The 144,179-nt window shown below is 41.9% G+C and overlaps 1 protein-coding gene and 2 long non-coding RNA genes across 4 annotated transcripts; all 3 read left to right on the top strand.

Annotated features, from left to right (window-relative positions):
- Positions 1-19,676: 19,676 nt before the first annotated feature.
- Positions 19,677-32,960, top strand: PFDN4 (prefoldin subunit 4). 2 transcript variants are annotated; one of them, XM_026503766.4, is made up of 4 exons: positions 19,677-19,899; positions 25,636-25,743; positions 26,733-26,873; positions 32,560-32,960. In XM_026503766.4, exons 1-4 carry the CDS (start codon positions 19,876-19,878, stop codon positions 32,689-32,691), a joined length of 405 nt encoding a protein of 134 aa, XP_026359551.1. In that variant the 5' UTR covers positions 19,677-19,875; the 3' UTR covers positions 32,692-32,960. The 2 variants fall into 2 exon arrangements, with proteins under 2 accessions (XP_026359551.1, XP_026359550.1); XM_026503765.4 differs by lacking the exon at positions 19,677-19,899 and adding an exon at positions 24,197-24,288.
- Positions 32,961-36,108: 3,148 nt separating this feature from the next.
- Positions 36,109-40,534, top strand: LOC123001263 (uncharacterized). The gene is made up of 3 exons (XR_006409948.3): positions 36,109-36,211; positions 36,713-36,762; positions 38,950-40,534. It is a non-coding gene; the product is annotated as an uncharacterized LOC123001263 (long non-coding RNA).
- A 42,428-nt stretch (positions 40,535-82,962) lies between these two features.
- On the top strand, positions 82,963-140,851 carry LOC123001264 (uncharacterized). Its single transcript, XR_006409949.3, has 4 exons — positions 82,963-83,167; positions 137,691-137,933; positions 140,290-140,369; positions 140,789-140,851. It is a non-coding gene; the product is annotated as an uncharacterized LOC123001264 (long non-coding RNA).
- Positions 140,852-144,179: the final 3,328 nt, after the last annotated feature.

The raw sequence follows: 144,179 nt of genomic DNA, 5'->3' as shown, positions 1-144,179 counted from the left end.
AGACAGCCAGGGAGAGAGGGAACACAGCAGGAGAGTGAGAGAGGAAGAAGCAGGCTCCCAGCGGAGGAGCCCGATGTGGGACTCGATCCCCGAACGCCGGGATCACGCCCTGAGCCGAAGGCAGACGCTTTAACGACTGCGCTACCGAGGCGCCCCATACAGCTGTAGTTTTTGACTTGATTGATGCCGTGGTTTTAGTGAAACACAGTTCCTGGTAAATAATGGGTTTAATGACAAATCTTATATCTAGAGGAACATTTTATTTCATTTTTTCTTTTTTTGAAATGTCTGAGAAAATAGAAATCTGTACAAAGAAGATGTGCACTCTTTAATAACACCTCCACACGAAAATGGAAATAATTGGTTAAACGAGTTGATGTTATAAACAGTATTTGTTACCTGGCAAACACTATTAGCTATTATTATCGATCATAGTTTGGGAAGATATAGATGTAACTATTGGATCTAGAGTCAGGTTAAGCCCCTAATGAAACAATCCATCGATTTTGAAAAATTCCATTGGTACTATGTATGTTTCACAATGGACTTTTAAAATGATGTCATCATTACATCATCACATACATCCCTACTCTACACTTTCTCGCTTGATAACCCTTGGCTAATTCCCCCAGGGTGAAAATCCAAGAACTTCCATGATAGAATTATTACGGCTCATTATTTTGGATGCAAAATACATTTCGCTTCCCTCCTGTGTGTCAAGAGCCTGTCTTGACATATCTTCTCATGGCTGTTGATTTGCATGAGGCTTGTGGAGCTCTGATTGTATTTTCCCAGAGCTTTAATATGAACCACCAGTGCATACTTCCATAGTGGATAAGCGCCGACAGGGAACTGGTGGAAAGTACCTGGAGAGTCCTGGAGAGTCAACTCCAGGATGAATGGGACTGGATATCTGATTATGTATTAGTAGTCATGAAGTGGGCCAAGGGAACTGTTCTGAAACAAGAAAACACTAGAAGACTTCTTTTGTCCTTAGGAAAAACAAAGTTTAGTAGCAAATGTCAAATAGGCCTCACAGTCTAGATCCTGTGACCTGATCTTCCACCGCCAGAGAACAGCCATGCAAACCTCCCATGGTCTGCCTCTTGCACAACATCAAATGCTGATGTTTACAGCAACGAGGAGGGAGTCGATCAGAGTCTGATCCTGTTGCAACTTGGAGAAAATAATTTGGGGATCTCGTGTGTTTACATGAATACTCACAGATTCCCCCAGAATCTCTATTTTACCAACACCTCCAGGGGATTTGTATGCGCATTCAAGTTTGAGAAGCGTGCATATTATTATCCTATTTTACAGGAAAAACAAGTGAAACTCAAGGTAAGTGTTTTTTCCAACTTAGAATGTGGTCGATTCAAACCCATGTCTGTCTTACTCCAAAGTGTCTCTGCTCTATTAACCAAAAAGAAGTTTATTGTCCCTAAAATATAAGTGTTTCCCCATGGATGCAAATGCTTCCGTGCTGGCACTTTTTCTTTTCTTTCTCTTTTCTCCTTTTCCTTTCTTTCTATTCTTCTGTTATTGTTGGTTTTTCTTTTTTTTAAGATTTTATTTATTTATTTGAGAGAGAGAGAGCATGAGCAGGGAGAGGGGCAGAGGGAGAAGCAGGCTTCCCACTGATCAGGGAGCCCGACGAGGGGCTCGATTCCAGGACCCTGGGATCATGACTTGAGCTGAAAGCAGATGCTTAACTGACTGAGCCACCCAGGTGCCCCATTCTTCTATTATTGTTAATGAATGAGTCCTTATGTTGTCTTAAAAGTCAGTGGTAGATATGTCACAATTTCTTACCTTAAGGTATTAAGAGAAATGGCAAAAAGCCCACACTTCTTATTCCAGAAATTATGATTCTGCCCAGCCAGCAGGAAAGCTGGATGGGTGCATCGACACTGAGGAGCTCGAGTCAGGCGCTCTGTCAGAAGTGGAGTCCAAAGTGAAAAATGTCTGACTACCATCCTTCATTTAAGGTCACTGAGGTGGCTACTCCAGGAAACCTCCTGAGTTCTCTGGGACTCTGATTTTTGTAACCTAGTAGAAAAGAAGTTATCATCAGAAAAGCTCTTCCCTACTAGCTAGAGACATAAGATGAAGTGGATATTTCAACAGAGAGCATCTCACAATGATTGGGTGAAAGGACATACAGTGGCCTTCCATAAAGTGGATGAGTAAAATGATGAGGGCCTCCAAAAGTCTCCTATGGCAAGTTTAAATTCCAAATTGCACCTCCAAGCTCAGAATCTCAGAGCTCTACCCTGATGTGAGGAACCGTGTGTGTTCTCCTTAGGGAGGAAATCTGGCTCTACCGCGGGGTATGTCCACCCCCTGCCACACACATACACCTGCCTATACACTTGTAGCTGGGTGGCCATTCACGGCCCTTCAGTCACACCCTCCCATACACACACGCCCCCCAACACATGAACATGCACCCACAACACACTCTCCATATGCACCCCAGCTGCTCCAAATGCATTATCCCTAAGGTAGCGGTTAAAGGTTAGAGTAAGAGAGACCTGGGTTTAAAGCATGACCTTGAACCAGTGACATCCTCTCACTAAGACTCAATTTCTGCTTCTGTAAATGGTGGTACTTGCTTCATAGAATTGGTTCAAGGACTAAATAAGACAATGCATATGAAGCATGTAACAAGTAGTCAATAAATGTTGGCAAGTAAATACTAGCTAAATTATTAACCGAAGGCAAAGACAGCGGAATGTCTTAATTCCATAAGGAGTGCTTTTGATGCTTTGGGTGGGTTTATCTGTGGTGGAATTTTCGGAGCCAGTTGGCATTTTTTATATGTATAATCCTATCCAGAAACCTCTATCATGTGAGAACAAAGAGAAGGTTCCTAAAGGGAAACTTTTGCAAGATATCTTGAAAAGTAACACACAGGAGGAACATCCAGTAGTCATGGCCATCCAGTTAATTGTAGGGGAAGAAGTTCCTAAGGGGTTACATTCTCAAGGATGTTGGAAGAAGGTGTGAATGGACTTTTCTCTAAGCGTTAATAGGGTAGGTAATTTTGGGGATTTCCACCATCATTCAGCCCTACATCTCTCACGGTTCACCCCAACTTAAGGCCCCCCTTTCCTACTATAGGACTCTCTTCCTACTAATTCTGCCTCTGGTGGAAGTGGAGAATGACTATACACTAGTATGAGAGAAGTTCAGGTGTTAGCTTGTAAATGTTGTGAATTTCCCTGCTCTCACCATTTCTGGGAATCACCACAAATCCAGAAGGTAAATACCATGTTGACTATCACTTTACAAACAAGGAAATTTAGGCTCAGAGATTGTGAAAGACCTTCCCATGGTCACACGGTAAGTTTGTGGGAGAGCGGAGAATCAAAGCATGTCTTCATCCAGCTTCATTCATACTCTCCCATGTTCCATCTTGAGTATAATATCCTTCCATACTTTTGATGATTATTGTATTTTCCTTAAATCTAGATGGCAAATACACCATTCTGCCCAGCATTTGAACCCAGAATATTTTAAGGAACCGTAAAATAGGTTCAAAAAAGTTCCCCTTCAATGCAAACTGGTGTAGCCACTGTGAAAAACGATATGGAGATTCCTCAAAAAATAAAAAATAGAAATACCATATGATCCAGTAATTGCACTCCTGAGTATTTACCCAAAGAAAGTGAAAACACTAATTTGAGAAGATACATGCACCCCTATGTTTATTGCAGCATTATTTACAACAGTCAAGATAGGGAAACAATCCAAGTGTCCCCTGTAGATGAAGGTATAAAGAAGAGCTGGTGTATATATTCAATGGAATATGATTCAGCCATAAAAAGGAATGAAATCTTGCCATTTGCAGGGCTGGAACTAGAGGGTATTAGGCTAAACGAAGTAAGTCAGTCAGAGAAAGACAAACGCTGTATGATTTCACTCATGTGGAATTTAAGAAACAAAACAAAGGAACAAAGGGGAAAAAGAGAGACAAACAACAACAACAACAACAAAACCAGACTCTTAACTATAGAGAAGAAACAGATGGTTGCCAGAGGGGAGGTGGGTGAGGGGAATGCGGAAACAGATGAAGGGGATTAAGAGCACACTTATCATGATGGGCACTGAGTAATGTATAGAATTATCAAATCGCTATATTGTACGCCTGAAACTAACATAACACTATACATTAATTATACTGGAATTGAAAAAAAAAAATCCCCTCTCCCAGCTGACCCGCCCCTAGAGAGCATGTGACTAACCTGAACCAATCAGATGCTCCGGCTGGAGGTTTCCATGACGAGCCTGCACACTTGGGATTTGCTTGGGTGGTGGCGGCGAGGGAGTGTCACGGGCTCTGCCCGCCATGCTTGTGGCCCCATCAGTGACTATGAATCTAACCAGACTTTCCTTTTGGTATAATTCTGGACACAGTTTGGCTGCTTCATCCCCCTTGAGGCCTGCTTACCTTTTTAGGTCTGGTTGTCTAGCTTTGTTATCAATTCCGTGGACTCTACCATATCTGTCAACAAAATCCTTTTCTGCTTAAGTTAACCACGACGGGCATCTGTGATTCTAAAACAAGAAATCTGACCAACTATGACCAGGCGAGAGAGAAAAGAGGCTGTATTCTCTTCAAAGGTTTCAGGGTGTCCTCTTCAACCTTGCAAGGACCCCGAGCTGCGGCCCATTTCTGCGACTTGCCAAGCCAGGGCGGTAAACAGACTTTTCATGAAGACTCTTTGAATGTTTACATTTTTCTTTTTGAATCAATAAGAGAATTGTCCATTTTCTTTTCACATCTTAATAAATGTGAATAGGGCTAGCAGAATGGCCTCAGGAAGGCTGGAAGTCTAGAGTCCTTTCTGGGATCCAGTACTCTCTCTGCAGTGTCTAGTGGCCACCCAGCCCCTCCCCACCCCATCTCAATGGCCTAGTTAGTGCAGTGGTTAAAAGGGACTAATTTAAGTCAGACCAACGGAGTTTAAATCCAGCTGTCTTACTTCCTGGCTATGCAACCTTGGGGAAACCACTCAGCAGCTCCGTGTCTCAGTTTCTTAATCTATAAAGTATGGATTATGATACTACCTATCTCCTAACACTATTAACATGATCCAATGAGTTAATTCAGGTCAAGCACTTAGAATAATGTCTGACGTGTGGTAAATGCCAGGTTAGCTCTTTATGTGTTTCATCACTTCTAATGCACACTTGCTCTTGTACCCCCCCCCTTTTTTTAAATCACAACCAGCTTTCAGAAAAGAATCTGATATTGTATAAAGATCTCTGTCTGAATTTGTTTCTCTCACTGGATATCCTCCAATGAATCCCTTTCTCTAACTGTGAAAATCCTGGTCAAGGAATTGGAGACATTTGTAGAAGTTCACGGCATATTTTCAGGGACAGAAGAGTCCATACTCACAGGACTCAATGACAATTCCACCTTCACAAGGTCAAGGCTGCAAATGAATGTACGGGAATTAAATCCAGATGTTGAAATGTATCCAAAGACAGAGGGATGGAGGGAAATTATTTTTTATCCTTGAGATAAAAAAACCATTTGATAGAATGTAACAAAAAGGCTCCCTTGCCCTGTTCTGAAGACACGTGATCAAGGAGTCCAGAGGGTTTCACCATTAACAACGTCCCGGTGGGGTGTCGGCCTATTCACTTTCACTTACGTAACACTTACAATCAGTTCATCTCACCAACGTAAATAAGTATGTGATCCTCATGCCTGAGCTTGTGACTTGATTTCAATTCAATCACAAATAAAGCTCCTCGTGCGTTTTCTTTTCTAAAGTCTAAGTGACTCAGATATTTTGTTGTTCAACGAGATGGCCACCATGACTCAGGCAACAGAGCTATTAACATTTTCTGCACTCTCAAGTCTGAAGTCCTGAATAAAACGAGCTATTTCATAAACACCTTTTCTCTAACATGAAAATGTGTGTGTTTCTTGGCCGTCAAAATCCTTGTTTGAATCTTCAAGGAGAAAAGTCATGGTTTGGAAAGTGGCCTTGGGCAGCAAATGCAGCGGGATTCAAATCCCAGCTCCAGAACCGATCAGCCTATGTGACTATGGGCAAGCGATATCATCTCTCCCAGTCTTGGCTTCTTCATCAGTGAAAGGGGAATATTAGCAACAGCATGCATGGTTGTATGGATACCACTTAGCAGAGCGCCTGGCGCATGGCCAGCAGGTAGCATAAGGCTCTGTTTTGCTTCCAGCTAGCACTTGATGTCACAGAAGGACACCACACTCAGACGGGGGACCATGCCCTCACTTCTGCTGAAAACCTTGGTTGTAGGAGGAAGAATTCTAATGGAAGTGGTATTGCCTTTGGCCCCATTTTAAACTTCACTCTTTGGTAAGGTAGATTGTGTCATGGAGTGGATTCCCAATTCAGGTTCACTGGAAAAGGTAGCTGGGTGGTCGACCACGCCAGTGGCCAGGGATTTTATAAGGTCGGAACAAGTTTTGAAGAGCAGCTTTATATGGGGAAAGGTTGTTTTTTATTCTCTTCCAGCCTTTTTTTTTTTTAATGGTAAAGTCTTTTTTTTCATGTTGTGTGTTTAGATTTAAGCTTCCTTGGTTTAATGTCCTTCCTTAGCAAAATAAAAAGTCGGCACCTCTCTGATGATACTGCTGCCCAGTCCGTATTTTTTAAAAAATGTATTGGGTTGTGAAATTCAAACAATTGGGAGCTACTCATATCACAATCAAGCAATTCTCCCCGTTAGCCCCAAGTATAGTGTTGTTCTATGTCCCTCCGCTACCTTAATGCCTATAGCCCAGGAGATAGAAATAGACCAATTCTTTTTTATTGTTAGGTAAAATCAACCAGGATATTTTAATTAGGAGAATGAATGAAGGCGCAAAAGACCAAGCTCGGTTTCTAAAGTGACTATCCTCTGCTATTTTATTACTAATGAACTTTCAAGGAACTATCTTTCACAGCACTTATAAAAGCACGGTCTCTGCTGGTGAATAGCCACATGAAACACACAGAGAGGTTCGTGCTAGGTACCAGGAGGTGATCACAGGTCCCAGTGCAGAGCTTCCCAGAGTCACAACTCGAGGAAGCCCACGTGAAAGACAAAAAAAAGTTAGTGAGAAATGGCTTCTCTCCCTACTCCACGGGCCTGGGCCCCGGGCAGCCATGATGGCACATGACAATGGATTCTGGCCCTACATTAACCAAGATGGGTAGACGATCAATTCCAATGGGCCACTTGGATCTTACTCTGAAGCACTGATTTGGGATTTGGGAAATAGCCCACTCATTAGCATGAACTGGTCTCTTGATCAGGAGTTATGGGGAGACCATCTTTTACTCCCCACACCCCTATAACCGCCAGTATGGGAAGAAAGTTCTCAGCGATAAAGAAAGTTGGAGCAGCTGAGCCTAGAGAAGTAGAGTGAGGGTCCTGATGGTTTAACAGCTCCCATTTGCAGGCCTTTCTGGAGGCCTGATGGAGATCGAACTTTTGGATTTGGTAAGACTTAGATTCTTTTGAATCGAAGCAACAGAAACAGGTGTTGGCTATCCTAATCAATAAGGGAATTTATCTGGCGTAGTACAGAGGCTTGCAACAGTGTGGCTGGATGACCAAGATTAGGATGCGGAATTCCAAAATAGAATTATCCAAAATAGAAATCCACCACTGAAGAATTATCAGCACCAGGCCCACGGGACACTGAGACCCACAGGGACATGCAGCAGGTGGCATTTGAATACCAGCAGAATATCTGATTAGCATTCTTGCTTTCAAAAATTTTTTAATAAGATTTATTTACTTATCTTTGAGGGGAGAGGGGCACAGGCAGAGGAAGAGAGAGAGTCTTAAGCAGAATCCCCGCTGAGATGGGAGCCTGATCTCACGACCTGAGCCAAAACCAAGAGTCGGACGCTTAACCGACTAAGCCACCCAGGCGCCCCTGCTTTCAAATTCTGAAGACTCAAAGTGCTTAGACATTTTTATTTCTCAAATGGCTGGGTGAATCACACATTTTGGTGTCCTTCTCAGGCATCTGAATTTGAGATCCAAGATTGTTGACAAAAGTCCCCCTGGTTCTCATTCAGAATAACGCATTCTGCCGATGGGTCCTCATGGTGCCACAGATCTCACCCCTCTGAATATACTCCAAACTTCGCAGGGAGCCAAGACAGAGGAAATAATTAAGTGCAGGTGGGTTTATAATGAGTAAGCGTTTTTCTTTAAAATGATCTCAGCTAAACTTCCTTGTTTCGTTCTAGGTAACTTGGAAACTTTTGAAACTGATTTGTTTTGCTCCAGAGAACGATGTTATCTCAGTGTGTGCGGCCAGGTATGTTATCTCCTTTCTGGTCTGAAGAGCAGTTGGCCTAGTGCACCAGGTGGATGACACTTTTATTATCAAATGCTCATTAGGTGATCCATTTTGGACAAAGGAGGGATTTAGAGAAAGAATGAAGGCTTTAGCAGCTCATCCCTGGCACTTAGGAAGTGCAACAAAATTTAAAATAAGCCTGCAATCATACAGCACAGGAAAAAGACCAATAAAATTGTTTTAAAAAGAAAACTTTTATTGAAGTTTAATAACACATACAAAAAAGGGATCATTTTTGAAATTAAAAAAAATCTATTGCTTAATCAAGGACTATCTTCACTATGGTAAACTCAAACATAAAGCATCATACTTTCGAGTGTGAGTTAGAGATTTTTAAAATGAAATGTACCTGAGGATTCAATTTTTTTCTGTTCTTGTATTTGAAATAAAACCACCCCGTAGTGTTTTCAGCAGATGGGGATGCCTCCTTTAGAATTAAGATTTCATGGGATTCCCACCACTTTAGTCATTAATTTACTGAACCCATCTCAGCATAAGCTAAAGTGAAAGCACCTACAGGTAAGAATATGATAAGAGTAATTCATATAACCCAGTGATAAGAAATACACATTCCTGTAAGGTAAACAGCGTTATTCCACGGCCAGGTAAGTACAGGAAGTCCCCTACTAAGAACACCTGAGTCATGAACACCTGAGTGTGTCCTGATTGCACCTGAGCCCTGTTCACACCTCTCCTCATGGCACCTGCTCTCATTCCCCAACTTAGCAGAACTAGTGGGGGTTGGTGCTGGCTCCGGCTGCTTTCTTCCCCTGTGCAGATGTTGGTGTTCGGGAAGCTTTGGAGGCTGCGGGGATGTTCTCTGAAAATATATGTGAGGAATACCATAAATATTCGAGAGTGAGTACCATGGATTTCAGCAGTCCTGGACTCGAGAATCTTCAGAGGTTGTGCAGACAGAGAAGCTATGTTAAGCAGTCAGATATAAGAGGATACGGAGTGTGGGAACTTTCTGTGTGGTAAAGTGGGATTATTTAGCAGTTAGGGTCTAAATCAGATTATAAACCAACTGTGGCTAATCGTCCAAATTATACTTGGCAATCCCTTAGGAAGCTGCCCGTTGGGACAAATGTGCTTCCTGGAGACACACCTGATGTCCCTCAACATAGCCAGACCTCCCTGCTCTGCACTGGAAAATATTACAGATTCTTTGCTTAAGTTCCTGAGGCGTAGGGAGGAGGTGGCATGTAAAATTATTTAATACAGAATCGAACTCACTCCAGCAAGTGCTTCTGCTGTGGAAGATACCTGGGAAGGGAGACCGAGAAAGGGGAAGAGCATGAATCCCGGCCTAGACTCTTCATGAGGACGGATGCTGGATGTGTCTTGCTGGCTGACCTATGCTTGAAATTTAGTGCCATGACTGACATGCAGATGACATTTAGGGCCCTTTGCTCTGAAGATCCACACTTGGTTTAATGCTTGGCTGTTGTCACACTGACATTGTTAATGATGTTTGAGCAATGCCCCCCCCCCTTTTCATTTTGCACTAGGCCCTGAAAATTATGTGGCTGGTCTGGTAACGTTCAATACATAATGGGTGGCATGAATTCGTGAGCGAACGAGGCAGGTCCCTCTCCCCTTACTTCTTAAATTCTTTATAGCTTGCATCAGGTTTCATTATATCTTGCATTATTACATATCAATTACCTTGATATTAATTTCTTCCTGAATACAAATTCATCCATATTCACTTAAAAATTTTTTAAAAACACAGAAAATTGTAAAGATGGAAGTAAAAAGTTACATTCAATTCTTGACATCTACAAAATCACCATATTATATATTGACATTTTTATGTATTTCATTCCGATACATTTCTAAGTGTATCTATCTCTATCTATATACATATGATTTTTAGAAACAAAACTGGAATTGCAATTTTGCATCTGCTCTGTTTTTCCACATTTCCCTCCACTGCTACTTTTCAGAATGGGCATTGAGACAAGTGTTTACGAAAGGGAGTACTGCATGGACCACTGAAACTGGTCTCTTTTGCCAAACTGTTAAGAGGAGTTGAGATGCTTCATGTTTATAAACACCGCTTTCCTGAGCACTCTTGTATAAATAGTCTGTTTATGGTTTTCATACCTATTTTCTCAGAATAGGTGGCCAGAAGTAGAATCATTCTTAAACAATAAAAATGTGTGTTCATTTTATTTAACTGCTTTCTACACATTTCTTAGCATTCATTTCTCCTCCGGTGGCAGTGAATGGGCATGGGCAGGGACTGCTGCTTCTTCCCCTCTTCGGCCTCAGCACCTGCCAAGGATTTTACCTGGAGACCACGGAAGCATTATTGATTGACAACATTGAGTCCCACGATGTCTTCAATTTCGTCCTTTGTTCATCGTCAAAAAACAAGCCAGGTTTCCCGGCTTAGACTCGTCCCGACGCCGCCTTTGAGGCCTTCCAAGCACATCAGTCAGGGGCCCCTTCTGTCTCCCTCCATCCGTTTCCCATTTGCATGTGGGGGCCCTCCCAGCTCCCGAGAATACTGTGGCCTGTGGCTGTGGGCTGTGCTGGTTCGGGAGGTGTTGGCTTCAGCGGACATCTCTTCATGAAGGCCTGTGTCAATCTGACACAAATGCAACCTATGGGTTACTTGAGTATGGGATTTATAAAATGAAAAGCATTGAGAATCAGCTCGGCATCCATAGCTGGCACTGGCGTGTGCGGTGACAACATAGCAAAGGGGATTTTCGCGCTCACAGCGGCCTAAGGGATTCTGCACCATTTTGCCTTTCCTTTTTTTTTTTTTTTTTTTTTTTTTTTTTTTTTTTTTAAAAACTGTGTATGGGTGGTTTATTTTTTTTTTTTTATTTTTTTTTTTTATTAATAATGATTTTTTATTATATTATGTTAGTCACCATACAGTACATCCCCGGTTTTCGATGTAAGGCTCGATGATTCATTAGTTGTGTATAACACCCAGTGCACCATGCAATATGTGCCCTCCTTACTACCCATCACCGGTCTATCCCATTCCCCCACCCCCCTCCCCTCTGTAGCCCTCAGTTTGTTTCTCATAGTCCATAGTCTCTCATGTTTCATTCCCCCTTCTGATTACCCCCCCTTTCTTTATCCCTTTCTTCCCCTACTGATCATTCTAGTTCTTATGTTCCATAGATGAGAGAAATCATATGATAGTTGTCTTTCTCTGCTTGACTTATTTCACTAAGCATTATCTCCTCCAGTGCCGTCCATGTTGTAGCAAATGTTGAGAACTCATTCTTTCTGATTGCTGAGTAATATTCCATTGTATATATGGACCACAACTTCTTAATCCAGTCATCTATTGCAGGGCATCTCGGCTCCTTCCACGATTTAGCTATTGTGGACATTGCTGCTATGAACATTGGGGTGCATATGGCTCTTCTCTTCACTACGTCTGTATCTTTGGGGTAAACACCCAGTAGTGCAATGGCTGGATCATAGGGTAGCTCAATTTTTAACTTTTTAAGGGACCTCCACACTGTTTTCCAGAGTGGCTGTACCAACTTGCATTCCCACCAACAATGTAGGAGGGATCCCCTTTCTCCACATCCTCTCCAACAATTGTTGTTTCTTGCCTTGTCTATTTTTGCCATTCTAACTGGCGTAAGGTGGTATCTCAGTGTGGTTTTGATTTGAATTTCCTTGATGGCTAATGATTTTGAACATTTTTTCATGTGTCTGTTAGCCATTTGTATGTCTTCATTGGAAAAGTGTCTGTTCATATCTTCTGCCCATTTTTTGATTTGTTTATTTGTTTCTCGTGTATTGAGTTTGAGAAGTTCTTTGTAGATCTTGGATACCAGTCCTTTATCTGTAGTGTCGGGATACAAAATCAATGCTCAGAAATCAGTTGCATTTCTGTACACGAATAACGAGAACGAAGAAAGAGAAATCAGGGAATCCATCCCATTTACAATAGCACCAAAAACCATACGTTACCTTGGAATTAACTTAACCAGAGACGTAAAGGACCTTTATTCTAGAAACTATAAATCACTCTTAAAAGACATTGAGGAAGACATAAAAAGATGGAAAGATATTCCATGCTCATGGATCGGAAGAATTAACATAGTTAAAATGTCCATGCTACCCAGAGCAATCTACACTTTCAATGCTATCCCGATCAAAATACCGAGAACGTTTTTCAAAGAACTGGAACAAATAGTCCTTAAATTTGTATGGAACCAGAAAAGACCCCGAATCTCCAAGGAACTGTTGAAAAGGAAAAACAAAGCTGGGGGCATCACAATGCCGGATTTCGAGCTGTACTACAAAGCTGTGATCACCAAGACAGCATGGTACTGGCACAAAAACAGACACATAGACCAATGGAACAGAATAGAGAGCCCAGAAATGGACCCTCAGCTCTTTGGGCAACTAATATTTGATAAAGCAGGAAAAAACACCCGGTGGGAAAAAGACAGTCTCTTCAATAAATGGTGCTGGGAAAATTGGACAGCTACATGCAAAAGAATGAAACTTGACCACTATCTCACACCATACACAAAAATAAACTCCAAATGGATGAAAGACCTCGATGTGAGACAGGAATCCATCAAAATTCTAGAGGAGAACATAGGCAGCAACCTCTACGACATCAGCCAAAGCAACCTTTTTCATGACACATCCCCAAAGGCAAGAGAAACAAAAGATAAAATGAATTTATGGGACTTCATCAAGATTAAAAGTTTCTGCACATCCAAGGAAACAGTCAGAAAAACTAAGAGGCAGCCCACGGATTGGGAGAATATATTTGCAAATGACCATTTTGCCTTTCCATGTCCTGATCATCTCGGCTGAATTTCCAATGACAAAGGAATCGCTTTCCTTTAGAAGAAACAACTCTTTGGGGTGCTTTGGGTCGGAGAGCAGGACTCTAGCTAGATACAGCAGAATTTGAAAAAGGAAGTCGAAATATGCACGGACCCTTTGTGAGGTGCCCAGAGACCCACGGTGGAGGCAAACAGCTAGGGATGACATTGAGATGACCTTGTAGGACTGCTCACTGCTACAATCTCAGCACCTCTGGGTCTGAGTCACTCAGGCCAAGGGCTCTCTTCCTGCTGCTTCAGGACTCCAGAGCCTCCTCGGCCAGGCTGCTCTCACCATCAGGAGTGGATTCTCCCGGGCTCCCGGCACCTGCCTCCACTGTTCCCTCCTCACTGGTCACCAGTCCTCTACTGGGGAATCTGCTTGGCCAGACCCAGATCCACAGGTCTGCATCAGAGCTTCAAGGATGCTAGGAAATGAATCTGACTTCCAGGATGGAGGGCTGACACTCATGACCTGGAAATGCCCCTAAATACAGAAAAAAGTATTCAAAAGATAGTAGACACCCATTCCACCACAAAACAGATCCTGTTAAGAGCAGCATCTAAGTGACAAGGCTGCCTGTCTCAACGCTAGGTGTAAATGAGGTTCTTGTTCAACGAATCACACCAGGGAATTTATATTTTAATTTGAAGATATGGTGTGACTGTTACTTCTAACAAGTTCTGACTCGTTTCTCAATATCAAAATTGCTATAAGCATGTACCCTTGAAATAAACAGGCTAGTTAATGTCTGCTTCGTAAAGGCCTAAACCCAATGCCTACATCTGAGGGCTCTGGAAAATGTGTTGCTTTTTGCCAGGTAAAAATTAAGGTAAGAATTCATACTAGTGAGAGATGATTGTATTTTGTCCCAAAGAGAGATTTCCATGATTTTGTATAATCTTTCTTTGCAGAGTGTAGACAAGAGTGTGGACAGTTCCTGAGGGGTTGCAAAGAGAAAAATAAAATGTCGGCTCCTGGAGTCACAGCGCCACCTGGTGAAGAAAGGAAGGCTTGTGCAGGCCACGAGTTCACATGGTCGCTGAGTGAGCCCCTAAAGCTAGATCTAGCACACACACACACAAAGTGAATGGAAATACATTCTAGACTCTCGTACGGTGTTGCTGAGTGAATTTATCAACAGCCAAACTGTTTTGCATAATACCGTATTAATCTCTAATTACACACTCATTCATTCACACATTTATTTATTCATTAGTATCTGTCAATCCCCTACTTCCCCTGTTGGCTCTGTGATTACAGAGATGAAAAAACAGGCATGGTCAGCTCCCCTTGGTGCTCCCAGTATAACAGGAGAGACATATTTCAAAAGAAAGTGTGCTAGAGAGGCTTATAACGGGGGGGAGGGAGAGTACGGCTTTTTCTGGATGGTGGATGTGTTTAAGAAAGATTTCTTGATGGAGAGACACAGAGGCTGAGTGTTGAGGATGGACAGAATTTAGCCAGGTGAAAAATGAACAACGGCCACTTGAATTGCAAGATAAGCAGGTGCAAAGGCCCTGAGGCAGAAGGGAGAATGGTATCATTCACAAATGGAGACCCAAGAAGATGGAGCATATTGAGGGGAAAGATGGTATGAAATAATGTCAGAGATAGAAGCTAGGAATTGGTAAGAAATCTAAATTATACCCTAAGCGCAAATGGGAAGACAGAGAAGAATTTCAAAGAGGGTCATGACAAAACCATTTACAAAATCGTTGAGCGATATATAAACTCATACTACACTACATCCCCCATCTCAGTAAGAATACTCAGAAGAAGTACAAGAGCGAGAAGGTAAGGCATATACAGTGGTAGCTTAGAAAAGTACCAAATTGTGCAGCAAGTGCAGAATTTAAAGATGGAATAGGTTAATGAGAACCAAGGAAGTCTCTAGAGGAGAGATTAAATCTTGAGTTAGATTTAAAGGCACCACTGGAGGTCAAGAGTCATGAAGGGACATAGAGGAAATTCTGCTGTTCGTGGCACAAGTGTGGGAAGGGAGTGACAAGGGGAGAAAGTAATCAGACAGCTTGGGGATTAAATTTTTCAGTAAGAGATAGAGTTCCTAATTTGTATCAGCTTTTGACTTTAGTAAACCTAGGGAATTTTTTTCTGATTTCATTAAGGAGAAAAATTTGGTGGTAAGAACATTCCATAATATGTACATATGGGGAGGTTTACTGGAGGTCACAAATGAGTGGGTGGCCTGTGCTTTCCATCTGTCTGGCATATGTGATGTTTTGACGGAAGGTTTCAACAACAAGAGACTTCACATTTGTAAAAAATCCAGATTTCAGGCTTTTTGTGAAAGGGGAACTGGGCACTGGGTTCCTCTTCCCTCCTGGACACACTTGCTTGGAGGTGAGGAGCTGTGTAAGATGGTCAGTTGGATGGCCAGGTTTATCTCTTGCCCTTCTCCTCTTTCCTACCCAAACCTTTCTTCTGTTTCTTTGAATGTACCATGATGGAAGACCTTAATTCGATATTGAAGGTTCTCTTCACTCCCCACACCCACCGCGCTGGGACGAGGGTCAAGCAGATGAGGTGCCCAGAGGTGGATATGTAAGGAAAGCACTCAGGTGCAGTACCTGGTCCTGTTCCCTTTTTGCCTGTTACCTTATTTTGCCAAAATATTAGCCACGTTGGCGTGAATGGCTGAGCTTACACGACCCTTGGGCGCCCCCTGCAGGCCCGGAATAAATTACCACGTGATAATAGGGTTGGCTCCTTGCTGCCCCTTACTCCTCCTGGCCAACGTGAAAGGTTAATCCCATCAAGGTTTCCTGTTCAAGTCTCAGAACCAGGAGCCTGGCGCAGAGGATGCGGATTTTGGAGGGCACTCAGGCACTTACTGCTATGAAATGAGCCCATCATTGCTTTGTGACAGAATCTTTTTTTTTCTTTCCCTTTTGATTTGTGACAGAACTTAAACCGGTACATGTCTGGAAAATTTCGTAGCTTACACGTCAATCCAAATAGTTGGGTGACAGGGGTTTTTCCCTTCAATTTTCCAGTCAACATACTTACCATTTCTTTCCTTGTATCTTTCTCATGAAGTTTTCATACTGGTAGTTACACAGTCTTTTATTATTATTATCTTAAGTGTTCTTTCTTATAGCTATTAATAACACATAGTAATAACACTCACTTTCTGACATACTATATAAATCATTTGTATATTTTGAATATGGTCTGTCTCCCATCACTAGAATGCAAACTGCATGAGGATAAGGACTTTTGTCTATTTTTCCAGCACCTGCCCCCCCCTTTAAAGATGTGTTTACTTATTTTAGAGAGAGAGATCAGAGGGGCAGGGGCAGGGGCAGAGGGAGAGGGAGAGAGAATCCAAGCAGACTCCATGCTGAGCACAGAGCCCAATGTGGGGCTCGATCTCACATCCTTGAGATCAGGACCTGAGCCAAAACCAAGAGTCGGACGCTTAAACAACTGTGCCACCCAGGCGCCCGAGCACCTGCCCTTCCTGATCCATTCAACATGCCACCAATGCCAGAGTCTTCATTGGCTACTCCAGCCAGACCCGAGCTCTTGCTCCCTAGTGCCCTTCACCATTGGTCCCAGGGCTGCAGCTCCAGGTGCTATAATTCTTGCTGATACCTGTGTGCCAACTGTAAGCTTCTTGATGTGAAGCACCTTGTCTGATTCAGCTTTCTTTTTGCAATGGCATCCAGCATGGTACAGATTTCTAACAAGCAAATGCACACACAGACCTCATTTAGATTGGCTAGAACAGAAGCCTGGCTGGTGACAAGTGCATATACCTGGAGGGCCTGACAGGTAAGCACAAGGAAGAGGCAGGTGGAGGTCTACAGGGGCCCTGGAGAGGACTTGTGAGCTCAACAGGCCTTACCTAATCATCGCCAGCAACAGCTGCCATGCAGAAAAGTACAGTCAAGGCCACCAGGACTTTGGTTTTACAAGCTTAAGCAGAAGGAAAAATCTGATTTTGAATGCAATCTCTCCTGATTTTCTTAAGTTGGTTCAATTAAAGAAAAATATTGTGTGGGTCAAAAAACTCACAAACAGGTCTTGTAGACAGGTCTGACATAATTCTGATACCTTTGCCTTGGTATGTGAGAAATTTCTTTGCCCCGGCCGCTTTCAATACTGTATCCTTGGATCTAATATTTGCGAATTGCACTATGACGTGACGTGGCGTAGGTTTGTCGTGGTTGAGCTTGGGAGGGGTCCTCTCTGCCTCTTGGACACGAATGTTTGAAGAGGCAGCCCACAGAATGGGAGAATATATTTGCAAATGACACTACAGATAAAAGACTGGTATCCAAGATCTACAAAGAACTTCTCAAACTCAATACACAAGAAACAAATAAACAAATTAAAAAATGGGCAGAAGATATGAACAGACACTTTTCCAATGAAGACATACAAATGGCTAACAGACACATGAAAAAATGTTCAAAATCATTAGCCATCAGGGAAATTCAAATCAAAACCACACTGAGATACCACCTCACGCCAGTTAGAATGGCAAAAATTGACAAGGCAAGAAACACCCATTGTTGGAGAGGATGGGGAGAAAGGGGATCCCTCCTACATTGTTGGTGGGAATGCAAGTTGGTACAGCCACTCTGGAAAACAGTGTGGAGGTCCCTTAAAAAGTTAAAAATTGAGCTACCCTATGACCCAGCCATTGTACTACTGGGTGTTTACCCCAAAGATACAGACGTAGTGAAGAGAAGAGCCATATGCACCCCAATGTTCATAGCAGCATTGTCCACAATAGCTAAATCGTGGAAGGAGCCGAGATGCCCTTCAACAGATGACTGGATTAGGAAGATGTGGTCCACATATACAATGGAATATTACTCAGCTATCAAAAAGAACGATTTCTCAACATTTGCTGCAACATGGACAGCACTGGAGGAGATAATGCTAAGTGAAATAAGTCAAGCAGAGAAAGACAATTATCATATGGTTTCTCTCATCTATGGAACATAAGAACTAGGAAGATAGGTAGGGGAAGAAAGGGATAAAGAAAGGGGGGGTAATCAGAAGGGGGAATGAAACATGAGAGACTCTGGACTCTGAGAAACAAACTGAGGGCCTCAGAGGGGAGGGGGGTGGGGGAATGGGATAGACCGGTGATGGGTAGTAAGGAGGGCACGTATTGCATGGTGCCCTGGGTGTTATACGCAACTAATGAATCATCGAACTTTACATCGGAAACCAGGGATGTACTATATGGTGAGTAACATAATATAATAAAAAAAACATTAAAAAAAATCTCTTTGCTTGCCAAAAAACCCACAAAAAACAAAAAACTCACAAACAAAAAATCAAAACACCATATCCTGGATCCAGTCAATGGATGGCCAGTGTTCAACTTGGTGTAAGGGAATGTGTTCAGTCACCCTTAGTGGCGATAGTATTCTTAAGGGATGACTGGCGATTTTCCTTCCTGACCCGCAGTCTCCAACTGGAGACCATTTGCACCATTGGCACCACAAGCTTCTTTCTTTTATTGGTCCAGACAGGTAAGGAAAGAACCAGAAGTGACATTAGAAGTGCTCAAATTTAAGGAAAGGAGAGAATGCTTAATGGAAGACGCGAAAGGCCCCGTTTGTACTTATAGAACTGGTTCTCCAGCTGGGAAAGAGATCAGCTCAAAGGATGCCAGGGCTGGGGAGAGGGAAGGAACAGAGAGGGTGACATACAGAGTCAGGAGAAGAGCCAGTACCCTGGTGGCCAGGAGTCAGGTCGCTGTCCATCTGTCTGTCCAGATCAATTGACATTCTCCCAGGCCATGACACTCTTGTCTTGGTGAACAGTCCCACCACCCAGAGCCCCTTGTACAAAACACTGCTGGCCCAACAGCGCTTACATTGTTCTTCCTTTTCCTTGTTTTCAGAAGCCCATGCCAGTTTCCAATGATTTCGTATAATTTAAAATGTTACTTGTATTAAATGTGGAATGGGTTTATTTATTAAATGAATTAATGTTTTTTTAAAATTCTCAGTTTTAATTTCTAAAATGGTAAATATCGATGAATATAACCTATGTAAACAGAAGATCTTTGGGGTCTTCAATAAGTGTTAAGAGTGTAAAGGACCCACCCCACCCCACCCCACCCCCCCACACACAGGAAAAGAAAAAAAATTGGGAGGCCCCTGTGTCAGGGTGTACGGTAATTGCTCAGTTAACATTGTTGATTAAATAAATAGGAGTACTTCCTCCTTTATACCGTGCGAATTATCAGGGCACATACATCTCACATCCCAGAGCCAAGGTCATTTGTTTTTATCTCTCTTTAACAAGGTATACCGATTTCTTACAAAGTCTGTGGCGTAGATGGAAGAGAACTTCCCTTCCGTCCCCTCGTGGCCCCGCCCCCAACACCGCCCCGCTGCGCGGGGCGCCCCCTGCTGCCCGCCGTGGGACCCTGGGGCCGTTCGCCACACCCCCCACTTTCTGTCGGCCCACAGGGCGTTGCCTGTGCCTTTAATTGGCATGTACCAAGTCCTTCCAGGATCTGTTTCCTCCCTGATTCCCGGACGTTAAGAATCACGGGTCGAAGATGCAGTAGGAAGGAATATGGGGACAGTGTTGTATTTGGGGGGAGGTCTGGGCCCACAGGGAGCGAGAGGCGGCCCGGGGCTGGAGCGCGCCCTTGCGGCCCTCCCCGCCGCGCGCCGTAGTTCAGTCCCAAGATGGCGGCCACCATGAAGAAGGCGGTGAGTGGGGCGCTCCGGGTGCGGGATGCTTGGGCAGCGGGCGGGGGTTGGCCGCCGGGGGCCAGGCGCGGGCTGCCTGGGGTGTGCGGCTCTGAAGCCCGGCGTGGGGCCCGGGGCCGAGGCTCCGGCCCTGAGGGCCGCGGCGAGGCCTCCCCGCGCCAGGCTCCCTGGATGTCTTCTCAGGCTCCCGGCCCGCCGAGGCGGGGCAGCCGGGCCGGGACCCTCGGGGGCCTCTGGGTCGCTTCTCGCCGTGCTGAGGACGGCCGTGGAGAGCCTGAGGACCCCGCGGCCCAGGCCTTGTCGTTGCGGTGGGAGAAGCCGAAGGTCCCATGGACTGCGGTTGGCCATCACGCTGGGCATATTACCTGGGTTGTCACATTGAACCCTCCCAAGTCCACAAGCATGGGTGCTACGGGCACCGTCCTTTGCAAGTAAGGAAGCAGAGGCCCAGAGTGGTGGAGTCACCTGCCCAAGGTCACACAGCTGTAAGGAGCAGAGCAGGACCCTGCATCCCCAGGTTATTTGGCCCCAGAGCGCTTGTGTGTAGCCCTGAGCCACCCACATCCATACTCGATGTTCCTGTGTCTCCAAGATTAAAACTCTGTATTTTGAGGATAGACGGCGGACCAGGGGCAAGAAGCCGTCTGTTTATTATCTCTGAGCCTCCCGGCAACTTAGCAAAGACACGGTTTCCTCCCACTTTACAGATGGAGAAACTTAACAGAGCGGTTGGTGGCCTCAAAGTGACTCAGCTAATAAGCAGAGCTGGAGTTCGAACTCAGGTTTTATTTTGTTTTTTCCCAAAGCCCACCTTTTATCCTACTAAGCAAGCTGAACTCCTATTTACAGCTTATGATTCACTGCGTCTACACAGGTGCTTAAAAATATCTAGAGAGAAGAAAAATAAAATGGGAAGGGGGCAAGGAAAGAATAACATCTGATAGTTATCGAGGCTTTCCTTTTTATTGTGCGCTAGGGAAGCACAGGTCTAAGCGAGTTGTATGCATTATTTTAATCCACAGTCCTTTTAGAGAGATTCTGCTTATCCTTATTTTACAGAGGAGGCAGCTAAAGTACCCAGCAAAGTTAGGATTCAAGTGAGCACAACCATTCTGACTCTAGAGCCCGTGTTTTTAACTTCCATGGTGTCTGATGAGAGTCCCCTGGCTAAAGGGATTTGCTTGCATTCAACTTCAAATTCCTCGGCTCTCCTACTCAGCAATATGCATAATCTGAGCCACCTGCTTCTGTTGTAGGGTGCAGAAAACCAGGACTGCCCCAGGCAAACCAGGGTGATTTGCTCACTCTGTTGGTCTGTCATCCACAAATTCTTATTGAGTGCCAGGGTAGGGGTCAGGGTTAGGGTGATTCAGATGAGTATGAAACTGTGAGATGCACGCTGCCTCTATCTTGTATTTTAATGGTGTTTGTTAGGTATGGTGTTTAATTCCGTAGATGATACTAGTTGTATCCACTCCCCCCCCCCCCCCCGTTTGACAGGTGTGCAAACCAAAGTGCAGAGAGATGAAGTAAAGGTTGAGGGAATGGTAGAAAAATGATTTGAACCTTGGACTTGGCAAAACTTTTGATTACCAACATATTTTCATTCATTCAGCAAACTTTTTGAGCATGTGATATGGCACAATTTCAGATTTAGGGGATAAGCAGCAATGAGCAATACTAATGCTTCTATCCCCTTATCCTCATGGCATTGTAGAACTTACGTTCTGGGGGAGAGCAGTCATTACTCAATAGTCACACACAAGACTAGAACTTACAGCTCTGCTAAGGACTATGACAGAAAGGACTTGTGACATGAGGGCTGGAGTAAGGTCTGTTTTGTGACCAAAGAAGGCCTTCGTGAGAAGGTGTGATCTATACGATGACATAAGGAGGGGAAGAGAATGTTGGAAAGGGATGAGGCATTCTAGAGGGGGAGTATCACCTGCAGAGACCCAGGGTGCGTTTTAAGAAAGGGTGGCCAGAATGGCAGAGAATCGGGGGAGGTTGAGCCAAGAGAGTAAATGAACATACTGAGGGGTGGGTGGCGGCCAGAGCATGAAGGATTTTCTTCTTTCTCTTAGTAAGACTGACATGACAAATGCCCTAGCCTCCTGCAGGTGTCTTGCAGTGCTGTGAACAATTTCTGATAGGTTAACTGCACATACACTCTGGCTCTGTGCCCGCCCTGGGAGCATACAGGCACGTCAGTGAGTGAGCTTGAAATATCATAGGGATAGCCCTTTGAGTTTAATAAAAACTGTTTGAATTCGGAGTACTTCACATTTGTAACACGTTTACATCCCAACGGGTCATGGCTTTTCTGGTGAGTGCTTAGGTGTAGTGGTTCCGTCCTCTCCTCTCCAACGATCTGCTTTCCAAGATTTGGTTCTTGGCCATCAGAGGACTGTGTTTGATTTCTGTCCCTGATCCTGAGTACAAACGTCCCCTCCCCAGAGGGGCCATCTTCGACTTCCCTATCTAAGGAAGCCCCCTTCACTCCTTAGCCCCCAGCACTTGCAACCGACCCCTGCAGCATTTTGCTTTCCCCATCACGTGTATCATCATCGTCTAGCATCATCTCGTTCACCTTGTCTTTTGCCCACTTCCTTCGCTAGAATGTGAGCTTACAGCTGTTCACGAGGGTCGGACTACGGCAGCTCTCTGGCGTGCGGGAGACATTTACCAAGTAGTTGTTAAATGAATGACTGTGCTGTAGGCGTGAAAAGTGAATAAAAATACAAAGCAACAATTTTATATCATGGAGACTTGGCGGACACCTTTGAAAAACAAAAATAAAGGCAGACTGAAATGGGCCAGAATTTCCTTCTCCTGGGCTTTTAGAACACTGATGGACTCAGCTGTCACCTTCTGCTGGTAATAGCCAGTGCTCAGCGGGGCAAGACCGACTGCTTCCCTTTCCTCTCATAATCCTGTAAGATGCTGAGTCTGAGGGAAAGGGTACAGCCAGGGTCCAGGGAATTTTAATTTCCACTTTGAATCTTGAGCTGTCATATTTCTCCCTGGCCTAGCAGAATTTTCTTCTAGATCTTTGTCTGTTCTTCCTCTCTAATGATTTTTTGGTAAACATTGTTCAGGAAGTAAAGCACTCAGCTGTCATTTATTGAGAGGGGACTCCGTCCGCAGGTCCTCCTTTTATCACCCATGCAAGGTAGGAACTACCATTTTACAGGTAACAGACCTGAGGCAGCTACAAAAAATTGAATCATTTGTCCAGGTTCCTGCCTGCTTGGATTTGAATCCATTTACTAGTTCGACCACTCTGTGCTGCCTCAAATAAAAAAATACCTCCTTCCTCTTTGAGTTCTCGTGACTTTGTGAGCGGCAGTGAGTGAGTACAACTGGCTGGCTTCTCTTAAGGCAGGAGTCCCTAACCTTTGGGGGTGTGGATCCCTTTGAGAATCTGAGGAAAACTGTGAAGACCCTTCCAGAAGAATGCACACACAGGATCTGCCATGCTGCACACAGTTTTAGGGGCTAAATGGACTTCTTAGTGTCTGTGGATCCGCAGTTAAGAATTAGCCCCTCCCCGCCAAAATGAAGCTTCACGCAATGTAGGAGTGTTCCAGAACAGTGAGATGAAAACAGAAGCCACTGGCATTAGTCACGGAAGGTGCTGACTTCTCACTTTTTGCTGTAAACAGAACTCCCCTGGGTGGCGTGCAGTTTAACCACGGACTTCACACACTGCCTCACACGCCGACTGTAGCCCTTAACCCCAGTGAGAAAACCACCGTTAAGGAAACAGACTCCAGATCCCACGTACACGCTGGGGGCTGCTGTGCGGTGAGGCTAGGACAGGAAACGCCTGCTTTGGAAGGATAGAAACAGGTGGCCAAAGTCCTTCACAACTTTTCAGAAACTGTGTGTATGTGAGTCTGATCAAGCAGGATTTAGATTCAAATTCAGAAACAATGTATTAGCCTCAGTTGTGTGTCAGGCCAGCCCCGTGGTAGTTGCTTTCATGGGAATTACCCTGTTCAAGCCTCAGGATGACAAGTGCATCTATAAATACATATTCAAGTTTTCAGGCCCTCAGTATTTAAACTCTGCAGGCAAGCAGGAACTCTCTAGAATTCTCCATTCCCGTTTGCTTCAGGAATTGCTTACTTCTTATGTAGGCAGAATCACTCGAATGCCAAGATATCTGAATGTGGACTTCCCTTTGGTTTCTATAGTGCAGCTCAGTGTTTCCCAACCTCCAGATTCTTAACAATCGTGCACAAGGTTGAACATTCACAGCTGTATGTATCGTGATATAAAGGATATTTTTCAGGATCTCCTCTGGGTCTCTGATGCTGAGCCTGATGGATGTCGAAGTGTTTGCTGTGTGATGAGAGTCCAGGACGGAGGAGGGCTGAGTTCCAGGTGTCTGCCTTGGTGTTCTGTCCACTGAGCTCCGATCTTGCTTGACCCAACAGGTTGTCTTTCAACCTCTGGAGAAATAAAAGTGTACATCTCTTATGTGACCAGTCACGAGAGACCAGGCGAACGGATGAGCCGTGGTAGCTGTGAATCATTACAGAAGAGCAAAAATAGTCTTTGTTGATGCTCTCTCTCTTTCCTCCTTGACAGTATAATCAAGTACTCTTGTTCTTCCTTTATAAATAAGGGGAAACTCTAAGGAGAATCCGGTATTCATTTTATTATTATTTGTTTAATATATGGTCCCCCTTTGAGAATCAGATGAAAGCAAAGGACTTCCCGTTGACTCTTACAAATGTGCGTGATTGCATGCGTGTGCACACACGCATTTTCACCTTCAATTTCTAAGACCTAGTGGACCTGTCTGGTCCCGTGAGTCAGCTTTCCTGGGTTGAAGTCGACTTCCACCACTTAGTGGCTGTGTGACTTTAGGGAAATTACTTACCCTCTCTGGGCCACACATTCTCCCTCTGTAAAATGGTGCTACTTCCGAATGATCCTACTTACTAAGATTTATTGGAGGATTAGCAGTGATGACAAAGCACTGAGAAAGTTCCTGATACATAGTAAGAGCTCAATAAATGTTAGTTATTTTATGACTTTATAGATACTGTATGTCATCTAAGTACTCTAATTTTATTTACAAATTTAATCACACTAAATATTTTTAAATATTCGATTTTAATCATTTTATAGTATATTATACCTTATTCTTAATTAAGACATGTAAACATGTTCTGTGTTAGAAGAAACATGATTTTTACCGTGTGTGGTATATAGCCTCTGAAATGCGTAGTAACCTTCGGGCCAGTGAATCATTTGCATTAAACATTAAAAACTGTCAGATTTCTGACAACTGCTCTAAACTTATGCAGGTTTTAACTCTGAAAGCAGAAACTGGTATGAAGCATTTACCAGAACTCACTACCACATCATTTTTGCTCCCCGGGTTATTTGGATGAAAAAATGTTCTAACTCAAGAAATTCTGCTCGGGGCCAAAGTTGGCTGACTTGATTCAGGACTTATTTTTAATTGTTTATATTTGAAATGTTTCTGTAGCTTAGGCATTGTTCCGTAGAATATCACAAGAGATGACGGATGTATGAACAAACCCTGAGCTGCTGGAGCAAAAACTTACAAGGCCTGTGTTTGTGATTCTCTGTACCTTCTGTGATTCTTGACTGTATGAGGGCAAATCGTTTATTGAATTATTTCAGAGTTATGTAAAAAGCTAACGTGTAACTTCGCCAGTAAAATTAATTCTACAAAAAATCAAAATGTTTTCTCAGGCTGCAGAAGATGTCAACGTTACTTTTGAAGATCAACAAAAGATAAACAAATTTGCACGGAATACAAGTAGAATCACAGAGCTGAAGGAGGAAATAGAAGTAAAAAAGGTATTAAAGAAATTATCTTATTTAAGAAAAATGAAAGGTCTTTATACTATGGCTTTTTTTTTTTTTTTTTTTTTGAGAGAGAGAGGGAGAGCGGGTGCGAAAGCAGGGTGTTAGGGGGCAGAGGGAGAGGGAGAGAGTATCCTAAGCAGCCTCCACGCCCAGCATGGAGCCCGATGTGGGTTTTGATCCCACAAACCTGAGATCATGACCTGAGTTGAAATCAAGAGTCAGACCCTTAACCGACTGAGCCTCCCAGGCACCCCTATTCTACAGCTTTTCAAAACTGAATTCAGTAATATGTGATTCTATTTCTCTGGGCTCTTTATTACAGATGATATAATCCACTGTAGTCAGTTAAGAAAAAAGACCTTGTTGAAGGGCTGTGTGACAATTTCAGCTTGTTGAGGGGTGAGCCTGGGCTGGCCTCTCAGAGAACATGGCTGGCCATGGAACTGCTGCCATTTCCAGGGACCCCAGAACCCGCCGCCGCCTCCAGCAGGGGCCACCCCGGGCCCTGCCTGCCCCGCACGTCAGGCCTGTGCCCAGGCTCTCCGTGGGTGACCGTCTGAGCTGAGGTGCAGTTCAAGGGCAGCTGACTGGTGGAATTTAAGTTCATAGCTGCTTTCATCCTCTCATCAGGCGAGGCTGAGAAATGGCGGTTTGTTCTGTTTCCGTTCTGCCGCAGGAAGGCAGAATTCACCCGGTGGGAACTGCTAGGGTAGGAGGACATTTTGAGCGGCCGCAGATGCCCACTGTCCCCCACCGGTGCTCGTAGCAATGTGGAAGGAGCTAGAGGACAATGAGTTAGTTCTTGAGCGCTTCCTTAGGAAATGCCATCGAGAAATGTAAGAAAGTCTTATGTTAGTGCGATGATACCTTTGCGAAAGGGTCTTTCACAGAGTTGATGTCCCCAAATTAAAATTGGCTACTCACCTCTATAAGGGAACTTTGAGTGTGCTTTTCATTGCTGTTTGCTTTTGTGTTTCTAGAAACAACTCCAGAATTTAGAAGATGCTTGTGAGGATATCATGCTTGCAGATGATGATTGCTTAATGATACCTTATCAAATTGGTGATGTTTTCATTAGCCATTCTCAAGAAGAAACACAGGAAATGTTAGAAGAAGCAAAGGTATGGTGGAGTCTTTCCCTGGGTGAGGGAGGCTAACGCTCCTGTGAGGGTGTGTGTTATAAAGAACACGCAGTTCTAGGTGTAGGGAAATAACGGGTGCTAGGTAACAGTACTCCACGGGTTTTTACAACGTCCCAGGCATGCCGTGAGAGCCTTGCAGGCATGATCTTATTCAGTCCTGACAAGGGCTCTGAGATTGGGACGGTTCATCCCAATTTAGAATTGAAGGGTAGAGGCTAGGAAAGGTCAGGGGACTTACTCAAGGTGACACAGAGGGAGTGGCCTTTCGACTGCAGAACCCATGCTCTAAACTAACTGTGGGGAAACTGTAGAATATTATAAGGTAGAAAAGGAAAATGGCCTGTGATCCTATTACCCAGAAGTAATCATCCATAATGAACATTCTCATTGGTTCTTTTATGTTTTCACCTTCTCTTTTCTCTGTGTAGGTTTGCTTCCCATTTTGGTCAGTCAGCCTCCCACCAGAAGTATTTTCTTGTTCTATTTAATGTTCATTTGCCCAACAAATCTTCATCGGGGGCCTGCTCTGGGGCAAGCACACATGCTTTAAAACCATCATTTTTGACAACTGTTGGAGGTGATGCTGGTGGACACCAATTCTGTTCACTGCCCTCCTGTTGTTAGCATGCATTTGTTTCCAGTATTTTCCTGCAGTAATGCTGCAGTGAGCATTCTTACACCTGAGTCTTTTTCACATTTAGGAAATTCTTTTAAGGAAATAACCAGACAGGTGGCCTTCCTGGGTCAGAGTATGGATTTATTGACAACATTTGAGGCATCTGAGACATGATATGAAATTAGTTTCCGACTCATACGCCGTCCAACTCTCTGAAAGGAGCAGTCACATTGTGCATGAGAAGCTGATGGCAATCAAACATTTTCTAATTCTTTTGCAGTTTGCTTAATTAATCTGGATATTACTTAAAATGTTAGTCTTCCTTCTTCAAATGTCATAGAAAGCAATAATTCCTCCGAATTAAACCCATATTTAATAAACCATGGGAAGAATTAACATTTTTACTCCTGAGTCTTCCTATGCAGAAACATTGGTGTTTCCCCTTGTGTTTAAATCTTTTCTTTCACAGTAAAATTTTATAATTTTATTCTTTTTTACCCATCCTAACCATCTTGTGGGAAGTATTTCAAGATAGTTCATGGTTTTTGTCACTGCTGTGAACATGCCACCCTCCCCCCCCCCCCAGCTAGTGAACCTTTATTCTGTTATTCATTCATTCATTCATTCATTCATTCATTCATTCCAGAAGTATTTGTTGAGTGCTTACTCTGTATCAGGGTATGCCATGAACTGGGGCACGGCGGGGGGGCGGGCTGCGGGGGGGGGGGGGCTGGTTCCTGCCTGCAGGGAGTAGATAGTGTAAATGGAAGGAGAGAGTTCAGCAAGCATAACCAGTAATGAGTGGAAGGTGGTGTGGGCCTAGAGGTGCGTAAGAACATAGAGCAAAGGAGTGCACGTGGTCAGGAGGGGCTCTCTGGGAAGGAAGCGACTCAGCAGTAAGTGGGTACTCGCCAGAATGGGGGACAGGGTGTTCCAGACTGATGTACGATGGTCGTGTGTAAATGGTCATAGAAAGATCATGGCACAAAACACAACTGAGAGAAGTTCTAATTTGCTGGAGATTCGGGAGCATCTGAAATTGTGGCCACATCTTGAAGAACTCTGTCCATCGAGTTGATAAGTTGACTTGACTTTCGCAGGGGTCAGCAAACATTCTGTGCCGGGCCAGACGGCAGATATCGCAGGCTTTGTGGGCCACCCGGGCTCTGTCACAACTGCTGTGAAAGCAGGATGTGTAAATGCGTGCCTATGGCCGCGTTCCAGGAAAACTGCATGAACAAGCATCAGGCTAGGTCTGGCCTGTGGGCTGCAGTTTTTGCTCACCTGGCCCTAAGGCGAAGAGGAGCCTTTCAGGGGCTTTTAAGAAACGAGTGATGCATGATAGGACTTGTGCTTTTATTTTATTTATTTATTTATTTATTTATTTATTTATTTATTTATTTAAAAGATTTTATTTATTTATTTGACAGAGACAACCAGCGAGAGAGGGAACACAAACAGGGGGAGTGGGAGAGGAAGAAGCAGGCTCCTAGCGGAGGAGCCTGATGTGGGGCTCGATCCCAGAGCACCGGGATCACGCCCTGAGCAGAAGGCAGACACTTAATGACTGTGCCACCCAGGCGCCCCAGGACTTGTGCTTTTAAAATAATTTTCCTGCATGTTATAATCTCACTCATGAACTGAGTTTTCTGGATAGAGAAGTTTTATCTCCTTTCTAATAGCTGTACAACTTTCTTTTTTTTTTTTTAAGATTTTTTTGATTTATTTGACAGAGAGAGAGACAGCCAGCGAGAGAGGGAACACAAGCAGGGGGAGTGGGAGAGGAAGAAGCAGGCTCCCAGAGGAGCAGGGAGCCTGATGCGGGGCTCGATCCCAGAACCCTGGGATCACGCCCTGAGCTGAAGGCAGATGCTTAACGACTGAGCCACTCAGGCGCCCCTGTACATCTTATTTCTGTTTCTTGCAATGTGGTTCTCAAACTTTTAGCATGTGTCAGAGTCCCCCAGAGGCCTTGTTGAAAATTCCAATCACTGACATCCCAAGAATTTCCAAATCAGGAGGCCTGGAGTGCAGCCCCAGAATTTGGGTTTCTAACAAGTTTCCAAGTGATCTGGGGGCTGTACTTTGAGATTCATCCGCCAGATTTCTAAAAGAATAACATTGTCAATACTAGGCATTCTTCCCTTCTTCCTGATGTTAATGTCATGTGTGTGACTTAGTATTTTTTTGGTCATGTTTAGGAAAAATCCTTTTTTTTTTTTTAAGATTTTATTTATTAGTGAGAGAGAAAGAGCGAGCATGAGCAGGGGGCAGAGGGAGAAGCTGGCTCCCCACTAAGCAAGGAGCCCTATGTGGAACTCAATCCCAGGACCCTGGGATCATGACTGGAGCCGAAGGCAGACACTTAACCCACTGAGCCGGCTGGAGAAATCCTTTTTTTGATCCTGGCCAGGAAGCAACTTCTGCGTTCCCTGCATTTCATGTGGGCAGCGCTGCTCTGTGGCCCTTGTTAGCACTCCCTCTCAAAGTGGCTCCAGGGACCACGCAGTTGGTGAAAATTTCTCCCAGATTCTGACTCTAAGTTGTTATTCTTTTTTTAAAATAAATTTTTATTATGATATGTTAGTCACCATACAGTACATCACTAGTTTTTGATGTAGTGTTCCATGATTCATTGTTGGCGTATAACACCCGTGCTCCATGCAATACGTGCCCTCCTTAATACTCATCACCAGCCTAGCCGCATCCCCCATGCCCCTCCCCTCTGAAACCCTGTTTGTTTCCCAGAGTCCTTAGTCTCTCGTGGTTCATTCCCCCTTCTGATTACCCCCCTTCATTCTTCCCTTCCTTCTCCTGCCAATCTCCCTGCTATTCCTTATGTTCCATAAATGAGTGAAACCATATGATAATTGTCTTTCTCTGCTTGACTTATTTCACTTAGCATAATCTCCTCCAGTCCCATCCATGTTGCTGCAAATGTTGGGTGATCGTTCTTTCTGATGGCTGAGTAATATTGCATTGTATATATGGACCACATCTTCTTTATCCATTCGTCTGTCGAAGGGCATCTAGGCTCCTTCCACAATTTAGCTATTGTGGACAATGCTGCTATGAACATTGGGGTGCATATCACCCTTCGCTTCACTATGTCTGTGTCTTTGGGGTAAATACCCAGTAGAGCAATTGCTGGGTCATAGGGTAGCTCAATTTTTAACTTTTTAAGGGACCTCCACACTGTTTTCCAAAGTGGCTGTACCAACTTGCATTCCTACCAACAGTGTAAGAGGGCTCCCCTTTCTCCACATCCTCTCCAACATTTGTTGTTTCTTGCCTTGTCAATTTTTGCCTTTCTAACTGGCGTAAGGTGGTATCTCAATGTGGTTTTGATTTGAATTTCCCTGATGGCTAATGATTTTGAACATTTTTTCATGTGTCTGTTAGCCATTTGTATGTTTTCATTGGAAAAGTGTCTGTTCATATCTTCTGCCCATTTTTTTGATTTGATTATTTGTTTCTCGTGTATTGAGTTTGAGAAGTTCTTTGTAGATCTTGGATACCAGCCTTTTATCTGTAGTTTCATTGGCAAATATATTCTCCCATTCTGTGGGTTGCCTCTTTGTTTTGATGACTGTTTCCTTTGCTGCGCAGAAACTTTTTATCTTGATGAAATCCCGAAAGTTCATTTTTTCTTTTGTTTCTCTTGCCTTTGGAGATGTGTCATGAAAGAAGTTGCTGTGGCCAGTGTCAAATAGGTTACAGTCTATGTTCTCCTCTATGTTTTTGATGGATTCCTGTCTCACTTCGAGGTCTTTCATCCATTTGGAGTTTATCTTTGTGTACGGTGTGAGAGAGTGGTCCAGTTTCATTCTTTTGTATATAGCTGTCCAATTTTCGCAGCACCATTTATTGAAGAGACTGTCTTTTTTCCACTGGATGTTTTTTCCTGCTTTGTCAAAAATTAGTTGACCATAGAGCTGAGGGTCCATTTCTGGAGTCTCTGTTCTGTTCCACTGGTCTATGTGTCTGTTTTTGTGCCAGTACCATGCTGTCTTTGTGATCACAGCTTTGTAGTATAGCTTGAAATCAGGCAACGTGATGCCCCCAGCTTTGTTTTTCTTTTTCAACATTTCCTTGGCAGTTTGGGGTCTTTTCTGGTTCCACACAAATTTTAGGATTGTTTGTTCCAGCTCTTTGAAAAATGTCATTGGTATTTTGATAGGGATGGCGTTGAAAGTGTATATTGCTCTGGGTAGCATAGACATTTTAACTATGTTTATTCTTCCGATCTATGCGCATGGAATGTTTTCCCATCTTTTTGTGTCTTCTTCAGTGACTTTCATCAGTGTTCTGTAGTTTCTAGAGTATAGATCCTTTACCTCTCTGGTTAAGTTTATTCCGAGATATCTTAAGGTTTTTGGTGCTATTGTGAATGGAATGGATTCCCTAATTTCTCTTTCTTCAGTCTCATTGTTCATGTATAGAAATGCAACTGATTTCTGAGCATTGATTTTGTATCCCGCCACATTACTGAATTGTTCTATGAGTTCTAGTAATTTGTGGGTGGAGTCTTCTGGGTTTTCCATATAAAGTATCATGTCATCTGCGAAGAGAGAGTTTGACTTCTTCTTTGCCAATTTGAATACCTATAAGTTGTTATTTTTAATTAGCGGTGGTCGTGTGAATTTTTATCCTTTCTTCTAGTTTCGTAGTTATTTTTGTGGGAAGTTGGAAGAGGCTGTATTAGAAGCCAGGCCTTTGATAAACTGTTTACCAGAAGTGTTTGTATAGAGGTTCTCTATTAGGGTGTGATAATTTAGGAATTAATTTTCTTTTATCCATTTTGTTTTTTAAATCAGCAAAAACTGGGAAGACAGGCTTGATTTGTTCTATAATAAGCAGATATCAATCATGAATTAAAAATGGCCACATTCAGACTTTTGGTTTAGATTTAATTAATCAGTGTTCTCTAGCTGCCTGTCCCAAGTTTAGAAAGTTTGACCTAAAATTCTTCCCAAATATTATTTCATGCACAGATGCTCAGAAACCATCCATTGAACAGGATTAATTTAAACAATTTTTTTCCCCCAGAAAAATCTGCAAGAAGAAATCGATGCCTTAGAAGCCAGAGTGGAGTCAATTCAGCGAGTGTTAGCGGATCTGAAAGTTCAGTTATATGCAAAATTCGGAAGCAACATAAACCTCGAAGCTGATGACAGTTAAACATTTTATAATACTTTTTTTTTAATTTGTTTAATAAACTTGAATATTGTTTAAAATGATAATTTCCCTTCTTCAAATGATATGGAAAGCAAAACTTTCTTTTTTTAAAATTTTCATTTATTTAATGGAAACTTGCCTATTTTCACATGTCTTGCTTATTTATTTTATATTTTTAAAAGAAGACAGTATTCATCTATGTATTTTGCATAACAATTCTATCAAGTGTAGGGGCTTTATGTCATGTTATTAAAATCGGTTGAGCAACCTTTTATGTTTCTATATTATCATTTAGAATATGTGTTGCAGTTCTTATTTCTAAGAAAAGTGAACGGTTGGGTCGTGTTTATATATGTCTCTTCCAGCTGCTATTTAGAGGTGGTGAAAGCACTTTAGAAACCACTGTATCTGTCTACCACCAAAACTTTGTCAGACACTAAAAACAAGTACATATTGCATTTAAATTTATGTACTAAATGTTCTATCTAGATGCATTTCACGTGTCTCTTACATAGATATCAGTGTCCTAGATCTTGGTTAAAAGAACCAGATGGTGCTGAGACATGTTGGGGCATGTTGCGTTTCATACATAAAGCAGAATGCAAAGGACTATTTTAGAAACCCAAGAAATGTATCAAGAGGAAGAAATTTTTAGGGTTTTCTTTATTATAAATTTTTTTTAAAGATTTTTTATTTATTTATTTGACAGAGATAGAGACAGCCAGCAAGAGAGGGAACACAAGCAAGGGGAGTGGGAGAGGAAGAAGCGGGTTCCCAGCGGAGGAGCCTGATGTGGGTCTCGATCCCACAACGCCGGGATCACTCCCTGAGCCGAAGGCAGACGCTTAACGACTGAGCCACCCAGGCGCCCCTCTTTATTACAAATTTTAAACTTTATTGTAGAGCTTTGTAATTAATTGGGATTTATACTGATAATGATGTGGAAGCTAAGCAGCTATGTATTTAAAGATAAGGGTTTTTTCTTAAAAAGTACATTTACCCCCCCCTACTATTCTCCCCTCTCTGCCTCCCCCCCCCCCCCAGGATACACATCTTGGGATTTGGAAAGACCTAAGTTTCTTAACTTTCCAGCAGATGGCACTAATACACCAAAATACCAATGGAAGGCTCATAACACAAAAATGGGGCTATTTCTAGGACCAGGTATACATAATATTAGAGGCAGTCACCTTTTAACCTTAAAGGCTAAACATTGCATATGTCATGTTTTGGTTAAATATTGAGAAGCGATTGTGGCTTAAAGATAAAATATGTAACTAATAAGATTTGTCTAGACATAAAAGCAAACTTTTAAATTGCTGCGAAACGTTCCCAAATACTGATACTCAGATTCTAGAAAATGATTCTTACAAGGATGTTTTTTCTTGCATGCATTTGGTTAGTGCTCAGTTAGAGGGGTGAGATTAGAGGGCTATATCATCAGGCTGTAGCAGGAGATAGGTAGCACCCTCAAATTAGGGGAGTTTGAGAAAACTTTCCCCAAGATTGCAAAGGTGCGGGTAACCATTAGGAGGCCAGAGAAGGGAACAGCCACGCCCTTCACTCTGGAACCCAGGGAAGGGCTGCCTTCATTGGAAGTGGGACAGATATCCTGCAACATCCCTGCAGTGCCAGAGCCGGTAGACTAGACAGCCAGCCTCATTCTCCCTCCAAAACCCAGCTGGTGCCCACCATTGGCCAAACCCAACTGGAATCCAGAGGGAGTTTGTTGGAGTCGGTCTATCTAAGAGCTGGAGAGGGGTGGTAAATGGATGCATCTGGAAGGCCAATGGAAGATCTAGCACAGGAGGATGGCTATAGCTGAGTCATTTAGAGATTTTAACAATGAAGACTTGTCTCACTTATGTGCCAGAAACTGAATTACGTAACTGACCGGGACTTAACATTTTGTGAGCACATGAGCAAGTAAGCGGAACACGAGAAAACATCCCAACAGTGTGGGTGAGGGGCGGGGGAGATCATTATGTATTGTTGCTAACTTTATACCTCGTTTTCTTTATTTACCTGTGAAGTTCTAGGACAATAGGAATATTTGATTCCCATTTTAAATTCATGTCTAAAGTGTCCATAAGCCTTATTTTTGTTAGTAGGGCTAGACGAAGATGTAAACAGCAGGCCCTGCGTCCGAAGAGGCCGCTAACACTCAACTCTAGCCAGTAGTTGTCACATAGAAGTTTGGTCTGGATTTGTCACCACTAACTTTTTGACAGGAATCCTGATTTAAAAAAATATATATATTTATTTAGAGTGAGAGATAGCAAGTGCATGAGCGGGGAGTGGGGGGCCGAGGGAGAGGGAGAGAGGGATCTCTAGCAGTCTCTGTGCTGGGCATGGAGCTGGATATGGGACTCGATCTCACGACCCTGAGATCATGACCTGAGCCAAAACCGAGAGTCAGATGCCTAAGTGACTGGGCCGTCCAGGTGCCCCATGAATCCTGATTTGTATATACAATCACGCAATTGCTAACTTTAGACTGCAATTTTTTTTTTTATTTTAAAGAATGCAGGTTAAACAGAAGACACTTGTAGAACAAATGTGACCATCAGGCAGCCAGTTTGCAAACTCACAGGCCCCATATGCTCCATCTTAGCTAGGCTTTAGTAGGAAGGAGGGAGGAGAATATTTGCACGGAGGGTCATGAGAACTGGTGCTACTGACTTTAACTTTTAAATACCTCTCAAGCCTGCCCCTTTCTTCCCATCTCCCAACCACCACCAGGCTTGTCCAAATCTTAAGAGTCTAGTCAAGAGCAGGCTAACTGAGGCGGGGAGGGGAAGGAATGCCATTGGAGGTAATTCGACAGCTGGTGGCCAGGGGGAATCCCTAAAGGGCTTTGAATAGACAGGTGAGCCACAGGACTAGCGCAGTAATTTAGAATAACCTGGCAGCGGTTATCAGGTGGGTTTCATCACGAAGAGAAGGAGGTAGGAATTCCAGATACTACTGCACTTCCCCTGGGGCGCAGACTCGGTGGAGGAATAGAAGGAAGCTGGAGCTGGAGAGCAGGCGGGGTGATGGGGAGAGACCCGGGGAACGGGAGGAGGGCAAAGTCAAGGAATATAATTCCGAGCACAGGCCAAATACAGCTGATGACAGGTTTTCATTGGCTCTCTTAATTTGAAAAAGCTGTTAAAAATGTCTTGCCACAATAAAAGGAGATCTCACATAAAAAATCGGTTTGGCAACATCATGAGTGCGTTTCCAAAGGGCAGTCTTCAGCTGCTCCCCCAGTGGACGAAGCAGGCTGTCTCTGCTTCCCCTGAGCTCGCTCCCGCTCCCCGCATTTACACTGCCGGCACAGCACCTGTCCCTTTGGCCTCCTGAGCCCTGGCAGCGTGCCGGCGTGATTGCGCACGTAGGCCGCCGGAAGCGTCCGGTTGGCTAGGCGGAAGGACAGGGAGGCACCGGGAGGATGTAAGAGGAGCAGGAGTCTGGCTTTGGATGTTGGCAGTTGCCAGGATGGCATCCACGTGGAGATGGGCATCCGGCTATGGGAAAGGTGGGTAGATACTTTCCTCGATTTTGGGGACAAGAGGGGCGGGAAACTGGTGAGCGGTTGCCCCCAGGAGAGCTGCCCCTATTTGGTGGCAAAACGTCAAGGCTGAGAAGACAGATCAGCCGAGGTCCAGGCCTAGGGAGCCAGTGTGGGCTCTGGAATCTCCAGGCAGTGAGACCCGCCCTGGGTCCCTGAAAGGATGCTTGCAGCCAGGCCCCCTGGAGCCCTGCGCCCACCTGCCCCCTGGGGGCTCAGGAGGGAACAGCCGCTATGGGGCAGGAAGCTGCATTGGTGTCCCCACTTCTCAGCTCCCTTGTGAGCCTGGGACGGTCTCGACTCCAAGCAGAACTGGGGAGGAATGTTTTAGGATCATTTGCATCCTAGGGAGAAGTGCTTCTTAACATTTAAGGCACATACACATCGCTGGGGGTTTTGTTAAGATACGGGTTTTGGTCCAGTGGGTTGGGGTTGGGTTTGGGGCCTGAGAGTCTGCATTTTCCACAGGCTTCCAGACGATGCTGATCTTGCTGCTACATGGGCTGTGCGTCGGACGGGTAAGGTAGCCCTGTCATGGCAGGGGACTTAGGAAAGAACGCAGGTGGGAGGAAAAGGACTGGCCAAGGGGACAGAGGCTGCAATTGTGATGAGAGACCCTGGGGGAGGGCAGGATCCTGGAAATGTTAAGATACAACATTTTTCAGGACTCCACAGGACTCAACCCTGAAAAAAAGATTTTCCCAATCAGGCATGATGCTGTGGGATAAAATCGATGTTGCCTTCAACAACTATTTCATAGAAACTGGGGGTGAAGCCCAGTGTTTTAACAAGCCCTCCAGGTGATTCCGACTCAGCTAAAGACCTAGCCTGGCTCAAATAATTCAGTCTGTCTGGGGGTTGGGGAAGGAGACTGAGCATCCCCCGAGAACGCTTGGATGCACAATCCTAATGATGAGAAGAGTAACAAGATATGGAAGCATCCAGGGAGACTGACCCATCCAGCTTAGGGGTGGAGGGTAGCTACGGGGGTCGTGTTGTGGCAGTGAACAGATTATAAAAGATTATGCAGTGGGTCATGTGAAATTCGGAGGCAGAAGTGAAAAGTATTTTTACAAGAAAGTTAACGGTGGAGGGAAGGAGACAGACTACCATTAATGCCATCGCAGTGTAGATGGAAGGGGCTTTTTGGGGTCTGTGTTTGTTTTTGAGATCAGGGAATGTATGGGTGCGTGGAGGAGTGGATGGAGAGGAACCTGGGGGAGAAGGTGATGAGAAAAAGGCAGGAGACGAGACGATGGAGCACAGCACGGGAAGGGTCAGTGTGAAGGGAGATGCCACCGTGCTCTGACAAGCAGCACACCGCAAAGACTCAACATCAGATGCACCGTTTGTAACCCTCTCCCGAAGAAATGATAGAAAACATGCAGATTCGGAACAGTGACTGACTGTGGAGGGGAAGAAGATGGGAGTGGGGAGGCAGAGGCAGGGGGCTGGTCTGGGGGCACACAGTGTCACAATCAGTGTGGATCCTTGTCCGTGCGTGAGCCCCATCAACGACAGCACGCGTCTCTGAAGTCCTGTTAGCTACGGCCCAGATCTAAGCTGGAGACGCGTGCCTGTTGTGAGGTTGTTGCTAGTATTTAACAGCGCCAATTTCAACATTGTTTTGTGTCATTTGACATAACGTGGAGCATTGTGACTCCCCATATTTGAAGGGAGAAAACAGCAACAATCCAAAACATGAGTCTTTATTAAAGATTACACACACACACACACACACACACTGGACAAAATTTAGAAGCTGGCTGGAAGATTTGGTATAAAAAATCTGGAGAACGGCCTAGGGCTCGTTTGTGTCAGGTGCTTTCCAGGAACTCATTGTCTGGGAGAAGCCTCCATCGTGATGTCTAAGGATCATTCCAGTGACTGTGACACCACCGACCAGCACGGAGAGCTTGCGATATGCTGCCAGTGTTCTGAATGCTTTCTATGGATTAATCCTTTCCTGTCCCATAATAACCCCCTGAAGTAGGTTTTCTCATCACCCCTCCTTGTACAGATGTGGAGATTAAACTCACTCCCACCTGACAGCTTCCTTTGCAAACAGGCCGTTAATGGATGCACGTGCTGTACTTCTGAAATGTATTTTGTTTCGTGATTTCATTTGTGTCTTTTTAATTACCGAATAGAATTTCAGAAAGCTTCTCAAATATGCCTACAAATGTATAGTGTATATGGATGAAATAGAAATATGATGCTAACAGAATAGGAAAAGACAAAGAATGGAAAGGAGTTGATTGAAAAAGGGGAAAGGAAATAAACTGGCCACACGTGACGTTAGTGTGCTCTGAGCTTCTGGGTAGTGAAGGCAAAGACAGAAGAAATGAGTGTTACCACATTACAACGAGTGGTATATGCCAGTTTCTCAGGAGGAAAACAATGTTTTCAGAGGATTAACCTGAAAAACACCCCCCAGGGGGCACTAGCTCTGAGCAATGTAGTAGATATTAACTTCAGTACCTGCTTCAGAGCACGTGCGAGAGCAGAATTCACATGGCCCATTCCTGTAGCAACTCAACAGTTAACTAACTCCATCCAGTAGATGTGAATCCGAGAGGCTGGTAGTAGCCAGCCAGCATCCCTACAGCCTGGCACGGCCTGAGCACTGTATCTACATGTATTAATCTAGTCTTTATAACCCTGGAAGGAACAATGCTATCATTATCACCATCTCTATTTTACAGATGAGGAAATGGGGTCCAGAGAAATTAAGGGCCCTGCTCAAGTTTCCACAGTGCTTACGGAGAGGAGCCAAGGCTCAAACCTGAGGAGCGGGGCTTTGCATCTGTGCACCCAACCACCCCACTGCAATACTAATGTGTAAGTGTGGAATCTTCTAGCAATTCCCCTTGATCTAAGGAGAGCCCATCGTAACTTCAAATCCCTTAGAAACCAGTGGGAATTAGAGAGCAGAGCAGTGATGGCCTTGGTCTAGGAGCCACCTTAAAAGACCTCTCTTACTGGGAACACATCTCAATTTGATCCTGTGAGGTGAGGGGAAGCCTCTGGTTATGCCCATGGAACATCTGGAATCCTGAATCTGGCTTTCTATACTGTTGTGCACAATAATAGTGGGGACATGGGAAGGGTCATTTCTGTTGGAAAGGGACAGTGAGTACTAGTCATAGCCTCTGATTTGTTTTGTAATAATATCTCTGACATTCATAATCATACTGCAATCGGAAATAACAGTGGAATCATTGCTAGAGTTTGTCTGATAGATGTCAATAAAACCCAGGATAACACGGAAGCGGATGAGCAAATGTGCTGAGAAACTGAATGGAATCCTCCTCAGGATGGGGTTACAATGGAAAATAACCGGCTGAAGAGGGCTTGGATTTAATTAATAATCTGCTAATTATTGTTTTAAGTCATCTAGCTCAGACTTATGAAGTCTGACTACAAGAGCTGGCCAGGGCAAAAGGACTGAAATTAAATTAAACCAGCACAAAAAATGGTGACGTTTGTATGGAAGCGTCTTGACATGGTCCACATCTCTCCAGCTCCAGCTTTCCCAGCCTTGGCTGACATGATTACTCATTAGGACTAGGGCTCCTATCTCTTAATGAGTCCCCCTGCCTCCTCTCTTGCTTACACACACTTCCTGTAATGCAGGCAAATGTTTTCAGGCTACAGATATGATTAGATCACTCTCTCCCCAGCACTCTTTCTCCCCTTCAAAAAATTCATGTCCCTTCCTCGGTGAGATTAGTGGAAAACACATCACATCGCCTGTTTGGTTTGAACCCTGCCAACCTCTCCATTTCCCCTTCCTGTCTGCACTAACCAGACTGCCTTTGTTCCCCAAGTTCATCATGCTCCCTTTGGTCATAGGACCTGTGCCCTTCCTAGATCGGCTCCCTCCCCCCTCCCCCACGCTCTCACAGCTGGTCCTTTGTGGCATGTGCAGCTATCCCATTTATAGATTTTGCCGTATCTTCCTTATTAGGCTGAAGTCAGGGGCCCTACGGATGTATTGCTCTCTCTTATACTCCCAGCCCCGGCCTTACCATGACGTCCAGCACCCCACCGTATTCCGATGGTGGAATCCGATCCGGCAGCGCCGCTCCTGGGGCGGTATCCACCAGACATGAAGTTCGTGTCTATCAAAAGCCCTATTCATGAATACTCACAGTAACTTCATTCTTAATAGCCCAAACCTGAAAACAACCTGATTTCTATCAACAAGAGAACGGATACAGTGGAATAGTGTACAGCAATAGAAAAGAACAAATTACTTTGACATCCAAAAAAAAAAAAAAAAAAAAAGATGAATCTCAGAAACGTAATGTTAAGTGAAAGAGGCCAGACCCCAAAGAGGATATTCTGTATGATTCCACATATAAGAAGTTCAGAAATAGTAGAGCCTAAGAGAAGGTCACCTTCTAAGGAAAGATGGTAATAACCATCACATACGGAGCACGTACTCAAACACAGACACTCCGGAAAGTGCTTGACATGCCCTAACTAACACACCCTCCTCACACCCGATGCCTGATTCTGTCGTGATCCCCAATTGTCAGATGAGGAAAGTCAGTCTCTGGGAGGGGACGTTCCTTTCCAAGGCCACACTGCTGCTAAGATCAGGGCTGGGTCCCTTCCTGCTCCTCATGACCTCACTGTGTCCGGACGGGTAGACCACACTGCCCAGATCACAAGGACCACTGCCCGGGGCTGCCGTGCCGAGAGACCGCAGGAGGTAAGCCACGCAAAGCATTCCGCACCAGGCCTGGGACGTGGTAAGATCTCGATAACTATTGTCTATGAAGATTAGTCCTATGAGCAAGTGGAGGCTCAAAGACGTTGCTCAAGGCCCTATAACTAAGTAGCATTGCATTTGTGCAGTTTGACCGTGAATTCTATTGTGCGGATTGATTCTAAGTGACTTATTGTTAGCCTGCACGCAGCACTGTGTTATGGTTTTCTGGGCACTGAGCACTTTTGCCTTCCAGAGCTTCTTCCTCCATAGGGCAAATATTACAGAGTTTATTTTATGACTCCGTTGTTATAAAAACAAGTGTAACCTAAGCTGGATTACAGTCTTTATTTTTTCTAATTTTAAAAGAAATGAAAACCCTCTTATGAGCTCCTAAGGTACCATGGGCTGTAGGCGCTATGCCCACTGGGCCTAATGGACAAGTAGGCTCTGCTGAATGCGGGTGGGATTGTCGGGAGCCAGCAATGAAGAGAGTGGATTTCTTTGAGGGAGTCTGGGGAGAACCTGTGATTGAAAACGCAACGAAAGACGGAATTCTTCTCTGATGAATTTTCAAGACAAAATTCTCTTTTGATGGGAAGAGATTCTACTCCTCATATCCTTTTTAAAATTGCCATAGTTACGATAAAAGATTCAGCCACCAGCATGAAATGACATTTGAGTTCAAACGATAGTGAAGACTTTTTGATTTAATGAAAAAGCAGAAAACAATCCAGAAAAAGAGACTGCAATTCACGGAAATGGTGTTTTGTGTTATTTTACCTGATTTGGAACAGGGTGGGAAGAAGGAATTGATGAAATTCTAGGATTTAAATAGGTCTTGATGTAAATAATGAATCAAGCTTTGGGGCTTTCAAAATACACAATTTTTGTCTCAAGTTAAATAGTAGTCTGCTGGAGCCAATCTAAATATGTAGAGACTGATAGCATCAAGCATCACATAGCATACCTGTTTCCCTGAAAGTTTTAAATTACCTATTTGCCGTGAGTCTGAACCATTCTCGAAGGCCTTTGACAAAGCACTGAAAGAAAAAAAGATCCCTCAAGCAACTTAGATGGTGTTTGTTCACGGATTTGAATAGCTTTTAGCTAGTAACTGGTGTTTGTCACCTTTTACGGAGGTCTTTCAAAGCAAACAAACACACAGGAACGGGGGAGCAGAAATAATGCACTGAGCAAGTTCTAAATTTTGCATAGGACAGAACAGGATGCTTACACATCTTCATTCTGCGCGCTTAACGACAGCTGTGTGCCAGGCAGGACAATGGGTAAGTGTGAAGTATGGGTTAATTTCAGCATTATAGCTGCTATTAACACAAAACCCAGACAGCACAAAGACAACAATGTACCTTCCCATTCTATCAAGAGTGGCGGATGTAATTGCTCCAAGGACCAAGTAATGTGAGAACAGATGAATGTGGAAACCACAGGAAAAGCCATTGTCAATGCAAAGAAAATGGGTTAAGGCACAAAACAGTTTTCTGATGCCTTTGGCCTTCATCATGATGAATGAGATAATCTTACCCCGAACTAAGGTACGTTCAGTCCAGAAATGCTCTGCCTGGACCTAACCCAGATGTCCCCCTCCCATGACCGTGGAGCTCACATCAGTGAACGAGGCAGGTCCCCCTCCCATGACCGTGGAGCTCACATCAGTGAACGAGGCAGGTCCCCCTCCCATGACCGTGGAGCTCACATCAGTGAACGAGGCAGGTCCCCCTCCCATGACCGTGGAGCTCACATCAGTGAACGAGGCAGGTCCCCCTCCCATGACCGTGGAGCTCACATCAGTGAACGAGGCAGGTCCCCGTCCCATGACCGTGGAGCTCACATCAGTGAACGAGGCAGGTCCCCCTCCCATGACCGTGGAGCTCACATCAGTGAACGAGGCAGGTCCCCCTCCCATGACCGTGGAGCTCACATCAGTGAACGAGGCAGGTCCCCCTCCCAAGACCGTGGAGCTCACATCAGTGAACGAGGCAGGTCCCCCTCCCATGACCGTGGAGCTCACATCAGTGAACGAGGCAGGCTGGGTGAGTAGCAGCTGCCTTGTTTGGAGGTGGCAGAATGCTCTCGTTCGCCACAGTTTACACCTGCCCTCACTGTCTCTTCAATGATGAAGCCACTTTTATGGAAGAGGGATTTCTAGTTGTCTCTCATTTTAAGCTAGTATTTTTGTTTTTTAGAACACTTGGGAGTGGGGAGATGGCAAAGATAGGCGAGGGCGTGCCCCATCCAAAGGAAGAAACAACCCTTTGGCTTTGCCCAGCTGTTGCTGTGTTGGAATGTGGGCAAGACTTGTGGAATCTGCTGGATGTTCAAAGAAAGCCAGAAATCTGAATTTCTTTCAGGGTGAACTCTCCCAATTTTTCAATATTGTCAAATCATTCAAAGATTTAAAAGACACTGAGAAGAATAGAACAATAAAGGACAAACAACAAATGCCTGCACAACCCAGTTCACAGGCCAGCAACTCACAGGCAGTTCATGTAGGACTGTGAACGTTACAGATACCTATAAAGGCTGAAAAACACCTTTTAATTAATAGTAAAAAAAAAAAAAAAGGAAATCTCGTCTTTCCTTTGGAGTTTTAACCAAAGGACACTATTCACTAATGTGTTCCCTCTCTTCAACCCAAGGGAAAAGTTAATAAATATACAGCAGGGATATTTTTTACATCAATAAATGGCTTAAATGTGGTTTTAGTTTATGTCTTAGTTGCTACGATGGGTTAAAAGAGATTTCAATACACCACTCAAAAGGAAAGCAGTATGACCTTTCTTCTGTAGATGAGAAAACAGTAGTGGGAAGAGTTTTTTTTTTTTTTTTTAATAACAGTCAAGAAAACATCTAAACAAACTTAAATACCACCAGAGAGAGTTTGCCAATAAGTCAATAAAGCAAAGGGTTATTAACCTCAAGATGGACTTGCTGTTGGGATCACAAGAAAACCATCTGCCATGCACCATTTTTTATTGACACTTCAGGGTAAACTAATAAAACTCTCCATTTCAATTAAATTTTGGAAACTCATGTTCCCTCTTTCTTAAATGCTGCAAACAGGCATAGAACTGCAACAGCCCCTTTTTTCTCAGGTCTCCTCTTGGCGTGGGAGGCCAAGCCAATGGCACATTCTAGTGTTTTCCTCACCACAGTGTTTGACACAGAAGTTTACAAAGTGTGGTGTTAACAAAAGGGGGAAAGTTAATGCCCTTTTGATTTTTGCTGGTGAGCTTCTGAAGCCATTTTGAAATCAAATGTGGCTTTTTTGTTGTTTTGTTTTTTTAATAGGCCCTATGGCCAGCATGGAGCCCAACATGGGGCTTGAACTCATGACCCTGAAATCAAGACCTGAGCTGAGATCATGAGTCAGATGCTTAACCGACTGAGCCACCCAGGTACCCCTCCAATGTGACTTTAAAGTGCACTTTTGATCCTTTTCAGGACCTTTTAGAATCATAGTTTGGAGTTGAAAGGGATCTTAGGGAATTATAACACAAGTTCTATGGGTAAAAGAATTGAGGAACAGAATGTCCGACTTGGTCAGCGTCAAGGAGCAAAATCAACTTCAGTTCCGTGTCTGTGGTAGGCAGCCTTCTAAATTGACTCCCAACGACCTCTACCTTCTGGTATTCGTTGCCTTGTGTAATCTGCTTCATTGGAACGTGGGCTGGATCCAGTGACATGCTTCCAATGAATAGAATATGACAGAAGGGATGGGATGTTGCTTCTGTGTAGGTTACAAAAGACCGTGGCTGCCATCTTGCTTGCTCTCTTTCTCACTCGTCCCTTCTCCCTCTGTCTCTTTCTTTTCCTTTCTGGCTCTTCGTACATGCTTGCTCTGATAAAGCCACCAGAGAGGCTCTTGTGACAAAGAACCAAGGGGAACACCTGCCAACGACCTGGAACTGAGTCTGAAACTGAAGCCCTCAGTCCATGGCCCTGGAGGGACTGACTCCAGCTAACCTGAGGGGGCCTAGAACTGGGTCCTTCAGATTAAGTTGCATCACCAGCCAACACCTTGGTTGCAGCCTCATGAGAGATCCTGAGCCAGAGATGCCCAGCTAAGTGATGAATGCCTAACCTACAGAAACTGGAGGTGATCTCTGCATGCTATTTTCAGCTGCTAAGTTTTTGGGGAAATTTGTTACACAGCAATAGATAACTAATACAATGTCCCAGGACTGTTGACTCTTAGGCCACTGTTCTTTGTCCAGTTGTCTGCCTTTATATTCTCGGTATATATTTTTTTCAATTACTTTGTCCACCTCCTTTAAAAAAAAAAAGATTTATTTGTTTATTTTTAGAGAGAGAGGGGATAGCAAGGAGGGGGAGAGGGAGAGAGAATCTCAAGCAGACTCCCCGCTGAGTGTGGAGCCTGAGGCAGGACTCAATCGCATGACCCTGAGATCATAACTTGAGCCAAAATCTAGAGTTGGACACTTCACCAACTGAGCCGCCCAGGCGCCCCTGTGCACATCCTATTACTCATCACTAGCAGGACACTGTCCTAGGTAATGTCCAGGAGACAAAGATGAGAGTGGCAGAATCCTTATTCTCACAGGATTTTGCTTCAGTAAAGGAATTGAATTTTTAAGTGGCCATCTTGGGTAGAATACAAAAAGACTTCTGTAAAGACCAATAAAGACCAAATTCTTCGCTGGGAAAAAGAACATAAAAATGCTTCCATTATTGGGCTAGTGTAAGAGACAAGAAAAGTTAACAGAAGCAGTGCTTTGTGCGTGCCAAGCACTATGCTAAGCATTTTGTAGATACTTTTTTTTTTAAAGATTTTATTTTATTTATGTGACAGAGAGACAGCCAGCGAGAGAGGGAACACAAGCAGGGGGAGTGGGAGAGGAAGAAGCAGGCTCCTAGCGGAGGAGCCTGATGTGGGGCTCGATCCCAGAGCACCGGGATCACGCCCTGAGCAGAAGGCAGACACTTAATGACTGTGCCACCCAGGCGCCCCAGGACTTGTGCTTTTAAAATAATTTTCCTGCATGTTATAATCTCACTCATGAACTGAGTTTTCTGGATAGAGAAGTTTTATCTCCTTTCTAATAGCTGTACAACTTTCTTTTTTTTTTTTTAAGATTTTTTTGATTTATTTGACAGAGAGAGAGACAGCCAGCGAGAGAGGGAACACAAGCAGGGGGAGTGGGAGAGGAAGAAGCAGGCTCCCAGCCGAGGAGCCCAATGTGGGACTCGATCCCGGAACGCTGGGATCACGCCCTGAGCCGAAGGCAGACGCTTAACGACTGCGCTACCCAGGCGCCCCAGCATTTTGTAGATATTAATTCCTTTAATCCTCGCAACTTTTTTTTTTTTTTAAAGATTTTATTTATTTATTTAACAGAGATAGAGACAGCCAGCGAGAGAGGGAACACAAGCAGGGGGAGCGGGAGAGGAAGAAGCAGGCTCATAGCGGAGGAGCCTGATGTGGGGCTCGATCCCATAACGCTGGGATCACGCCCTGAGCCAAAGGCAGCCGCTCAACCGCTGTGCCACCCAGGCGCCTCAATCCTCGCAACTTTTGATGAAAACAGTAGCATCCATTTTACAGACAAGGCATCTGAGGCAGAGATTTGAAGCAAGGTCACACTAGTAGAAAATGGCAGGAAAAAAGATTGAAATCTGGGGTGTTTGGATTCTAGAGTCTGTATTTTAACTAGTCTCCTGTTTCTAGAAAAATGAATAATGAGATAATATATGTAAAGAGCTTCGCATAGAACCTGACGCATATTAAGTGCTCAGTACTTTGTTCATATGACGATGATGGTGGTGGTGGTGGTGGTGGTAATGATTATTACAAAAGGTAATGATTATTGTAAAAATGATTATTGTACAATTTATTACAATGATTATTATACTTCCATTGTTGCGTTGGCTGGTAGCAGCAGACTCTTTATATAACAAGGATTCTGTGATGTTTTGATGAAGGCTGACCCAAAGCACTCAAACCCTTGAGGATATCCTTCAAGTGTGAAAAAGGCTAATATTTTTAAAATGCCTGAGCCTGGAGGTATTAAGAAACTTTCTATCACCAGTGATCTAAAACAAACAAACAAAAACAAAAAAACCCCCAAACAACTAACCAGCCAAAAATTTTGCCTCTAACTGATTTAAGCTAAAAAGAGATTTATTGGTGCATTAATAACTGAACATTCAGAGGCAGGATTGGCTTCAGGCAGAGTCAGGGCTCACACAGTGTCATTTGGATTTATTCCTGATGCCGTCTTCCGTGCTGGCTTTATTCTGAGAATACAGGCAATAGTACCCCCGCTCTTCTGTCACCCCAGATAGACGGCTTTGGTGGCTCTACCTTCCTCTATGTCTAGGTTCAAGCCACCTGTGACAATGAAAGCCTCGTTGGTAGCGCTCAAAGGAAACAGAGATGCCTTTTGATTGGACTGGCTTACGTCACATGCTCATCACTGTCCAATAGGAGGGCTCTACGGTGGTTTGATTCATTGGCCTGTGTCCTATGCTCTATTCTCAAGTGCAGGTGGAGACACACCCAGAGGCGTGAACTGAGAGCAAGGAGGGGGCTACAGGGAAGTGAGAGCTGGGGTCAAGGAGGCAAATGGCGAATGCTCACTGGGAAGTGAGAAAGCCTCGAACTATCTACATATTTGACAGCCAATGCATTTTAGATAGAGAGTGAATGTACGAGTCTTGCATCAGTTTGACCCTTGCTTTTGCTCTGTGTATTCTCTTTTGATCATTACTCCTAGCAGCCAGCTTTCTTATATGACTCTTCATTTACAATAAGTTATTTTATGTATGTATGTATGTATGTATGTATTTTTACAATAAGTTATTTTAGCAAGCCCTTTTTTGTATATGTGCAAGGTAAGATTGACTACTTTTTCTGGGAATGTGCCTACTGCAGACACATAGACTTTATAATTATCCCTTAGTTTTGTTGTTTAACCTTTTAGGTGTCTTACAGCTGTCTCTCCTGTATTTATATATCATTTGAAACAAAGAGAAAAGTGAGATGAATTCTTGGCATAAGAAGAAAGAGAGTACCTAACGAAATTACATCAGCTTGGAAACCAATTCAGTGAATAACCTCACTGCAGCTTTCCACAACACAATTCATAGTTGAATCCTTTATAAGGTTGACGTATTTTGGACATCGTATAAGGGATTCAGTTATATCTTGTACTAGTTATCTACGGCTGTGTAACAAATCACCCCCAAAGTTAGCCACTGGAAGCTACAAACATTAATTATCTCACAGTTTCTGTAAGTTAGGAATCTGGGTTGGGCTGCCTCTGGATCAGGGTCCCCCAAGACTATCACCAAGTCATCAGCCAGGGGTATCGTCATCACAGGGCTCAGCTGGAGGAAGGCCTGCTTCTGTGCTCACGTAGGTGGCCATTGTCAGACCTCAGAAGATAAACACCCATGCTTACTCACATGGACCCCTCTAAAGTCTGCCTCACAGCATGGCACCTGGCTTCCCTCGGAGCAAGCAATGCAAGAAAGAGGGAGAGAGAACCTCCAATATAGAAGCCATAGGCATTTTATAATCTTGTCTCAGAAATAACATCCCATCACTTCTGTCATATTCTTTTCATTAGAAGCAGGTCAGTAAGTCCAGTTCATACTCAAGGAGAAGGGCTTACCCATGGGAAGAAATATTGGAAAACTGGGAGATGGGCTCATTGGGGGTCCCTTTGAGAATGCTTCCCATTCACCTCTCTAAGATGGTTGTGTTATAGGACAACTTAAGACACTAGCCGGTTAGGTAAGTGTTTCTATGAAACTCCTGTGTTGACTGTATGAGCCTTTATTTTTCAAAATCGGATTGACATTTTTTTTTCTGTCTAGCCAACAAGATTGACCCAATTTGAGTTAAAAAAAAATACTAGCTTAATTATTGATTTCATTTGAAAAGACTTTAATATTTGGTGACTTCTGGTTATACTTTGGGAATAGAAAAATAGAAAAAAAAAAGCCCCACAGAACTATGGATTCACCTACTGAAGAAATGACTTTCAATTTCACAGGATCCACTTTATGGCTTTGTGCAAATAAATCATCTTGAAGAAAAATTGAAAGGAAGCAAGTTGGCAATGTCTGAATGAATTAACAAAGGCTATACAACATAAGAAAACACTGTTGTGTTAAGTTTTATAGAAAGTGGGGTTATAGAGACGAAAAATGCCATATAAATGGGTAGGCACATGGCAACTCTACCATTTTTCACTTTGGCATGTTAATGTGGTTTTGATTCTATTCGAAGTTTGCCTTTTCTAGGAAAGGAAGGAGTAACAGCAGCTAGAAAGTTATTCATTCTTCTTTATGCTTAGGAGTAAAAGGAAATGTGTTCTTTTTAAAGATGTGTTTGCGTGTGTGTGTGTGTGTGTGTGTGCTCGCACACGCACGTGTGGGAGCTTTCCTTTTGACTGGGGTTACTTATAAGGCACATGGAAATAATGGAATTAAATTTCTTCCTTTTCTTATGCTATAAACCTTTATAAAGGTTGCTATAAATGTCATAGCTACTTTGTTTCCTGAAAAGTAATTTTCCTGTCAGTCTGATCTGTTCCTTTGAGATACCATATTATTAGTCTATGATGATTTCTTTAAAGTGCATCAAAGTATATGCTTCAGTGTATTTTTATCATTTCACTACCTTACAGTGAAATGTTCTCTGGCTTTGAGGCTTGTTTCTAAGTCACTAATTATTCATAAAGGATGGTAAGATTGCTTTATTTTATCCTTCTAATGAAATGCATTGAAGTTTAAGGAAAACCCTTAGCAGAGCTTAAAATGCCAAAAAGGGCTTAGGAAATGAAAAGTCATTTCCAGTTAAAATGTGAATTAAAAACAAAAAGATAGGCTGAGGCGTGTAGGGAAGCAGAGAGGGGAAGGGGATGGGAAGCCTTCACTGAGTGTTTATGGTTTCCATGTGATCAATGTTCACGAAGTACATTCAAAAACAATCCCAGAAACGGACAGAAAGACCAGGAAGGTGACAATGATCACGATGATTCTACAAAGCATTTAAACCTCGACCTTCTTTAGAATGTCTCTGACGTTAGGAAGAATGTTCCCTAAGAAGGAGAGAAGATCATGAGGCAGAACGAATCTGATGTTTTTGTTGTTCATCAAGAAATCATTGGCTCAAACTCACAAAATGCAGTTGTATTTTGTTATATTTTCTAGGTATTCGAGGTTTAGCTATAACAGAATCTTTTAAACAACACGCTTGAGCAGTGTGAACACCTTGTATTACATAGCATATTGTGATTGATTTACAGTCCATAAGAAAAACCAATTTTCCTTTTTTGTGAGACATATTGATTTAAGACAAAAAGCAGTAATTGATCGCATCTTTGGAGGGCAAAGGTGAGCTGATGAGAGAGGAAAAAATATCTGAAAAATGATGTACACATAAACATCTATTTCTGATATTTAATTTATTATTTCCAAGTTTTATTTTCCCCAAATGGTTTTCTTCAAGGAACAGAATTCATTAACATTCAGACACACACACACACACACACACACACACACACACACACAGAATCTATATGTGTGCTGTTTGGCTGAGCCCAACTGCAAAACAAACAAGAAACAGAGTTACTGATAGCTAAGATGAGCCAGGAATTACGGGCACACGGTACCATCCTCTTTCCGGATGTTTACGTGGAGTTTTCTTTAGCTCTCAGAACCTTGAAAGCGTTTTAAGATGCTTCAAAAAGTATTACTTGTCTAATCGGATATTTAGGAATGCAACGACTTCTTGCAGAATACCTTAATTCAGAGAAAACTGTTATTTGTAATTATAATGACTATGTTTCTCTGTCTCTTTTTGGAATTGATAATGAGCTTGTGGGCTTCTTTCCGCATTGTCTTCATCTTTATCTCCCTTTTAAATCTCCTTCATTAGCTGCTATTTATTTTACTAAAGGCGATCACTGCTTTATTAATCACTGCTTGATTAACCATAGCGGGATTCGAAATGAGCGCATATGGACTGTGAAAACAAATGCAGGTAGTGACCCAACTTGGACCTTTTGAGTTTTTCCTTTTCCCCTTGACTTCCTCAAGAACTTCCATGTGCTCTTGACACGTTCCATGTGCCCTTGAAAACGATGTGTGTTCTGGTCTTGGGTGGAGTGTCAATAATGTCAATGAGGGCAAGTTGGTTGATGATTAACTCAAGTCATGTATATCCATATTGATCTTCCGTCTACTTATTCTATCAATGTTTGGGAGAGGGGATATTGAAATCTCTGCCTGCAATTACGGGTTTGTCTATTTCTCCCGTCAGCTGTATCAGTTTGGCTGCCATGTACTTGGAAGCTCTGTTGCTAGACGCATAGACATGTAGAATGCTTGAATTGAAGGACAGCTCCCCCTACAGAGCCAAATTCCAAGTAGAGATCAGGAAGACAATCACATGAATCAGATATTAAAGAGTGATAGGAGGAAAGAAATGAGGGTTAGAATTCTCATGTCATTGGTGACATGGAAAGTGCAAAGCAGTGTGACAAGAGAGGTAGAAGAGTAGGGACTGCAAATAGAACCCAGAAAGCAATGTTTAATGTGGAAATAGCATCTGATTCAGCAGTTGAAAGAGAGTAAGCAAGGCTGGATGTTTTTGTGGGGCAATACGTCTTAGTCTCTTGCACCTCCGAGTTCCCGAAGCAAATACATATTAATCTGGTATGCTGATGTGAGGTATAGAGGGTTGATCCCAAGCACATGCGGTCCTGCCCTCAGGGAGATTCCAGGTCAGTAGAGGTGGGGGTGGGGAATAGATGTCCATAGAACATTCCCGCATATCCTATAGAACTACTTTGGAAGAAGCCACAGTTCAACAGGAACATACAGCTGAAGGCCCTTCTCTCACCTGTTGGATTAAAAAAGAATCCTTGAGAATGAGCTCTGTGAGCTGAGATCTAGAGAAGGAGCTTTCTCCAACAACTCAGGTTACCTTAACAAAATACTCCAGCCTGGGTGGTTTAAGAACAGAAATCTATTTTCTCACAATTCTGGAGGCTGGCAGTCTAAGGTCAGGGTCCCAGGGTGGTTGGTTTCGAATGAGAGCTCTCTTCCTGGCTTGCAGATGGCCCCTTCTTGGTGTGTCTTCACATGGTAGGGAGAAAAAGAGCAAGCCCTCTGGTGTCTCTTCTGATAAGACCTTAATCTTATCAAGAATGCCCCATCCTTGTGACGTCACCTAACCCCAGACGCCTCCCAAAATTCCCACCTCCTAATACCATCTCCCTGGAGGTCAAGGGCTTCCACACACGACACAGACATCCAGTCCACGGTGGAAAGTGTTAATGAAAATGAAGTGGAGGATGGAAGGGGCAGTTTTCCAGGAAGGAACTCTGTGCTTCTCTTTCTCCCTCTCATCCGTCTTCTCTGACTGTTCCTGAGACCAGCCCCTTTCACGTCCGCAGCTCACACCCAGCTAACACAACACGCAAAGATGGCAGCCTCCCTCGCTGTTCCACCTTCTCCTTCCACCTGTGCTCCTGCCTCCATCCCCGACGTCAGCCGAGGACACGCGGAGAGTATGCTTGGGTTGAGTGACAGCCCTCCACATCGTCAGAAGTTCCGCATGTGTTTTTATTTCTCTTCATCTTCCTGGCTCTTCATCTCCATAATGTTCAGTGAAAGCAGAACATAAGCAGACAGATGGTCTGAGTGGGCGAGTGTTTTAGCTTCATGCCAAAACCCTTACTATCGGCCCCAACTCTTTCTGCTCCCTCTCAGCTTCAATTAGTGACGTCACAGCGCCCTTGTTCCCTGGCCGGTAAGTACAAGGGAATCTTTCTGGTACATTTTTGAAAGATTAAGGTCTATGAAGAGAAGTACAGAATCAAACAATCTTTTCCAGAAGAACATCACCCAGTTAAGATCTCTTGATGACCGACTGTAAACTAACACCACTACAACTACTAATGACCACAGCTGAAAAATTCATTGTACACTTATTAGCATCAGCCACTGTGCTAAGTATTTTCCAAAGATTTCGTTCTCACTGCCAGTCTGTTAGGTAGATACTCCTAGGCTTGTTTCAGAGATGAGAGTAACTTAGAACCAGCTAATATTTTTATTTATGTATTCTCTCCCCCTTCCCTCAAGTATTTGTGAAGTATCATCTATCCTTAAGGCATATCATGCACAACTTGTTACCACCTTTCAAGACTCTTTGAGCCTGAAATGGGAGAAATTAACAACAACGAACATTTATCGAGTTCATTTATTGAGTCCTTACCATGTCTCAGAAGCTGTATTTTCAATCTGTAGTTATTTTATTTTATTATTTTTTTATAATGATTTTTTATTATATTATGTTAGTCACCATACAGTACATCCCCGGTTTTCGATGTAAGGCTCGATGATTCATTAGTTGCGTACAACACCCAGTGCACCATGCAATACGTGCCCTCCTTACTACCCATCACCGGCCTATCCCATCCCCCACCCCCTCCCCTCTGAGGCCTCAGTTTGTTTCTCGTAGTCAATCTGTAGTTATGTAATGCTTTTGCCTATCCTTTGATGTACGTTCTGTTTCTGCGCCACATTCTACACACAGGGAAGCTGGAGCATACATAGCTTAAGTGAAATGTCCCCCAGATCATGTATTTTCTAAGTGGTAGAGCTCACACTTAGGCCTTGGGGGCCTGTCTTCAGTTGTCTAGATCCTGCATATCTAACCATCATCTCATGCAGACCTATCTTATTTACAATGCACGTGCGCGCGCGCACACACGCACACACACACACACACACACACACACACACACACAGTCTGTAACATGGGCCAGCTCAGAATAAGTCCTATTTACTTTTTCTCCCTGTGATGAGAGGGTCAACTTCTTTAGGAAGGAAGCCTCACTCATCATTTTGTCCCCAGGACCCTGGAGCAGTGATTCAGGGCGTGGTGGTGTTGATTTTGTTCCCCCAGAAACATTTGCAATGTCTGGAGACATTTTTGGTTGACGCAGCTGGTTGGGCCGTGGGAGCTACTGGAATTTAGTGGGGGAGAGGTCAGGCATGCTGCTAAGGCACCAGACGGCCCCTCACAACAGAGTTACACACCCCCAATGTCAGGAGCCCGGAGGCTGAGGAACCCCGCCCTCCTAGAATGGTTAACACAGAGACAGTGCTCAGTATATTTCGTGGAATGAATTTCAAATCATATACCAAGAACTTCCACCAAATAGCAATTCCCCAAAGATGATTTTCCACTTACTGTTCAAAACCCAGTTCAAGCACCATCTCTTCCTGGAAGGCCCTCTGACAATTCTCAGGCAGCTTTGTTTTGTTTGGTTTTAGTTTTTTATCCTAGTCAAATATTGGCTTCTTTTAGTAACTTTTTCTTTCACCACTTGGGTCTTCAGCTCCGTTCAGGGAATGCTGACGGTAACTTAAGGATGACACAATTAGGCCAAAATATGTTTCTTAAAAAGCTCTAGGATATATTTCAAAGTTAAAAAAAAAAAGCGTATGGATTTCCCGTGGCTTCGTAGGTAGCACGATAGGATTTAAATGGTAAAATTCCAACCATAAAGAGTTATCTGTCTTTTAATAAAATGCAAACCATCTGTCCAGTCTTTGAATCTTTCGGGGGGGGGGGGTGTCTCTGTTTTCTTTACTTCTCAGTATGGCATTACAATTTTTTAAAGTCCGGTTTGCTTCCATACTACAAAATTCACCCTTTCAAAGGCCACGGTTCTAATTATTTCTGCGAATGCATACAGTGGTGTAACCAGAGCAAAGCTGTACACACCATCTCTTACCAGGGAACCTTTTACTTTTTACTCTGTATTTTATTTCTTACAAGAAGCACACATTCCTCTTACCAGCATTTTCTGTCTGATCCGTTGAGGTATCACTTAGGGACAGGCAAATGTACCCTTTGCAGCTCTCAGAGTTTCTACAAATGTATACAGTCATGTAATCACCACTGCAATCGTGATGGAGAACATTCTATCATCTCCTACAATGCAGTGAAGCCCGTTTGCAATCACGCAACCCTCCGTCCTGCCCACGCCACCAGCATCAGCACCTCCTGATGTGATTTCTGTCCCTGTACTTTTGCTGTTTACAGAATATCAGATAAACGGAATCCTACAGTAGTGTGTGATATCTTGTATCTGGCTTCTCTCATTTAACATAATGCTTTTGAAACGCATCCATCATCCAGGTATACCAGTAGTGTGTTAATTTTATTGCTTTCCATTCCATGGTAGGGCGGGCCCATAGTTTCTTTATCCATTTCCCACTTGATGGATATTTGCATGGATGGATAAGTTTTTGGAAATTATGAGGAAAGCTGCTATAAACATTTGCATATGGGGTTTCCTGTGGACCTAGACTTTCATTTTTCCTGAGTAAATACTAGAAGCGGGATCGCTGGGTCCTATGGTAAGTGCGTGTTTATAAAATACTTCCAAACTATTCTCCAAAGTGCTCCTGCTGTTTTGCCTGCCCACTAGCCACGCACAACACTTGCACCTGCTTGGCCTCCTTGACCGTAACTGTCAGCGCTTGTTTTTTTCAAGTCACTTTCATAGGTGTGTGGTGGTAAGGCAACATTGTTTTAATTTGCGTTTCCCTGACGACTAATGACGTTGAGCCTTTTCGTTGTGCTCATTTGCAACCCATAACTCTTCCCGTTCGGGGAGGTCACGGAGGGGCCGTGTCCGCCGTGGACCCACCCACAGGCTGCGTGGGCATTGGAGGCTCCTGGCCCCGCCCCTGTCCATGGACCCTGCGCCCCTCCCAGTTCCCACCTCCGGAGCCATTTCCAAGGTCAGGACCCTGAGAGAGCAAGGTGCTGTGGGGCCCCTCTGCACGGTGGACGTGACTGGGCTCTACGAGGCCTCGTTGTAAACTTCGAGATTGTGCAGGCGGTGCGGAGACCTCCTCGCTCGTGGCCAGAGACCTCCGCGTCTGTAAGTTCCCTTGCTGGTCTGAGCTGCCGCCTGCCCTTTGGGGGTGGCCTGCCTCTGCCTTCCCTCCCTCCTCGGCCTCCGTGTGTCCTGTACTTTCTCCTAGCTGTGGCCAGTGTGCATCATTCTCTTAATAGTCTTTCCAGTGCACACGTTTTAACTTTTAATGAAGCCCAGATTTTCAGTGCGTTAGGATTTTTATTTTTTTGTGTCTTGTGTAGGAAATTTTTGCATCCGACAGGGTCACAAAGATTTTTCTCCTGAGTTCTCCTCTGGAAGTTTTAGAATTTGAGATTTTACATGTAGACCTGCAGTGCGCTTTGAGTTTCGTCTTTAGAGGGAAGTGTAAGCCAAGGTCCCCCGTTTATTGAAAAGACAATTTTTCCTTCATTGAATTACCTTTTGCAGCACTGTCGAAAATTAACTGGCCAATATGTATGTGGATTTATTTTGGTCTTCTCTATTCTGGTAGTGGCAGATTTTTTTTTTAATTGTTTTCTTGAGCAAACAGTATATACCAAACACGATTTAAAACACTTTACAAATAATAACTCTTTCAGTACACATTACAACCCTAATGGCAGGTGCTTTTATGAATTTTATTTTGTTGACAAGGGAACTGAGGCACAGCGAGGTTAAGTAGATATCCCAGGGTCACACAGCCAATAATTGATGGAGCTTAGCTTGTCTTTTCTTCTCTCATGGTGAATCACCTTTCAGGATAATTGTTGGTTTGGTTGTCTGAATTCCTTACGAGGTGGTAAACCCTTTGAGGGTACAAAATGTGTCTCCTAACTTTGTAGCCTGAGCCCTTAGCAGATGCCAGCTCTGGAAAACATGTTCCATGAAGGCGTATGATGAATGAATGAGTGAGCAAATGTGTAACGTGTGCACCAAATAGGTGCTTTATGAAGATTATGCTCTTTGGAACCACCACCATGGGCATCAAACCCCAAGTAAAAGACTGCCAATGACCGAGTCAGCAAGCTAGGTCACACTGAGTGCATAGGCTCTTTCCACTAAAAACAGAGAAAACATGGTGCTTACAAATATTCCTTGTTGTCCCACAGTGGTCCAGATTTCAACAGATCAACTCTTACAGGCTGCCATGACCCTGTTTATAGAATGTCCCAACCTCAGAGGCCACACTGGAGGTCTCAACCAGCCAGGTGACAATTCTCAATAACTTGAGTGGGAATTAAGGGACAGAGGCATGAAGTTCGATCCGAAAGGTCAGAAATGTCAAGGCAGGTGTTGGAGGAGGGGGCAAAATTGTTGGATCATGTTGATTTTCTTTTGGGGAAGAACCAAGGCTCAGGAGCTGGTAAGGAAGATTAGGGTAGGTGACAAGGATGTGTGGAAGGAAACCCAGAAAAGCCGATTGGCCCAAGGTGACCTTTCTCTTTTCTTTTCCTTTCCCTCCCCTCCCCACCTCCTCCCCTCCCCTCCCCTCCCTTCTCATCCTCTCCCCTCCCCTCTACTTCCCTTCCCTATTAAAGCCTAAGAGTACATGCTTGTGGTTAAAACTGTCAACAGAAAAGGAGGGTAGAAATTAAAAAGTTAAAGTCATCCAAACTTCCCTGATGTCCTAAAGAGACTTGGTAAGATTTTTGTTGTTGTTGTTTAATTCTAGAGATTTTTCTGGGCCCATACAGCCCTATATCATTTAGGTCCAAAGATCAGACAATGTTTATGGTGGTTCCCCTCACCTGAAGGAGTCAGAGGAGTCAGGCCTCTCAAAGTGTCTCATATTCCAGAGAGCTCATTCCCCTATTTAATTTTGAAAAACAAATAGCTCTTTGTTCATCTCAGCTACAAGGTTAGAATCCTCTGGGGAGTTTTGTTCTGTATGTAAATGATGGCTGCTCGGCCCCGCCCCCAGAGAATCTGGTGAATTCAGCCTGAGGCGTGGCCTGGACATCGGAGTGTCTTGTGTGCAGCCAAAGTGAAGTACGACTGGCTTGAGTCGCTTCCTTTCCTTCATCCATGGCTGTCCGAGCCCCATTGTTGGAGAGCCCCCTTGATCCTTTTGGGATGGGATCTGGGAGGTGGCAGTTTCTTCAGTGTTCCCACGTGCAGCCAGGGGTGAGAGTCACTGCTGTCTGAAACTTTTGCAGTCATGCTAGTGGGCCATGCATCTATCGGGCACTTGGCATAATCACCACAAAAGGAGACGTTGCACCATGTTTCGTTACAATTCTTGGTATGAGCTCTCCATTGTAATTAGGGGATGCTGTACACGAGCCATTCGAAGTTCACTTTAAAAGGTGGAGCAGTGACTCTGGGGTGGTCGTGGATCTTTACCTGCAGGAGAAAGGAAAAAAGTAATTTCACTAATGTTATGTGATTGGTTATTGCAACTCCAGATCCCACCTTGAGGGAGAGCATTACTCACTTAGATAAAAGTAAAGATCATCTGCTCTGGGTCACCATGGGGTCAGGGCTTCTCGAACTTGAATGTGCGCAGAAACATCTGGGGATTTTTTTTTAACGATTTTATTTATTTATTTGAGAGGGCGTGAGAGAGAGAGCGAGCACACAAGCAGGGGGGAGGAGTAGAGGGAGAAGCAGATTCCGTGCTGAGCGGGGAGCCCGATGTGGGACTCCATCCCAGGACCCTGGGATCATGACTTGAGTTGAAGGCAGATGCTTAACCGACTGACCCACCCAGGTGCCCTCATCTGGAGATTTTATAAAAATGAAATTTCTGATCCAGTAGGTCTGGGGTGGGGCCTGAGAATCTGCATTTCTAACAAGCTTCCAGGGGATTCCAGAATTGGTCCTGGGATGATGCTTTTTGTAGTGAGGTGTCAGCTCACTCAAAATGTGGCTCTGATATGAGAAGTGTTTGAGGATAGTTATTTTATGCAACAATAGCGTGGAAATATTTCAAATAGACGTCAATATTTTACAGCTGTGATTTAAAATGTTTATGTAGCTAACGTAATAAATGGGTAGACATTGGACCATTGACTATACACTTAAGTTGACATATTCCAATTACAGTGCCTTTTTATTTATTTACTTTTCTTTTCTTTTTTTTTTTTTTTAGATTTTATGTGTTTATTTGAGAGAGAGAGAGCACAAGTGAGGGAAGTTTTAGAGGGAAAGGGAGAAGCAGACTCCCTGCTGAGCATGGAGCCCAACGCAGGACTAGATCCCGGGACCCCGATATCATGACCTGAGCGGAAGTCAGATGCTTAACTGACCGAGCCACCCAGGTGCTGCTATTTATTTGCTTTTAACTCTTTAGCTCTTTTCACTAGGAATGGAGTTTTGCTTTAGTGAAGGGGTCCTGTTGTATTCTGGCATGTAGTATATCTCCTTTGGGACTGGTGTCTGTGAACATAGATGATTCTCTGTAAGCAACGAATAGACAGCAGAATGAAGTAGAAAGTCAGTGGTTGAGAAAAGCCTTGGCTTCTTTTAGCAGCTGCCCTCATCTGAAGAATGGGGATAATAATACCTGTCTCATAAGATTGTTAGGAAGGTAAAATGTGGAAGTGTGTGTGCCCAGCAAATAGCACAGTACCTCCTTCGTAAAAGGCGCCGGAGTTTTGCTATTTTCATTATTATATTGTCAATCATCTAGGAGGGGATGGGATTTGGAAGCACAGTTGGACACTCTTAGAACAAAATGGATTAAAAATGTTTTTCTTCATTGACAGATATTCAATTATAATTATACATAAATTCATACACGTGAACATTTCATACGTACGTTTTTGTTCAGTCTTTTTCTTTCTCTTTGTTGCTCGAGTCCTCCAGCCTTACATATCAGCACTACCCTACTCCTAGTTCACACAGGTTAAGAATCAAATTTGTACGGATTTTTCAAAAGCAGTTTATTGACGTATAATTCACATACAATAAACTTGCACACGCATGAAGTATAAAGTTGTATAATTTTGGCTTATATACACCCGTGAATCCATCACTACAATTAAGATAACGAACTTAACCATCACTCCTCAAAATTTCCTCATGCTCCTTTGTGACCAATCCTTACTGACCCTCCCACACCCCTGGCTGGCCCCCAGCCACCCCTGATCTATTTTCCGTCACTATGGAGTAGTTTGTAATCTGAGGAATTTTACACAAGTCAACTCACAGAGTATATAACCTGTTTTGGTCTGTCTGCTCTCACTTAGCATAATTATTTTGAGATACATCCATGTTATTTGAGACTTTGTCTTTTCAAATATAGGCATTTGGTGCTATACAGTTCCTCTAGCAACAATGCACAAATATTTTTTCGTTGTGTTATTTTTTTATTTCCATTTAGTTCAAAACTAAATCCTTTTGATTTTTTTTTCTATTTTTTCTTTTCTAATTTTCCTTTTGGTTTTTTTTTTTTTTTTTTTTTTGGCCCTTGGGTTGTATTGGGGGTGTATTTCAAGGTATCGAATTTCAAAATATTTGTGGATTTTCCAGAAATCTTTCTGTTTTTTGATTTCTAATTTAATTCCATTATGGCCCAAAAATATTTTATATGAATGAAATCTTTCAAATTTGTGGGTACTTATTTTGTGGCTGGGAATACAGTTGGTCTTAGTAAATGTTCAATGTGTACTCTGTTTTGGACCAGCATCAGCTAGGTCAAGTTGGTTGATGGTGTTCAGATCTTTTACATCCTTCCTGGTTTACTATCTATTTGTTCTATCAATTATTAAGAGAGGAATATTGGTGTCTTTGAATAGAATTCTGGATTTTTATTTCTTCTTGGATTCTATCAATCTTTGCTTCAGGTATTTAGAAGCTCTATTATGAGGGGCATACCTATTTTGGATTGTTATGTCCTATTGATGGATGACCCCTTTCTCAATTTGAGATGGCCTTCTTCATACCTGGAAATATTCTTTACTATGAAATCCCCTTTTTCTTATAATAACTGAATCATTTAAGTTTTCTTTTGGCTAATGTTAGCATAGTACATTTTTCCCCACTCTTTCATATTTCACCAGTGTGCATCATTATATTTGGAGCTCATTCCCTGGGTAACACTTTTAATTTAAATCTGTCATCTTGAGATTTGTTTTCTGTTCCTTTCATCTTTTTTTTTGTTCTTTTTTTCTCTCATTATCCACCTTCTTTTGGGTGAACTGAATATTCATATAACGTTTACCTTTATCACAGCTTGCTTTCAAGTAGTGTAAGACCTTTCCACACATAGGATGAGAACCTCCAGCCATCTACTTCCATCTCCCCTCTTGCCAACAGTATGGTGTTGTCATATATTTAAGTTACATATATGTTGTAAGCCCTGTATATACTATAAATATTATATTGTTTTCATTTTTGCTTAAACAATTATCTTTTAAAGATATTTAAGTAATAAGACAAAAAAATCTCAGATGTTTACCCATGTAGTTACCATTGCCAGTGATTTTACTTCCTTTGTGCAGATTGAAATTTCCACTCGGCATCATTTTCCTTCTGCCTGAAAGGATGTCCTTTAACTTGCCTTGTAGTGTGGCTATGCTGGTGATGAATTCTTTCTGCTATTGTATGTCTCAAAATGTCTTTATTTCATCTTCGTTTTTGAAAGATACCTTCAATGTGTTGAGCATTTATTGAACCCATGTTCAAGTGCTTTACATACATACATTAATCCATTTAATTCCAACCAATACTTTTTTTTTTTTTAAAGTAGGTTCCACACCCAATGCAGGGCTTGAACTTACAACCCTGAGATCAAGACCTGAGCTGGGATCGAGTCGGGTGCTTAACTGACTGAGCCACCCAGGCGCCCCCCAACCAGTACTTTTTGAGGGAAATAATATGATCCCTATTTTACAGAACGGAAACTAAGTCAGAAGGCAATGAAAGTAGTTGTCCAAAGTCACACAGCCAGTAAATGGGAGAGCTGGATTTTGAAGCCAGTCTAGCTGCAGACCTTGAAGCTGGTAGCACTTAACCCTTTGCAGCATGAACTGCAACTTGCTGGATTTTGCTTGATAATGTATCTTTGATCTATTTTCACATTAGCACTTGGAGATGATCTCATTCTATATTTCAGCTATATTGTTTGATGTACCAGGATTTAGTTCTCTAGTCTTCTACTGACAGACACTTGGGTTTTCTACAGTGGCCTGCTATTACAAACAGTTTTGCAGTGTACATCTTTGAATATATGCACATGAGGTTATCTTTGGGAACTTGCGTAAGTGTACCCGAAGGATAAATACTTCGTGGTAGAATTTATTCATTTAAGAATGTGTGCCTGTACATTTTTGACAGAGGTCCACTTCCACCCTTACCTATAAAAAATGAGATTAATAAATGTAAGCTTTTACTAGCAATGTGATAGTGGGGTATGATTTCTAAAGGATGTGTTAAAAGGTGCTCTGGACATGATTGGCAAGTGATTTCCAAATGACAGATCATTGCTTTTCTTCTCCCCACCTTCTTCTCTTTCATATTTCAGTATGAAATTAAAAAAAAATTCTAACAATTCTACTGCAGTTGAAAAATGCCAAGTAAATTACTAGATTTTTCTTTTTAGAGACATTGCCTTAATTATCTGGATGTAGTAATTATATCAACTGGGAACCTAATTTAGGCTGTTAGCTTCTCCAGAAATGTTCAGTTACAATGGGAAAGTAAGAACATTTCCAGTTTCTTTCTAGAGTACAGAGGTATTAAGAGTCCCAGAAAAGTGACAACTTTCCATTTCTATAGCATCTGAAATACACCCCAAAGAAACTGAGCTCAGAGCTCAGGCCTCAAGGTTGGATGTTCGGAATGGCAATGCAGAAGTCTTGGCTCAAAGCCCTGAGTCCCAGCTTTGTTCTCTTCCCCCGACCTTTTCCTCTGGACATCTTCTGTGCTTAGTAGATGAGGAATAGACAGCATGTCTCTCTCCCACTCTCACTTAGTGGATAGAAGTATTTCTCTCCATTTTTCTTCTTTCTAAGGCATCATTAGTCATATTGTTTAAATTTTATTGCAAAAACTCATTTTCCCCTCCTTAAAAGAGTTGAGCATTGGGCCGTTCATGTAAATCATATAGCTACCTAACTTTAGAAATTCCTGAATAGAAATAATAACCTTGGCCAATAATAATAACAACTGTGGAATTGAACACATTGGCTCAGAGGGGCACTCGGCAGGGAAATCTGGTAATTATAGTAAACAGCCCTTTGCCAACAGAATATCTTTCTTAAAAGCCCAACAGAAATAATTCTGGGGAAAATACAAAGGCATGATCTGTGAAATGCTGAATGCAAACTATACCACATGACCTAATTAAGCGGACGGCTATGAAGGCTATTTCCAAAATATTCAATAAAGTGAACCTCATTATTATGGCAGTTTGGGGAAAGGGAGCCTGTTTGTTTTGGAGGTGCAAATTCCAGATAGTACAGTGTTGAAAGAAGATAGATTTAAAAGCAAAAGAGGTTACCAGGAAAGGCAGATAAATGAAGTGGAAGCATATTTAGTGTTAAAGATCATTTTTTTCCCACAGCGACAATATCTGGTACTGCAGACACACATGAAATTGAATCTTTTTTTTTTTTCCCACAATGAAGGCACTATGTTTAGATCCACATTACGCATCTAATATCCTTGCTGTGAGTCTCAGTAATATTGAAGTCTTACTATTTAGCAGCCTGAGAGTTTCACCGTGGGTATGTGACCTTGTTGCTGGGTTGGGGATGTGGAGGTGCTTTCGAGCCATGTTAATGAACAAAGTGGATGAGTGCTCTGTTGCTTCTAGTCAGTTCATCCTTCTGTCCATCCACCCATCCATCTACTCATCCATTCATCCATCCATCCATCCACCCATCCACCCATCCATCCATCCATCCATCCATCCACCCATCCATCCATCCACCCATCCATCCATCCACCCGCCAACCTGTCCATCCATCCATCCATCCATCCGCTCACCTGTCCATGTTTTCATTCAAATGTTTATTGAATGTCTGCTATGTCTCTGGTGTTATTTTAGGTGCTGGAGATAAATCAGGAAATAAAATAAACAAGGTTCTGTTCACATAGTGCTTACATATTGGTGGAGGTTGGGATGGAGAGAGATAATGAACAAAGGATAAGTAAGATATGATATATCAGGTAAGAATAAATCGTAAGAAGGAAGATAAAACCTGCTAAGGCGATAAAGCCCGATGGAAGAGTGTGTGTGTGTGTGTGTGTGTGTGTGCGCACGCTATCTCAACAGAAACCAGAATGAAGTTAGGAAGAAAAGCTTGAGCTTACTTGGGTGGGGGTGGGGGGAATCCTTGGAAATGGTGCAAAAGCACTGAAGTAGGAGTGGGTTTGAAAGGTCCAGGAATATCAAGGAGGACAATTTGACTGAAGCAGAGTTTTCAAGAAGGAAAGCCATAGAAGTCAAGATCAGAGATCTTGTGGCAAGGCCATATACGCAGGGCCTTAAAGCAATGGATTTTAGTCTTCGAGGGATGCGAAGCCAATAGAAGGTTTTGGGTTTTTAGTTGCTTAATCTGATTTATGTTTTAAAATACTCCTTCTGGTGCTTTTTGAAGTGATGGTAGTATTCTATACCTTGATTGCCATCCTACATGACTGTATGTGGTCCATTGTGTAAATTATAGCTCAGGAAGCCTGACTTTAAAGATGTTCCCTATAAGTGCTGTGTAGATTACAGAGGGCCCAGAGTGAAAATAGAAGGACTAATTAGGAGTTTGATCTAAAAATTCAGGTGAAGTCCAGTGATGGTTTGAACTAGGTTGGTAGCGGAGATTTGGTTGAGAAATAGTTGGGTTTGGGGAAAAGTTTTAAAATGGAGCTGTTGGGATTTTATGATGATATATAAATCCTCCCCTTGTTCTCCACTCTTCCAAATCTCGGTTAATGCCACCACTATAAACCCAGTTCCTCCAGCTAGATCTGGTTGGCATCTTTTTTTTTTTTTTTTAAGATTTTATTTATTTATTTATTTGACAGAGAGAGAGACAGCCAGCGAGAGAGGGAACACAAGCAGGGGGAGTGGGAGAGGAAGAAGCAGGCTCCCAGCAGAGGAGCCTGATGCGGGGCTCGATCCCAGAACGCCGGGATCACGCCCTGAGCCGAAGGCAGACGCTTAATGACTGAGCCACCCAGGCGCCCCTGGTTGGCATCTTTGACACCATCCTTATTGTCCATCTCTGTTGTATAATCCATCACTAAATTCTGTTGGCTCTTCTTCCAAAACATGGTTTGAATTCTTCCCTTCTTATCCATTGTAACTGCCTAGTCCAGATCCCATTGTGTCTTGCCAGTATGATTGTAGTGGTCTACTACCTTTTCTCTGCGTTTATATTCTTACCCCCCATTGAAATCCATTCTCTGTATGGGAGTTGAACTAATTATTTTGAAACCTTTACTTAACAAATGTTTATTGACTACCCACTATTTGCCTGACTGATTTAGAACCTGGATATCTATCAGGGACCCAAACAGACCAAAGTCTTTATTTGAGCCTGTTAAAGTGTGTCTATGAACTAACATACCTAATTAAGCTCCTATTTTAACCTTTAAAATTAAACAAGTGGCTTAAAAATTTTCCTGCCCAAAAACCATGGATTGAAGAGAATACCAATGCAAAGCACAAAAGTATTTCAAAAAAAGGTATGCATAATTGGTGGATGGGACTGAAAATTAAGTTTTATGATTTATTAAGTATAGTTAATAATACCCTTCTTATTGTTGGAACTGTTTCACACATGACAGGCATTCAAACAAATAGTAAAATAAATCAAACTTAGAATGAGACCTTGGGATTGCTCTATCACAAAGCATGAAATCAAGAATTTCAAAAAGATAACAGCAGGCTCATTCACACTTGGTTTTTTTTAACCAAAAAATATTTATTCTTCATCTCATCTTTTTACAAACTTGTATGTGTGTTTTATCAAGTGTGTACTGTGTTAGTGTTGTAAAACATGTATGTAATTCATAAATGAAAAGTATCCTTGTATTGGGTGTGCATCAAAAATTTTCTTACTGATGGATGTACAATTAAAAAAAATGCTCGTAGACTACTAAGTTAAAGCTCTGTTGCTACGTCAGTGTAAGGCCACTTTCCCGAGTGTTTATTTTCCAAAATAAAACAGATCTATTTCCTGTCCCTTTGAATTTTTACATTTATAAGTCATCAGCTGTCTCTCCCAGAATGCTGGGATGACACAGTTTGCGTGGGGGGGCTGGGAATTCAGGAGAACCAGCCAAGGTACTTGTCAGCATCTCCAGGTTCTAAATTATTTCAAATGCCAACAGAATTGAAATACCCTCGTTGAAATGCAGCAAATTTCATCTCAGACCTACGCTGTAATTAGCGGATTTCTTAATTACAGAGAGCATGCAGCATTTCATGCTGGGGATGGGGGGGCAGTGAAAATGCTCCTGCCATTGAGGACACTGGGGGAGCAGATTATCTCAAGTCATTGAGAACTGCAGGCTCACTCTGAACGCAGCACAGATATTGCTGACCAAGAGGAGGTTCACTGGAAGGCACACCCACCAATCCTTAGAAAAGAGAGAGGACTTCATATATTCGTGCTCATGGTGATTTTCTCCGGTGTTAAAAATCACGTGTGATGGCAAAGTAAGGTTTTGGTTTGTTTGGTAGGAGAACTGAGTTCATTCCCCCACTGCCCCCATATCTGTGGGAGCTCAAATGATACCATCTGTCAAGTATTTCCTAGGAGCCAAAGCCATGCTGAACAATTTCCATGCACCAGGACCTCTCCGCTTATGATGTAGGCTCTACTCTGGTCTGCCTTTGCTAGGGGAAGAAGCTGAAATTCAGAGAGATTTTGTTGGTTCTTAGTGACACCATCAGGGCAAAGCCAAACAGTCGCTCTAGGGCCTGTGTGCTTAATGGGGACTGTGTCGTCACTATAGTGCTTTGGTTATCTCTACACAAGATGAGGGACAGAGCTATCTTTCAAGACAAGAGTGAGTCTTTTTGAGAGATTGTGATGAGGAAGAGGGGAAGGAGACGTGAGGTGGCTGGCCCTGAGGTTGAGAAGAAAGTGGTAGCTGGGGAGAACAGAGAGGTCCTATTAGATTTCCAATAAGCACTGAGTGAAGTAATTCCTCTTCTTCATCTCCCTATGACGTCTTCATTAAAATACACATTTCTTGTTAAACCATTGTGAGTTGGAGCCCTTTGCGAGAGTGTTTAAATCTCGAGCCACGCTCCTAACTAGATTTGGGACAGAAATGGAAAGTACCCAGAAGCTGCTCTGTTATATCGTATTTATGCTGTTTTATGACAGGGACCTCTAGTCTTGGGACTGGCTTGTTTGGGGTAGCTAAGACTACCAAAGACTATAGCTAAGACTTTTTGTTGGACCAAAATGGGAAGTCCTTGAGATGATTTGTTTCTTATAGAATCAAGGCTAAAGGTAAAACTTGTTTCTGTAACTTGGTCGAGGTTCTTTCCCTGCATGAATTTCCATTGACCATCTGTAGAATTTATGGGTTTTGGAGGAAGGGCAGTCTTGCAGTGGGAGGAAACTCATTAGTGCTATCACTCTCATGGTTTAGTACTCCATGACTTTGAGGCACATAAATCTGGAAAATGGCCCCAGTGAGCATCCAGTACACTGATAAATACACATAATCCCATGAGCCAAGATTTGTAACCCATGGAATCTCCTTCCCTGAGTGGGAGACTAGGCCATACATCTCCCCTTGTATTCTCCAGAGTTGCAGGAACAAGGTTATGAGTTCATTAATTCATTTACATGATCCCCCTTCTCTCCAGCTTCCTTCCTAGCCTTGTAATCTCAGCTACTGATGTCATGAGCTAATTCTCAGAGCAGGATCAAAAGAATTGGTATATAATGGATGAGCATCTTGGTCTTGGCCAGCACGTTTCTAAATAGGAAGTAGTGTCCATCCATTTGGGGTGTCAAGAGTTTCATCTCTCAAGAACAGCCATTATGCCATGTTGCTTAGCTCCACTGACAGCTCGAGAGTGCTGACCTAGGATGTGTGCACTGCAGATATCAGAGAGAGAAACAGGAAAAGAAACACACTTGTATTTCATCCTATAACTTTTGCCGGCCTTGAAGAAATTTAACTGCTCACTCCCAAGATTGGATATTTGATACAGTAACATTTTCAGGCTAGCCAACAATTTTTTAAAAAATTTTCTGCAAAAGTCTCTCATTTATGTCAAGAACTCTGAAAAGTTTGAGATTTAATTCTGCTTACAAGCTAACAGCTGAGCCTGCCACAGCTTCTTAGATGCTGGTAGAGAACACAAGACTGCTGGGTCAGAGACAAAGGACTGCTATTACTCACAGCACAGCAGGCAGCTTGAGCTTCGTGTTGCCATCGCTTCCCTTTCCCCAGATTCTATGGCAGTGATTGGAAGCAGGCCAGGGGGATGCCGCACCCACAGCTGAGGAACCCCAATCTTTTATGAGGGGGTTGCTAGCAAACCTATCCAAGCTTTGCCTAGAAAGAGAAATTACCTTCCTATACCACTCAGGAAACAAATCTACCCTCGGTTTTCAGTCAAACGAATCTACCCTCAGGCTACTATGCCTGTTTCTAAGTCCTTTGCCATATAAACATCATTGAAAACATGGTCTGGAACAAAAGCTTCCACAGGATGTCCAGAAACGGAAGAAACCCATCAGTTGCAGGAGAGAAGTCAGCAAGACCCGTTTACTCAGATGGCAACTCCTACCTCTATTTCCGATGTGAAACACTGACAGTTATTTTTGAAGAAAAACAAATGTAAAAACATCGCCATCGGCTCAAATGTCAAGACAAACAATAAACACCAGCATAAAATTTTGCCCAAAGACTACACTCTGGGATAATATCCTGTCATTATATTTAACATCCCTTCAATTGAAGTGCCAATTAAAATATGATTTATTTCAAGTAAGCGTTCTATTTATCTTTAATTACAGTATGCTCTGTCAGTCACTGTAGTTATATTGGAAAGGGAATCGTTAAGGGATTGTCTTATACATCGTTAAAGCAGGCAAGGCCCTAACTCACAGTTTTCTCTAATTTTAGAGGAGCTGAGAGAAAAGAAAATAATGGGATATTTTATCTTCTATAAAGTGGAGGTTCATCTAAGAATGGCCATTTGAATTGCTCTAATTTTTGCGAACTGCTGCTTCATTTTTACAAAAGAAAAAGAAACATTTCTTGAAGAGATTAATAAAAGGCCCCACTTCACTATCTTTCCACTTAAGATTTATCTCCACGCCTTTTTCTGTATTGGATATTGTAATTATACGATTCTTTCAGACTGATCAGTGTAGCGTGCAAGGAGTGCTAGTTCTCAAATGTCTCTTGAACTTTATTCATTTAACTATGATTCTTACTTTTTCTGTTTTAAATTTTGTTAATGGCTATAAATTAACTTCAGTAATAATTCTTATAGGGGGAGGGAGTCTATCACATGTATTGACATAGTAATCTTTCCAAAAATTTCCAAAATGTATGTAACTTAATAAGCCTCAAGCTTATTTTGCTAGTATTTTTTTTTAACCTTTTTGAAGGATTCATGGGTGACTCCATGTGACCCTCTAAGGCATTGACCGAAGAGGCTTGCTTTTTTCCTGTCCAGAAGATCATCCACGAATATTCTTACAACAGTTTTACTCTCCTTCCTAGGATTTCTTTGCTATGAGTTTTGAGAAGAGAGAGAGAGAGAGAGAAAAAAAAAAAAAAACCTTTGGAAAGGTATGTTGTGATTTTCTTTGCAATGTAAACTTGAGTTGTTTGGTGGCAACGCATAGCTTAAAATGGCACCTGACAATAATACTTGTTAGGGCTAAGTTTACTGTGAATCATAATAACGTGTAACTCTAGGACCCCAAGAGGAGCAACCTGCCAACAAGCCATCAGGCAGAATCCCTAATACTGGGCTCCTGGCCTCTCCAAAATGTATCACTCAGGTAGTTAAGAACTTGGAGAGTGCCCTCCCAAGCCCCAGTTTGGCTTCCCGTATATATATATTTTTTTATTCACCGAACAATGTAATTGAGAATTCTGAGTTATGATGAGCCAAAGCATCAACCATTTCGACTCAAGACAGAATAGTTATTAAAATGATTATCACCATCATTAGGCTTCTATTGTATAGAAAAGTAATAGGCATATATTTCTACTATTTTTGTACAGTTCTAATTACTTTCTTGAGATGGTTCTCTCTTTCTCTCTTTTTTTATTGAAAAAAAGATTGAAGATTTCAGAGTCATCTGCTTTAGGGATTTTAAAGAGCAGTTACTTAGATTTTTTTTATTTAAGGTGTCACTTCTTGTGCTTTCTTCCATCCTACAATTATTGGGCAGAGAACTCTAAAATGCCGCTAGTAAGGGAAATAGGGAACTAGATACTCTGTTCCCCATGGCACTAGTCAAATTATCTTGCCTGTTCCACAGTGATGATATTACATTCATGTCTGCTCATCCTGTGTCCCTGTCTAGATGGGCACCCATCTAGGAGGAAAGAGACCCGAGACAATCCCCTTTGGCCTTTGGCCCCCCCCCCCGCGCACCATAGCTTGGAGCCCCATAGTTAATGGTGGCTGATAGAACCAGCGCCATGGCGCCATCTTGGCACATAAGCTGGATATGAAAACAACATCAAAAAAGACAGTTCGCTCCTGTGAATCATTTTCCTGATTGATCTAATTTACCTTGAAGGTTAATGTATTCTAAACTAATTCAGAGATTAATAACCACTTAAAGATAGATGAAAGACATTTAGCTCTCTGTGAGCACTGTGTCATAACCTCATTTTATTGCCTCTTCAATGACTTTGGGAGTTATTTGATGAGATTTAAAGGGAAATTTGATTGTAGGATATGGAGAGTGACAGGTGCAATGCATAAAGGGCTTTGGAACTTATTCTTGTTAATAATAAAAACAAGCATGTAATTTGATTTTCAGTAATGTGATCTTCAGGAGCAAATATTTATTTTCAAGGTGGAGATCATTTTTATCTATTGAAAGAGATAATTGAATATGCTCTTTTGCTAAAAGGGAAAGATTGCTTTTAGGATAAAAAGCGACACACGTGCTTCAGTTCATTTCTTTAATCACAACAAGCAGCCAGTTGCTGCGAGATCCCTGCACGTGGGCGTCTTACACGGAGATGGATTTTCTCTCCTTGTTTTCTATCCGTTGCAGTGCAGGGACGATTATAATGCTTACGGACGTGGGGTCACCCCCAACAAAGCTCTCTCTGACTCTTCTGATATTTTCCCCCTCATCTTTTATTTACCTTCCTTTTTGTTGTTGTTCTCCTATCCTATGCATCGAACTCTCCTTCCAATTTCCAAGTTCAGCGCCAACACTGATGCGTAGCAAATGAGATGGCACCAGTGAGCGAGGAAGAACGTGAGGATTATATTCTTGGTGTGGCGCGGAATGTGAACACAGGATTTCCTTCCACCTCCACTCATCAACAGCTATTTGAAGAAACCAGAGAACAGAGTTGAATTTGGGCTTTTGAACCAGTCGCCCTCAACATCATCATCCCCAGTTCACTCTTCATGAGAAATTTGCTAAGCATTTTCTTTTGTTACGTAGATCTTCTCCACGGGGAGCGTGACTTTATTGTCTTCCATTTTACAGGAAGGGGAATTGACTTTTCCTATCTTCCTACAACATTGCCTAAGATCCAAAGTGAAACCGAGAAGCGCCACCGGCCCATCATATTCTTTCCCCGATCCAAACAAGAGAATCATTAATAGTACAGTTGCTCCTATAAGAAGGGTCCATTGTTTTGTTTCCTGATGGGATACTGCTCAGACAGAAACTTTTGGTTTTGTGCCTCTATTTACCCAAAGAGGGTAATGAAGAGTTTGGGGAAAACTCATGCGCTGAGCCTGGGGGTGATCTTACCCTTCTGGTGTGTAATGTGGTAAAGATGGAAGAGTTGCTCATAAGTCCCTTAAGGAGTAAGGGAGCCCCACTGGCACTTTCTTACTGGTATGTGCCCCTGAGATTCGCCGACAGGACAGAGAAGCTGTGGGAAGTGGTAGGTAGAATGTGTCTCATGGGAAGACTCCGTAGACCCTACAACACACCCAGACCCCTGACCCACGAAAGGCAGCATCTGGATGCTGCGACACAGAAGGCGTTGATGGTCAGTAAAGGACATTAGAGAGGCGACAACAACACAGGGGAGAAGAGGGGCTCTGCTGGTTCAGTGAGGAGGCATTTCCCTTCTTTCCAGTGCTTGTCCCAGCCCCCAACACCACAAGTGTTACAGTCAAGGAGGGGGTGGTGAGGGGTGTGTAAGGAGCTCTCAGTGCCCTCCCGCCATGTCACACACCTCTGTTCACAAGTCTGGCGTGCACTTGGAGAGATGAACTTGGAGGTGAACATGAGGTTGAGGTGTTAGGTTGCGCTGCACTAAGTTTTAGTAGCCAAAATGACCAAGAATTTTTGAGTCTATGTAAAGTGGTTAAGGGACTTAGAATGATGGCTTCAATCAGTCAGAGGAAAGGAGTGACTGTGGGGAAAAAATTCCTTGTTGTACCCACCCTAGAGTCCCCTCCACCCTAAACTGTAAAGTGTTGTGTGCATGTAGAGACTGCTTACCTCTCAGTTATGGTGATAACATTTACTGGCTGTCAGTATGTATCAGGCAGTCTGCCAGATGTTTCTCTGATACAATACACAGAGTAACATATATGAAAGATATGTGTGAACTGTGAAACACAATATTAAAATGAACAACCTTGACCTTACCGCCCAACCAAAGAAATATGGCAGCACCCATAGCATTAGACTCCTTGTATACTCCTCTTTGGTCCCTTTACTTTTGCCCAATTTACTTACCAGTCTGAATGTTTTGCTGATTATTCCCTTGATTAAAAAAAATGCGAGTTTACTATTCAAGGGGTGCTGAGGGCACGAGACTCCAGTTGACGTTTCTGTCTGTGGATATCAAGGCTCTCTTAGTGGAATATAAGCTGCATTCCACCCGGAACTTCTGATGTTCTCTGCCTTGTTCACTCTCCCCACCGTGTAGCTTATTGCCCAGCACAGAGTTGGCCACAGAAATATTTGGTGAATATCCAGATGTGGGAGGTTGATGGTTATGATGGAGACAGTGACTGTGATTGACTTTATGGAGCATGTCCTATAGGCCAGGCTGTTCCTGTCTGTCCATTTCTAACCCTCAGCAATATCTTGTAAAGTATTTTATATTAATACCGTTTTACATACGAAGAAGCCCAATGAAAGCAAAGCGTAGTTATTTACTAAAGCTACGCACCGCTAGGAAGTGGCCAGACCAGAACTGAAGCCCCCTCTTCCAGATGACAACACCTGCTCCCTTCCCATTCTGTTAACTTGCCATGATCTCTCACAGAATCAGGTTGAGAGCTTGTTATATAATCTCCAGAGTCTTCCAAGTGGCCCGTTGATTGACGCAAGTGTGGCCAGTATGTCCTGGTACTGGGGAATTCGAGGCTTTCTAGCGATATCTTTGCATTGAGGCAAATTGTACCTTTAATTGATAACTACTAAAAAGAACGATTTAAAGGCGAAGTTACTTCAGGAGCTTGAAACTGGTTATTTATCTGCAGGCTTTGTTGCATAAACATCGAAGGTACAGTGGGAGTAAACGCGGAGAAAATGATTTATCTCCACAAGTTATCGATTCTCTCATGCGTCAGAAATGAGCAGAGCTATGAATGATTTATGGAGAGTTCTCAGTAAAGATAGAAATAAGATGTCTCCAGAGTTGGGCCCCTTTTATGTGTCCTTTTGCCACTTTGAACCCAGATCCATTTCACAATTAAATCAATTACCTGATGTGCTACCATGCCCCAGCCAACTGCTTAGAAAGGCAGGCTTAATCATGAACAAGAATAATTCATCATCGATAAGATCCTTTAAATCGTACTTGTCACCCGAAAAGTGTTTTTTAAAAATGCTACGGGGTTCCATATCTCTTCTTTCACAATGAATTATGAGCTCAATTTCTTTTGAGCTTGAGCCTTTTTAATTGGGAAATTCTTGTTGCAGGACTTTTAACATCGCAGGCTACTCTAATATCTTGCTTCGTCTCCTTGAATCTCTGCTGATAGTAAATATACTTATATTTATATGTGTGATATTAAAATTTGTATCTGTATATATACATGCATTAATTGCAGGAATTTTATTTTGCTGCTTGTTATTTTTATTACAATTATTGGTCGGTTAAATGGCCCCATTGAGCTGAATTGCTTAAGGAAAAAGCAGGCTCATCCCATGGAAATGAGATACATTTCTTTTAAGGAGGTATTTTAGAATGGTTTTTGGAGTTCCAGTGCCAATATTTATTAGCCATGTGACATTGGGCAAAAGTTCACATCTACAGATCTCAGTTTGCTCAACCATAAAATGAAATAATTGTTCTTTTCCAGAGGTTTCTGTGATTAAATTCCCTAGAGTTAACACATGGCTTTGCACAGTGTTTGGCCAACATGAGCTCTCAACAAATGATAGCTACTACAGTTCTTGGTGTGGACTGTGATCACAGGCTACATCCCACATATCAGTCAGTCTTCTTGAAAACATATGCTCTAGTTCTCTAGGAAAGTTCCCCTTTACCTTGTGAATCAGTACCTGGAAAGGATAATAGGTAAGAGACCAAAAAAATAATCCTATGGCACAAAATCTCTGGCCAAGAGCCAACAAATAACTGAGACCTACTGCCAAAAATGTGAGTGAACTTGGAAGCAGATTTTCTGGCCCCATATGAGCCTTGAGATGATTGCAGTCCCCCTGCAGCTTGCCAATCACCATGTGGGAGATCTTGAGCCAGAGCCACCCAGCAGAGCTGCTTATGGGTTCCCGACTCTTGGACACTAACAATATGTGTTTGTTGTTTTAAGTTGCTGAGTTTTGGGGTAATTTGTTACACAGCAGTAGATACCTCACTACCTATTACAGACTGCCTTTGCCCTTGGCTTTCCCAGCCCCCTTCCACTGCTTGCTTTCTTATGATCTCTCTCTCTCTCATTTCTTGTTCTATAGCATTTGGCACCTTCTAACATTTATTTATTCATTATGTTTATTGTCTAGCTCTCTCCAAAGATTAATTGATCATGTAATTGTGGGATTGTTTCTGGGCTATCTGTTCTGTTCTGTTGATCTATGTGTCTATTCTTGTACCGGTACCATACTGTCTTTATTACTATAGCTTTGCAGTGTAACTGGAAGTGTGGAATTGTGATACCTTCAGTTTTGTTTTTTTCTTTTTCAAGATTGCTTTGGCTATTCAGGGTCTTTTGTGGTTCTACACAAATTTTAGGAATTGTTTGTTCTAGTTCTGTGAAAAATGCTGTTGGTGTTTTGATAGAGATTGCATTAAATCTGGAGATTGCTTGGGGTAGGATAGACGTTTTAACAATATTTGTTCTTCCAGTCCATGGGCATGGAATATCTTTCCATTTCTTTGTGTTGTCTTCAATTTCTTTCATCAGTGTTTTATAGTTTTCAGAGTATAAGTCTTTCACATCTTTGGTTAAGTTTATTCCTAGGTATTTTATTAATTTTGGTGCAAATGGAAATGGGATTGTTTTCTTAATTTCTCTTTCTGCTGCTTCATGATTAGTGTATATAAATGCTACAGATTTCCGTATATTGATTTTGTATCCTGCAGCCTCACTGAATTCATTTACCAGTTCTCGTAGTTTTTTGGTGGAGTCCTTAGGATTTTCTATATATAGTATCATGTCATTTGCAAATAGCAAAAGTTTTACTTCTTCCTTACCAATTTGGATGCTTTTTACTTCTTTTAGTTCTCTGATTGCTGTGGCTAGGACTTCTAGTACTATATTGGGTAAAAGTGGCAAGAGTGAACATCCTTGTTCCTGACCTTAGGGGAAAAGCTCTCAGTGTTGCCCCACTGAGTATGATGTTCTCTGTGGTTTCCTCATATGTGACCTTTATTATGTTGAGGGGTATTCCCTCTAAAGCTACTTTGTTGAGGGTTTTTATCATGAATGGATGTTGTATTTTGTCAAATGCTTTTTCTGCATCAATTGAAAAGATCATATGGTTTTTATCCTTTCTGCTATTGATGTGATGTATCATGTTGATTGATTTGCAAATATTGAACCGTCCTTGCATCCAAGGAATAAATGTCACTTGATGTGGTGAATTTTTTTTTTTTTTTTAATGTGCTGTTGGATTTGGTCCGTGGTATTTTTTTTTTTTTTGAGGATTTGTTCATCTGTGTTCATCAGATATTGACCTGTAGTTCTCTTTCTTTGTTATGTCTTTATCTGGTCTTGGTATCAGGGTGATGCTGGCCTTGTAGAATGAATTTGGAAGTTTTCCTTCCCCTTGTATTTTTTGGAATAGTTTGAGAAGAATAGGTATTTACTCTTCTTTAAATGTTTGGTAGACTTTGCCTGCAAAGCCGTCTTGTCCTGGACTTTTGTTTGTTGGGAAGTATTTGATTACTGATTCAATTTCATTGCTTGTACTTGATCTGTTCAAATTTTCTAATTCTTCCTGCTTCAGTTTTGGGAGGTTATTTGTAGGAATTTATCCATTTCTTCTAGATTGTCTAATTTGATGGCATATAATTTTTCATAATATTCTCTTATAATTGTATTTCTGTGGTGTTGGTTGTTGTTTCTCCTTTTTCATTTGTGATTTTGTGTATTTGAATCCTTTCTACCCCATCCCCCCCGTATCGACTGATTGAATGAGTGAGTGAGTGAGTGATGAGTCTGGCTAGAAGTTTATCAATTTTGTTGATCTTTTCAAAGAACCAGCTCCTGTTACATTGATCTGTTCTATTGTGGGTTTTTTGTTTGTTTGTTTGTTTTTTAGTTTCCATATGATTTGTTTTTGCTTTAGTCTTTATTATTTCCTTCCTTCCCCTGGTTTGGGGTTTTATTTGTTCTTCTTTTTCTAGCTCCTTTAGATGAAAGATTCGGTTGTTTATTTGAGATCTTTCTTGCTTCTTGAGGTAAGCCTGTATTGCTATAAACTTCCCTCTTAGAACTGCTTTTGCTGCATCCCAAAGGTTTTGGGCCATTGTGCTTTCATTTTCATTTGTCTCCATGTAATTTTTTATTTCTACTTTGATTTCTTGGCTGACCCATTCATTGTTTAGTAGCATGTTATTTAACCTCCACGTATTTGTGCTCTTTCCAGATTTTTTTTTCTTCTGTTTGACTTCTAGTTTCATAGTTTTCTAGTCAGAAGAGATGCCTGGTATGACTGTGGTCTTTTTGAATTTGTTGAGACTTGTTTTGTGGCCTAATATGTGATCTGTTCTGGAGACTGTTCCATGTGCATATGAAAATAATGGGTATTCTGCTGTTTTAAGGTGGAATGTTCTGAATATATCTGTGTGATCTATCTGGTCCAATGTATCATTCAAAGTCACAGTTTCCTTATTGATTTTCTGTTTGGATGATATGTCCATTGATCTAAGTGGAGTGTTAAAGTCCCCTTATTATTGTATTACTATTAATTAGTTCCTTTATGTTTGTTCTTAACTGTTTTTATGTATTTGAGTGCTCCCATGTTGGGTGCATAAATATTTACATTTGTTATATCTTCTTGTTGGACTGTCCCCTTATTATTATATAGTGTCCTTCTCTGTCTCTTGTTACAGTCTTTGTTTTAAAGTCTATTTTGTCTGGGGGCGCCTGGGTGGCACAGCGGTTAAGCGTCTGCCTTAGGCTAAGGGTGTGATCCCAGCATTATGGGATCGAGCCCCATATCAGGCTCCTCCGCTATGAGCCTGCTTCTTCCTCTCCCACTCCCCCTGCTTGTGTTCCCTCTCTCGTTGGCTGTCTCTATCTCTGTCGAATAAATAAATAAATAAATCTTAAAAAAAAATAAAGTCTATTTTGTCTGATATAAGTATAGCTATTCTGGCTTTCTTTTGACATCCATATGCATGATAAATGATTCCCCATCCCTTCATTTTAAATGGTGACTTTAGGTCTGAAATGAGTCTCTTTAGGCAGCATATAGATAGGTCTTGTTTTTTTATGCATTCTGTCACCCTGTGTCTTATGATTGAAGCATTTAGTCCATTTACATTAAAAGTAATTACTGACAAGTATGTATTTATTGCCATTTTTTTCCTTGTTTTGTGGTTGTTTTTGTAGTTCTTCTCTGATCATTTCTTCTCTTGCTCTCTTCTCTCACAGTTTGCTGGCTTTCTTTAGTGATATACTTGGATTTCATTTCTCTTTATTTTTTGCATATCTATTACTGATTTTTGATTTGTGGTTGCCATTGCGTTTATATGTTATGTCTGCATAGAGCCGGCTATATTAACTTGATGGTCTCTTAAGTGTGAACCCATTCTTTACTCCTCTACCCGCCATGGTTTTGGTACATGGTGTCATATTTTACAATCTTTTATTTTGTGAGTCCCTTGACTGATTCTTACAGATATACTTATTTTTACTGCTTTTTGCTTCCTACTTTTCTTACTCTTACTTATGGTCTTTCCTTTCCACTCAGAGTCTCCTTTAACATTTCTTGTAAAACTGGTTTAGTGGTCATGATTTCCTTTAGCCTGTCTTGGAAACTCTTTATCTCTTCTTTTAGTTTGAATGAAAGCCTTGCTGGCTAGGATGCTCTTATGTGTAGATTTTCAGCACTTTGAATATATCATGGCACTCCCTTCTGCAAAGTTTTTGCTGAAAAATCTGCTGATGGCCATATGGAGTTCCCTTGTATGTAACTGTCTTCTGTTCTCTTGTTGCTTTTAAAATTCTCTCTTTATCACTACTTTTTGCCATTTGAATTACTAGGTATTTTGGTGTGGACCTCCTTGGGTTGATTTTGTTGGGGAATCTCTGTGCCTCCTGGATCTGAGTGTCTGTTTCCTTTCCCAGATTAGGAAAGTTTTCAGCTGTTATTTCTTCACATATGTTTTCTGTCCCCTTCTCTCTCTCTTCTTCTTCTGGGATCCATGTAATGTGAATGTTATTACATGTAATGGAGTTACCGAGTTCCCTGAGTGTACTCTCATTTTGTATAACTTTTTTCCTCTCACCTGTTCAGCTTGATTACTTTCCAGTACTCTGTCCTCAAAGTTACTAATTCATTCCTCTACTTCATGTAGCCTGCTGTTTATTCCATCAGGTTTATTTTTAATTTTGTGTACAGTGTTCTTCATCTCTGATTGGTTCTGTTAATGTTTTATATCTCTTTGGTAAGGGTCTCACTAATGTCCTCTACTCTTTTCTCAAGTCCAGTGAATATATTTATGCTCAGTACTTTAAATTCTCTATTAAGCCTATTACTTACATCGGTTTTGCTTAGGTTTCTTGCTGTGGTTTTGTCCTGTTCTTTCATTTGGAACATATTCCTCTGTCTCCTCGTTTTGTCTAACTCTCTGTGTCTGTTTCTGTGTGTTAGGGAGATCAGCTACTATGTCTCCTGCTACTGGAAGTAGCGGCCTTATGAAGAAGAGGTCCTTATTGCTCTGCAGCGCAGTGCCCCTTGTTCCCCAGAATCTGGCACATCAGGGATGTCTCCTATGTGTGTTGCATGCACCCAGCTATTGTACCCTGGCCGCTTTTTCATTCAGTCTGGTCACTGCACAGGCTCTCTTTGCCTGCTGTGAGCAGTGTTTGTTGTCCATCTTTGGGTGGGGGGAGTGCATACAGTTCTAACAAGGTGGACCTTGGGTTTCTGCAGGGCCCACCACCACCACTGCAGGGACTGAGGTCCCGCAAAATGAGGGGCTGGGAGACCTGCTGTGGACATGGTTCACACTTGTCTTCGGGGGGGAATAGACCAGCAGTGCTGGGACTGAGGCAGGCCTGCTGGAGGGGGCAGGGCTTGGTGTCAGCAAGTTAGGTAGTGAATACCAGTGCTGTGCTGGTTCCCGATGGTGGCCCTGTGTTTATGCTGGCGGACTGGGGAAGGAAATGGTGCCTGCCAGCTCTTTTGTTCCTGGAGGGGGTGTTCCTAGGATTCCTGCCCCTCTGGAACCTTTGAGATGCATAAATAACTCCCCCTCCCACATGCCCTGAGGGTTTTTCAAACTGCGCCTCTGCACTGTACCTTTGCAGGCTGTTTGTTGTGCTGTCTCTTTAAGGGAAGAGACTGGGCTTCCTCTGGTCCTCCTGGCTCTCCCAGAGCCGAGCCCTCTGAGTTTTAAAATTCTAGGCTTTAAGTCTCACTGTTTGTAAGAGCTCATGAAATTTGGCCCCTCTAGTTTTTAATACCAAATGTTATGGGGATTTGTCTCCCCCGTATCTGCCGACCCCATGGGCTCCCCGGTGTGATAGTCTGTTTGTCACCCTTCTCCATGACCCCGGCTCCCTCCTGACCTCAGAGGGCTGTTTAGCTCGAAAACTGCAGCTCCACCCCTCCTACCTTCCTGTGTGTGGCCTCTCCTCTACCTTTAGTTATGGAGTTTGTTCTGCCAGTCTTTGGGTCACTTTCTGGGTTATTTACACTGACATGAGTGTTATCTAGTTGTATTTGCGGGAGGAGGTGAGCTTCGGGTCCTCTTACTCTGCCATCGTGTCCCCCCTCCCCAAAGGTAGAGGTTTGGATTTGTGTTGTTCACTGTTCCATATTCAATGCATCATTAATAGGGACTTAATAAATGTCTGTTGACATAATAAATAAATAAACATAAGTTAGGAAAGATAGGGACTTAATAAATGTGTTAAAATAATAAATAAACATAAGTGGAGAAAACCACAATTGTCTGGCTTAATTATGGTTTAAAGGAAACTTCCATATTCTGTTTTTGTTGTTGTTGTTATTTTGTTATGGTCCCAGCTCAGGTCCACTCTAGACTTGGGACATTTTAGAAGATTAGGTTCAGAGCACTGAGAGATAAGATTCCTGCAGTTTAAGGGACTTTTTTTTTTTTTTAAACATCATTAAAAATCAGATTCTTTTTCTAGGTGGTTATAAACTTTAGTAAATTTGCCTGCTGGGGAAAGACAGATGAAACAAATGGCCTTTTGCTTAAATGGCTTTTACCTGAATTTAATTTCATTCAAGCATAGCTTCGGTATAAAGTTGCTTTAGGATTCTCTTGATAAAAAGCGATGCAGAAGAAACGGTAGCAATCACAAGAGGGAGGGGGAGAAATAGCTTTGGTCTTCTCTCTCTGTCTCTCTCTCTCCTTTCTTTATTGGTTCCAAGTTTTTATCTTCTCTGCATTTCTAAAGAAATGCTGGATGTTTGTTTGACCCTCTTGGACGCATGGAGTGTGCTCCAGTTGTTCTGTCTTGCTTTGCCTTGTGGTGTTTGCCATCCCTATGATTAAATATGCAATTAAGACTTAAAACATAATAAAGCGCAAGGAATCTTGCAATTAGGATGAACCTGCCATGCTGGTGACAGATTTAAATGTCAGCACCTCCGATCAGAATCCAAGTGAGATCGTCTTCCCTCCGTGCAAGTCTGGAAAACCCTCTGCTACCGTTACTAACCAGAGTCACATGGAATCAGAACCCAGGGTACGGATAGCCGTTCCTTTCAGACTGGTAATGGATTTAGTCAGGGTAATTTTTGGAATGATCTGTAGGCTGCCAATGAGCCAATGACGCAGTGCAAATGACATGACGAGCTTGTTTATCAACGTGTCAGAGCATTGACACGTTGCATTATAAATCTGACATTCATAGGCGAAATCTCTGCCATCCATGAGGCTGCCTCGATTTGCAACATTTGTGTGAAAAACACGTTCATTTGTCTGTATGGAAAGGATTTCAGGGTTGCCGCATTCATTTTTTTTTTTTTTTTAGCACAGTCTGAGTACTTAATCATATGGACATTGTTCAGCAAGAAAATGATCTCTCTCTGTCCACCCCATTAGCAACATCCTTTCAGTCTTAAGAAATATAAATATTGCAGCATATTAATGAAAATGACATCCAACGCTGATATATCAGCTCTCAAAAAGTATGATTAAGTATGCTGTTAATTAACTCTTTTTGCCAGAATAATTGTAAATGCGTTCTCATATTTTAGAGCTATTTAAACTGCCAGGAAAAGGTTAGTAGACTGGCCAGAGACAGTTGGAAGTCAGACATCATTAGTTTAATTAAATGCCATTAGCATAACAAAACCAGAGTTGTTGGAGTCTTCAGTTTCAGAAAGGATCCTACAGGGGGAGAATTGTAGTGACAGTAGCAGTTGGGAGACAGGAAAATTCCTGTTGTTGAAACCCCAAACTCCCGTCACTCCTCCAGTGTACTTGCTGTCCCCACTGTTGCGTGTTCACGCAACAGATACTTACTAATATGCTGGGTTGATGCGTTGTTCTAGGTGCTGGAGAGAGAGCAGTGAGTGAAATATTCAAGGTCCCCCACATGGCACTTCCATGCTGGTGTGGGGCAACTATAAAACAGAGGAACAAGATATTGGTGGGTGGTGGTACATGCTATGAAGGGAGAAAGCAGGTGTGTGATAAAGAGGGTATGGGAGCTATGTGAATAAACTTTAGGTTGGGTGGGTGGGTACCCACTCTCAGAGGATGCGACATTTACGCTCAGTGTCAAATGATGAATTGACGGAAGAGCTTTGCAGGAGAAAAGAATGGTTGGGAAAAGGCCTTGCACCAGGGACAGGACTGGGGTGTAAGGAAAAGAAAGATCAGGCTAAAGACTGGAGCTTCTTGATGGGGGAAGTGTGTTGAGAGATGAACCGGACCAGAGGAGGAGTCTGGGCGTAGAGACTGTGGTGAAGAGTTTGGATTTTGTTCCTAGGGCAATGGGATGCCGATACAGCGGACTGATAGGATTTGGTTTATTTTATTTAAATTGGCTTTACCGCTACTGTTTGGGGAAGGGACACAGGGAATCAAGAGGCCAAGTGGGAGAACCACTTAGGAAGCTGGTGCGTTATCACAGGGTCCATGAAGCAGGCCCTGACATGGAAATGCTTGCCCGAAAGCTGAGCGTGATTATCCTACTGGATGCACCCTATTAGCGTGAATTCTTCCAGTTTGGCCTCTACTTCCCTTTCCAGCTTAATTTCTGGCTGCTTCTTCCCACTGCAGTCAGTGAAATCCCCTCAAAACTCCCTGATCCACTGCATGCATTTCTGTCCCTCACCTTTGCTCAGATTATTGGTCCTGGCTGAAATATTCCACCCATCCATTTTCCAGGTTGTTTCCACCCTTCAGATTGGTGTTTGGCCCTGCTACCTCCAAGAAGCCCCGAGGGACCAGGCTAACCTCAGATCTGAACCTGGATCAAGCAAATTGCAAACCAGCCTTCAACAGAAGCTCTGGGTCGCTTGTTCAAATTGGACATTTCCGCAGCTAACTCAGAATGTCCCAAATCAGGTATCTGGATGGGGATGAGGAATTCGTAAATTAAATATTGTAGGTGACTCAGATATCCACATAGGTTCTAGAACAGTCTTCTCCTTGTCTTTTGTGTTGCAGCATTGGCTGTTTCTGTGATTAATTTGTTTGCATGGGAGAAGTTTATGTTCTTTGGGTTTAAAATGATCTGAGTTTGTAGCTCTGCTCTGAGTTAGCAGCTGTGTGTTGCCAGGCAAGTCCGTGTCTCAGGGCAGGGACAGTACCCTCCCGGCTCTTGGATTGTTGAGATGAAATGAAATGGTATATGTGGAATAATTGGCACTGTACCCAGCACTGCGTATTTGTCGTAGTAACAGCGCTGAATAATTAGTATGTATTACACAAGGGCCAGCGGTATTCTTGGCAACATTTTAATGGCCTTGTATGAAGGAACTCATTCCATTCTTTGTGGTCAGCTGTATTGCCATCTATCTACATTTTGCAGATGAGGAAACTGAGGCACGGAGGAGTCAAGTAACTAGCCCAATTGCACATAGCCAATAAATGATTATAAATAACTGTAAACTGTAAATAAGCATAACCAACAGCCCATGTTCTTAGCTTGTTATGGCCCCCATCTTTTACTAGGGCAGCAGAGAAATTTGGGTAGGGGCTCCAAACATGGAAGATTTTGTTTACGTGCTATAGCTTTTCGTTAAGGTGGGAGAGCTGTTATATGTACTGAATGTATGGCAACTCTAGTTATAACTCTTACAAGCCCTTCTCCTCTACTTCCTCCTCCTCCTTATCATACCCGTGGGGTTCTACTTTCCAAAGCATTTACTTTCCAAGGAAACTTATGTGGCCATCTTACACGTGAAAAGAGGTCCACAATATTTGTTGAAAAAGAGGATATGGATGTACCTAGGGTAGAGTATAGTCCCTGAGACGAGGAAGGCCCTCAGGGAACATTTCCTGAGTGAGTGAATGAAATTGGCCTTTTCTGCCTCTGTTTATCCTTGACCTTCCTTAAAACTGCTTCATCTCTGGCCTTGGCACCCTCATCCATGGAATCAATGAGCTGGACGGTGCATTGAATTTCCCATCTTTCCCCCCAACCACTCCCCCTCCCATACACACACGCACACACACACATATACACACGAAATAACTTATCATCCATTCCCCAATTTTTCATCTGCTAAATCCAGACATTCAAATGCGTCACGAATTTTGGAAAGCAACAGGCTGTGTGGCAGTCAGTTTTTACGAAGGCACCAAGATGGCTTTAATTCTCTCTCTCACACTGACTATATCCACCAAGAAGAATTAATTTGTGTTGCTATGAAGTTCTGAAGTCCTGCCTAAAATACATCGCCTCAAGCAGATGGGCTGCTGTTTCTTTATGAAGAGAAACGCAATCTCTGACATGCAGATGTATTTAATGGGAGATAATTGTTCTGAGTTTTGCAGCAGCTTTGGTGTCTCTTTTGGTTGTAAATGACAAAAGTATCACAGGTAAGGTTGAGTGAAAAGAGGAGTTTATCATTAAGGATTCAGAGCTATCTCCCCCAGTCTCAGGATAGGGCTGTGGCTACGGGTTAGGGGTAACTGGACCCAGAGACACACATGCCCAGGGCATCACTGTCTTGTTCTTCTTCCTGCTTCTCTGGGTACATCCGGGGTATCTACTTTAGTCTTCCCTTGGTCTCCCCTTTTGCTAGCACCCCTGGCCTTTTCCACATCAGCCTCTGGGAGCTTCCCTGGCTTTAGAGCTCCTGGTTTAGAACACATGCTCAGCTTCTTTTTCTCAGTTCTAGCTCTCACTTTCCCAAGAAGGTCTCTGGTTGGTGGATTCTGGATCACCTCACCCCCCCACCCCCCGGACCCATGAACCAGGGGATGGGTTACTGTAGTGCTGCTGTTCCTATTAACAATCATACAGCTGGTTTTAAGAAGAAATAGCTTTAGAAAGAGTTAGGGGCAGCTTGCAGAAGGAGACCAGAGTTGAAAAATGATGCAGGCAAACTAAACAGTTAAGTGTTTCCTGAAATCTACAAGGCAGATCTAATCTGTGTTGCCATAAGGGACTGAAGTCGTACCAGAATGATGGCCTCTGGTGGGTGAAGGCTGTTTTCTCTATCAAGAGAAATGAGATACTTCTGTGCTGCAGATGTGTGGAGTGGGAAATGTTAAGACTGAGGTTTTAGAAGGCTGGAATGCCAAAAATCATTTTTTCGTTTTCAGAGAGTTCTTATTTTGTGTAGTAAAGAAGCATCTTGAGTCTCAGTTTCCAGGACATAACAGCAACAGCAACAGCAACAAAAAGTAAGCAGAGTGTAGATAATTTATTTAGCACATCTTTAGCTATCTTATTATTTATTCTTTCCAGCAGCTGCTAGAGTAAGTTTCATTCTGCTTCCCATTACACAGATGGGGAAACTGAGACTCAGAGAGCTTATACAGCTCAGAACAGGGAGCAGAGGAGCCAGGATTTGAAACTCAAATACATATCATTACTTTCCAGCTAGTGTCCAATGGAGGAGGGATCACTATTGTGGGGTCTGGGAAAGATCTAGTGTGGCTAGAGCCCTTGGGGTGCTCAACACCAGCCACAGCAGCCCCATGCAAGGCTCGAAATTCCCTCCAGTTTACCCAGTGTGTCACCCCAAGATTATCACCTTCTATGTGTACCGTGATGTGCAGATATTTGAAAAGCACTACTTTACCTTGGTAAGATTGCCTCCTTTTTACTTTATTTTTTATAGATTCATTTATTTATCTGAGAGAGAGGAGGAGGAGGAGAAGAGAGAGAGAGAGAAAGAAAGAGAGAGAGAGAGTGCATGCAAGCGGGGGGAGGGGCAGAGGGAGAGAAAAGAGAGAATCTCAAGCAGACTCCCCGCTGAATGCAGAGCCCAACACGGGGCTCGATCCCATGACCCTGAGATCATGACCTGAGTTGATACCAAGAGTCATGTGCCCAACCAACTGAGCCACCCAGGCGCCCCTATTTTATTTTTCTAATGTCAAAGAAGTGTCATTTAAAAAAAGAATTTTCTAAGTGCTAGAATTTATATATTTAAATATAGCTGTTTTTTGTGCCAGCCCAGTTAAGGGTATACAGACCTCAGTTACTCACTCTTGCCACATCATCACAACCAAAGTTGCCATTTCTAAAGGTCTTACTGTGTGCCAGTCACTGAGTGAAATGCTGACAACCACACTCATTTGTCTACATCCCTGCGTTCTACTCATTCTTACCCAGGGCAACCTAACCCTTACCTTCACCTCATTTCTGAAACTGCTCCTACAGGAACGAGACTTACATAGTAGAAAGCACCTTGGCATCAAACCCATGTGGGGTTAAGCAAAGGAACTGAACTTTCTAATTAAGAAAAGGAAATGGATTACTATAGAGGCAGTGGTGAGGACAGCAAATAGAACGATCAAAAGGATTGAAAAGATATTAAGCTTTTGGATAGAATGATTAGGTCAGGGAGATAAACCCTCAAATATACATCACAGGGAACCTGAGAAAATATACCACCATTAGAGACACTCAGCAATTCCACACAGTGGCAGAACTCACAAGTGAAGAAATAGAAATAACTCAAAAGGGCTTATTGATGTAAACGTGTTTAAAACCATCAAATAAACAAAGGAGGGAATTACCTTCTTGAAATGAGAAGAAGAATTCAGGCAATTTCCCTTTTCAGTGCTGATGAAACCTTTAGCATTGGGGAATGAATCAAGACTTGGAAATTTGTCCCCTTTGTGGGTGGTGAGTTCAGATGTCACATATCACAAGGCTCGGCATGAAAAGGGCTCCTGAAAAATATTTTCTTCCTTGACATGAGGAAAAATAAACATGAGGGGAGTTCAATGATTGTCCACTTGTACACTCCACTTTGAACCTAGTCATATGAGTTTTTGAAGCTTTGAGTTATGGCAGCCATCCTGTACAGATGAAGCAACAAACCCAAGGCTGAAAATCCAAAACTCAGAAGATGACAGAGGGGAAGAAGAGAGAGATCATGGGTGCTTGATGACATGTTAGGTCCACCTTCTACTATAAACAAACCCTCAAATCACCTGGCTACAAATTTATTGTTACTGAAATAAATGACAGATGGAAAGGAGGAATGGAAAGTTGGTTGGATGTCTTCTCTTATTTAAGAAACAGTTGGTAGGGTCTTTGCAATTTGTTGAAAGCATCATAACTGAAGTAAGTGGATTATCAAATAAGGGTGCCTGGTCAGCTCAGTCAGTTAAGCGCCTGATTCTTGATTTCAGCTCAGGTCATGATCTCATGGTCATGTGACTGAGCCTACATTGGGCTCTGCACAGTGGGGAGTCTGCTCGAGATTCTCTCTCTCCCTCTCCCCCTCGCACCACTTGCGTGTGCTTGTTCTGTCTCTCTCAAAAACAAATAAATATTTAAAAAAATAAGAAGAGGCAAATATTTTAGAGATGAAAAATATTGAAACAGTAAATACAGCTATGGAAACAAAAATGCATGTGTGTAATAGGAAAGTCAAATATTGCTAAGCTTCGTAATGCAGAATATGTTCGTCCCCTCTAAATAACTTCCAGAGAAAATCATCATCAGTAGTTTGATATATGCACTTCCCCCCCTTATAATTGTTAACTTGTAAATTTCTTACAGTAATTGTAATATACTCCTCATAATGTTTTACGTCTTCCTTTTTCACTTGGTAGTGTGTCTTTGTCCAAACTGTGGATCTTGCTCAATCTCTTTCATGGCTGTGTGATATTCTTCAGGGATGGTAATTGGCCTTAGCTATTAAAATGGAAAATGTCCAAAATTTGTTTCTCAAGAAATAATCTTATAAAATACCCTAAAACAATGCAAAAATGTATGCAGCCTAAAATAATGGCTTTTGGGTTTGTGTTTACTGTAACAATAGCCATGACAACACATAAGAAAATAGAATATGACTGTTTCAGTCCTTGATCACATCTTTTAATTATGTATTAATATTTTTCCGAGTGTGATAGCATGCAAATAACAAATCATAAGCCAGCTTTTTAAGCTTTCTTTTTAAACAACTATTCTGCTGTTGTAGTTGCTGAGTATTTTGTCACTTTGATAAGTAAATGCTTTCACAAAGAAAGCAATACAGAATACTGAATCATCTATACCTCACTGTTTTTGCACCGTGTGATTTTTAATGGGCTAATGGACTGGAAGGTTTTAATGACTAGTACATAGATGCAGAGATAGAAAAAGATACTCAATTTCCTCCCCAGAGTGATATGGCTTAATTACACCCCAATCCTCAGGTTATTAGCTGCGTAACTACCTGTAGAACTTATAATCACTCTCTCATATGAAACTAATGAATTTGCTTTTACAGATCGAATATCATTTTATCACTATCCACACAAAAACTTGACTGGATATACTGTGAGATGATAATTTCCTGGCATTTGTTAAATATTAATACACCTGTCACATTTATTTAATAAGTATTAAGTTCTTGTTTTGTGCCAAGCACTGTTCTAGGTCCTTGGGTTATGGCAATAAAGAGAAGAGACAAAAGTCCATATCCAAAAATCCCTATCCTAAAAGAAATTGCATTCTAGTGACATAGGAATTAAATGAAAATTCCATGTGAATTGCCCTTAATGAAACTTAGGGGGAAAAACTGATGTTTTACACCAAACTGGACTCAACTCAGTGGCTTAGATTTTTATTGAAATGAGAATTCTTTTACAAATAAATGAGAAAAATCAGTGGCAGAATCAAAATTCACAACTATTAGTTGAGCGATCAGTTGGAAATGTAGAAACATTTCTATAGTAACAGACTAGTATTTGAAACTTCAGGTAGGAAACTTGTAGTAGGGTGATGTTGAAATTTACTTAAAATCTACTATTTTCAGTTAGCTTTTGCTATATAACAAACTACCCCAAAACTTAAAATAGCAATTTACCCCCTCTTTATTCTGTGGGCTAGCAATTTTTGCTGGGCTCAGCTGGAATGGTTCTTCTCTGTTTCACACGGTGTTGGCTTGGCTCATTGAGGCATTTGCATTTAGGTGACGGGTAAGCTGGGGACCGTCTGCTCCCTGATGACCTTATTCACATCCTGACAGTTGGCGAGGGCTCCTCCATTCCCATCTGTGTTGTCTCTCCTACAGGATTTCTTGGACTTCTTCACATGGCAACAGTATTCCAAGAAAATGAGAGCAGAAACTGTGAGTCTTCTTGGAGCTCAGGCTCAGAAGTCAGGCAATTACAGAGCAGCTGTATTCTGCTAGTTAAAGCAAGTCATGGGGTCAGCCATATTCAAGAGGGCGGGGAAAGAGCGCCCCTGTCTTCCTGAGAGTTGCTGCAAAGAATGCGTGGCTATTTTACATGTATCACATTATATTTTATTTTATTATTTATTAACAAGTTGCTAGGAACTAAATATAAACTAGCACCTAAATTGATCCTAAATTGGTATGGTTACCTTTGCCAGAAAGCCAAATTAGAGTTCACTTACTTAGACATCACCATCATGGAACAGGGAATACATTCTCCATTCTCTTCAAGCCGGTTGAGCCCATCTAATCGGTGCTAATAACGTACCTTCTCTTTCTTCCCGGATGAGTTCGGCTAGTCTGTTCTTGTCAGAAAGACACATGAGCAGCAGCTCACCAGGTGGCTAGGTTAATTTTTAATTGTCATGTTTATTCCGGTGAAAGATAGATTTGCCTGATGAGCTGAGGAAAATAAAGGCAATGTGAACATGGTAGGTGGAAATGTTAGAGCGCTCAATTTATTTTCTTGGAAGATGAACAAGTGTCATGTTGATGAGGGTTTGGGAAGTGGTGCCCTTATACCTCCGTGGTGGGAATATAAAATGGCAGTCTCTTTTGGAGAGCACTTTGGAGATTTTCTGTGACATCTAACCAAAAATCTATCTTAATCCTTACTGGTTTCCCCCCCTTTTTTAAGAGAGGGAGCTAGCAAGATCGGGGGAAGGGGTAGAGATAGATGGAGAGAGAGAATCTGAAGCAGGCTCCATGCCCAGCATGGAGCCCAATTCAGGGCTCGATCTCACAACCCTGAGATCATGACCTGAGCAAAAATTGGGAGTCGAACACTTAACTGACTGAGCCACCCAGGCGCCCCCTTACTTGTTTCCTCTTATTGGGCATACTGAGAGATCATTTCCTAAAATGTGTTCCAGAGAACATGAATTCTAGTGGAAGGAAGTTAATGAGTAGCCCCAACAAAAGGTTCACAGGCAATACTTGATATCTTGGTGTGTGGTGGGTTTTTTGTGTTTTTGTATTTTTTTGTTTGTTTGTTTTTTTGAGATTTGTACAACCTGTTAGCATTTTAAAGGCTCTGGGGAGCTAAGCAGTAGACCAACCCAAATAACTATGTGTCACAAAACATATTAAACTTTCCCAACTTAAGTGCAAGTTAACTCTCCTTCACACTTCCCATTATGCACACCCACACACGTAGCACTCCTGTGCCCAATCTCCTAACTGATCTGGGAAACTGCCATACGAGGAATTTATGTATCAAAATAATGACCAGAGTAGGAGTGCCTGGGTGGCTCAATCAATTGGGCATCTGACTCTTGATTTCAGCTCAGGTCATGATCTCAGGGTCACGGGATCGAGTCCTATGTCAGGCTCCACACTCAGTATGGCGTCTGCTTGTCCCTCTCCCTCTGCTTCTCCCCTCCACTCGTGCTGTCTTTCAAATAAATAAATAAATAAAATCTTAAAAAAAAACAACAATGACTAGACTAGAAGATCTCTGTTAGCATATGATTGTTTCCTTAGCCTGAGCTAGAATTTTGAAATATTTTCTCCTTAGTTTCTGCCCTTTAAGGTATTAATTTTTGTCATACGTTTCAGTGACTAAATCATTATAGTTTGTAAATTCCAAGACAGTATAAACTGGCATTTGTGTTGGCAAATATTTTGTACTTTCGATGTAAATATTGAAGTTAATTCATTTCAATTGGGCCATGCAAATATCTGGAATCTTGTATGGGGACAGCATATAGCTGTCCCCATTGAATTCTGCTGCATCTGTTTGTGGTTAAGTAGTTAATACGGGTTGTAAATGAAGAGTGTTCGAGCTGGGTAATTTGTCACCTAGTTACGCCTTTTAACATACTAATTACAAAATCTAACAACTGTGTCCAGTGACAGGATGCTTAATGGGAAACACCACCAAGCCATGTCTGGGAAAGTTGAGAGCCGCCTGAATGTTTTTGTTCCAATCTTGAGAGGTCAGTGGTCTAAAAATACCCGACTGTGATGAACCATGTTTGTGTGGGCGGAAAGTAATACCTTCCTGGAAAGAAAGCTGTTCTCTGCAGCCGTAGGGGAAGGAGGTGCTGCTTCTAAGAGCTCAGTTTGCTCATATCTTTAAATGGGCGGAGGAAACAAAGGCATTCCAAGGGATAGTGTTGTATTGTGGCCCTCGGAAGACCTCTTGCCAAAACCATAATGCAGGTGAGTGTCCGTTGGGGCAACACCAAACCCTGGCCTTCAGTGCCATATTGTTCCAAGTTGTTTGTATTCTAACAAGATTTAAAAAGTAAACGGAACTGAAAGATGTCAGTTAACTTGGGAGTTTCATCGTGAGCAAAGTGTGCCACCAAGAATGATTAGAAATTTGCCACTAATTAATATTTGAGCCAAAAATATTTGTGAGGTTGCCAATTGCACATAGATTTTCCATCACCATAATTACTGTTTCCTTATACTCCATCCCAGAAGAGAGAGCTTCTAGCTCAGGGCATGTGGTCCGTCACTTTCGGAATCAGCCAAGCCACATCAGTTAGTGTCTTTTGAGACCTCAGGTTGCAGAGTCCTGCTTCACCACGTGCTGGAGACAGTCTTAGAGTTTGAGAAGTTTCCCAACCAAATCCTGAGCTCTGCCTTCTAAGTATTTGCCACTTTGTTTTTCATTCTCTTATTCAGAGAGCCAGTATATAGCAATCTGATCACTAGTGTAAGGAAAATTGTAGAAGACCGAAATTTAGAGGGTGTCCCAACAAGCTCATCCATCCAGGTTCCCTGCCTTTGCCTGTGCTTGTGTAGTCAACTCCTCAGCTCTGCAAGAAAGCTGATGGCCATGCAAACACTTCCCGTCCGTAGAAGAGCAAGTTGTGTTTGATAGAATGCAGTCGATTATTGTTCTGTGGATATTGACTGGTTTGGGAGCTTTGCAACCATTTATGAATTGAATTCTGCTTTCCTTATCTGACTATAAAGTTAGCTTTTGAGCCATTGTAAGAACTCCTGGCTCTCTCCTTAGTAAGGTAAATAAAATCTTTGACGCATGGTAATTTTTCATTGTGTGTCATGATTACATCCCCTTTTAAAGGTCGTTCTCGAACACTAGCATCAGCTCTTGAGTCTAATTGCCTGGATTTAGAGCTAGTTGCCTGGGTCTACCATTTACTTAGATGGGCTTAGTTACTGAGCTGCAATCTACCTATATATGAGCTTCCATTTCTTCATTTGCAGAATGAGGATAGTTATAGTATCTAATTAGTAGGGTTATTGTGTGGATTAAGTGATAGACTATATATAAAGAGCTAGTACATAGTAAGCTCTGAAAAAAAGAGGTACCATTATTCTTTTAATTATCAGTATTTATGGAGCTACAACCCTGTGTTTGACATCAGGCAGGGAACAAAATATACATGGTCTCTGGACTTATGGAACTTACAGTCTGGTGACTACTCTGGGAAATTTTCCAGTTGCAAATCAATTTGAAATACCGCTGTAGGCAACGAAAAAATGCAATTCATGCCCCTCTGTCTTAGTGTTTCTTTCTCGTAAAGAAGTGCTTAGCATGAGAATTCTAGTTAGGTTTCTACTATCTTCCCTGTAAATTTATTTCGAAGCTAATACTCAATCATGACCTCTTTGAATTAAGCTCTCATAGATCTTAATCTCATTCTGCCCGGTGTTTTTGAAAATAGGGTGGCTCTTCCCCGAAACTAAGATTAACTATGTTCCCTTGGGAAAACAGAATCAGCTATTAAAGACACAGTCCGGGGGCCCTCGAAGCCTTACTACTGCACATGTGGTTCAGTTTCAAGAGATCAGCATCAGCATCGCCAGGGAGCTTGTTAGAAAAGCAAAAGCTTAGGTGCTGGCCCAGACTTACTGAATCAGAATCCACATTTTCACGTGCTCCCCGGGTAATTTGAATGTATGGCAAAGTTTGAGAAATGCTGCTTCAGAAACCTTTCCTGATGACCTCTCCCCGTCTTACCTCCAGCTATCTCTAGCGATGTTAATTTTTTTTAAAAAAGATTTTATTTATTTATTTGACAGAGAGAGAGAGAGACAGCCAGCGAGAGAGGGAACACAAGCAGGGGGAGTGGGAGAGGAAGAAGCAGGCTCCTAGCGGAAGAGCCTGATGTGGGGCTCGATCCCATAACGCCGGGATCACGCCCTGAGCCGAAGGCAGACGCTTAACCGCTGTGCCACCCAGGCGCCCCTAGCGATGTTAATTGCTTCTTGTACACATCAACCAGTCAGTACTCGGTGTTGTTGACATACATACCTCTCTTCCCCTATTGCAATCTCCTTGGGGGGCGGGTGCTCTTCATTAATTTCCCCTTAGCAATTAGCTCTGTGGCAAATAGCATGAGCTCTGAGTAAGTATTGGTTGACTGAATGAATCTGAATTTCCCAACATCATTAGCTCTATAGAACCCAACATGGAGCTGGATTTTCCAACAGGACAAGCAGATTCTCACAAAGCTCCTCAAAGATATAGACAGGAAATTGTTGTGGCACAGGGACCTGAGGAATTACTATCTTTTTGGATGACTCATTAGAGAAAGTGGAAGATGTTGAAGCATGGGGTTGCTGTGTTTCGGGAGGTAGCCTTAGGCAGACATGAACACGGAGTGTTTGATTTCTCCTATATCTCACTTGAAACTTGAGTAGGTTCCCTGCCAGCTCTGTAACATCGGACTGGATTTCTCTGAGCCTCAGTGTTTCCAGCTGCAAAGTGGAGGCTATAATACAACTATGTCTTAGCTTAGATTCCCTTGAAAGCAGAGCCTGGGACAAGGACTTGGGTGAAGGTAGTTATGGGAGTGGATCTGGACTTGGGTGAAGGTAGTTATGGTATTGGAAATGAGATGGTGGGAAAATAAACAGAAGAGTAAGAAAAGTCATTACAAGGGTCTTTGATCAAGGACCTCCTGAGAAGTTTACAGAACAGCTCCCAGAATTGTTCCCTGGAAGGATGGGAGGCAGGGTCCCCATTGGTTGAAGGATGTCCCCGGTAGCGATAAACTTTTGCAATGGCTTGAGCTAAGATGCGTATACCCCTAAGGGGCAGAAGCAAAAACTGTGGAGTGCTGGAGGTTGGACTCTTGGTGCAAGGTGAACCTGGGCTTGAGTGGAACTGGCCATTGCAGCTGCCCGGGAAATCAGAAGCCAAGGAGATGTGACACGGAGCACCAGCAACATTGGTCACAGGTTGCCATGAGGATCCAATGAGGTCAGGCTTTCAAAGCCGGGGATATAAGTGTCCCCCAAATGCCAGCAGTGTGCCTGCCAGTGCTGCTTTAGTAGATTCATTTAATTCCACTCCCCGATTGTTGGGAAACAACAAACAATTCTGTCGACTCTCATCTTCGCATTCTCTCTCCTTTCTCTTCCTCTCTCTTCATGTTCTCCAAAAATACGAATATTTTTCACTGGTGGCAGGGGGCGGGGCGGTTTTCCATAAGAAGCAGGCCAGATCAGCTTTGGGAGTTATGGTCCAAATTCAGTAAATAAATGGTTAGAGAGCCTTTCCCTCCCTCCCTCTAACCTACCATTTAACCTCAATGCCAAGAAAAAAAGTAGAATCAAGATAGATACAATTATAATACATACAGAGAGGTCTTTCCCCCCTTCCACAGGTACCTAGTAAGAATGAAAGCTATAAACGGTTGTTGTCGGGGGCAGTGTGTATTCCCAGATTGTGTTCTGTGAGTTGAAACTGATCTTGCTGTTATAAATGCATCCCTATGATTGCCTTGATTTAGCCTGGCAGTTTGAGTTCCAGCTCAGAGCCAAATACCTCCTAGCCAAGACCTGATGAGCTTGCCAAATTGTTTCACCTTTTCTTGTCAGAACTCATTGGCCCTCTTGGCGTTGTTGTGCTTTCCTGTAATATTTTAGGTATATTAACCATAAATCCTAGTATCGTTTATCTATGAAAAATTGAAGTCGGGAAGTCATGGGCTAGTCATTTATCATGGGCTTTGGCTCAGTGACTTGAAACTGAAAGTGTAGGAACAACAAAAGCACTGATGGTGTAGAGGCAGCCAAATGCCTGGAGGTTAAGTGAAACTGAATTAAGGAAAAAAGAAGTCCTATCTAATCTGCGCGGGACTTCAGCAGAGATTCTAAGCTTCCCAAAAGAAGCCTCTCGTCTATCAAGACTTCTGGTTTGGACAGTACATTATGGATGCTTTTCTTTTGGTCTGTTAATCTACCGAATTATATGCATTCAACAACCGTAAGACAGCACTAATGACGATACAATCATTGCCTTCCCAGATAGAGTTGTTACCTTCGTTTATGAGAATTCCCCAAATGCGTTCTAACACCAGTAGTCGGTATTGGAGGGTGAGGTTGTTAAACTAGTGGGTGAGACATAAGCCTGGGATTGCTGGCAAACGGATTATTTCTAGACAGAAAGAGCCTTGTTGTGAATGAAGCCAATATAAGCAAAGCAGAACCTTGTGATAGATGATACTTGATGACAGAATTTAAGTCCCTGGATACAACCATGCCTGAAGCTGACTATTTCTTGTGCTCGAGCCCATATGTTCTGGTCATATTTGGCCATTTTAAACTAGATTTCTGTTACTTGCCATCAAGAGTCCTTCTTAATACATTTTCCAGCATATAACTTGCTCATCATTTTATACACATAAGCTATCTAATTTAGTCTGAAAAGTCAAATATGTAGGAAAAAGAGTGTTGCATATGTGCTGCTAGCATGCATACTTCCATCATTAAAAATTCCACCTGAAATTTTAATTTAAATGATATTTAATATTTAAAATAACATTAATTGGTATTTTAAATTACATTATATGCTTTGCAGGATTATGTAATATGCAAGCAGAAGCGGGGTCATTACTTAATAAGACTGTGATCTGTCAGTTTATTTAATATTTTAATTATCCCTCCCTGCTGCTTTTCCTTAGACACTGCCACATTGCAGAAAAGATGTAAGGTAAAAGAGTAAAGAAAAATACAAGGTAGCAAAGCCAAAATCTCTAAGCCAGAAAGACTAAGCCAAAAAAAAAAACAAAAAAAAAACCCCTAGAACATATTGATTTATATACACTTACTCGATTGTTATTATTGATCAATACACTTACACAAATTTGGAGCCGAGGTGCAAATTTGGCTCTGAGCTTCCAGCAGGTAATGAAAAAATTGAAACAAATTACCTTAATATAGAAATTATCCAATGCTCAGGAACTTTTGCATCTCTTTTGATAGTAAGAGAATACAGAAAATCTCATGTAAATACCCATGTTCTCATTAAAAAAAAAGAATATTATCATAAATCCAATTCAGTATTACAACATGGGGTGGGAGCAGAGCACAAGAAAGGCAGTAATCAAAGGTGCCGAGGTCACACAGCACCAGCTTATGCTGACCTGATTCAGGAGAAGGTCTTGAAAAAACCTGGAAGACAATGATTCAAGCGTATCTTTGCTACATATCATGATTCTTACCACAGTTTTAATAGACTATGATCCACGTTTCTTTAGAACCCTGAACATACCTGTACTGTATAGATACGTATCTTCAGAAATTCTAGCAAAGGCACTGCGGCTGGAAAACACACTAAAAAGTTGTCATGGGAATTTTAACGTCCCTGCGAGCTAAACCAGCATCTGGCGCACGTCAAGGTGCTTCCGAAGTCACCTCTATAAAGTAGAACAGGGAAATCATCCTATCTCAGCAGGGTCGTTGACATGATGCAGAGGCCGGTCAGGAACGACCACTGAGCAGACAGACACAAGGTCAGGTGAGAGCAGAGATGAGAGGGGGATTCTGGTTATTCAAACGTACCAAGCATCTTTCATGCATCACTTTTTTTTTTTTCTCTGAAAACTGAGAAAGGAAGCTCGAGTGTTTGTCAACGGCGTTCTGTGTGCCCTTCTTCCATAGATACTGCCTTCTGGTAGTTTGCATGCATTTGCTCGTTATGTTTTCTATGTACTCTGCGAAGCCCCTCAGGAGAGGAAGAAGGGGAGACCGCGTCGTGTGTGCTCTCGGGTGTGGACAGTGAGAAACGATCGGATAGTGGTCTGTAGGCGCAAAGCATCTTCTGTAAAAGGGAACGTCGTGGAGTTGTTGCGTCTTTGTTCTGTAGTTCATACGTTTAACAAAGATTGGTTTACAGGATGCTTTAGGGGTTGCTGGTTATTTATTTGAGAGAGAGAGAGAGAGAGAGAACATGCAGTGCTGAGGGGAAGGGGCAGAGGGAAAAGGAGCGAGAGAATCTCAAGCAGGTTCCACACCCAGTGCGGAGTGGATGCAGGGCTCGATCTCACGACCCTGAGATCGTGACTGAGCTGAAATCAAGGGTCAGGCACTTAACCGACTGAGCCACCCAGACTCCCCTTTTATTTCGCTTATTACTTAATGGCAGAACAAATCAGGTACAACTGGTTCAAAGGAGATTCCAAAGAACAAAGACATAGTCCATCAGAAATGCTGACATGAATTTACCTCCTAGATGCAAGACTGGTCCGTCTCCACAGAGCGATTATTGATTACGTGTCACTGGACCCAACCGACATTTCTATGGAAGAGAATCATTTACGTTACTTTCAATTTTTAGCTCAAAGACAATAAAAGGTGGAGATAACCCGCATGTGTGACCTACATAGGGCACCCACGAATCTTTTTTTGTTCCTGCTTAAAAATCTTTCACTTTTCTTGACGATGCCTCAGCATAAAAGACATCTTTTATGGGGAATGTTGGCTTGCTATCATACTCAGTATAAAATCATAGCTCCTTGGCACGGCCACAAAACCTTTATGATGTGTGTGCCCTTCCTATCTCCCTGATTTTATCTCCAGTACCTGCGTGCTTTGTACTCTGTCATGCCCCCCCCAACTTAACTTTTCTTTCTTTTTCTTAAGTATGTCGGAAGTCTCCCAAAGTAGAGCCTTAGTTTTCCCAGCTTTATTGAGATGTAATTGTTGTATACAATTGTGTAAGTTTAGGGTGTATGTTGTAATGATTTGACGCATGCATATATTGCTAAATATTCACCGCAATAGAGTTAATTAACACTTCCATCACCTTACGTAACTATCTTTGTGTGTGTGTGTGTGTGTAGAGAACAGATGACATCCACTCTTCCGCAAATTTGAGATAAATAATCGAGTATTGTTAAGTATAGTCACCATGCTATACATTATATCCCCAGAACTCATTCATCTTATAACTGAAAGTTTGTACACTTTGACCAGCATCTCCCCATTTTTCCCACCCCACTAATCCCCTGGCAACCACCATTCTCTTCTGTTTCTATGAGTTCGGCTTTTTAAGATTCCACTTTTAAGTGGTACCATACAGTATTTGTCTGAGTTTGACTTATTTCACTTAGCCTAATGTCCTCAAGGTCCGTCCACATTGTCACAAATGTCAGAATCTCCTTCTTTATCAAGGCTAAATAATATAATATTTCATTATATATATATTCCATTATTATTATTCTCCGGAATAATAATATTCCATTCTATCTATCTATCTATCTATCTATCTATCTATCTATCTCACATATTCCTTACACATTTACCTGTCAGAGGACACTTAGGTTGTTTCCATATGTTGACCATTGTGAATAATGCTGCAAGGAACATGGGAGTGCAGATATCTCTTTGAGATCCTGATTGCATTTTTTTGGGGGGGGGTATATACACAGATACATACTGTTTCCCATACTGGCTGTACATATTTGCATTTCCTCCAACAGTGCACAAGTTTCCCTTTTCTCCACACCCTCCCCAGCTCTTGTTATCTCTTGTCTTTTTGATAGTAGCCATTTTAGCAGGTGTGAGATGATAGCTCATTGTGGTTTTGATTTGCATTTTCCCGATGGTTAGTGATGTTGAGCATCTTTTCATGTACTTGTTGCTGATTTGTATGTATTCTTTGGAATAATTTTTTTAACTTTTTTATTTCATTTTATTTTTACTTTATTTTTAAAAAGATTTTATTTATTTATTTTGAGTGAGAGAGAGAGAAAGTACGAGATGCGGGAGGGTCAGAGGAGAAGCAGACTCCTCGCTTGGCAGAGAGCCCGATGTGGGACTCGATCCTGAGACCCCAAGATCATGACCTGAACTGAAGGCAGACGCTTAACCGACTGAGCCACCCAGGCGCCGTATTTTTTATTTTATTTATTTATTTGACAAAGAGAGAGAGAAAGCACAGAAGCAGGGAGAGCAAGAGAGGGAGAAGTAAGCTCCCCACTGAGCAGGGAGCAGGATGTGGGGATGGATCCCAGGATCCTGAGATTATGACCCAAGCTGAAAGCAGATGCTTAACCGGCTGAGCTACCCAGGTGCCCCTGGAAGAATTTCTAATCAGGTCTTCTGCTTGTTTTTTAATTGGATTATGTATGTATGTATGTATGTATGTATGTATTTTGCTATACAGCTGTATGAGTTCCTTATATATTTTGGATATTAACCTCTTATCCCATAGATGGCTTGAAAATATTTTTTTCACATTCCAAGGTTGCTTTTCATTTTCTTAATTGTTTCTTTTGCTGTGCAGAAGCTATATAGTTTGATATTGTCCCACTTGTTTATTTTTGCTTTTGTTGCTTGTGGTTTTGGTGTCATATCTAAAAAATTGTGGCGAAGACCAATGTCAAAGAGCTTTTTTCCCTGTGTTTTCTTCTAGGAATTTTACAGTTTTAAGTCTTATGCTCCAAGTCTTTAATTCATTTTGTGTAAATTTTTGTGAATGGTGTCAGATAGGGGTCCAGTTTCATTCTCCTACATGTGATTATGCAGTTTCCCAACACTATTTATTGTAGAGAGTATCCTTGCCCCATTGAGTATCCCTGGCTTTCTCATCAAATATCAGTTGACTGTATACGCATGGGTTTATTTCTGAGCTCTTGGTTCTGTTCCATTGGCCTCGGTGTCTGTTTTTGTGCCAGTACCATACTGTACTGATTACCATAGCTTTGTGATACAGTTTGAAATCAAGAATTGTGATACTTCTAGTTTTGTTCTTCTTTCTATGGATTGCTTTGACTAGTCAGCCTCTTTTGTGGTTTCGTAGGAATTTTAAGATTGTTTTTTCTATTTCTGTAAAAACTGCCATTGCAATATTGATAAGAATTGCATTACATCTATAGACAGCTTTGGGTAGTAAGAAAGTTTTAGCTCTTCCTATCCATGAACACAAGAGTTCTTTCCCATTTATTTGTGTTTTCTTCTGTTTCTTTAATCAAACTCTTAGAGATTTCAGTGTACAGATCTTTCACCTCCTTGATTAAACTTATTCCTAAGTATTTTATTGCTTTTGATGCTACTGTAAATCAAATTGTTTTCTTCATTTACTTTTCAGATATTTTGTTGTTAGTGTATAGAAATACAACTGATTTCCGTGTATTGATTTTGTATCTTGCAACTTACTGAATTTGTTAATTATTTCTATCAGTTTTTTGGTGGAGTTTTTAGGATATTCTAGATATCAGATCACATAATCTGCAAACAGAGATTGTTTTATTTCTTCTTATCCAATCTGGATGCCTTTCTTTTTCTTGCCTAATTGTGCCAGGAATTGTGCTGGGGGCAGGGACACTGCTGTGAACAAATGATTTTTTTTTCAGAACTACAGCTTTTATGAGTATAAGGATAAGTTTTTTGGACAATAATACTTATTGAAAGATTTTTAAGAGGGGCTACACTTTGTTGAAAAAGTCAAAGAGGGATATGGGACAAAGTTTTGCAGTTCAATACTTGAGAATAATATTTTTAGGCCAAGCCTAAGCAAAGGATTTGAAAAGAAAGTACAGCAGAGGGAATTTGAGAGCAGAAATATGTTGGTTTAAAGCAGCTCTTGGCTCTAAAAGCTGAAATAAAATATAATGTTTTTAAGGCAGTTTTTCATGTAAAGGTGAACTTTGAGACTTGAAATATCTGAATTATATTCTTTTCTGTTCATAGACACTGTTAACTCCATAATGATAGTTGAATCTGATGGAATGCAAAAACTCATTTTACCCTACGTAAAGTCAGTTTTATAGATAGAAGTTAATTAGCTTTCCCTATGAGAATGATGCCATAATTCATTTGCTTCTATTGATTCCTTTTCCTAGCATCTGTCTAGACAGACATAAATAAAGAATTTTGTCACCACCATCAGATATTACCCAACACCCATCAGAATGGCAAGAATCAAAAAGACAAGAAACAACAAGTGCTGGCAAGGATGTGGAGAAAAGGGAACCCTCATGTACTGTTGGTAGGGATGTAAATTGGTACTGCAACTATGGGAAACAGTATGGAGGTTTCTCAAACATTTAAAAATAGGTGCCATAGAATCCAGTAATTCCACTTCTAGATATTCACTTGAAGAAAAACAAAACACTAATTCAAAAAGACATATGTACCCCTATGTTCAATGGCAACATTATTTACAACAGCCAAGATATGGAAGCAAGTCAAATGTCCATTGATAGACAAGTGGATAAAGAAGATGGAATAATTATTCAACCGTAAAGAAGAATGAAGTCGTGCCACTTGTGATAACATGGTTGGACCTCCAGGGTCTCATGCTAAGTGAAATAAGTCAGATAGAGGAAGACAAATACTATACAATTTTACTTATATGTGGAATCTAAAAAACAAAACAAATGAATAAAGAAAACAAAAACAGTAACAGACTCATAGATATAGAAAACAAACTGGTGGTTACCAGAGGGAAGGCGGTGATCAATGAAATAGGTGAAGGGGATTAGGAGGTATAATAGTCAGTTATAAAATAAAACATAGGGATGTAATATACAGCATAGGGAATATAGTCAGTAATATTGTAACAACTTTGTACAGTGGCGGATGGTAACTAGACATTATGGTGACCATTTCATAATGCATACAAATATTGAATCACTATATTATATACCTGAAACTAATACAATATTGTAAGTCAATTATTTTTCAATTAAAAAAATGTTGTCAGTAAGAACACATTCACCCAGTTAATTTCTAGTTCTGTAGGACATTTTTGCCTCCAGGAGCACATGCGTGTATCCACTCAGTATGGATCTGCTATGACAAATTAGCATTTATCCTTTGTTCACAGCTCACAGAAGAAAAATGTAATCAGGTATTAGCCACACTTGTTCTTCCGATAGAGTATAATTTTAATGTCTTGCAATTTGAAGACTTTAAAAAAGAAATCACACCAAAGCAAATCATTCCTTTCAAAATCCAGTAATAGAACTTGCCATGAAGGTCAAAATTATCTAGGAAAGAGAGAGCTAATTCACGTGTGTAAACGAAAAGTGGGCTGTGGGTTAATACTTCGGCTTAGTGAAATATTGACTTCTGGTTTCTGCGTTTTTGTAGATTATTAAATCAGCCTGAAGAATTATTTATTATGCTCAAGCTACACTTGGGAAGCAACACAGCAACCAAACCAAGCCTAACTTCTCAGTATCAGTTGAGTCCATAGTTTTTGGTTTGATTATCTTGAAATGCTTGAAAAATAATATTCTTAAGGATTGTAGGGATTCTAGCTACTCTATAGTTAGTAACGAGACTTTGGTCCCTGTCAAATAGGGCGTGATGGCATGTGCCTCTCTTCTGAGATTCTGACAGTGTATCATGTATCTATTCATCCTAACAAATTACTGTAAAGTGGTGTCTGAAAACAACACAAATTTCTTATCCCATATGGTTTCTCAAGTCAGGAATGCAGGCGCAGCTCTGCCGGATGCTTCTGGTAGGAGTCTCTCCTGAGGTTGCGCTCAAGATGTCAGCTGGGACTGAGTCCCCTGATGGCTTCAGTGGGGCTGGAGGATCCATGTCCAAGACGACACACTCAGGTGTTGGCTGGTTGTTGACGGGAGGCCTTAATTCCTCAACACTAAGATCTTTCCACAGGCTGCTTAGCTATTCTTGTGGTATTACTGTTGGCTTCTCTCAGAGCTGGTGATCCAAGAAAGTAAAATGGTACCCACAATGTTTCTTATGACCTAGCTTTGGAAATCACCCTCTGTCTTTTCTTCAGTGTCTTCGTCAGCCTTATTCAGTGTGACAGTATGACATACTAGAAGGGAGTGATGCTGAGGACCATCTTGGAGGCTGGCTACCACAAGTTTCTTGTGAAATAGGTTGTAAGACATTCCAGTTCTGAGGATCCTTAAGCTGGTAATCAATCAATCCTAGGAGAAGGTATCTAAGTTTTTTTAAAAAAGATTTTATTTATTTATTTGACACACAGAGAGATAGCCAGCGAGAGAGCGAACACAAGCAGGGGGAGTGGGAGAGGAAGAAGCAGGCTCCCAGCGAAGCAGGGAGCCCGATGCGGGGCTTGATCCCAGCACCCTGGGATCACGCCCTGAGCCAAAGGCAGATGCTTAATGACTGAGCCCCCCCAGGTGCCCCGATATCTAAGGATTTAAGAGTAAACTGGTTACCATCAGACAAGCTTTTGATTGACCTTGAAGTGCACCAATGCCAGACATAATAGAAGCAATTACTACTTCTAAATAATCAATGTGCTGGCTTCAGAAAAAACAAGTATCTAATTCTGGCAGAGAGAATAAAACAGAAAACAATCACTCTAGTTTTCTCTGGAATGCATTGGCAAACGAGTACTTTTCTGCATTCTCAACTGGTGAGCATCCAAGAAACCATTTAATTTTCTAGGGAGATGGCAGATTACTGCAAGCATCTAATTCTCAGCATTGTTGTTTGTTACTGGACTGTCTAAAACTTTCCCTGCATTTAACATTTGGAAAATATATTTTCTGAAGCATTTAACATGAGCTTTGTTGAATTATCTGCAGGCAGTTTGTGCAGTCTGTACGTGGAACTCCTAGGTGTGGATATGATCAAAAGATGCAGTTATTCATGGACCATTAATCTTTCCATTTGCTGCTGTAATAAATTCTCTAGTTTACCTTATATTAGATTAATTAAACCCAGAGTCATAAGACTTTGTTTCAAATCAATGGTCTTGGACAAATCATTTCAACCTCTCCAAGTCTCTGTTCTCATTAAGTGTTGTCCATTCACTTGTAAGCATTCCACAAATATTTACTGGTGCCCACGGGCCTCTCCTACTGTTCTAGAAGCTGGGGGCGCAGAGATGTGTGACAGGGCAAGTTCTCCTCTATCATGGCTTTTACATATTAGTGGGGGATGCAGAAAATAAAGACAGAAATGATACATAGCAGATGATGGTAATGCTAGGAAGTGAGAGCAGCAGGGTCACAGGAAGTACAATTTCAGATCAGAAGTTAAAGAAGGCTTCCCTGTTGAGAGCAGAGATCTGAGGGAAGGAAGGCACAGGGCCATGCGGAAAACTGGAGGAAGAGTGTTGAAGGCAAATGGATGGTAGGTGCAAAATCCCAAGGCAGGAGTGTCCTTGATATGTTTGAGGAAGAGAAGGACCACAGTGTGACTTGAACTGAGTGAGTGATGGGAGCAGAAATAGAAAAGGGAACTGGGGATGAGATCCTGGGAGCTTTTTGTATTTCACCATGAAGATTTTGAATTTTATTACGAGTGATATGAGAAACCCCTGGAGGACTGTGAGCAGAGCAGTGACATGTTCTGACTTAGGGTTTGAAGGGATCACTGAGGATGCTGGCTGAAAAGTGGGTACGAGGGAGTCAAGCAGGAGTGAGTTCAGCCCAGCAGTAGGTGGAACAATATTCCTTCATTAGCCTGGGAGAAAGGTGATGGTGACAATATGTTGGAGAAAATACGTTTGGATGGTGGAGAAAAATGTTTGCAGTCTGTCTACCTTTTCAAGGTAGTGCTTGATTGTCAAGACCATTAAATGGGATCAGGTACATGAGAACATAACTTGGGCTCTGTGCTGTAAGAAGAACCATCTACATATGCCTATTTATTTGGTGGGACCTCAACCCCCTCATAACGCACATTTGGTCTTTACAAACACAGTTTTACAAACTATTAATAGCTACTCATCTTAATGTTGAACCAGATGTACAAACCTGGTTGACAAGCAGACACTTCATAATTTTCCATCCCTTCCTATTTACCAAGGGATTTTATAGTTACCTTAAAGGCAGAATGGTGTAAATACGCAGACATCTGCAACATTTCTCTTTGCTCTTTGATCATAAGAATTATTATATAAGGAAAAATGCTGTATCTTATTGGTGATTTAAAGGATAATTTAGGATTATTTTTTGTGTGCTCTGGATAAGTACTATCCAAAAGAAATGTAACACAAGCCATCTATGTAATTTTTAATCTACGTCTTTAGACCCTGCCTGTCTTACTTCCTAGCACTACTAGCATCATCTGCTTTGAATATAGCTTCAGAAAGTAATGAAAACAAAAATATTAATGAGGTAGTTTACATTATTTTTTTCATAGTAAGCCCTTAGAATCCAGTTTGTATATATTTTACATTTACATAAATCTCAAGTTAGATTAGCCACATTTCCACTACTCAATAGCCACGTGTGACTGGTGGCTGCCATTTCGGATAGTGCATCTGAACTTTAGACTCTAACCTCACTTTCAGACGAAGGAAGGTCTAATGCAGGGCTTCTCTGGATTCACATTCGATTCATCTGGGAGATTTTTGAGAACACCAAAGCTTGGGTCTCACTCCTGATCCATTCGTTATAGTCCTTGGTGCTGGTGGAGGCCAGACAACAGTACTTTAATTTCCCCCAGTGGTTCTAATTGGGCAGACTGTGCGGAGAAGTCTGGCAGAAGAAGGAGGTCATTTAAAGAAAAAGTCACCAGAAGGGGCTCCACAAGGAATCTGTGTGTGTGGCTACTTTTAGGGGAATCTTTTTCAAGGACCTCCACTTTAATTTGTTCTCTTTCCTACAACTGAGGAGATGACTTGATTAAAGCATCATGCTTGTTCTCCTTTTCGGTCTCTTATAAATCACCGTCTTACCAAAGAAAGGCCTACCTCATCCAGAATCTCACTCTTGTGTATTGCCCTGAAGAATAGAATTCCAGAGCTCTTAAACAAACAAACAAAACAAAGAAAATAAATGGAAGTTTGGTATAAAGGAAAACAGCCTTTAATCAAGTCAGGGCAAACCGTCTTCACCATGTGCTCAGCCATCGATCCCATTAAAGAGGTGCATGTGGAATAAATTTCCTACTAACATTTGCCAGACGTGTATGTTGCTTTGCTTGGTCACACACTAATAATAATTGTTAGTACAAATCGGCTGGGTGAAACATTTTAATGCCAAGGGGCTTATGGTCCCAAGAAATTGAAGCAAAGCGTTAACGCTTTAGTTTGCCTTCCGTATTTTTGCTGCAGGGAAGTAGGTTGATCAGTAGGCTATTTTGAAGCATCAGCATACCTTCTTTTAGAGGAAGATTCTGTGGTGGATGTGAAGTAACAGCAATTTCAAGGGAAAAGACAATAGGACATTTACAGTTTCTGACTCCTGGGCAGTGCTCCTGTTCTTATGTATTTGAAGTGGATGATGGTGGATGTCAACTTGGAATGATATTTATATTCCTTCAAATAAACATAAAAGAGTGATGTAGCTTTTTTTTAGAGTCAGAACGTTCAATATTGCAGATATTACTTCCTTTTCAACTTACGATGAAAAAGTATAGGTGTCAACTCAATATGTCAAGGTATAGAGAAATTTTCAAATAGTTTTTAGAATGTTGGGGAACAAAAAGCAATTGAAGACCATGATTTAGGGGCGCCTGAGTGGCACAGTCTTTAAGCATCTGCCTTCGGCTCAGGGCGTGATCCCAGGGTCCGGGGATCGAGCCCTGCATCGGGCTCCCTGCTGTGCTGGGAGCCTGCTTCTTCCTCTCCCACTTCCCCTGCTTGTGTTCCCTCTCTCGCTGGCTGTCTCTCTCTCTGTCAAATAAATAAATAAAATCTTTAAAAAGAAAAGAAAAACCATGATTTAGTATACTTGCAACCAGAGTTTGAATAGGTTCTTCCTATTCAAAGGTTCTTTCATTTCCTGCTTAAATGGTCTTCGCCAAGTGGTTTACCCTCCTTAAACCTCAGTTTCTTATCTGTAGAGAGGGGATAATAGTAGCTGCCTTCATGAGGCTAGTGCAAGCATGAAATGTACAGTGAATTGACATGTAGTAAGTACTGAACATTGGTGTCCTTCATCATCGTACTAATAATTGTCAGGATGAGTGGAAGAAATGGTGTCATTTATAATTGTGACACCCATGAGAAACTCATGCAAGCTTCCCGAGAGCAGGTACCAGACCTCATCAACGCTGCCTATCCTTTGCTTTGGGTGTGCTGGTATGTAGTAAGCATCCACTAAAACAAGTTGGAGTGATAAGGATTAGACATAACTTGTCATAGGGGTGCCTGGGTGGCTTAGTTGGTTGAGCGCCATTGGCTCAGGTCATGATCCCAGGGTCCTGCGATTGAGCCCCACGTAGGTCTCCTTGCTCAGCAGAGAGTCTTCTTGAGGATTCTCTCTGTCCCTCTCCCTCTGCCCCCTGACCCCCGTCATGCTCTCTTTTTCTATCTCAAATAAATGAAATCTTTTTTAAAAAAGAAATAACATTATAAATATTGATTCAGCTGTACAAACAGTTCACCATGGACAAGGTACGATATCTTCACATCCATAATCACTGATGTGGTTGCAAATTTAGGTCATTCGAACAAAAAAATAAACACAGACAACTACAAACACAACTGTCAGATTAGAGTTGCTTATAGATATAAAAGACACTGCTCCTGTCATTTCTAAGAAGGGAGGGTTCTAGATCTTCTCCGATGTCTGCTTCTGGCTGAGGGGCGTGGGTCTCTTCCTACTGACTGAATTCTGTCTTAACTCTGTGTCACCTCTCACTTCTTTGCCTGTATTGTAATTTTTAAAATTGTGTTTAGGATATTGGACCTAGAAGAACACCAGAGGCTGAAATGCCCTTTCCTTTCTTAGCCGGCTAAGGTGCTCATCAGCGGGGTCAAACCAAGGGTTCAGTAGATTCAGGGAATGTTGGTGACTTTAACCATCTAGTAGCAACTTAGGGTTAAAGTACCTGGAGTCAAAGTACCTTTGCTTAAAAAAAAATGTGGTAAAATAGACATAACATTTACCATCATAACTATTTTTAGTCTTCAGCTGAGTAACGTTAAGGGCATTCACGTTGTTGTGCAAATCTCTAGGACTCTTTTCATCTTGCAAAACTGAAACTTGAGACCCACGGAGCACCAGCTCCCTACTCTCCCCTCCCCCAGCCCCTGGCAGCCACCACTCTGCTTTCTGTCTCTCTGATTCTGACTACTGGGGCCCTCCTGTAAGTGGACTCTACAGCACTTATCCTTTAGTGACTAGATTATTCATTCAGCCCAACGCCCTCAGGGGTTCTCCATATTGTAGCATGTGTCAGACTGAATACTGTTCCGCTGTCTGTAAAGAGCATTCTGTGTATCCATTCACCTGTCAGTGGCCACTTGGGTCACTTCCTCCTTTAGGCTATTCTGGATAACGCTTCTGTGAATGTGGACACACAAATACCTCTTCAAGTCCTGCTTTCAGTTCTTTGGGATATCGACCCAGAAGGGAATTGCTGGATCATATGGTAATTCCACTTTTTAAAATTGAGATATAATTGACATATAACATTTTATTAGTTTCGGTTGTACAACAGGATGATTTGGTATTTGAATCTGTTGTGAAATGATCACCACCACAGGTCTAGCTAACAACCATCATCACCACATCCAGTTATAACATTTTTTTCTTGTGATAAGAACTTCCAAGATCTTCTCTCTCAGCAACTTTCAAATATCTACTAGAGTATTATTAACCATTGTCACCATGCTGCACATTACATCCCTGGGATGACTTATTTTATAGCTGGAAGTTTATACTTTTTAACCTGTTTCACTCATTGTGGGCTCCCCGCCATGTCTCCCCCTTCCGCCGTCACTCACTGCCTCTGGCAACCAACAATCTGTTCTCTGTATCTGTGAGCTTGGTTTTTGGTTTGTTTGTTTCTTTAGATTCCAGATAAAAGTGAGATCATACAGTACTTGTTTTTCTCTGACTTATTTCATTTAGCTTACTGCCCTCAGCGTCCGTTTATGTTGTCACAAATGGCAACATTTCCTCCTTTTCTAAGGCTGAATCATATGCCACCGTATGTATGTGTCACATTGGCTTTATCCATTCATCAACTTAGGTTGCTTCCGTATCAGGGCTATTGTAAATAATGCTGCAACGAACATGGGAGTGCATGTATTTTTTTGAGTTTGTGTTTTTGTTTGCTTCAGATAATACCCAGAAGTGGAACTGCGGGATCATAGGGGAGTTCTGTTTTTAATTTCTTGAGGAACCTTCATACTGTTTGCCATAGTGGCTGCACGAATTTATATTCCCTTTAACAGCGCCCAAGCCTTGCCTTTTCTCTACATCCTCGCCATCACTTGTTATTTCTTGTCTTTCTGAGGATTGCCATTCTATGGCATTCTGTTTTTTATTTTTTGAGGAAAAAATCATACTTTGCCACAGCGGCAGCACCATTTCACATTCCCACTGCCGGTGCACAAGGGCTCCAATTTCTTCACATCCTCACCAACGTTTGCTATTTTTTTTAAAGATTTTATTTATTTATTTGAGAGAGAGAGAGAGAGCACAAGCAGGGGAAGGGGCAGAGGAAGAGAGAGGAGCAGATACCCTGCTGAGTAGGAAGTCTGATGTGGGGCTCCATCCCAGGACCCTGGGATCATGACCTGAGCCAAAGGCAAATGCTTAACCAGCGGAGCCACCCAGGCGTCCCAACATTTGCTCTTTCTATTTTCTGGTTGTTGTTGTTTGTTTGTATAGTGGCCATCCTGATGGGTGTGAGGTGGCCCCTTTGCTTTTGAGCCTAGCACTCAACTTGCTGGGTAGCCAGAGTAGTGATATCTTTGATCTTATCAGAAGTTTGGTAAGACTCAGGGTTCAAATAGTTTGAAGCTGAGTTTAGGCCCCTCCTTTAAGTAGAGCACAGACCGAACACTACAAGAATTCTAGAACTCGGATCTGGTGGGTCTTGAAAATCCTAGACATTCCGATGACAAGATCAGGATTCTGCAACACTGGCCGGTGGCCAGACAGAGAGACCATGAGGACAGTAGGACAGTGGGGCCACCAGTCTGCTAGATGCTGAGGCTGAGGGAACATGAGACCGTCAGGCCAGGAGCCTGCAGGCTCATCACATTACATGGCAACAGGCTCCAGTGCAAGAACCTGAGATTTCTTTGTGAGCACAACTCTACCCTTCACCTGTGCTTACTCATCAAACTTCCTAAGAACCTTACTTGGGGAGGGAACCATCTTTGCATGTGTGGCTCCTCCTGATTCAAATTTAAGTGTCGACCCACAGGTTCATCAAAAGTTTGGCTGTTTTCTGTTTGTTCAAGCAAAACGAGCCCATCTCCAGCATGATTATTCCTTCTACCTGCCCTACCCTCAACCTCAACAGCTGGTCACTGGAATGAAAACATGCGCTGACCTTGCTCACCTAGGAGGAGCTTAGCCCTCTGGAGTTTTGCTTCTAGATTTCTTTGTATCCGCATCTACTGGATGGCTTTATGTAAAAGTGACGTATCTCCAGTGGTTTCTCTTTGATTGGCATAAAAATCTTCTCTAGCCTGCTGTTTTTTGATTTGGTTTTGTTTGTTTGAAAGGAACAGAAATCCTTTCAAATTAGTTTTGGGGGGGGGGAAGTGAGTTTGTCATAGTACACCTAGCTATGTTAGACTTCAAGGGAAAGGGAAAAGCCATGTCTCCTGAGCAACAAGACTAAGGAACCAGAAAACCATGGAGAAGCAGGGAGGATGCCCCTTCTTATTTTTCTGTCTCTCCTTGTGGTGGTGAAATCATTTCCCAGCTTTTGACCCCAAATTGAGCAAGAGTCCAATGCCCCATTCCAGATCCTCAGGAAGCAGAATCTGATTAGCCCAGCATTGGTGAGGGAGCCACTCTTGGACCAGTCTGTCATTGCCAGGAGGTCAGTGTCTTTTAGTGTAACCGTGGCCACAGTGACTCATTCCTACGGTGAGATGGCTCTTTCCAGACCTGAAGGATATCACATGTACCATCCAGATACTCAAAAGGGTGATTTAAAAATCAAGCCCTCGGGGCGCCTGGGTGGCTCGTTCAGTTGAGCGACTGACTCTTGATTTTTGGCTCAGGTCGTGATCGCGGGGTCTGAGATTGAGCCTGGTGGCAGGCTCCATGCTCCATGTGGAGTCTGCTTGAGATTCTTCCTCTCCCTCTGCCCCTCTCACTCATGCCCTCTCTCTCTCTGTAAAATGAATAAATAAATCTTTAAAAAAACTAAAAAAAAAAAAATCAAGCCCTCCAACCCACTTAGCTCCAACCACATCCCCCCTAGAAAGGCCTTAGTGTAAAGTCTTATTTGGACATTATTGCGGGGAATAATGGTATGTGCCTATGAAATGCCTGACATCAATCGGTGTACCTATTAAATGTCGATCTTATTTTCAAAAACTGATTTGAGAAGTGTCTAGGCAGTTATCTCCTCCAGTAACAAAAGGCACCTCTTACTAATTTTATTGAATAATCGGAAAGCAATTCTCATTTATTGCCTAATGGTTAGATAATTAGACACAAGTAGTTGTAGTCTCCTCCCATGTGGGCTTGTTGAGCTTTATAACATTTCTCACTGATTGATTTTTAATTAAGAAAACCATGGAGAATCCACGTTGAATTATTATTATTATAGGTAGCTTCTTAGGGCCCTGGGGCAGAGAACAAAGTATGTAAGGTGGAATGAACGGGGAGTGAGTGAGCGATATTCCTTGAAAGTCTCAATTTAAGTTTGGGAGGATCCATTTAATAATTAATTAATAAAGAAGTTTGCCTAGATGTGGCTTTCATTCTCAGCTCATTCAGTGGTCTACACCTAGGGGTGAGATAGAAGGCCCAGTCTTCTCAGGGATAATCATCATAAATTACTTATCTGCTTACTTCTTCTCAAAACGCTTGGCAGCATTGAATCCATGGGGTCAGTAACTAGCTTAATGGGACCCTCACAGGCTTCCAAACAAGAAAGAAGAGATTTATGTCCACTTACGCCAGCAGCAAAACATTGTGTCTCTTCAGTCAAATCCTTCTGGAATTGGGAAGTTTCCTTCTGGAATCTGGAATGTCCCATAAATCAACTCAAGGCCCCAAGGACTGAGGTCACTACAGAATTATTGGTAAAACTTTGCATTTGAATATAACGAAACACGAGCCACATGCATGTCCATAAAATGGAGCCCCCACAGTTCAGCAGTTACAAGCCCAGAGTGCTATCCCCTCAATGACAGTTTCCAAGATGAAGAGCTGTATAACTCAACGAGGTACTAAATATATCGAAGATTTAGAATTGATCTATAGTCCACTGAGGCTCTTTGATTACTCACTTATGTCAACATCATTGGTGAATTATGTGTCTGTGTGTTCCCCATGAATATAAATCCCAGTCTCTCTGGTGCAGTTATATGTAGTAAGATCATTTATGTGATGACATTCCCCATGTGCTGAAGGGAGAAGGGAGACACTTTACAGTGTTAAAAAAACATGAACAGTTTTCTAAAACCAAGAAAATTATCAAGGGCCCAGAAAAACACAGTGTGCCTTCCAACTCCTGTTAACATACAATACGTCAACTTAAACCCTAACAATAATTTTATTTTAGATCATATTTGCCTTCCATGCTTTTCACCTTCTGCATCGTTTCTTGCTACATTTAGGGGGTAGTCTTAAGGTAGTTTCCTAACAGTCTACTTGGAATGCCCTAGCTTATCAGTGTAGACCACTTGGGCTCAAAATTAATTGATTTGTTTTTCTTTTCCATCTTTTAAAAAAAATGGTATCAGTTAGGATCTATATCAATCAGGGTTTGCCAGAGAAACAGAACCAGTGGGAGGAGATTACAGATGGATGGATGGATGGATAATTATTTCAGGGAATTGACTTACATGATTACAAGGGCTGGCAAGTCTGAAATTTGTATAGTAGGCCAGCAGACTGGAAATTCTGGGGCTGTCTTGTGTCTTGAGGCAGAGTTTCCTCTTTTGCAAGGACACCTCAGTTTTGTTCTTAGGACCTTTCAGCTGATTGGACGAGATCTACCCAGATTATCAAAGATAATGGTCTTTACATGAAGTCAACTAATTGGAAACGTTAAGCTCATCTACCAAATATCTTTATAGAGTCACTCGGATTAATGTTTCATTGGATAACTTGGAACTAAAGCATGGTCATACCAACACGTAAAACTAACCACCACAGGATCTTTCACTTGTAAGTTACAAGACACCTGATAAAACTGGCTTCGTACTGATGGCTAACAGGCACTGAGGGTTAGTTTTGGGCAGGCACTTTTCTGACCCTTTATAAGTGTCTTTTCAATTCTAGGGCCTCACAGCTCATAATGGCAGAGGGGGACTTGAAGTCAACTGGTCTTACTCCAGAAGTTAGACTTTGAGCTGCTATGCTATGCTGACTTCCAGTATTTAAAAAAAGACTTTATTGAATCATATATGTGGATGGTCAGAGGGTAGCTCTCGCTTTATGCATGGCTGGTTCCAGGGCTCAGAGGATATGATTAGAACTTCTTCTCTTTCTCCATCTGCTTTGGCTTTACTCTTAGGAAGTTCCTCTTTAAGGAAGTAACCCTCCGGGTTTGTGTTGTCTGAGCTCAGTAATTCCAGTGGGAAGATAGAGAAGAGAACTTCCCTTTCTCAGTAGTTCAGATAGAGGTCCCGAGATTCACTCTGAGATACTTGCTTGGGTCGTGTACTAATCCCTTAATGGATCCTCACAGTGAGGAGAATGGACTGTGCTGATGGACCAGGCCTGGTCCTTGGTCTACCTCTGAGCTGAGCAGTGATGCACTGATATCTCCAGACTCCCTTAGAATGAGTGTGGAAAAAGCTGGTTTCTCCAGAAAAATCAGGTGTCAAGATCAGAAGAGGACACAGTGCGGGACCAGCAAGAAAAACAGATGTTCCTCATCGTCCACACTCCAGATTAAATTTTTGCCACTACAGATTAAAAATATCTTACTTTTATATTTTCATATATTTTAGCAGTGTTCAGAGGATCCTTCTCAGTCTGAACCCAATTCCATCTGCAGCCTTATTGCCCACCTGTATTAGTTTACTCCCGTCAATGTGACTTCCTTCTCTTTGCTCCCCATCACGCTGTTCCTTCTGGCAGCCTGGGCCTTTGCACGTGCCCCTGCCAGGAATGCTTTACCCAGAAACACCACCTTTGTTTTTGCAAATACTGACTAACATTTCACCTCCTGAGTGAAGCCTCCACCATGCTTACACTCGTTGACGGATTCATTCCTTCATTAATTCATTCATGAGCACCTGTTCTATTCCAGCACTGTGAAGTGTTGAGGACAGGGTGGAAAAACAGATGGAACAGGCCTCTTCCCTCATGAAGCTCATCTTCTTTCATGCCCCTGGATCATGAGCGTATTAAAGGTTAGGGTCTGTGGATTTAGGCAGAGCTGGATTCCATTTCAGTTCTGCTGTGTGAACTTTGGTGAGTTGCTAGACTTCTCTGTTCGTCAATGTCCTCATCTCTACCATGGGGATAATAATTCCTGTCTTGTTAGCTGGCTTTGAATATTCGACAAGTTAGCTTATGTGAAGTGAGCATCATGGTATCTATCATATCATAAGCACTTAATAAAATAGCAAACAGCTATCATGATAAGTTCTCAACCTGTTGCTTCAGTGAACCCAATGAAATGAACCATGTAGTTGCCATGGCGCTGCTTCTCTTCAGGTGGGAAGGAAAGAGCTTCCATGGTGTTGCCTTCTTTCAAAGTGAAAGCCCTGAATTTTAACACAAAAATAAAAAAAATACCCTTGAATTGCTATAATAACACTATAATTTAGACATTAATTCTTACCCTCATAAAGCACCTCCTTTAACAGGAGATGCTTGCGACTCACTATATTTTGCGATTCAGTTTCTTTCCTTAGAGTCCGTTTTCCTTTGGTAATGGAGTTGGGATCTATGACTCCTTTTGAGAATAGGTAAGGAAGAAAAGTTTAATATTTTCTCCCTCCAGCAATGTGATGATTAATGGAATGTTTAACTGCCTTCTCATATTATCAACCCATTTACCCAAGGACTCAGTACCATTTTAATATGATTTCCTACTAAATGATGCATGCCGCCCAACATCTGGAGACTTGGATTCAAATCCGTGCTGGAATTACAAATAGAAGTGGATTTAATCGTCTCAGTCTAGCTCTATCAGCAAATTCATCATAGGGTTGACATTACTGCCAAGGGAAGGGAGAGGTACTCCCAGGAAAGGGCAGTGGGGAAGTCCCTGAACGGAGGGGAGGAGAGTTCGAAGGGGAAAGTTGTTTGTGCTCCAGAAGATAAATGCAGAGATGTTCCTTGCCGCTGTTTGTTCTCGTTAAAGAAGTGAGACATTCTCCTTTTCCATCAGCAGAAACTGATGAATAAACCACAGTGGATTCGGAAGTGGATTCTGCATCAGCAAATCTGCGTGAGTTCTGCATTTACAAGGATAAATCTCATCAATGTAACATTGAGAAGAAAAAGAAAAGTCTACAATTTATCTATTTATTTTTCCATTTGTGTATATTTTTAAAGTACAGAAAACCATATTATATGTTCCTAAGGAGATTATATATATATATATATATATATATATATATATATATATATATATATATATATGGATATATATATAGAGAGAGATGTATAAAGTATGTGAAGGGGTGTGTGTGTGTGTGTCTGTATATCAAAGTCTATAAATATGTATAGTAATTATCTTTGGGGAAGGAAGGAGGGAAAAGATATAAAAAATAAGACAAATCTATCACTTGTTTTCTTTATTTTTTTCATTTATTTTCTTTAAAAGAGAAAGGTAAAAAATGCAAAGAAAATATAAAAATATATTAACTACTATTAAATCTTGGTTGTGTGTACATGGTTATAAAAGTGTTTTCTAAATGCTCACCATTTTTATAATCAAGACTTTTTGAAAAACCCAGCAATTTGCAAGAGAATTTTGTGAATGTTGGAAGCCTAAGACACATTATCTTTTCAGAACTTCTGGAAAGTAGACAGTTTACCCCCAAACTTACTAATAATTGTAGTCATAACATGAAAGAATGTTCTGTAAGCTATTGAATTTTACACCCGCCATAAAAATAATTTCTGGCCCAGCAGGGATTAGAAATTAGGAGTAATCATAAAGAAAAGCAGCTGGCAGCTCTCAAATATCTCATTTCTCCTCTGCTTCACTACAAGCCCTGTGTGGGGGTGGGGGTGGGGTCTGTGCATCTCCAAGTGCTGGTAGACCCCCCTCTCTTCTCACCTGTGCTCCACTATCCTGCCTGGTAAACGAATATCCAAGTCTGGTCGTTCCTCAGAATTAGTTTGCCGGGCTGCTGTCATAAAGGACCACAGACCGCGGGAGGCTTAAACAACAGAACTGTGTTTTCTCATCGTTACGGAGGCTGGACGTCTGCAATGTAGGTGTCAGCAGGCTTAGTTTTTCCTGAGACGTCTCTTCTTGGCGCATAGATGGCTGTCTTCTCCCTGTGTCCTCAATGGTCTCCCCTCTGTCTGTGTCCTACTCTCGTCTTTTTATGCGGATGCCAGTATTGGCTTAGAACCCACCCAAATGACCTTATTTTTACTTAACGATCTCTCCAAAGACGTGTCTTCAAACATATCCTAAGGTACTGGGGTGAGGACTTCAATATGTGGATCTGGCGATGGGCAGGGGGACACAATTCAGCCACAGCATCTAGGTTTCTAGATTTTTCCCTCTGTTTTTATCCTACCATTCTATCTGACCCCCTTTGCTCTCTGCTTCTTATTTCTCTCTCTGTGTCCATTCAGTTCATGATTGGCTGTTGAGTTTATTTTCCCAAAACACTGCTCTGATTTTGCAGCGATCCAGGGTGTGGGTCAATACTATCTGCATTTTTAGACGCGTGACCTTGGGGATTTAATTATGTCTGCCTAGGACTTTCCACCTGTAATTGGAATAATAACACTTTCTATGTAATAGGTTCGTCGATGCATCGTGGATGGCTTACAAAATGATTTTTTAGGTGGAGTATCTAGTTTTAATGTTTTTTTAAAACTTCTATTTATGACCAAAGACCCTTATTTTTTTCCCTTTATGGAGGTAATTTAAAATTTCCCTCACAAATAAAACAAGAGTCATTTAAAATGACTCTGATTGCAGAATCATTGAACCCTACCTATGAAACGAGTAAGACACTATGTGTTCATTAATTGAATGTAAGTAAAATTAAATTAAAAAAATAAAATGACTCTGACTTTCTGTGAGGGTGAATTGTCTGTGTCAACTTGACTGGGCACAGGGTGTCCGGGTACTTGGTCAGACCTTATCCTGAGTGTGCCTGTGAGTGTTTCAGGGGGACAGTAGCATTCGAATCCACAAGCTGAGTAGAGCAGAAGGCCCTGCACAATGTGGCTGGACCTCGCCAATCTGTTAAAAGTCTGAATAGAACAAAAATGAAGAATGAGAGAATTATCCTTTCTCTGCCTATCTTCAAGCTGAGACATCCATCTTTTCCAGCCTTTGGACTTAGGCTCAGGCTGGAAAGTACACCCTCAGTTTTCCTGGTTCTCAGGCCTTCAACTTGGACTGGAACTGGACCATTGGGTCTCTGGCGTCTCCAGCTTGCCGACTGGAGATCTTGGGGCTTCTAAGCCTCCATAACTGTGTGAGCCAATTGCAATATAATCCAATATGTATTTCCTTATGATTGAGAGATAGATAGATCTCCTAGTGGTTCTGTTTCTCTGGAGAACCCAGACAGAGGCAACGACCAGATTCCCCCTCAGAGCTTCTAGAAGGAATCAACCCTGTTGACACCTTGACTTTGTACTTCTAAACTCCAGAACTGGGAGAGAATGAATTTCTGTAGTCTTAAGCCACTCGCTTGTAGTAATTTATCATGGCAGTCCTAGGATATTATCTATACATAGAGATTTAAAAAATGAGATATTATATTGTGTAGGGTGTACAGTTGTTAGCTTATTTCTTTTAGTTAAAACATTTAAATCCTCTTTCCAGTGTCATTTAATATTCTTCTGTAATGCAATTTTAAGTTTCATAATTCTTCCTTTTATGGATGTACATTGTTTTATTTGTTGGTCTCTGATTACGGGTTTTGGACTTCCAGGTTTTCTCCAGTTTTTCATTGTTAAATATACTGTCATGGTATATGTTCTCATAGCTAGACATTTGAGCCTAATATTCATCAAGGTTTCTTTAAGATAAAGTCTCAGGTGTTAGATTCCAGTAAGAACCACTTATGCAGGGGACTGGTCTTGTTCCCTGCTACACCCATCATGTGGTGCAGGGTGCATACTGGGAGAACGGTCCATTCGCTTAGGCTTGCTGGGTAAAGTGACACTGAAAGCGTAGGTCCATTTTTACCGCTTCGGCAATACATTGCCAAACTGCAGATCAGACAATCTTCAAGTGTCAAGTGAAGGGAATCCGTTTCTCCTAGGAGAGTTCATGCACTCTAACTCCAGAGATTGGGTTAGTTTTCTCCCAAAGTTGTCTCACACGTAATAATTATTTTATGAATCCAGAAGTGGTTTGATATAGAAGCTTCTAGATGTGGTTATTTGAAACTAGCTATGAGGTCTTTTTTTTTTTTTTGATTTTATATCTTTTCCTCTGGCATAAATCATACCTCATACCATTTAATTAGCTTGGGGATTAGAAAATACACCACAACTTGGCCCCTGTTTTATTTGAGTCGTATTTATATTTTTAAAGGAATTATCATGGATCATGATTCAGTGAATATTTCTGTCTGTTATCAGAAATATTAGAGAGGCAAGAAGTTGTGTAGTAGTAAGGATGAATTCATCACCAACTATTGAAAGCTATTTTTGATGATTTTCATTTCCTCCCTCCCCAATAGCAGATGGCTTAATTCCTTCAGCCAGCTGTTGAGGGAAGAGATATTTGAATGATAAGGAGCATAAAACTAACATAATATAATAAAAATATTATTATAAAAAAAAGGAGCATAAAATTAAGTTCACCCTTGTAATACACACAACAAGAAAAATCTTAGCGGTGCTTACACTTCTTTTTTGCTAAATTATCAGATAAAAGAAAATAAAACCTAATCAACAAAGCCCAAAGGTGGACAAAATTCTTTGTATAATTTCTTAGTGGTCGTTCTAGGAATTGCAATATACATATATAAATCTTAGCAATCTGCTTAAAATCAATTTTTACCACTTCACATGGAATGTAGAAAATTTTTAAAGATTTTATTTATTTGAGAGGGGGAGAGCACAAGCAGGGGGAGCGACAGAGGTGGGGGGAGAAGCGGGCTCCTCGTGGAGCAAGGTGCCCCACACGGGGCTCCATCCCAGGGTCGGAGATCATTACCTGAGCCCAAGCCAGACACTTAACTAACTGCGCCACCCAGGCGCCCAGAATGTAGAAATTTTGACACCTGTAATAGATAGGTTCCTGGACCCTCCCCATTTTATGTTTTAGGTGCCTGATATATAATGTTTACAGGCATTAAAAACTTCATCAGACAATGTTATAATTTTTCCTCTCATTCAGACATACTTTAAAAAGCATTAGAGGAAAAGAATAGCCAGTTACATTTACCTAAATATTTACCATTTCTGTTCCTCTTTGCATAAAAATGCACCTTCAATAGATATTAAGAAATTGGAAGGGGTTAAAGAGGTACCCCTTAAATGATATGGAGCAAGTATTAAGAGCTGTTATCACTCTGGATTTTTAGTTGCAAGCAATAGAAATCATCACTTACTTGTTTTAACAGAAAAGCACTTACTAGGAGATACGGGATAGCTCACAGAGTCCCTGGGAAGGTCAGAGAAACAGGGTTGGAGACTATGCAGCCAGAAATAATGCCCCCAAACTAGTATTTTGGAGACATAGCTGTCATAGCTGCTGGGGCAGGAGTTTGTACCACCAGCACCGCCAGTGGTGGCCCCGGGATGCTGCTGCTAACGCCACTATTTGCTGCCCCCTGGAGGATGGGTGTTACTACAGCTCTTTCGCTCCCTTGCCTTCCTGCATAACTCCTTCCTTACACCACTGTCTTGATTCAAAATCTGGAGTGGACGCACTTGAACTGCAGAGCTTAGAGCAGGTGTTCTAGTATGTCTTAATTGCAACAGAATCCGAGAAAGTGAGTATTTGGCATTTCCAGTGTCCATAATGAAAAGAAAGCTCTGGCTTGTAAGATAGGGAATATTCCCTAAACCGAAGCTATAAAAAAATATGACAAATTTCGTTAGATTCAAGCTTTGAGTCAGATATCCTACTGCTTAACAGTGTTTGTGGTCTTCATTGGATGAGTGTCTTTTCTACAAGTTTTTCTAAGCATCACTGTTCTATCAAAGGGTAAGTTTCACAATGAGTCTGCTATGACTAATTGAGATGAGGATTGTCGAACGTTTATTAAAGAATCTTGCACAGAATAGGTAATTGTATATTATTATTACATATCATCTAGTAGTATCACAATTGTTGAACGAGAAGTCATATCAGCAGGAAATGATGGGCTCTTTTGTGAGAATAATTATTAATTTGGTTTTGAACCCACTGAGCTTTGAAGTATCAGAAAATATAGAGATCAAAATATATTCCAAGAAGACAGTGGCTATACAGGTCAGGGTCTCCAGAAAGTTCAAGACTAGAGATAGTAAATGAATTCTCCACTTCGTGGAAGTAGATAAACATATGGAGAAGCTTCTGTGGAATTCAGCCATTTCCCTTTTGCCTGAAAGGACCAAATCAACACTCAGAGGCCCCTTTACATCCTGATCAAGATTTAGATTCAACATAAAAGGGGAATGAAGATGATACATATTTTATGCCCTGGCCTCTCTGGTAGTGATTAATATTTTTTCATGCCCTGGGGATAAAGCAGAAACCACTGTTTTATAGGCATTTAGGCAGAAGGAATAAACCACCCAAATCTGTAATAGATGGGCTATGTATGTTTATGGTCAGTCTCTATGAAGTTTTCTTTAAGATTACCAGAATTTATTTATTTATATGTGTATGTATATATCTCTATATAGATATAGAGATATATATATCACAATTTATATATATATCACATTTTATATGTTAAAATACATTACAGTCATTATATATTTATATCAATATATTAATAAACAGAAATATATTTATATAAATATTAATATAAACAAATATAAATCATTCACAGTATTAATACATATACCTTTGATTTATGGAAAGTTATATGTGGACTTTCATTTGGAGAATGCTGTAAAATTTTCTTTTCAAACCTATTTATGTATAAAACATGATAATTTAAAAAGAAGTCTTGGGGCACCTAGTTGGTTGAGACTTCTTGTTCAATGAAACAATAAGTTCCTCATGTATGCCCCTTACTCAGATTTTTCTCTTACTTGCAGCTGAATGCGTCCCAAATGATTCATTCACCTCCTGTCTCCTCTTGCCTCATGGTGCAGTCTCCAGAGGCTCATATGCTTGTCATTCCTCCTGCCCTTTAGTATGTTTCTGGCTTCTGAGCCTTTTCCCATGTGGCTTCCTTCATCTGGAATACTGTCCTCCTTTCTCGCATTGCACATGGCTAGGGTCTTTAAAATCTCAACTCAGGGGGTGCCTGGGTGACTCAGTCGGTTAAGCGTCTGCCTTTGGCTCAGGTCGTTATCCCAGGGTCCTGGGGTGGAGCCCCCCACATCGTGCTCCCTGCTCACTGGAGAGCCTGCTTCTCCCTCTCCCTCTGCCACTCCCCCTGCTTCTGCTCTCTCTGATCTCACTCTCTCTCTCTCTCTCCAATAAATAAAATCTTCAAAAAACCACCTCAACTCAGAAGTCGCTGTAGGAGCCTTTGAGGATCCAGGTTAGGACACTCCGTTCTCATCATGGTCTCACCAGATTGGCTGTGGTTTTCTGTTTGCCTGTTTGCTCTGCTCCTCGAGGATAGGAATGATGGTCTGTTTAACTTGGTGTCCCAAGATACCCACTATGTCTGAGGGCAGAGCAGATTACTGGAAATACTTAGCCAAAATATTTCTTCCATGAAGCAGCAGGGTGTAGTCACCGAGAGCTTGATATTTGGAGCCTGTGTTCTAATCCTGTTTCTGTTGTTTACTTGATCTTGAGGAAGGCACCGCAGGTCTGAGATCCCTCGTCTGAAAAATGGGTGCAAAAACACTGTTACCTCTTGTCTATTCAAATTATGTAATGATGCACATAAATTGCCTAGTTCATGATAAATTCTGTCATCGTTCATAGCTCATTAGCTTTCTCCCATGTGTTTAGGGTTGTGTGTTTGGAGAGATGATAAACAATTGCATACTTTAAAAAATCTTTGCTTTATCTCTGCATCTAGCTCTTCCTGAAAGAATTAGAATCCCACAGCCCACTGGCATTGTATTGTAGAACCTCAGTCTAGCCCAGTCAGTACATGGCTGTTACACTTGAGAAATACGCCTCATCTGGTGTGTAGGCCACAAATGCATATTTGTGTATTTAAAATAAAGAACAAATGTTTGGGATGGTGGATGCATAATTTAACCTTTGCATCATTTGATATGAAGTCTAAATTAATCCAAGAGCACAATATCAACATGAGGTAAAATGTTTGACCTTTATGATGCTTCAGTATCTTGACATTCTTTATTCATTTTGAAACCTTTTGCTAATTTTAAGTGGCTCCCTTTAATATATGTTCAAGAGGGCTTACTGAGGCATATTTTGAAAGGGCAAGAAGAAAAAAGGAAGGAAGGAAGAAAGGAAGGAAGGAAGGAAAGAGAGAGAGAAAAAAGGAAAGAAAAAGAAAGGAAGGAAGAAAGAAAGAAAAGGGAGGAAGGGAAGGGAAGAAGGGAAAGGAATAAGGGAAGGGAAGAAAGAAAAAGAAGAAAGAAGGAAGGATAGGAGAGAGGGAGGGAGGGAGGAAGGAAGAGGAAGGAAAGAGAAAAATCTAAATCTTCATCAATAAGTGAAACAACGTTAGAATCAATTGTAAGATATCTGTATATGGAATATCATGCAAGTATTTAAAAGAGTGATGTGGGGCTCTGTAGATGCACCTGAAGGCGCGTCCCTGATATTTTTAATGACAAACGCACATTGCAGAGTAGCATATATAGGATATGCCTAAATATTTGCTTTTGTATGAGCTACAAATGTGTGGAAGGAGAGACACCAAACCGTGGAATAACATTGGTTACTTCAAAGGGGAAGGAGACAAAGATGTTCAGTGTTCTTACATATGTCTGTATTATTTGACTTGTTGCAATGAACACATATTTTTTAACAGTATTGAGATATAATTTACCATAAAACCCAACCATTGAAGTATAGTGTTAATTTATTAGTAAAGTTATGAATCTATGATATAATCACCATAATCCAGTTCAAAGGCATGTTATCATCCCAGTAAAAAGCCTTGTGCCTGATTACCGTGTATTCCTATTCCTACCCTCAGCCCCCAAGCAACCACTAATCTACTTTCTGTCTCTACATAATGTCCATTTTCTGGACATTTCATATAAATAGAATCTCACACTTATGTGGTCTTCTGTGTCTGGTGTCTGTCACTTAGCAGAATGCTTTTCGGATTCATCCACGTGGTAGCATGTATCAGTACTTGATTCCTTCCTATGGCCAAAGAGTATTCCATTGTATGGTTAGAACACATTTTGTTTATCCATTCACCAGTTAATGGACATTTGGGTAGGGTTGCCAGATTCAATGCAGAATGCCCAGTTTAATTTGTCCCAAATAATTTAGGATATACTTATGCTAAAAAAAAAGTATCCATTGTTTATCTGAAATTTAAATGGAGCCACACATTTTATGTTTTTATTTACTAAATTTAGCAACTTTACATTTGGAGTTTCCACTTGTAGGCTATTATAATAATTGTTATAATGCTGCTGTGAACATTTCTATGCAAGCATTTGGGGTGGGTACACATGCATTCTGTAATTTGGAAAAGCCTTTGAAAATTAAATGAAACCTCCTTTTCTGAATGGATGCCAATAGCACCAGAAATTTAAGTCCATACAATAGCTTAAGATATTGTTAATGAATCTGTTGCAGAGAAAAAGCACATAAATATTGGCCTCTGCTTTAATTATACGCCAACATTTCCTACGATGGCAACTCTAGGCTGCCTTGTGGTGTTTTATAACTTGCTTGTGGTTATTTAAGAGGATCATAAAACTTGGATAGCAGACCTGCTTGACATCTAAATAATCTAAGTCCAGCTCATTAAAAGCTGAGATCAATAGCTTGGTGAATACTTTAATACAGATTTCCTGTTTTTAGTTTAGGAACATTTTGGATTTCAGGAGAGAATGAGATTTGCTATCTTGCTCTCTGTATTATCGAATAAAGCTAAATATAACCAGCACATTCCCACCTTCTGTCTTTGCCCTTCCTGTTTCCTGGGCCTGGGAGACTATTGCCCTAATGGTGGCATGACTCACTCTCTTATTTCATGCAGGGCTCTGTTCAAGTACCCCTCATCGGAGAAGCCTTCCATAACCACTCTAATTTAAGCACTTCCCCCACTCAGGCCGACCCGGAACTTGACCTCTGCCCATCTCTCTTCGTTAACTGAGATTGATAGATTTTGCAAATAAAAATACAGTTAACTCCGAATGTCAAAGAACAAATGATTTTTTAGTAAATGTATGTTCCATGCAATTTATTTGTTGTTTATCGGATATTCAAATTTAACTCGGTGAGCTCAATTTATCTGGCAACCCTGTTCACAGCAGTACAACAGGATGTTGTAGAATACGTTTATCTCCTTATTTATTTTATTGTTGGCCTCATCCTAAGAGAACATGGCCATATTTGTTTCCTAGGGCTGTTAGGACTGATTACCACAAACTTGGTGGTTTGACACAACAGAAATGTACCTTCTCACAGTGGGGGGGCCAGAAATCTGAGACAAAAATGTCTGCAGAGTTGTCCTCTGTCCAAAGCCTCTAGGGGAGAATCTTTCCTTGTCTCCTACAGCTTTTGGTGCTTCCTGGCATTTCCTGGTTTGTGGTCACATCCCTCCACTGACTGCCTGTATCGTCACCTGGCTTCCTTCCCTGTATCTCTGTGTATTTTTTCTTTTCTGTCTCTTATACCTGTCGCTGGACTTAGGGCCCACCCTAATCCAGGATGATCTTATCTTGAGACTTTTTTTTTTTTTAAGATTTTATTTATTTGAACTATGTTAATTCTTCCGATCCATGAGCATGGAATATTTTTCCATCTTTTTGTGTCTTCTTCAATGTCTTTCAAGAGTGATTTGTAGTTTCTAGAATATAGATCCTTTACGTCTCTGGTTAAGTTAATTCCAAGATAACCTATGATTTTTGGTGCTATTGTAAATGGGATGGATTCCCTAATTTCTCTTTCTTCAGTCTCATTATTCGTGTATAGAAATGCAGCTGATTTCTGAGCATTGATTTTGTATCCCGCCACATTACTGAATTGCTCTATAACTTCTAGTAGTTTGGGGGTGGATTCTTTTGGGTTTTCCATATAGAGTATCATGTCATCTGCGAAGAGAGACAGTTTGACTTCTTCTTTGCCGATTTGGATACCTTTTATTCCTTTTTGTCGTCTGATTGCTGTTGCAAGGACTTCTAGTACTATGTTGAATAATAATGGCAAGAGTGGGCATCCTTGTCGAGTTCCTGATCTTAAGGGAAAGGCTTCCAGCTTTTCCCCATTGAGAATGATATTTGCTGTAGGCTTTTCATAGATGGTTTTTATGAGATTGAGGAATGTACCCTCTATCCCTACACTCTGAAGGGTTTTAATAGGAAAGGATGCTGTATTTTGTCAAATGCTTTTTCTGCATCTATTGAGAGAATCATATGATTTTTGAATTTTTCTTGTTCATATAATCTATCACACTGATAGATTTGTGAATGTTGAACCACCCTTGCATCCCAGGGATGAATCCCACTTGGTCATGATGGATAATCCTTTTAAAGTACTGTTGGATCCCATTAGCAAGGATCTTGTTGAGAATTCTGGCTTCCATATTCATTAGGGAAATCGGTCTGTAATTCTCCTTTTTGATGGGGTCTTTGTCTGGTTTGGGGATCAAGGTAATATTGGCCTCATAGAATGAGTTTGGTGGCTTTCCTTCTGTTTCCATGCTACCCAGAGCAATCTACACTTTCAGTGCTATCCCGATCAAAATACCAATGACATTTTTCAAAGAACTGGAACAAACAGCCCTTAAATTTATGTGGAACCAGAAAAGGCCATGAATCGCCAAGGAAGTGTTGAAAAGGAAAAACAAAGCTGGGGGCATCACAATGCTGGATTTCAAGTTGTACTACAAAGCTGTGATCACAAAGACAGCATGGTACTGGCACAAAAACAGACACATAGACCAATGGAACAGAATAGAGAACCCAGAAATGGACCCTCTGCTCTTTGGGCAACTAATCTTTGATAAAGCAGGAAAAAAACATCCAGTGGAAAAAAGACAGTCTCTTCAATAAATGGTGCTGGGAAAATTGGACAGCTACATGCAAAAGAATGAAACTTGACCACTCTCTCGCACCGTACACAAAAATAAACTCCAAATGGATGAAAGATCTCGATGTGAGACAGGAATCCATCAAAATCCTAGAGGAGAGCATAGGCAGCAACCTCTACGACATTGGCCACAGCAACCTTTTTCATGACACATCTCCAAAGGCAAGAGAAACAAAAGATAAAATGAACTTGTGGGACTTCATCAAGATAAAAAGCTTCTGCACAGCCAAGGAAACAGAAAAACTAAGAGGCAGCCCACGGAATGGGAGAATATATTTGCAAATGATGCTACAGATAAAAGATCGACAAAGAACTTCTCAAACTCAGTACGCAAGAAACAAACAAATCATAAAATGGGCAGAAGATATGAACAGACACTTTTCCAATGAAGACATACAAATGGCTAACAGACACATGAAAAAATGTTCAAAATCATTAGCCATCAGGGAAATTCAAATCAAAACCACACTAAGATACCACCTTACGCCAGTTAGAATGGCAAAAATTGACAAGGCAAGAAACAACAATTGTTGGAGAGGATGTGGAGAAAGGAGATCCCTCCTACATTGTTGGTGGGAATGCAAGTTGGTACAGCCACTCTGGAAAACAGTGTGGAGGTCCCTTAAAAAGTTAAAAATTGAGCTACCCTATGACCCAGCCACTGCACTACTGGGTATTTACCCCAAAGATACAGACGTAGTGAAGAGAAGGGCCATATGCACCCCAATGTTCATAGCAGCATTGTCCACAATAGCTAAATTGTGGAAGGAGCCGAGATGCCCTTCAACAGATGACTGGATTAAGAAGATGTGGTCCATATATACAATGGAATATTACTCAGCTATCAAAAAGAATGATTTCTCAACATTTGCTGCAACATGGATGGCACTGGAGGAGATAATGCTAAGTGAAATAAGTCAAGGAGAGAAAGACAATTATCATATGGTTTCTCTCATCTATGGAACGTAAGAACTAGGAAGATCGGTAGGAGAAGAAAGAGATAAAGAAAGGGGGCTAATCAGAAGGGGGAATGAAGCATGAGAGACTATGGACTCTGAGAAACAAACTGAGGGCTTCAGAGGGGAGGGGGGTGGGGGAATGGGATAGGCTGGTGATGGGTAGTAAGGCGGGCACGTATTGCATGGTGCACTGGATTTTATACACTACTAATGAATCATCGAACTTTACATAAAAAACCAGGGATGTACTGTATGGTGACTAACATAATATAATAAAAAAATACGATTATAAAAAAAGATTTTATTTATTTGATAGAGATACAGCGAGAGAGGGAACACAGGCAGGCGGAGTGGGAGAGGTAGAAGCAGACTTCCCAGTGAGCAGGGAGCCCGACACAGGGCTCCATCCCAGCACCCTGGGATCATGACCTGAGCCGAAGGCAGATGCTTAACGGCAGAGCCACCCAGGCGCCCCATATCTGGATACCTTTAACTTGATTACATCGGCAAAATCCTTTTTCCAAATAGGGTTGCGTTTCCAGGTTTGGGGTTGACACATCTTTGAGGGGGCCATTATTCAGCCCACTCCAGTAGCACATGGGAGTTTGACAAATATCTGTTGAACGGATGAGTGGGAAAATCAGTGGAGGTGGGCATTTTATGGGTTTCAGTTCTAGTCCACAAACATCTATGCAGAACCTATTGTGTGCTGAGGTTGGGAAAGAGCTGGGTATGCAGTTTTACTCCACAGTTCCTGGGGGACATGCAGGTGGAGGTCTTCAAACGCTGAGAAATCAAGTTTCGAGTTGTACCCCAGGTACCCGCAGCACATGGTTGATGGTTGAGGTATCTGAGCCTGCACGTGAGGAAGCTGCGGAAAGTCCTGGGGTGGGGTGGGGGGCGCTGAAAATGGCACTGCAGCCAGCAGCAACCATGCAGGAGTAAAGAGAGAAAGCCCATGGGCAGAGATAAATCCACGTGCTCACATTCCTTCTTTGAATGCCAAGAGCCCATGGCCTCTGTATTCCCAGGCAGAGATCAACTCAACAGCCAAGAGCTGTAAGCACAGAAGCCAAGAGAGTCAGCTTGTCAGGAAGCTTTACCTCCTGGTTTGGAATAATTATTTTGACACCTGTTCAGGCCTGAGGAGTCCATAATCAAATTTTCCTGCTCCCTCTCATGAACTGGAAACCAAATGGAATTTGCAGGAGCCTAATCTCCACGAGAAGGCTGTGCCTGAAATCACTGCCAGGTTTTTGCCAAAGTGGCCATAGTGCTAAGAAGAAAACACAGCGCGGAGTGTTATTAGGTTATTAGTGTTACTCCCAAACTAATAAGAGCATCATCCCTCCCAAATTAATCACCATGAAAAGATATATTTGTATCTCCAGGGCTGTCTTCATGGAGTACAATGTGGATGGTCACATAGGTCTCATTCTTAGAAGGGGCTGGAACATTACCAAATGCTTAGTTGACTGCCCCATCGTCACCATCTTCAAGTTTTCCATCATTTTTTAACAAGGGACCGCATTTTCATTTTACATGGGGGCTCACAGATTATGTAGTCAGTTACGCTCGTTTTAACAACGTAAGGTTTGTTCAAAATCACTTTGGTATTTCTCTTAGGGAACTGCTTCTAGGGGAGAGAATGAGTTTTGGAGGATGGGATGGATTGTTAATATAAAGAATGCAGGGGCAGAGCCAGTGAGATTTGAGTTCAAATCCCAGCATTGCAACTTACTGGCCGCCTCTCCTTTTGGTCTGAGTTTTCTCATCTATGAAAAGTGACTGATATTTCTACCTCGTGCGGTTGCTCTGAAGATTAAAATATGCACACACGTGTGTAAAGCCCCTGGTTCTGTGCCTGACGTAGTAGGGGTTCAGTATCTGGGTGTCGCTTTCAGATTCACAATCTGTCCAGAGAGGCCAGCCAAGCCAAACCTTTAGTGACCTTGATTCAGCAAGTGTCTGTTGCTTACCTGCTGTGCCCCAGCGGAATGATCAGATGAAATCCCTGACCTTATAGTGTTTTCCTTGCAGTGTAGGGGAAGACAACAGAACAAGGATGCAGATAAGTAAGTAACGGAATTTCAGGCAGTAATGAATGAGAGGGAGGAGAATAAAGTAGCTTGCAGGGATAGAGTGGGCCTGGCGCAGGGCTGGGGGAGCTCCTTTAGATACAGGGCTTGGGGAAGACCTCCTTAAGCACGTGACTTGGAGCAGAGACCTCATGATGTGATAGAAAGACCCCGTGGATCACATGGAGAGAAGAATCTTGTAAGCATAGGGGATCAGAGTAGAGGTGTTATTGTGGAAACGAGTTTGGAAGATGTGGGCATCTCTCATTCATAACTGTGGTGAGATGTATCAGCAGCAAAATATGCTCATGGGTATAGTGGGTGACTTAATATATGCTGCTTGGGTGTGACAGGGAGGTAGGCTGAGGGACGTGCTATGGAAACGAACCCCTAATAGTCACGTTCAAAGGAGCTTCAATGTAATGGAGGAGACAAGTGTATATGAATAATTCTAGTGAATAAATAAAGGGATGGTCTGGGGAGGGTGAAATAAAGTGTTTATTAATGTCAACAGTTCAAATACAAATGTTTTCACGGGGTGGAAGAGCTACTTTTAAGTCCTTTCCTGGACGTAAGTGATGAGATCACTTCCTCAAGGGTTTGAGGTAAACAAATCGGATAGACAAAAACCCTCTAAAAATGCTGTCTTCTGACACCATCTTGCATAATTTCGGAGTGGGTGGAAGGAGAGCAAAGATTAATATTCCGAAAATGTGAATGTAAATATGTGTAACCCAGAAGTCAGTGGAAGTCCCTGTGTTGCTTAAGATACAGAGGAGATACAGAGATTGCTCCTACATGCCACGTGGTCATTCTATGTTTTGGGAGAAGTTTGTGCTTGCTGCAGGATTTCTATAAATGCGGGGGGGGGGGGTCTTGTGTTCCATGTTCACATCTGTGCTTGACTCTTTTTTCTACTAAAGTTCCCAGGAGGCCCTGTTTTTTTCAGTACCTGTACCAGTCAGCATTCTCCAGAGAAACAGAACCGATAGGATATATTTCTGCTCCACTCAGTTTTTAGTAAGATACCTCCCAAATCCTATTCTCTTCCTCTCTCTCCCTCTCTGTACGTGCATTTATGGATCTTCCTAGCTATAATGTGTCGCTCATCATTTGTAATAATATAGCTAGCATTGTTTCGGTGAAGTTCAGAAAAGCAAAAGGAAAGTGAGTCTTTAAATCAGGGTGTTTGTGTTACAGATTTTTATAATGTAGTATGATAAAATTTTAAAATGTGAATGCATGAATATATCTGTATGTTCATTCATTGCCTCATCTTGCATTTTTATAGCTTTTGATTTTTTATTTACTAAAAATTTTTGAATCATCCAGATATTAAACTTTGTGATCTTATAGCTTTTGATTTTTTATTTACTAAAAATTTTTGAATCATCCAGATATTAAACTTTGTATTTTCTTCTTTTGGGTGCACAAGGCTAATAAACAAACAAAATGAAAATGCCATTGCTTATTGAACTACAGATATAAATCTCAACTCCTATGAGATTCTGGAATTGAAGATCTAGTTCAGAGATTGTTTGCTCCAATAAACTTTTTCTGGAGATGCTATGTAAATTTCTCGTCTGAACAGATTCAAAACATTTATTGCTCCAGGAAATAAGCAGACTGGTTTTTTATTTATTTTTTATTTTTTATTTATTTTTTGATGTAAAGTTCGATGATTCATTAGTTGCGTATAACATAACCCAGTGCACCATGCAATACGTGCCCTCCTTACTACCCATCACCAGCCTATCCCATTCCCCCACCCCTCTCCCCTCTGAAACCCTCAGTTTGTTTCTCAGAGTCCATAGTCTCTCATGCTTCATTCCCCCTTCTGATTAGCCCCCTTTCTTTATCCCTTTCTTCTCCTACCGATCTTCCTAGTTCTTATGTTCCATAGATGAGAGAAACCATATGATAATTGTCTTTCTCTGCTTGACTTATTTCACTTAGCATTATCTCCTCCAGTGCCATCCATGTTGCAGCAAATGTTGAGAAATCGTTCTTTTTGATAGCTGAGTAATATTCCATTGTATATATGGACCACATCTTCTTAATCCAGTCATCTGTTGAAGGGCATCTCGGCTCCTTCCACAATTTAGCTATTGTGGACAATGCTGCTATGAACATTGGGGTGCATATGGCCCTTCTCTTCACTACGTCTGTATCTTTGGGGTAAATACCCAGTAGTGCAGTGGCTGGGTCATAGGGTAGCTCAATTTTTAACTTTTTAAGGGACCTCCACACTGTTTTCCAGAGTGGCTGTACCAACTTGCATTCCCACCAACAATGTAGGAGGGATCTCCTTTCTCCACATCCTCTCCAGCAAATGTTGTTTCTTGCCTTGTCAATTTTTGCCATTCTAACTGGCGTAAGGTGGTATCTTAGTGTGGTTTTGATTTGAATTTCCCTGATGGCTAATGATTTTGAACATTTTTTCATGTGTCTGTTAGCCATTTGTATGTCTTCATTGGAAAAGTGTCTGTTCATATCTTCTGCCCATTTTATGATCTGTTTATTTGTTTCTCGTGTATTGAGTTTGAGAAGTTCTTTGTAGATCTCGGATACCAGTCTTTTATCTGTAGTGTCATTTGCAAATATATTCTCCCATTCCGCAGGCTGCCTCTTGGTTTTTTTGACTGTTTCCTTGGCTGTGCAGAAGCTTTTTATCTTGAAGTCCCACAAGTTCATTTTATCTTTTGTTTCTCTTGCCTTTGGAGATGTGTCATGAAAAAGGTTGCTGTGGCCAATGTCGTAGAGGTTGCTGCCTATGCTGTCCTCTAGGATTTTGATGGATTCCTGTCTCACATTCAGGTCTTTCATCCATTTGGAGTTTATCTTTGTGTACAGTGTGAGAGAGTGGTCAAGTTTCATTCTTTTGCATGTAGCTGTCCAATTTTCCCAGCACCATTTATTGAAGAGACTGTCTTTTTTCCACTGGGTGTTTTTTCCTGCTTTATCAAAGATTAGTTGCCCAAAGAGCAGAGGGTCCATTTCTAGGTTCTCTATTCTGTTCCATTGGTCTATGTGTCTGTTTTTGTGCCAGTACCATGCTGTCTTTGTGATCACAGCTTTGTAGTACAACTCGAAATCTGGCATTGTGATGCCCCCAGCTTTAAATTAAAAAGATATGATTCCAATAGCCGACAAAATTAACAAATGAGTTCACAGTGATCTTGTTAGAAAAACAACCAGAATGACTTTGCAAGAACCTTGCCATTTGTAGTATCTAGAATCATTTTCAAATAAATATAATAAAACCATCATCCCTTAGCCACACATATTCTTGTATTTTAAAATAATGATTGCCAAACACTATATTTATTTACATTTATACCTATTGTTACTGCTGAAGAGGTCTAGATGTCTTGTCTAAACACCCCTCCTGTTGCTTTAAAGGAGCTAAATTATAACAATTCAGATCCCCCATCTCACTCAGAAACTTATCAGCATAGTAAGATACATGTGTAGCAAAAATTTCTCTGACAATTCCTGTATTGACTTTATTATTGCATTGTGTAGTGCACACGTCTGAATAATGTCTGTTAGAATTGTGATAACAGGATTTAAATTGTTAGATATAGTGAGATAGTTGGTAGCTCTGTCCACCTGATTTTAATGGAGACGGGATCATGTTTGTAAATGAGAAAACTCAATATTGTAAAGATGCAAATTCCCCCAAGTGAATCTATAAATTGCCATGTTAGTTGGAATCACTCTGAACAGGGTTTTCCACCCTGAACATGTTATAAAATTCATTTGGAAGATTAAAAAAGGTGGAAAACAAATTGACAAAGAATAAGAAGGGAAGTGTTTCTCTTACTTGAAATCAATCCGTGTTACAAGCTATAGTAATTAAATGGTTAAAACTAATAGCTTCATGGTCAGATTTTCAGAAATAGTTCTGGCATCTGACTTGTGCCTCAGGCGCTATAAGGAGTAGGGAGAGCTCTCTGAGGGTTTGAGGGCATGGGTGGAGCAGGAAACACTTCGAGGCCGGCCGTGGACAGTTGAGGAATCCGTTAGCTGTCCCCTTATCCAAGGCACTAGCTCCCAGAGGTAGAAGAGGAACTTAAGCTTTTCAGTGCTGGAAGTGGTGTTGATACCAACTGGATGTGACGTGTGTTGGAAGCGGGTAGGGAAAAGATGCCCTTTTCCCTCCATTAGTGAAGAGTCTTGACTGTGAGCAAGGATGCCCTTGGACAGATCCTTAGTCTAGCGCTCCCTTTATCACAACCGATAGAAAATGAATCTTCCATGGGATCACAGAGTTAGTTGTGTCCCTAAGAGAGAGACCCTCCCCCTGAAAGCTCCCCAGGAACTTGCGCGCCAGCTGTGTTCCCCTTCTCTGAGATCAGCAGCAGCTCCAACCTGCCCAGCCTCTGAATTTGGCTGACAGTTCTGATGATGGGTTGAGCAGCACACACCCTTGCTTGTTCCCACATGGTTTTATTGGCTCTGCAATTTTTAAAACTCATAAAAGATGTTTTATCAGTAACGGAAGCTGGCCTACAGGGAGCAGATGATTATGTAAGAAGGCATCATCTCCCGTGGTCTAATAACCATAACCAGTTTTAAATATTACACGTCATAATATCAATAAAGCCTTGGCCATTTATTATCTACTTCTCAAATCTTCTCCTTCCAGTAAAAGATATTAGAAAAGGTCAGAGCTGCTGTCAGACCCCAGTGATAAAGAGCAGGACGGTGCTTCGGAAAATGGTCATTCTTGCAGCGTTCAGGACTATAAACTTTTTAAATTGAATTGTAAAAGTTTATAACTAATAAAGAAACTCTTTTAGGTGATTTTAATGTTATTTGGTCGTTTGGAATATTCCACAGATGGAAACAGATGGTAAGGTCATGAAGTGGGTGAGCATTCAGCATCATAAAATGCAAATGCATTTTCTCCACGTTAGAGATGCTGCAGTGTAGTCCCGATAACGTTATAGGTCATTATCTGCTTTCTACAAAGATCAGGTACCTTAACACGGCAACATAAATAGAGAAGGCGCTGAGGCGTCTGCTGGCAGGAAAGGGGGTGAGAATAACCAACAGAGCTCCTTTTGGTAAAATAAATACATATTTTCTATTTTCTCCTTCAAATGTCCATGACCAATTCCTTTCTTGTGATAGATAAAGAGCAGTTCACCCTAGATGAGAATGGAAATTTGTTATCAGCAGAGGGTAATCTTAATAAGAGGAGTGGTTTCTAGGAAGGCAAATATACTAGATTGCAAAGTCCTTGAGGGTAGATTTCTGGTCTTTGATTTCAGGGTCATTCACTCATTCATTCAGCAAATAATTAGTGAACATCTACTCCATGTGAGGCATTTCTCTAGACACTTAGGATATATCAATGAATAAAATAGAGGGAAAAAGTCCCTGTATGGAATTTATATTTGAGCATGATAGGTGAGGCAAAAAACAATACATAAAATAGGTTAGTAAATTAGTATGTTATTGTAAGCAAAATAGTATGTGCAAAAGTGGAAAGTGCAATAGAAAAAAGAAGAGTAAAGCAGATTCGCTGTGATCAAGGTGGCTGGGGTGAGGCATGAGGTCCCCTAGAAAATAATTCCTGCTATTTTAATATGCATCCTGCAGACTTATTTTACGTGCCTACACGTGCAGTTATTTTGAACAGTGATTGATTCTGATGAATACACAGCATTTTGCTTCCTTTTATTCAATCAACCCTATGTCATAATATTTTTCCTTGTCAGTGACTATTTTTCTAAAATGTAAATAAATAAATGTGGTAGTTTAGGGAGGTCCTCTTGGAGAAGGGGCTACTTGAGAAGTGACTTGAAGGGAATGAACCAGAGACATAGGGAAGGGCATGCGCCTAGCATGTCTGAGAGGCGGCAAGGAGGCCAGTATGGCTGTAGAGGCGTGAGCAAGCAGGGGAGAAGCGAAGGGGGGCAGAGAGGGAAGAGGTAGGTGGTGCTGAATCATTCAGGGCAGTGAAGGCCATTGTCAGCGCTTTGGCTTTTACTTTGAGTGAAATAGGGTGCCTTGCAGGGTTTTAAGTAGAGAAGTAACATGGCATAATTTATGACCTGAAAGGAACACTCTTAAAAAGTCATCTGCCCCCCCCCCATGTCATTGCAGCATTATTTACAATAGTTAAGATGTGGCAGCATCCCAAGTGTCCATCAATGGGTGAGTGGATAAAGAAGATGTGATATGTATCTCACATATTATTCACCTACAGAAAAGAAGGGAACCCTCCCATTGCAACAATGTAGATGGATCTTGAGGGCATTATACTACGTGAAATAAGTCAGACAGAGTAAGTCAAATACTGTATGATCTTACTGACATATGGAATCTAAAAAACCAAACTCATAGAAGCAGAACAGATTGGTAGTTGCCAGAGGTGGGGGGTTGGGGATAGGGAAATGGGGGAGGGTGTTCAAAGTTCTAAGTTAAAGTTCTAAGGTAATTAAGTTCTGAAGATTCAATGTACAGCAGGTGACTATAGTTAACACAACTGGGTTGTGTGTTTGAAAGTTGCTAAGAGATCTTAAAAGTTCTCAACACAAGAAAAAAATTGTACCCGTGTGTGGTGGTAGATGCCCAACCGAAATTCTTGTGGTGACCGTGTCATAATATATACATGTATCAAGTCATTATGTTGTACACCAAAACCAAATACAATGTTATAGGACAGTTATATATCAATAAACAGGAAAGAAAAAGAACCCTCTGGAGACTGGTTGAAAATACACTATTAGCAGGCAGGTGAAACAGAAAGACCAGGGAGGAAACTATGTCAGCAATATCCTGGAGAAATGGGGACACTACAACCAAGTGGGGCTTTGGAGATGGTGGGAGGCGATCAGACTCGCTATGTTTGACCCTAGAGCCAACAAGAGTTCCTGCAGATTCTACGTGCACTGTCTCAGAACGGAGGAGCCAGAGAGAGTTCCATCATTCTTGGCCTGACCAACTGAAGGACAAAGCTATTGTTTCCCTAAAGGCAGAAGGCTGTAGGAAGAAGTGGCTTCATTTCCATTTGGGACAAGTTGCGTTTGCAGTGTCTGTTAGTCATCCAAGTGGAGATGCCGAGTAGGTAGTTGGATATTTGGCAGAGTCGCGAATTTGAGAGAGAGGTCTGGCCTAGGGATGTGAATTTGGAAGCGATCAACACATCTGATATTTAAATCTAAATATCATCTGATATCTGACATTTAAGCTATGAGACTGGATGAGATCCCTACAGGCGTGAGTGTAGAGAGAGAAACAGGAGGTCTCAGAAGTGACTTTGTGACTAGCTCAGTGAAAGTGGAATGGATAAACAAAATGGATGAGTCATAACAGCAATTAATGCATCTCTCCACAAAATGGTAACTCAGATAAATAGCCCTAGATATGTAGTTCATGAAAGCAACGTTGTGGAGTTATTCATAATTCGAAATGTGGCTTCTTCTAGGTCCAGGGTGGAAGTGGGGACCTAATGAAGGAGGTCGCAGGGAGAGGAGAGAGTAGTCACAACTGCGCCATATTTGTTCACTCACTCATGTTTTCCTTCCTTCCAACAGATACATTTTAATGGCCTAGTACGTGCCAGGCAGTAATTGCTTGTGTTGGGCACTTACGATGTCTTGCCACCCAGCATCACTTCTTTTTCCTGACCAACGTAATTTCCTTTCAGGTATCACTGCACGCAGCTGTGGGCCACCCTGCAGACTCAGTGCACCCGCAAGCCAGTCCGGCATGGGTACTACCAGGAGACCAGGCATGTGACCTAAGCTTGGCCAGCTAGCCTTTCTACACCAGCTTTTTGGTCTTTCAGCCAGGAAGGAAGAAATGACTAGTGGCCCACCAGAACATCATTCAAGTCCCCATCGCAAGCCACACATAGAACTTTAAATTTTCTAATAGCTACCAAAACAAGGTAAGAAGAAACAGGTATAGCTAATTTTAATTATATATCGTATTTGACTCCATGTATGTAAAATATCACCAATGTGTAATTACTATAAAAATTATTCACAAAGTATTTTACATTATTTTCCTTCTACTAAGTCTTTGGAATCGGATGTGTGTTGTACGTTTACGGTGCATCTCTTTTTGGACCAGCCATATTTCGGCACTCGATTGCCACATGTGGGGTGTCACTGTGTTGGAGAGGGTAGGATCGGAGTTCATTCATTTCAGCAGCAGCTCGCTGAGCAAACAGAACCTTCTGCAGACTCTCAACAGCAGGGCTTGCTTCCTGACCCTCCAGAGCTTCCTCAGTCTTTGGGAAGCCCTCTCCACTGTGTCCCGCCTCCTGATAGGAGCAAGTCAGTAAATTTTCAGCAGCCTGGAACGCAGTTTCTTTTGCTTAGGTTGCTAGAGTAATTTCCTGTTACTTGCTCTAAAGAAGCCTCACTGCTCTACTCCTTTTCCAATGGAAAACAAAGAAAAACGTGTGCTGGATCAAGACCTTTTCACAAGGGTGGAGTCAAGAAGTTAAACCTTCGAAAAGGATAACGTGAGTCTGCATGTGTTTAGATGGGAAAAAAAAAAATCTCCAAAATAAGAGTTTTGGGTGAAAAGACAAAGATGCATGAAATGTGTATAGTATGATCCTATTTGTATAATTTCTTCAAAAACCACACATGCGTGTACATTTGTGGGCACATACACACATACAGTTATTGCATGGGAAGGAACAAACGTGCGGAACAGCGGCAACCTGTAGAGAACATGGGTGGGCAATGGGCAACAGGTAGCTTATGGGCTGAATTGTGCCCCCCAAGCATGTGTTGAAGTCCTAACTCCCAGTACCTCAGGATGTGACCATGTTTGGAAAGGGGTCTTTGCAGAGGTAATTAAGTTAAAATGATGTCACTTGAGTGGCGCCTAATCCAAAATGACTGGTGTCCTTGCGAGAATCCGAGATTTGGATGCACCACATATGGGTAAAGAGAGAGAAGGCAGCGTGAAGACACAGGGAGAAGATGGCCACCTCCACGCCAAGGAGAGAGGCCTGGAGCAGATTCTTGCCCAGCTCTGTCAGCACCTGAGTCTCAGACTTCCAGTGTCTCCATAACTGTGAGAATATAAATTTCTGTTGTGGAAATCAACTCGTCTGTGACCTTTGCTGTGGCAGTCCCAGAAAACTCATACCCAGAGGAAGCTAAGAAGAGAGGTGGACGTCTACTTACTGTAACGGTTTCTGTTCTAATATTTTTACAACATGTACTTCTGCATAAGCATCAAGAAATGGAAATATTACAAACAGAAGACCCCGGGTCCTCCCTCACCTTCTGGTGTCCCTCTGCTTCCTTCCTGGTGCCCATTCCCTTCTTGAAGTTTCTCCACACAGGAAGCAAGCTCCTAGGACCCTGACACCTCCCAAGGGAGGAAGGTAGAACTTAGACTTAACTCCTCCTTGTTTCTTTTAATGTACTTGCCTGCCTTTTTCATTGTGGGTACGCTGTGATGTCATCGGAATGATTATGGAGTCATCTTTGTTTTATTTCACGCTCTGTTCTCTTGTCAAGTTCATTAATATACTTTTATGAAGTTCCTCATCTGGAATGACGTGAGTTACGGGTCTTTGCTTGCAGGCAACAAAACGTGTACCTTACAGTCTTAAGCAGAAAAAATAATTCATTGAAAGGAAAGAAGGGGCCTAACAGGTTCCAAAGGAAAGCTCTAGAAACAGGTTTGGGGAAAAAACAAAAAAACAAAAAAAAACCCCGAGAAGGCAACAAAGTTCATGGGGGGAGGGGAGTCATAGCCGCAACGGATGCACTCTTACTTTAGGATGCCACCAGTGAAGTTAATCAGCCTGTGCTTGTCTTGTTTTTGTTTCTGAATCATTTCCTTTAGGATTCCATACTCAAAGGAAAAAGGGTCTAATAAGCTTATGTTTAAGCTGATTAAGGCCCATTCCTTAATCAGGAAAGACAGGACACGCTCTCCAGCAGGGAGAGTGCTCACTGCAAGACAGACACAATGTGCTTTTGCCAGAAGAAGGGGATTCTAAAGTAGCAAAAATAACACAAGATTTCTCTTGGATGATAATTGTTTGTTTGTTTATTCCGCAATGTAAAAGTTTTCTGACCCGGGGCCGTGTTGTGCGGAAGATTTCATATAGCATCATCTCCCAAAGGGCAGGGATGGATTTACAGTTTTCTTATAAGGCTTCCAAGATGATGAGTGATTGATAGGTGTCTCGAGTAATAATGTGAAATAAATTCTGTTACATTCTGCCTAGATAGCTTTCTTTATACTTGTTGTATGGGTCCCTTCTCCAGGTTTTGCTTCTTACTAGAAAGCTGGTCTCCCTTTCAAGGCAGTGATCACTGTGTTGGCCAGACCCCACCTCATTTTTCAGGTAATTGAAAAATTTATCCAACACCCTCATCAGTGGGGGGAAAATGTGGACTATTGAAATCTCTACCTTTCATCCATGTATTTACAGACCCAGGGAAGGTTTGAGTAAATCTCTTCATGAAACAAGTTTTAGAAACACATTTCTTAAAGTTTAGAATTAAGTTATTCAGAGCTACATATAATTATGGCCCAAACACTTGATTTCATTAACTCCAGTAGCATATTACATGGATTCGGGCTATGGTTATGAAATGACGATTTTATTTTTACCTAATTAAATATTGAAGTTTAGGTCTAGATTTTAATCATATTCCCCAAAAGTGACTTTGGTTGAGATTTTGTAATGCAGTGGAAACAATGTGAGCTCCTGGAGTCGAGCAGACCCGTCTATGCTCAGTGTAAAACCAGCTCTCATTCCAGGTGCGAAATCCGTGCCAAGTGCGGACCTTCTGGAAGAGAACGCATGGGCAACATTCAGCAAATGTAAGTGCCTTTCCATTCATGCTCATTTTTTTAAAAAAAAAATTCATTCTTTTTTAAATTGAAGTATGATTAATATACAATGTTATATTAGTTTCAGGTGTACAACATAGCAATTTGACAGCTTTATACATTACTCACTGCTCACCACGATAAGTGTCGTCCCCGTCTGTCACCATGCAGTGTGATTACAATATTATTGACTGTATTCCTGGGCTGTATTTTCATGTCCCTGACTTATTTATTTGAGTGGCTGTGCTGGGCAGAAGAGAAAGGGGGGAGATAGTTGCAGGCATATGATTTGAACTGGCTCCTGAATTCGAATCTGAAATCTGCCCTATTCTAGCCACATGACTGCAGGTAAGTTTCTTAAATTCACAGAGCCTTAGTTTCTTCATCTGTAAAATGGGGCTAAAGTGTCTATTTCTTACTGTGATCTTTAGGATCAGATGAGACACTCGAGGTGTCTATTTCCCGCACGTTGTGAGTCCTCAATAAATTGTAACCATTATGATTGGCAGCAAACATTTTACATGACTGACTCATTTCTGTTCCCGAGACCAAATACTCTGTAACCCATTTAAAACAGCTTAATGATTACTGGTTTGTTTACTCTAAGTCTGTTTGGTTTGTGTGAATACAACAGTTGTAACCAGAAAGCAGAGCAAATCGTATAGCCTACAATTTCCTGAAATGCTTCTCGAACACTAGCAAAATGTAACAAAATGGGTCATCAGGAACATGTTTTCTGTTCAAACAGAATTGGGAAAACCTTAGTAAAAGTCAAACTGCTATGCTTATTGCAGGACTTCTCAGAGCCTTTAACATACTATCATGCATTGTGACTTTCCGGAGGCAAATAGTGTGGCAGAATTTTCTAACTTACTTGACAAAAAAACCCATATTAGTATGAGATTAGGATATTCAGAAAACACTGTGGAGAAGAGATGGCATAGCTGTGTTACCAGCCACTTGCCAAGTGGCACGAGAAGTGATCACGGCAGACAATCCAACTTGCCCAGAGTGGCCATTGGGAATGTAATCTAGTTCCTCTTGTAAAGCAGAATTTTTCCCCCCAAATTGAGTTGCAGCCTATGAGGGAGAAACAAATTGCCACCCCACTGTTCACACTTCTGCTCTGTCTGTAAATGTTAGGAACTACCGTAAAAAAGACATTTGAATTCCTGCAGCAATAAATATGCAAATATAGATTTGCTCCAAATATGGCTAGGGCATCATTTTCCCCCTTTTTACCACCTCAGAGGCCCTAAACAGGTTTGAATCTGTTGACAAAGCTTTCTAAAGCCATCTAGCTGGCTTTTTCTTTTGTATGCTAGCAATCTGTTCACCGTATTCCCAGGGAACTCAGATGGAGCGCTATCTGTCTCTTCCCCCCCCCCCCTCTTTCCTTCACTCTCCCTTCCCCTCCCTCCCTTACTCCCTCCTTCCCTGGCTCTCCCCCTTTCCTCCTTTCTTATTTCTTGGCCATCCTTCCACTGGATGGACAAATTGAAACCCATCCTATCACTGGCACATCAAGCACCAGAATTTAGTCAATCCCACTCTCTGCCATTGGCTAAGTAATTACTTGAAATTTGTTACCCACAGTTTAACTCTATGTTCTCAGCCCACCATTGACACCAAAGGAGTTTTACTTGCAGAAGAATGAGGTCCTATTCTTTATGTACGGAATGTTCTGGTTTTCTCTAGACTTCTGTACCCGAGTGAATCTCAGGCAAAAAAATAATGTTCTGCACATCCATCAACATTTAGAAGTAATGACGTTTCCATCTAAAGTTGAAGCTGGAGATTGAACATGAAAGAAAAAAGATCTTGTGGCATATAAAGAATTGCTCGAAGCTTGCACTTAAGGTCAAGGAGGACCACTTTCTAAGGTTTACATGATGCTGCTTGGGCAAGATTTTCTTTAGTTTCTTGTACAGTCATTAAATGATAAAATGCACATTTTCAGGATCCTAATGGTGATGGGCATTAAGGTGAGATATAGTCATGTCTTCATACTTACGGCGGGAGTAATTGGACCTTTGCAAAGTTGAGGCAGAATTGGGGAGCAGTGCAGGCGGGATCGATGATGTAAAAGCAGATTCGGCACCATAATGTGTCTGTCTGTCTGTCTGTCCTGCCCACCCATGTACTTCCAGTGCCTGGAGGATGGTGGGCGCATAGTAAGTGCTCAGTAACTGCTTGTTTAAGGAACAAATAGATATCTTCAAAGAGGTGGCTTCAACCATGGACCCTTGTCCCCTCTATCTATGGAGTTGTATTCATGGCTAAGTTATGTTATGACTAAGTGGCATGGCATCATAGTTAACACCGGCCTTGGAGTCAGAGAGCCTTGCGGGTTAAGTGCAGGGTCAGCCCTGTCCCATCTGTGTGGCTTTGCGCAAGTTACTGAGTTTAAACCTCCCCCTCCTCATCTCTGCAGCGGAGACAGTAATCACTAAGACACATTCAGAACAAAGATTGGTTAAGACAAGGTATGTCAAACACCTTTGCCTTGCACCTGACGTATTGTAAGCATTCACTAAATGTTAATGTTATGATGGTAAACTTTCTATCAAATCAGTTCAAATGGAATAAAGCCTCAGGTAGAGTTGTATATAACCGGATGCTATGCAGTGCCCATTTTATATAGTGACTTATAAGTGCAGGCATTGGGTCCAAAGTGCAAATGTGGCACTACATCTCACTGTCCGTAAATCACTGTCCCTCATCCTCAGCCCCACCCAGCATCGTTGGAAACGTCAGGGCCACAGTTGAGAGCACATCCCATAGAGTGCCATATAGATAATCATTTCAAGATATTGCTCGGGACCAGTGGTTTCCAACCAGGGACAGGTTTGCCCCCCACCTCCACCCAAAGAACACTCAACAATATCTGGAGTCATTTTTCGTCGTCACAAACGTGGGGATGGGGGCAACAGAGTGAGATACAGGCTTCGGGCTTGGATGTTCCCAAGCACGCTGCCGTGTGCAGGACAGCCCACAGCGGAGACTCATCGGTAGCGTCCAAACTTTGTAGTTTGGGTTTTAAAAATATGTGACTTTTGAAAGACTCCGTTGGAGTCAATATTTCTCGAGGATAAATGATTAATAAAATTATTTTCAGCGTTTGGCAAAGGGCTCAGTCAAGTGGCTCGATATGGCGGTGAGAACTGGGGAGCGAGCTCATTTTGGGGAGCCCAAGTCTGTTACACTTCCCGGGGTCCCCTGGCTGGGCGGCAGGGCCAGCACAGAGAGGCGCAGCCTTATGAAAATAGGCCTTGAGCAAATACTCTGCTTTGGCATGTTTTAATGAGTCATTTTAAAA

This window comes from Ursus arctos, unplaced genomic scaffold (assembly GCF_023065955.2).
Source record: "Ursus arctos isolate Adak ecotype North America unplaced genomic scaffold, UrsArc2.0 scaffold_16, whole genome shotgun sequence".
Lineage (NCBI taxonomy): Eukaryota > Metazoa > Chordata > Mammalia > Carnivora > Ursidae > Ursus > Ursus arctos.
Note: the sequence above shows the minus strand (reverse complement) of the source record. Positions and strands in the feature narration are given on the sequence as shown.

Coding starts and splice junctions, on each gene's coding strand:
- PFDN4 (XM_026503765.4), top strand. CDS start 24,232: ATGTCGAAGTGTTTGCTGTGTGATGAGAGTCCAGGACGGAGGAGGGCT. Junction 24,289..25,635: donor GGAGGAGGGCTGAGTTCCAG/GTGTCTGCCTTG, acceptor ATGTTTTCTCAG/GCTGCAGAAGATGTCAACGT. Junction 25,744..26,732: donor AGGAAATAGAAGTAAAAAAG/GTATTAAAGAAA, acceptor TTGTGTTTCTAG/AAACAACTCCAGAATTTAGA.